The following is a 107,603-nucleotide window of genomic DNA, read 5'->3' on the forward strand; positions in this document are numbered from 1 at the left end:
CACTGATTTCGGTGGTTCAATTAAATATAGTTTTCAAAACTACTGATATTTTATGAAACACTAAGTAATCGTTTACACGCTTCCAATCGCGTAAAAATTCGTCACGATCTTATAACAAATTAACGATAAAAAGAGATTAAGTACCATCTTTTTATCGTTTTAATTACACTTATCATTGTATGTAGATTTCTTTATATACAACATTACAAGGTTTATTCGGTGTTTTAGGTAAAACAATTTGAAGTGACAGCAACTGGTTCGGTGGCAGTAAATGTGTCCTCTGTCCTATTTTTACAAGATGCAGTGTACCACGAACGTTTGTTCATTTTTCGAGTTCCATCGGAATCGACCAATGGACAGTGGCCGTTCCGTCGAAGCGTCGCGTACGCGACGTCGTGAACGCACCTTCAGCGGTAGCGTTAAAGGTACAGTGCGCGCGCCTTTCGGCCGCGATTGGCCCGGTACTCGCCGTCAGTCCGGTCAGTCTTCAGTCTGGCGCGGTGGAATGCGCTTGTGTATGCGTTTCGTTCGCCAGCCGCGCGTCTTTCATTCATACATCCCTCTGTGGTAGTAAGTTCGTGTCGCTTCCCGTCCGCGGTTTTACTTGGAAACGTATCGCGGACGGCACTGGACGTGCGCGGCGATACACGAAATGCGGTCGCTCGTAGCCATCACGTCGGCGGATCGCGCATTACGCGTGTAAACACAATGGACATCGTCGTCCCATGCACAAAGGACGGATAGAAAGCAGTGAAGTGAGTGAGTGGAGTATAGTGTCCAAGATGGCGGAATCAAGCTATTATCAGGTGAGTCGCAGGTCCATCCACGCTCTCTTTACGTAGTTGTGCGTGTTAGTCGCCGCCCGACCGGATCATTCCAGCCGCCATAATAAAAGATCGCTCTGGCCGTGATTCGGTCGCTACCTGTTCCTCTCATTTCCCTGCAACGCGGCTCGCGCTTGTCTTCCGTCGACACTCGAGGAAGTGTTCCCCGAAGGCGACGACGATCACCGATCCCTTTCGTAGATCGCGGCTATCAAATGCCCGAACCCGGTCTACGTTTAACGAGGCGTGACGGGCACCGCGCACCTGATATCTGTTCGATTCGTTTAACGTACAACCGAGAACTTTCCAAACAGCCCCTGGTAGCACCTGTTTCTGTCGACAAGTGGTATTTCGTGACATTGCGGGAACAGCCGCCGCGTTTGTCAAAGCGTGGTCGGGCAACGGTCGAAGGATCATTCTGACAGGAGCGTGATTGTAGCACGGACAGCGCTGAACGCCGCGATCGAATCTCTGCGCCCGACGATCACACCGGGTTTCTCCACGTTTCTCGTCCCGCGACACGCGAATACGCGTGATCCATTTCGGATCGCGTTAATGCAGCCATGATCGTCCACCGTACGCGTCCGATTGTCCAACTCTGCACAGATATACGCCACCGTCGCGATTCGCCAACAGATGCTTCGCGCTGTGCGTAACCCAAAAATAAAATGGTACACGTAGGTTAGGCCCCCGCGCGTCCTGCTCGCTAATCCCCCGAGTTCTATTTTCCTGCTGCGATTAATCATAACAGCATAGGTGGCTATGATTAGAATTTTTGAGGGGCCGTAAATTTTCCATTAACGATATATCGTTCGCGCGCAAAGTCGCGCGGACTAACCTCGAAACCCTCTCTATTGACACGCGCGTTTCGACGATAAACGTTACGATCTTGTTGAATTTATACAGCACCGTCTTCGGTGTAATCTTCGTAAAAGAGAATAAAGCGTGACGAGTTCTTCGTCGTTTTTTTTTTTCAAGTGTGAACGTTTCGAACGATCGTTGGAACTCGATATCGTCGATAGGTGCGTGTACACGCTTCCGGTCACGGAGATTTTCATGCCTTTGTTACAGTAATGTTCGCGACGAGTGTTGACCCCTCGGGATTATTATGCATGGCACACATATTACGGAATGCATGAAAATAGCTCATGCGTCAGTGTGTCAAACGCACACAGCGGGGCGTGCATATATTCGCTCGGGGTTCGTTGCTTCTTTAAATCGCTCGGGAACGTTTCACGGGCTGTTACGAAAACTACAGGCCGCCGCGAATCTTTCGGAGCCAGCGGCGAAGTTCTTGCGCCGCGAACGCAAAACCCCTGGGAACTGTGTCGGGACACGATCGGGGGTCGGTGAATTCATCGAAACTTCTTCCATCCAGTCGGTTTGCCAAGTAAAATAACGCTAATTGCACGGAGCGGGCAGGAATTTCCCAGGCATATTTAGAATAGCGTTAAATGTCCGGCAGACTGTTTGACGTAAGTTGTAAATATTGCACGCGGTTCGAACGTGGCGATCAATTGGATTTTATATCGGCTAACAAGAACGGCACGCCAACCGACGCGTTCCGAAAATTGCACGTTTCCCAGAAACGAAATACCTGGGAACTTAATCATATTGTTATTTTTACTTTCCATCCTTATAAGTCGACGATAAAAATTTTCTTCGCTGTTATAAATTACCGAGTGTCGCGAATCGACGCTTTTTTTAATTTGTTCAGGTGCAAGGTAACGTTCGTTATTAAAACTAATGTCTTGTATGGGATATGGAACGCGTTGAACGCGGTGTATAGGAAAGTGAAAATTCGCTCTGCTTTGCTTTGTGACTTTAAACTCGATTGAAAAACAACGAAGCTGTTCGAGGCATACATAAATAAAACATAACTGGTTATGCTGCGATGCTAGAACGAGTTCAATGTGCCTGTTTTTATCAATTCAAAAATTTCTCTATTCCCACGAGATAATGTTTAATGTTTCTGGTAAGGTAGTTCGACGATTTTCGCTTTAAGCCTAATCTTCATGCCCATCTGATAACGTCCACCCAATGGTGGGAATGTGTCATCTGGTAAATTTGTATAGCAACGACCTAGATTTCAATCAAAACACTAAATTCTATTTTTAACCATCGTTCCATAAATTATAGAATATTGACATTTGGTTATTGAAACGTGTTCGTCGTTTTTATTTTATCTTTATAATTCGCGAATTGTACAAGGTGGGGAAAAAAAGTTTTCAAACAATATTTAACCCCTTAAAAATCACTGTTTAAATCTGATCGTTTAAGGGATGAAAATTGTTAAAAAAAAAAAAAATTTCCTATACAGGGTGTTCAGCTAACCATGGGAAAAATTTTAATGGGAGATTCTAGAGACCAAAATAAGACGAAAATCAAGAATAGCAATTTGTTGATGGAGGCTTCGTTAGAAAGTTATTAACAATTAAATTCGAAAATTTCAAATCGTTCTGGAAAAATTATTTTCGGTTGCGGGGGTCAATTACAATCACTTTTGGTGGATAGACATACCTTCGAAATCCTATCCACTTTCGAGAAAAAAAATCGAGAAGGTGTGCAATTTTTCGGCGAAAAAAAATTTTGTCAAATCGTTCTAAAAAAATTATTTTCGGTTGTGGGGGTCAATTACAATAATTTTTGGTGAATAGACACACCCCCGAAATCTTGCGCATTTTCGAGAAAAAAATTTGAGAAGATGTGAAATTTTTCGACACAAAAAAAATATTTCAAATCGTTCTGGAAAAATTATTTTCGGTTGCGGGGGTCAATTACAATCACTTTTGGTGAATAGACATACCCCCGAAATCCTGCGCATTTTCGAGAAAAAAATTCAGTATTGGCGGAACTTTAAATGTTAATAACTTTTTAACAAAGCCTCCATCAACAAATTGGTATTCTTGATTTTGGTCTTCTTTTGGCCTCTAGAATGCCCCATTAAAATTTTTCCCAGGGTTGACTGATCTTAACATTTTTTTAATTTCCGGCTCGAGGATCGATATGTATATTTCGTAAACGACGGTGAATGTGAACGTTTCTCACCTTAAGGAAGTTGTAACACTTTCTGCTCTCGGGAATCGGCGTTATCGCGGTGATAAGAGATAAAGCATCGGCGAAGTCTCTTCAGTCTTGCACGAGCGTTCAATTTCGAATGACACAACCGCGTCGAAATATCATTGTTGTATGAAAATTGTATAAGTGGCGACAAAATGGTGGTTCGTAGCGTCCCGTACAGGAATACAATATTGTTCGCGAAGTAACACTTTTATCGCAACAGGTGGCTGCGAGGTACGAGCGAAGTTCTTAGCTTGTTCGTTTGAATTAAACGATTGCAATAAACAATCGTGTGCCCCGTGAAATATTGGATTATTTCGAGTTATTTCGATCGTTAATTGAACCTTAATTATGCTCACTCTTTATCGGCATGGTTATTGGTTGGTAAAGTTGTTTATTGTTCTGGTTGAAATTGTGAAATTTGGTGTTTGGTGATCGGTGAAAAATAACGAGGAATCTCGAACGCGTTATTTATAACGTCGCCATAGCGAAGTTGAACAATGTCGTTTATTCCTGTACAGAAGAAGGGAAAGAAGTCGATTTTGCGTCGACACTTGTCTATGCCGAATTTGTGCAAATCGAAATATCTTTGGAATTGCGTGGCACCGTGTACGGTACGTTGTCGATATTAATTTTATTTTATAATAATACTCAGCCTCGGTTGCTGCTTAATTTTTATATTCAATTATCAAAAATTACCGCGCTACGAAAAATACAAAGAATCAGAGTACAAAGTTCAAAATGTCAGGTTTTAGATTTAATCGATAAATGGAACGAGATATAGATTAGACTCGATTGCTAATCGTTGTGAGTCAATATACGATCTAATGCAAATAAATATTTAGCACTCGAGCGGATGCAATCATTTCTTGATTTTTTACATTCGTCAGAATATATCAATGAATCGTTTAACGATATAGAAAGATCAATTTAAATATTATAATTTGATAAATGTAATGTACGAGGTGAATGACTCAATCTTGGACGTATTTGTTAACGATCGTTGTTACGAAAAATTATTTATTGTCGGAGAAGATTACTCATAGAATGAATCATCGTTTTGATTTGTATGATCAATTCTAGACCATTTTTTTAATTCGATTATCAGCGCAACGAACTTTAGTTTCGATCGATATATTATAATATATTATATTCATTCTATAATTAAAATTTTTAATTTTATTCTAATTTGTTTTTGAAAATTATTATGCAGATGTGTATTTTATCGATTGATTCGAATTTTGTTCGATAATGTTTCTTGTATCGATTCGAAATTCGAGCATTCGATCCACTCCGATGTACAAGCAGCACGATGGCGCGATTAAGTTAATTGATCGTGTATTTTGATCAAGGTCAACTAGGGACCAAACGATTCAAACGTCGATCGATTAGCCCGTATTTAATAGCTCGATAGAAAATATCGGATACTGTTACTGGGAACGTTAAGATCAATATTTTCTCGTACAGTTTTATAACTACGGTTGAATGAGTCGACAGCCGTGTGTACATCCGCAGTGCGCGCCAGACAATTTCCGGCGGTGTCCGGAGGTGTGTATACTTGGCTGTTTTCCTCTCAAATTACAACCAATCGTTACCGCGGTTCTCGGAAAAATTCAAACGTCAAACCCAATTTCGAACCGCGCGGAAATAAAATTGCGATCCCGATTTAACGGATCGATCGATCATTTGGTACGCAATATCGATAAACAGCGCTCGAAGGGATTTCGAACACGTACGTTTATCGAGACATCGCGAGGAACATATTACATACGCGTACGCAAACGACGATAACGACCCAAAACATATTACAAAGCAAGTAAAACATTTTTATCTGAAAGAAATATCGATGTATCAAAATGGCCGGCACAATCTCGCGACCTCAACCCCATCGAGATGTGGATCGACGTGGAAAAGTACGCGGCAGCAACCAAAACCGAAAAATACAGAATTGCACAAGTTCGTACACGAAGCGTGAAATCAATCTCCGCGGACAGACGTACAAGATTAATGAATTCTATAACAAAACAACAGCGTCATCGAAAGATAACAGATTCTATGAAATTTAACAGCGAGAACGAAAGAGTCGCGATGTTTCGTTTCGTAGAAAAAGTGAGGTTAGGACCGGCTCGCGCACGTCGTCGCGTCGCTGGCCGATCGGTGGCGTTCGAACTTCGTGATTTATAGCTTTTCTTGAAAGTCCATTATTCGCGGAGAACGTGGCGTAATAATCGAATTCGGGGATCTGTTTCAGGGCGATTACATCAGGCACCCGGTTCTTTACGAACTGTCGAGCAAGTATGGAGTGGCTGGCAGTGACCAGGTGCCCTTGCCGGTTCGTCTCGACGAGCTCCGGGAGCACATACGCCGAGAAATACGCAAGGTATGTCGAGTTTCGCTTATCCTTCTTAGCTACACCTCTTCTCCGAAGCTCTCTTTTTTTCTTCGCGCACCGCATACACGGTAGCAGTAACTCGCACGAGCACGAGAGATCCATCCGCGCGTTTGACGAGGAGAGGTGGTAACGTAGAGGGGAAGCGTCAGGGGGTGGGGAGGGGGGAACGGGGAGTGTATATCCTTCCCTTCTTTCGTATCTCCTTGCTCTCCTCCGTGTTTCTCCTTTTTCGCCACTACGCGGCGAGGGACCGAGAGAGAAAGAAGTATATATCCGATATGTGTCAGACCACCGTCGATCCCGAGGCACGCCCGTTGAAAACCGGCACGGTCCACGTGACTAATGGATCCGGGGCAGAATTTATGGTCATTTCGGAGGGAAAAACGAACCCCCCCGCCGTACGACGAAACCGCCAATAAGATAACGAGTTACGGGGACGCGACGCGCCATAACGCCCGTTCGTCTTCTTCGGTTGGTCGATTTTATATTTCTCCCAAAAGTTTCCGACTCTCTTAACCGTTTTAGAGACAGTTTTGTCCCAGGTGCGTAGAACTGTTATATTTGATCTTGGAAGTAACCGTGGTACAACAATTCTCGAATGACTAAGAGGGGACTCCCCCGGACACGTCAGGAAGCTCGGCGTTGAGCGGAGCGCGCAGTGCAACCTGATCCGGGCTCGAATATCGACGAGACGACGCAAACATAGCAAACTATTATTTTTATTCGCTGTCCTTTTCTACGTTCGGCGAGATACAAAGCCGGAGATTTCATTCCCTTTTCGCGTTTCTTTTAACTGTCCCAAGCATTGCTGTAACATAAACTAAAACACCCGTCGAAATAATTGTCGAATATTTTGATTTTCGAAATTTTTTTTTATTAGCATTAAAATTGCAATGCATCGATTATTTTGTAATAAATTGGTCCAAGCTCGAATCGGAATTTTCGTCGCCGTGTGACACGTTGCGTTCGGTAATTAATCATCGACGAAAGGAGGATATTGTTCGAGCCGGTGTACCGAGAGTCGAGCCGATACAGAAAGGAACTCGAGGGTGGTCTGAAATACTTCCACGAGTTGCGTGGAAACAAGTTTTATGTACGAAGCCAACGTTCCCTTTTCTCTTCCACTCGCTCGGCTCTTTTTCCGTTTCGTTATTGCATCGTGACCTGTATTCGCACAATCTCGTCGAATCGAGCTCAGGCGAGGCAAAACTGTAATTACACCCTTGGCGTCGTTATTATCGCTGGTCCGCATTGTATTATCTGTACTTAACGCGAGGTGATGCACGAGAAGTCGGTTGCGTGCAATTACTGGAAAAAATGATTGGCTTTCGTTCACGATTGATAAATTCTTTCAGAAATCGACGACCAGACCCAAAAAAAAAAAATTTTTTTTATTCGTCGGTCCGTTCCGATCACCCGGTATCTCGAACGATATCGTGAACTTATAAATCATCGTACCCGACGAACGGAGTGAAATATTTCTCGAAACGATCTCATCTACGAAACGGGTCATCGTTTCATTAAACATCGCTCGCAAATATTATTCACGGCTCGAGCAGCGTGATTAGAAGGTGCAGGCCTCTAACGGGTGTGCGCGCCCGTCGAGAGAAGTTATATAGCAAATATAATAGGCGGTAATAGAATGAAAGGATAGACCACCGGGGGCACGAGGCACAAGTATAATTTTACGTCTCATTTGCCGCGGGAGAGGAGCGGTTTCGAGCGACGGACGCGCTTAAGCGATTGATAGATCGATAACGATAATTGCCCGCGTCTGAATTCCGCGAAGCGAAATTCCGCCTCTGTCCCTCCGTCTCGCGGGGAGACGTTCATAGACGCGTGTGTCACGAGAGTCACGGGAATGTTCGTTAAGCGATTTTTCGAAGGATTCGACAGGTTCGCCATGTTTGTTTTTCGATTCGGTGTCTCGCCGAGCGGCGACAGGTGGCGCTCGCGGGCACTCGGAACGGTTAAGAAAATTCGAAAACGCGATCGTCGGTGTTGCTCGTGGGCGGGGACACACGCGCGGGGGCTCGGTTCGCGATGAGTTGGCGAAAAACGGTGGTTCTGGCCCGTAAAACGAGGGAACGAACGTTCACTTTGTTGCAGGAGTTGAAAATAAAGGCCGGCGCCGAGAAGCTGAGGGAGGTCGCGACCGATCGTAAAGCGCTGTCCGACGTGGCGACGATCGTGAAAAAGGCGAACAGCAAGCTGAACGAGCTTCATGCGGAGCTCCAGCAGCTCGAGAGTCAGATTATATTGACGCAGGGCCAGCCCCAGTCGCCCCAGCAAAATCACTCGAACGGTCAAGGTAAGGCGAAGTCGCACGGCCGACGAGATACCATCTTTGTATTCGCGTTAACGCCCGTCATGGCATTGACCGAGAGGATAAGGCGGACTTACGCCCGCCTAAACGGGTTTTACGTAATGCCGAGCGCGTTAGACTCTCGTGCCGATCAATTACTTTTGCTGCTAGCGGGCGCGCTCGACGCCCGTAAAACGAGTTCAAGGATTCTTTTTTAACCCCTCGACGACAGAGGTCGCGAAACGAAAACTGTGTCCTATAATTAGCTCGCCTTAGAAAGGATGCACGCCGCGGCGGATTTCGCGCGTAGTCATCTTTGCACGGTCTCGCGTCACACTTTTTGCAGCGGTATCTTGTGGAGTCTTCCTATTTAAGAATTTTTTTTTTACAAATTATATAACTTTGAGCAAACATTTTTAGGAACCATTTCGGTGGGCCGATATAATTTATTCCAAGTGTCTTTTTTTCAAATTTATAATTTTATCGTGTGTATATGAGTTGAAGTACTTTGTTTCTGGCATCGCTTGCGAGGTATTAAGAGGGTTAAAGACGCCTTTGACACCGTCAGTCGTTCCATATTAATCGTCGAAAATGGAAATTTATGGCACGTTGAAACGACTGCCATTTAGATAAACGCGCTCAGGTCGTCAAGTTCAATGACTGCCCGTCACTTAAAATGCAAACAATATCTCGAACGTTCCAGCGTTCGCGCGTCCGAGACCATTAATGTTCTATTTATTAATCGTGTCTCTATTTCACCACCGAGGAGCACTCGTATCAATTTTTTAACAGACACACTTTTTTTATTTTTTACCAAATATGTAAATAATAACTATGTTGCCTCCTAAGTCGGGACCCCTCCCCCCTCAATTCAGTGTTTATTTTTACGGGCCGACGGAACGACTGTAGGTCTCTTTCGGACGTATCAATTAATATTTCTGCTTATTCACGGGCAACTTATCGATACATCGGAGTAATGACGAGAGTGTTCCGGTACGTTCCCTTCTGCCACGCTAACGACTGCGCTCTGTGTGTTAACGAGCAGCCACTTAATAACTCCACCCGCTAACGAGCCGTCGAGACGACGTCTTCGGTTTATAAAGCCCAACAGTGCATGGCCGGCTACCCGGTTTGCTCCGCCATCGGGCTCCCGGCAAATCGAGCATGTCCAGCTCGGGGGCACCAACCGACCTGGCCACGGCGATCGTTTTCGTCGACGATTCAACGATGCGTGGTTTGATAAACTGCGCTGAAAAATCGTTTACGCTTCTGGCGCCGCGTTTCTCCGCTCCTGTAACGCTTTCGGTCTCGTCGCATAATTCGTTCACGACCGAGGCATAGCAATGCAATTTTACTCGGTCGTCCCCGTGCTTGCTCTTCCTCCAGGGGGGATACCGTATTATTTATTCTACCGTAAACCTTTGGAACAAAACAAAAAATCGGTTTCTCGTTACGTTTTCGCAAAAAATACACCGTTCAAATTCTTTTTTTTTTTTTTCTTAACGCGTTCACTGTCCGGTCCCTTAGCGGCGTATCCAAAAGCATGGCGCTGTGACCCATATACGGGTCATGGACAGTGAACATGTTGAAACTATTTCAAAATTTCGGTTAGATACCGTATTATTTATTCTATTGTAAACCTTTGGGGAAAAAGTCGGTTTCTCGTTACGTTTTTGCAAAAAAATACAAAGTTCAAATTCTCTCTCTTTTCTTAACGCGTTCACTGTCCGGTCTCATAGCGGCGTATCCAAAAGCATGGCGTTGTGGCCCATATATGGGTCACGGACAATGAACGTGTTAAAACCATTTTAAAATCTATTCGTTCGAGCGAATTTTATATTTTCGAATTTTAAAAAATTGATGAAATCGCGTACGCTTAACCAGCTTAAGAATTCACGACGATCGCATTATTATCCGATAAGGTTTTCGAATCGTTATTGGCCTATTAAAGCATAGTTAACCGCGTGGAAACGTTACTCTGTACAATTAGATCGTTGCACGGGACACGCGTTTCCAGTCAACGGAACATTGTCATCCGGAAACGGTTCTCTAATGGCATTTCCAGTCGGCGCGGCACTGGCCATTCCCCCCGGTTTGAGCACTAGCGACGCAGTTACTGGACATAAATTAGGAATGATTAACTCCGATCCTAGTAATCGGGGGGGTCATGGTACTCGATGTGGTGGACACGGGCGTAGAATTTCAATCCGTGGTGCGTGCATTGTGCAAACCAGATCGCCGGATTCGACTTCGATTCAATTTACATCGCGTACAACGTTGGGATTTCGTTCCATTTACGCGGCGTGTTGGCAGTCCTGAAAGTAAGTCTTTCCTTGGTTGTTTCGTTCTGCGATTCAAACTGTAATTTTTATTTGGAGAGCAAGGCGTGAAAACCCACTGTTAATCACTTTGCAAAATAATTAGAAAAATTTTTTTTTGAGAAACTAGCAAGTATAGAATTCTTAAAAATTCATCAGTCATTCTTGGTCGTTTGTTGGTAGGTGCTTCGCTTCGACAAACGTTTAGTCATCGCGATAAGCGAGATAAAGTATTGAAATTTATTTGAGTAAATATGCACGATCGCGTACGCAAAATTTCGACTCGAGAGGGATCGATTCGCGAAATCACGAAAACGTGAGATCGGCCGCGCGAGCGTTGGAACTGTAGGTTCTATGGTTCCGTCGACCTTGGAGGAGTATAGTTACGCCACTGGGTGGCACCTCGGTATCGGTGCCGCTTCGTGACGAGCCCGAGGCTTCGTACGTACTCGCCCGCGACTAGGAGCGCAGTCTTGTGTTCTCTTTGAATTGACGGTAAGTGGTAGCATCTATTTATACCGTGGACCCAGACGCTCTATCCACTCCAGTTAAGTCAGTCATCATACGTTCTCGGGACCAGCAACCTGCCTCGCGGGCCACCTCATTCAGTTACCTCTGCGAAGTGCCATTCAAAGCGGTCCTGACAATATCATCGCGACCAGAACTAACCTCACTGCATCATTTCCTAGGGGAACGACTGGTTTAGATTCCGGATATTCTCGTTAACCCTCCGTTAATCCCCCCACGCTCGTATCACCCATATTTGGACGACAGTGTTTCCATGAAATTAACAGGTCGTTCCAATCTACCTGTCTTTGATATTTCATATCTTTAATAAAATAAAAAATTTTTCTCGTCGATCAACGATGCGTTAACAATCATCCTGGGACGTTCCCCAGGACACCTTGCGTGTACCCCCTTCTGCTTGCACTGCTACCAACCGAATATACGGAGCACACGAGTTCGTTCAGGATAAGATCCCGCGGATGAGACTGTTCGGGAGAAAGTATATTCCCTCCTTTCGTTCGCGTAGTCCGCTTCCCGTGGTAGCCAATAACGAACGCCGTGCACGAGGACTCACGGTTCACTTTCCAGTTCTTCGGGTTCTACGTGCGTGTAATACTCTCCGTCGATGAACAGCGAAAACGCTCCTTTGTGATACGCGGGAGTCAATTCCTCGGCGAGGGACGTGACTTCGTATGCCAAAATAAAACTAGAACTTCTGAAATTCTCTGTAGAAGACCATTACGCTTTGAGGAGCTATTCGTTTCTCGATAATGACGAGCAAATAAACAGTGTGCCCATTACGCGTCCACCTGTAGGAAAATTATTTACACTATCTTGTGGCCCCTTCGAAACCGTTCGTTTTCCCCCTATAACGTTTCTTTCTAACTCGACTCGTAACAGAGATACGGCTCGTTGTAGTTGCGTGAATCCGCTCTGTATAATAGAATCGAGAACGTACTACGAGAATCGATCGGTCGAACGATCGCTTGCTGGGAGTACCGTTGCGCGCATGCGCGAGTATTTAGCCGGCGGCCGTCCGGCCGGTCGCCTCTCGATGTGTATCGAGATCGCGTTTCAGTCCGAACCGAACCCACGCTTTCGCATTCCACGCTGTCGTGTATCAGGGAGGCCCTGAGGCCCCCCTTCCCCCCCACTACGTCGTCCTTGTTTAGGGACTACCTGCGCTCCCGGGGCCCCCTAGTCGCCCGCCGACGTGAAATCTTGCGACAGTTCGCGAGGCTCGCGGGAACTTTAGAAATTTAATGATCCCGCGCTCGGTAATAGAGATATCGCGACACGCATGGATTGCGCTCCAAGTCGTCTGCGTTTATCCCGCGCTGCGAAATTACGATAATGTCGCTGTTCGGCTCACGGGGCTGTGTATTTATCGAAATAACGGTTCGTACGGCGGTTTCCTTTATTTCCAAGCGTTTTGCGTTTGAGGACAAGGGTAAACTTTCGAAGAACCGTCACGGGGGGCAAACGCGGTAAAAAAAGTCTGCCTTAATTTTACGAGTTCACGTGGGGATGACACGAGTAAAAAAAATATCAGGTGGTAAAGAAACTTTCATTTTCCGTCATTTTTGTCACACGTTCGTAAAAGTAGTATCAATGGATTGCTGAGATTATTCCGATTAAAACGAGTACAAACACGATATACATTAAATTAGTAATACATAAGTTATGCATATACATCGAATTACTGTGCGAAAATAGTATCAATGGATTGCTGAGATTTTTCCGATTAAAACGAGTACAAACACGATATGCATCAGATTAATTATAGTAGTACATAACCTATGTATACACATCAAGTTAATTTGTACATACTACTATAATTAATCCGATGTATGTCGTGTTTGTACTCGTTTTAATCGGAAAAATCTCAGCAATCCATTGGTACTATTTTCACACAGTAACTCGATGTATATACATAACTTATGTACTACTAATTTAATGTATATCGTGTTTGTACTCGTTTTAATCGGAAAGATCTCAACAGACCATCGGTACCATTTTCGTGAACGTACGACAAAAATGACAGACAATGAAACTTTTACATGTATTCTCTGCCTTACACACAAGTATTCTTCACATAAGACAATCGTATTTGGTAAACGCTGAATCGTTGAGGGTCGATAAACGTATCGGCGAAGCAGTTCCGTGGAACGATCGAACGCGAAGTCAGTTTTACACGACATAAATACAGATTCTAATTTGTAGCCCATAAAGTAATTCTCATACGATCCGATAATGGCGTGCAATCGGATCCCTTGCAACTTCATAAATTCCACTTAGCGGGCAACTAGTAGTCATTCGGCGTTCAGATCCTTGTTTCCGATTAAAATCGAGAAATACCGGTATACGGACGCGCGAAATATGACCGTTCGACGTATAAAACTTGGTTAATTCATTGGGCCGCGCCGCTCGTCCTTTCTTTTGCTCGTTATCGTTTCTTAACCGACGTTCGTTCGAAACGGCGCGAACCCGCCGCTAGATAAACGCAACCGGGGCGTTACATAATTCGTGCGTCCCGTATCGCGAATCACGTAGCCCCTGTTCGCGTATCGCGTACAACGGATCCCCGGACGATCTCAATGATCGCTCGGTAACCGGCTCGCTTTATGCTTTCGATTCATCCGCTCGTTCGGCGAATTTCGTCAGCGTAACTTCGTAATCGCGTTGCACGCACGGTGTCTCGTTATACTTTCACTGGGTGGCCCAGTAAAACCAGACACGGCGCAAAACTTTATCGCGCGCGCCGGTGCTCTGTCCGTTTCGCGTGCCTTCGACGTTTGCGTTTTAACGTCGTCCTATTTTTGTCGCGCGTCTCTCTCGACTCGCCACGGGAGCGGAAGTTACGCAATTTTTTCCCAAGCGAAGCGAGCCATTAGTCGGCCAAATACCTCGACGCGTTAATTACAGGATCTTTTGTCGTACGGCGTTCGAAAAATCCCAAAATGTTAATACGTCTGACGTCCAATTATTTTTAATAGCGTGTGTGCGATAAAACTGGTATTAGATTTTTGCAAATTAATATATGTATACAGGGTGAACCGTGCAACACGACTTGATTTATTCTATCGTCAACGGACCGTTCAGAAATATTCAAACCAGCGTAATAATTTTTTGTGTATCCGGTCGGAGAGGAACTCTGTAACTCTGTAACTCGTCCCAGTTTCTACGCGAGTCACCCTGTATGTATGCGTCACGCGTGCACCGAGTGCATCATTAACAGCTTGCACGTCCAGACCCCTCAACTACGTATTGCACCTTACCAGCGGATAGAACGAACGTATAATATTATGTAATAAACAACAGTTTGAACGTATATTTATGTGTCCTGTTTCACAGTTAGACATTCGTGCACGCTAAAATAAATCCTCGCCGTTTCTTCGTGCTATATAATTTTTGGAAATTTTCCATGTCGAATGGTACGCCGCTAACTACGCCCCCGACGCTCGGAATCGTTATTGTCCGTAACCAATTTTTCATGTCTGTTTGTTTGAACGTTCTCTTTCCCATCATCGCGAAAGATTAGATTCGTGACGCTTGTTTTCCACGCGACGACTAATCGATCCCCGCGTTTCCGGTATGCCGGTGTCGTCATTGCGTGATATAAGAAAAATCAGGGATCGATAAGACCCGGTGAGTCACGAATTACAGAAGTCTCGTAACGCCGCGTTGACGTTGGATCGCCTCTGACGCGATTATAGGTCACACGTTCGACGCCCACGATCGCTCAGTGAAAGAAACCTGTCCATAGATTCGACTGACGTGCCCTCCCGTTCCATCGACGTTATCAGAAACCGTCTGTGAAACGTTCTCTCGCGTTGCTTTCCTCCAAAACTACATTTTCTCACGATTACGAATTATTTCCTTTGGGGGACCTCGACTTCGATTTTGACGATTGCAAAATATGTTATAGAAAATTTTCCCCTATACGTATAACCGCTGCACGGCCTTAGATTCCGAGATATTTAAAAATTCATTGAAATCGGTTAAGTGTAACTTTTAGGTTCACCCGTTATATTATTTTGGTCCCCCGGTCGATGTTTATAGAAACAGCAGATAGGGGGCACCCCAACGTTGAGAGTGTTGAATTTAGTTGTTCAGAATCTTATTTTCTATAACATATTTAAAAATCATCAAAATGAGAGTTTAGGTCCCTGAAGTAAATGATTACTATGAAAGTAATTTTATAATATTTGGAGACTTGAACTAAAAATGTAATAAAAATTGTAGGATTTCGTTTGAAAAAAATACGCGGTAGTCTGGTCGTTTTAAGGGTGTAGCTTTCCCCCAGTCGCGCGGGACACCCTGTATATTTTTAGCCGCGATCGTTGTAGAAATAGACGTTAAAAATCACGCTCGGTGTACGGGAATTGTTGGTTTCCCCGGTTCTATTTTTATTGAACGCCGACGCGCCACCGGAATGAGAATTTCTTCTTTTCATCGTTACCGCCGGTAATACAATGGTTGAGCAACGTTTAAGCTAATTAATAAACAGATTCCATCGCTAAAGCTCGTCGAGTTGACGCCGGGCGATCGCGTTACGAGCCGATGTTGGCGTGCGTGCGAGCCGCGATTTCTGCCAGGTTTCTGCTGAATTTCTATCCACGCTAATTATTTTAATCGGTACCGTAATAAGGATGTTGTAGAGCCGCGCGCCATCCCCTTTTACGAGGCAGGAACAATTACTTCTTACATATATTAATATATGCCGTAGGAAGTCTAGGCCCCCTTCACCGTGGGTTACGGTTTGTGAACGCGCGCCTCTGTGTGCGAATCGTGTGGCTACGCGGAGAACGCCGCCGTTCGAGACGCTAAAGAGATCGTGAATGAACGACGCGAGAGCCCCGGTGCTCGTGTGCATTAGCAGAGGAAATCGTGTTACAGCCTTCTGGCCATCGGGAATTAAAATTTTTAATTTCCAATGCCGTTCCCTGCATCGCCCATCAATCCTCCGGCCACGATACGCTTCTGCTCGTTAATGCGGTCTAAATTGTTATCTCCACGGGCATTAACAGTCCGTTAATGGGCTATAACGATGCAAAAATCCAAACGTATCTTTTTTCCTACCCATAAATTAGCGGAATCCTTGGAACTGTACGCTCAACCCTCTCGTAATTAATTTAACAAATACATTTTTTTCTGTTCCCTTTAAATCGTTGGGCTTCCGACAAAAATGCAATCAATTTTTGACAGTTTTCACAGAAATGAAAGTGAACGTAACACGGCTGTGGCTCTGGCCCCAAAAGTGGCGCCCTCCGTTGCGGAGAAGGAGCATCTTCGAAACCTTGAAATTATGCAGAAAAAGTCCGCATCGTGGCGCGTGCACCCTGTTTTACCTTGATCCCAGGGGCTGCACGCGTTGCGCCACGAGGTCGTGGAATCGCTGAAAAAGATAATAACGACTCCGCCGGCAAAGAAAAGCTCCGGTTCGCGTGTTTCTTTTCGAAAGCGCGCGTGCACGAGCGCGTCGATAATTCCATTCATTGTTTTCGCGCGCAATGGGACCGAGAAGGAAACACGCGGCGGGAGAGAGCGTGGAGTTTTGCAGTCTGGAAACAAGGAAAGCCTTTGTCGTCGCCCCCTCAGGTCGCAGAAACGGAACATAATGGGGCACGTGTTCTGGTACTGCGTTAATGACATGGTTTCGCCGACTCCTCGATGCCGCATTGTACCCATCGTGTTGCGTTTCTCTTTTTCACGAATCATTTCTCTGCTACTTTTTGACCATTTTTCCACGTTGTTTCTGAGAGTATTTCTGGGGAATTTTTTGCAAAGAAACTATAATACCTCCGTCGGATCGCTACATAGTGTTATTCGTGCTCGAACCACAGACGAGTAGACGTGTAGCCATAACAACCGAAAAATTTTTCGACGAAATTAAAAAGTTTCAAATTGTTCTAAAAAAATTATTTTCGGCTGCGGCGGTCAATTACAATCATTTTTTGTCCTTACAAATACCCCCGAAATCCTACCCAAGTTTGAGAAAAAAATTCGAGTAGATGAACAGATTTTTCGACAAAATTAAAAGTTTCAAATCGTTCTGGAGAAATTATTTTCTGGTGCGAGGATCAATTGCAATCATTTTTGGTGAATAGACATACCCCCAAAATCCTACCCAGTTTTGAGAAAAAAATTCGAGTAGGTGGACAGATTTTTCGACAAAATTAAAAAGTTTCAAATCGTTCTGGAAAAATTATTTTCTGGTGCGGGGGTCAATTACAATCATTTTTTGTCCTTACAAATACCCCCGAAATCCTACCCAAGTTTGAGAAAAAAATTCGAGTAGATGAACAGATTTTTCGACAAAATTAAAAGTTTCAAATCGTTCTGGAGAAATTATTTTCTGGTGCGAGGATCAATTGCAACCATTTTTGGTAAATAGACGCACACCCGAAATCCTACCCAGTTTTGAGAAAAAAATTCTTTTCCGAAACTATAATTTGAGGTTAGAAACGTTGCCCTGAAATTTCGTGCGTATGTTTGAGAGAACGGGTTTTCCGACTGACGTAGATATCCTATTGCGAAATAAAAATAAAACACACGGTACGCATGTTAAACAACAAAGCGTGATTCGATTAATTGAGCGAGCATAAAGCGTATTGTAGATGGCGGAACGAAGGACTTGGACGTTCAAGGAATAACTCGCAGAAAGTCCTTTAATGGTTACTGCGGAAGGCGAGCGGCGACAGCCGATATCCTCCTCATTGTCCTCTTTCTTCTCTCGGCTTTCTGTTCCGAACGCCATTACCTTTTTCCTCTGCGCGGAGGAGCTTCTTCCTTCCGTTGTTCCCTTTCGACGTCTCCCAGAGAACCTGTCCGCACGGGTTTTGAATTTTTCAATCCCGGGCGATATACAGGGTGAGGCACGAATTAGTCCCCTTTCGATGATCTGACAAAAGAATGTTTCCTATCGAAGTTAATCAGTATTTAATCGACAAGAAATTGCAGTTGCTCAAATTAAAAAATAAGTAATTAATTATTATTTATCAAATTTAAACATAATTGATCAACTTCGATAGAAAACTGTTTTTTGTCAGACCATCGAAAGGGGTTAAAAAATCGTGAGGACTGATTCGTGCCTCACCCTGTATATCCTCTCTTTCTCTCTGTCCTGCTCCGTGGCTCGCCTTATTCGGACATGTCAGGCTAAGCGTGCGCAGCCGACAGTGCAAGTGCGGTTGTCCGTGCGCATGGCGTTGCACTTACGCGCACTTACGTGTCGCTTTGTCGGCGCGACGTGCGCTCGCGTCATTACCGTTGCGTTTTCTGTGCGGCTGGACAAACCTCGTGGCCCCGACCGCGTGCTTATTGATGATAAATCATTCCGAAGAGCCTTCACGGTCCGCCGGTCTCGAAAGAAATTTCGTCAGCCGCGCCGCCACTCGGAAGAGAAACGAGGAAATTTACACCGCCTCGACTATTGTTCGCCCGCGATCCATCCGATAGAGTTTGCTCGGATAATTGGACGTATGCTGGTGGCGCCGCTAAACGGAGACTGCCCCAGGGAGCAAATACCCTCCCTTTTTTTAACCATTAACGTTCGCTATACGCTTAACGAGACGGTTCGAGTTCAGTCTTTGGAATTACACAGACCTGGTTTCCATCTATATGGCGACTCGTTAGTCTCTGTTAAATTTTAGTTGCACCCGTTAAATTTCTAGACGCGATGGAGCATAAACTTGTCGAATGCGTAAACGAGGGATCGCAGCGATTCGCCCCGTTGTGTTTACGCATTTCGGCGCGCAGGAAATCCGCGTACGCCGTACGCGGCGCGTTTACAGGCCGATTCTAGCAACTAGGTCACGCTATAGAGTTGCTTCCTCGTAATTTTTTCAAATTTGGAATTTTCTTTTTACTTTTCTGTTTCACCTGCACTTTGTTATTTATTTAATCCTCGTCCAGCACGCTTACAGTTTTTATGTTTTGAAAACTTAGAAAAAATGCAAAGTTTCGCTATAGATTTTTTGTTTGTCTTCGCGTGGAAGGGGGGCTGTGGCCCCGCCCAGTTATTAAAATCGTCCTGTACGGGCAATATTGGCGATGGAAAAAAAGGTATCAGGGTGTGACCGTTGTATTAAAGTCGCGTATGTTTCGCAAACAGCGTCGATATAATTACGTAAGTGGAATTGATTGATGTTAATTGTTCGGCGGGTTCCGGCTCGCCCGGAAGCTGTACTTATAATTCTGACACTCGGTTCTCGCGATCTATGTACTTTCAGATCGTTGTTTCTGCATACGTACGATCGTAGAAGTTCTATTTGAACACGGTCCTGTTTCCTTAACCGCGTGCAGCTTGTTTCGAAACGATCGATAAGGGAACTCGGGATAACATTTACGTACTTTTAATTACTTTTGTTTATGGACATTTTTAACACGTGCAAGGATAAGAATAATCTGTATTCAATTGTATTTTATCGTAAACATGTGAAATTATTATTTATCTCGCGCGAAAAACGTAAAAATTTTATACTCGTCGAGCTGCACGTTTACAACATCGTTCGGTAGCCAGTCTAGCGAAAAGTGGCGATGGGAAATTCGCGCGTAACGGTGTATACGCGAAACAAAGAAGAGCAGCGCCTCTTTCTACGCTTATATTATACTTGAGGAGTACATTAAACACGTGGGAGACTTTAGACTTGCCTCCGAGATATCTCTAGTGGGTTACAGGAAGTGGGAATCGAGTACTTTACGATTTCACCTATTGGACACTTGAAACTCTCGGATGTAACGAGACGCGATCACACGATCCGACGCCCACGCGACTCCCAGCCGTGTAATTTAAACAATATTCCAAACGTTCAGGTTCTCGTTAATAAACACGCCTTGGAAATCGATTTCATTTTTGCAATCTACATCGTACTTTCGAACAAACGCATCTAAATCTTCGAAATTTTTATTCTCGATAAGAAATCGGTGGGGTATAACATTTTTGAGGTTAGGAACGATAAATTTTAGCGTTTTGATAGAAAATATGTCCTGGAACGTGATTTCATTCTCGTAATCGACACCGTACTTTCGAATAAATATGTGATATGACATTTTTGAGGTTAGGAACGATGAAGCTTGGCGTTTCGATGGAAAATGTCTTGGAACGTAATTTCATTCTCGTAATCGACACCGTACTTTCGAATAAATATGTGATATGACATTTTTGAGGTTAGTAACGATAAAGCTTGGTGTTTCGATAGTAAATGTCTTGGAACGTGACTTTATTTTCGTAATCGATATCCCACTTTTGAACAAACACATTTAAATCTTCGAAAGTTTTATTCTCGATAAGAAGTCGGCGGGATATGACATTTTTGAGGTTAGGAACGATAAATCTTAGCATTTCGATAGAAAATATATCTTGGAACGTGATTTCATTCTCGTAATCGACATCGTACTTTCGAACAAACACAAAATCTTCGAAATTTTTATTCTCGATAAGAAATCGACGGAGTATAACATTTTTTAGGTTAGGAACGATAGATCTTAGCGTTTCGATAGAAAATGTATTGTACAGATATGATAAAAATACAACGAAATGGGTATTTGTCGCGATGAAACTATGCTGGATCGTATCAAGGAGGCGGCTTTTTATTTTCAACGCCTATTTTCGTTTCAGACACGCCTCTGTCACCAATGGGGCCGTCGTCGCCGAGTCAGGAGGGTCTATTCACGGATCTCCGTCTTTTGTCCTTGGAGAAGCAGCTCAATATCGAACTCAAGGTAGACGTCGTTTATTAAAAAAAAATGCAAAAAAAAATATAAACAAAATAAATAAAAATGAAAAAAAAAATCGAAAGATACACGAGTATAAATTTAAATTTAAATTTAAATTGTATTTTAAATTTATACAATATTATAATAATTTCGCAAATTTCTTGTGTCAAAATTGTGAAAATTACATCGACTTGAGGTTACCTATTTTTGGGTTTAATAACACGTTTATAGTATCCCATTATAATTTCGTTATTACGCCTGTTTCTATCCGTATGGGAACGTCGCGATATATGGAACGTCGTGCAATAATCGGTTCGCGATTCGCGAGCGATTATTCGAGAGACAGTAACGGTTCTTGTTCGTTCTGTGAGTCAGCCGCGGCGAATCGTCGGCATTTTTCTTTCCACTAAAGATAGCTTCCCGTTTCGTCACACGATGATTTAAACTAATCGGAGAGGCAAGGTTTGAACTTGCCTCGCGAGTTCAATCCGTGACATCGATCCGAATCGAATCGAACAAGAGTATCGTGTGTCTCGATTAATTATTTCCCGAGCGACCTCTCATCGAACGTTTATCGATCGTGAATTCGAAAAATTTCGATCGCAGAAAATCGGTGAAAGAAAACGAGATTTTTCCGCGAAGTGATCGATCCTGGCAACGTGCCAGTCCCAGGTCGACTAATTGTCGATGTCCAACGTGATCCGTATCGAAGCAGAATCGTGTCTTTTACGTCATATCGTGCGATACGTTCCAGTGCATAATAGGTTTAGCCGTAGAGCTGGTGAATACTTACAATGTTTCGGAAACGCGTAGTCGCGTATCGAGCTTCGTCGAGAGAGCAGCAAAAATGCCGAAATTTTTCTTCAAAAAGGTGAATTTCAGTGAGGGTCTGGATTAGTCACAGTAAAAGTTTCAAAAAAAGTAATTAGAAATCGAGAAACAAAATTATTTTTAATAATTCTATTCTTCGCTTTTCGTTCTGTTAAAAGTGGGAACAGAGTTTCGAGAAACGAATAAAAGATGAGAAAACGCGTTCATCCATTTGTTTGTTTAATAAAAATTTCGATTAATTTATGTTTCTGTTCGCGGTTGCAGGTGAAGCAGGGCGCCGAGAACATGATCCAGAGCTTGACCAGCGGAAGGGACAAGAAATTGTTGCAGGAGGCGCAGCAAATGTTGGACGACTCTCGCGCCAAAATCGAGTTCCTGCGCATGCGCATCATGAAGGTCCGGCAAGCGCGTCAGCAGCAACACGCGCGGGGTGACGCACCGCCGCCAAACGGCGAGACAACTAGCAATAAAGGTACAATTTAACAAAGACGAACGTAAAGCATTAGAAACAGTATTTTTGTAAATACGGTTCGTTAAAGCCTTCGATTCCCTTCCCAAACTCGTCTGGTATCGTCCAAATGGATCAGAATGTATCGATGACGTGGAAATATCTGTTGCAACGGTTCGCAGAAGATATTATTCAGCGCGTGCAAATGGGTTGACGCTCTGAATCGGACGAACGCGTCCCTTTGACACTGGGAAAAACCACCGTTATCGTTTTCTCCCCTAACAATCGTTGCACCGGCGACGAGGACACCGGCGGTCTCGCGTGACGCGAAAACAATCTCGCTTTCGGTGTAGATGTTAAACGATCGCAGTCGCGTTTTAACCGAGTCATCGTATCGGGATCCGTGACTCGTCAGCCGTGTCCCCTATGTGCTTTCGATTCATTTTCACCGCGAGAGAGACGCGTCGTAATCGATATGAAACGACGTACGCGTCGTCGAGTAAGGTTTATCATTGTTCGAGAAAAAGAAGATAGTTATCGTTTCGAATATGGATCGATAACGTCGTCGACTCTGATTGCAGACAGGTACGAGCCCAGTTTGGAGCTCGCGCTGGAAGAAAGGGTGGAGGAGCTGCGACATCGTTTGCGAATCGAAGCCGCGGTGGTGGAGGGGGCTAAGAACGTGATACGTCTTCTGCAAAGTGCCAAAGTCGCTGATAAGAAGGCCTTAACAGAGGTACGTGGTTATTTTATGCTCGATAGAGTCGGATGCAACAGCTGACGTGTTCGATAATGGAAAGCTTTTGTACGCTCCTGCGAAGATACGTCGTCAAAAGGGTACCATTCATACCATATTAATAACAGACACGTATTATATGCGTGTCCGCTGTTTGTATGACATTCGCGGACGCGTCTTTCATGCTACGATGTTCATTGCTACTGTTTTATATCTATAAAATCTCATTTAACCGTAACACGTGATTCCCTTTGATGGCGAATCCCATTCTTCGTACCGACGTTAAATCGTTGGTAACGGAGGAAGTAACATTAATATCGAAAATGTTAAATACAAGAGTTTCTTGATTTTTTAAATGGAAACTTGTACTTTTATTATATACAAATTATCGTTAACATATAATACGAAAACAATCCACAGCACAATCTTCGTAACGTGTTCTCAAAATGATCATGATCAAAATGATTTGGTGTCGAGCAATAAGTCTGTAATCTTTCTCGAATTCTACGTTAAAAACGTACGACACAACACTACGATTAAAACCACATTGTTACATAACCTAGAAGAGATGCGAGCGTCGTCTAGGGTTTGTGGCGTCAGTTCCTGTACTCGCCGCCAGAGGGCTACGCTCTTGCATCTCTCGTAAGCGTTTGCCCTAACCCTTACGTTCCTATATATACACTTCTCGAGCGACTATTCAACATCCCATTGTCTGAGGCAGCGCTTGATAGGAAGCCTCTCCTCTTTCCATTTGTTTCAACGTTTATGAAATATTTCCATCGCGTCGGGAAAAGAATGTGTGAAAGTTTCCGTGAAAATCGAACGGGCCAGGCGAAACGCCGCGCGGCCATCGAAGTGTGTTAAGTGGAACGGGGCGTATCGAGAGCGATCAAATTCATCCACCGGGTGGGCAGAATGGATTTTGGCCGGCGCGTAGGGTCCTCTCGACGTAGAGTATGAGCGACGCTGGCGTCCACGCACCGGTTCTCAAAATAGCCACCGGTCTAATCCCCGCTACCCCGTCGTCTTCTATGACGCCTTTTCGGGTCGCGCTTAGTTACCACCTCTTGAAGGGAACTGGCGCGACCCAGTCGCGAGCAACGCGATAAACCAACGACATGTGCGCCAATCAATCGCGAACAGACGGCTCGGGAAACGCGTGTGTCCTCCCGGAGGACATCCCCGGGACCCGTTGACGTCCTCCGTGCTCGCGATTAAAATTCGTGGCGTCGAGAATTATGACCCAAGAAGACTGACTGTGACGCCCCCTCTCGCCGTCGAGAGGCAACACCTGTGGATACGCTCTGCGAATCGTCTGGAACACCGAAGACACCTCCTAATCCCCTAATCGTCGCGACAAAGCCATGCACGAACACGCCGCCAAGGATCGTCGAATTCCAAGACGGGAAGCTGACTGACAGAAATAAAGGGCGCTGCTGTGCGTTCGATTCTCCGTTTTCGAGGGGAGATTCCGTTGGAAAACGGGTGCATTTATTTAGACTGCTCGAACAGTATTATTAATCGTTCGGACGGTGGGTATCGACGACCGACGTGGGCGAGACGCCGATCCGTCGGTAAAAGCAAACGACGCCTGAGAGAGTATCATCTGGTTCCAGGTATATTTGGTCCCCCCGACCGTGCGTTGCTCCAAATTTATATCGCGCTAATTATACCCGGCTCCTACGTATGGTTTGTCACCTTACGGGACCGCGAGGGCGCAGGCGACGGTAACGAGACCCCGATATACACTTGGAACATACGTTCGCTTATGCGGCGCAACGAATGTAAATATTATGAGAAAAGTTATCGGTCTCGATTGAAGAAACGGAAAAAAAAAAGCAAGACTGGACCCACGATGGCGTGCACGGCGTTCCGTCGCGCGGGTGACTGTTTCACAATTTTGATATCGACGCGATACAAACGATACGAAAACCGCTCGAACGCGGTAACGGCAGTCCGAAAATAGAATCGCGGAGACGCAATATCGTCGATTTTCTCCGTCTTTCGCGAGTTCGCGAACCGTGAAAATAACTTTTCCATCGGTTGGGAACTCGGTGTGTCAAACTCTAACCTCTAAAAACCTTCGCACGGGTTCCGCGAACGGAGAGACTGCTATCGTTTTTTTCGTCGTGGATACGATTTCCTGGAATCCATGTGCGAGAGAGCTCGGATTCTCGTCGCAACGAAGCCCGTAAAATGGTGGCCGAATTGGCGTCCGTTGGCCGATAACGGTCTGCGGTGGATAACGGCGTGGAGGCGACCGAGGAAAAGGGCTCGACATGTACGGACGACAGGGGGCGCCTGGTAACTCGCAACCACCGCCGTGGTTGGTTAGAGCGGAGGTGACGATACGCCATAGCACGCCGACCACCACGGAATCCGGACAGACGCCGGCCAGCGTGTCGTCGACGGTCACGGACTCTGGCGGCGTACGCATGATTTATCGATGGAACACCACGGACACGTCCCCGTCCACGGCCCAGGCGTCCTCGATGTCCGTGCCATCAGCGTCGTCCGGGGCGTTCGGTTTCCAACGCGGGAACATACTCTTCACGTCGACGCCGCCTCCCAGACCCAACCCAGGATCGTTCACGATCCCCAGATCCACCGCCGCCGGGAACGACGAGTCCTCATCGTCCAGGGGACGACCAACGGCGAACGTCTCCGACTCCGGCTACGCTACAGAATTCTCGCCGCATTCCTACTCGAGTCTACCGTCCCGTCGTCCGTCCCAGCAGTACAATCGTCGATGCAAGAGCACCTGCAGCATCGTGCTCTCGGCCGTGGACGCGGTGGACGGCTCCAAGAAAGACTCCGTCGGCAGAACGACCGCCAACGAGCCCACCAAACACTCGTACGATCATTCCTGGCGTCACCATTCGTCCCATCAGCATGTCTTCGCGCGACATCAGTTCACCACGGTGCCGGAGGATTGCGAGGAAGCCCCCGAAGAGGCCACCAACCGCTTCGTTGGCAAGGACAAGGTCGGATCGACCACCATTAGCAAGGACGCCTCGTCGCAGACCACGGATATCGAGTCCCGGGAGTCGTCGTCGGTGTTCTGCAAGAACAGGGTCAGGAGGAAGGCTGCCACCGGTCTCTACCACTTCGATGAGCAGAAGAAGAAAAAGGTTGGTACCTACTTTCACCTGTTCTCTGATACGATAATAAAATAATCAACGTGAGTCCCATACAAAATGCTAAATAATGAAGACCTCCGTTCCTTTGTAGCAAGAGAGTGTATCGCCAACAGCGTCCGAGGCTACCACCAGCGTGGGACTTACGGCCGAATCGGAGAAGTCAGACTCCTCCGCGAAGGACGACAGCGCGAAACGCAAGTCCCGTACGGTGCACATCGACGTGTATTGCACCGGCACTGAGGACGACGACGAGAACACCGACACGTCGAGCGACAACGAGCGCGACACCCCGTTGACGGTGTTCGAGAACCCGGACGTGAGGGTGGTGCACACCCAGGTGCCAGGCGACGTCTTGCCGCGCGGATTTCAGGACGACAAAGCGTTCCTGAAGCGTACGACGGAGTCGCGTTGCGACAGCTTCAGGAACGCGCCGATGAGGATGCCCTCGTTGGCCAGCTCGAAGGGCTACGACAGCGACGACGTCCTCAGCTCGCTGTATCCATCGCAGTTCAGCTCTTACAGCGCGCTCAGGGACCTGGATTACTCGGCACCCTGGTCGGCCGCGTCGTCGAACGCTGGTATACCGTTCGATTACGACTCGGCGGTGGCCACTTCGTCGAAAGACACTCTCTCGGACATCGAGTCGCTGACGCCTAACGCGAGACGGGACCTGACATCCTGCGACAGCTTCGAGTACGCGAGCTCTAGCGACCGCGAGAGGATAAGGAAGATGGAGGAGATCTGGGCGAAGACGGAGTCCGAGGGCAGCAAGAGCTGGCGGTCGCCGCAGATAGAACGCAGATGCATGTTGAGGGACAGGAAGATGAGGGAGTACCTGGAGAAACACGAGGTGGGTTGGTCGTCGGCCGACAGCGGCGAGGACACCGACGAGAGCGGCACCGTGGGTTGGAGCTTCGTGTCCAGCGAGGAGAGCCAGCGAATGGCCAAGAGAGCCTCGATCGTCAGACGGTCCAGCAAAAGCACCCAGGAGTCCGTGGAGAGGCACCTGGCTGACGTGAAGGAGAACGAGCCTCCACAGAGAAGCTCGGAAGCGGATAGATCTGGTTCAGCGTCCAAGAGCGATCGTACCTTCCGTCCTCAAGCTCTGCGGGATCAGATCGGGCCCTTTGGCTCGAAGAGCCCGTCTCCGCTTCCCTCGAAAGTACCCTCGCGAGTCACCTCCCCGTTCATGACGCCCCAAGGCGAAAGAACCGACCACATTGTAAAGGCCTCGATCTTCGGCGCTGTGGTGAACGCGTTCCGCAAACCCGGGCACCACATAGGGCCCGCCAAGAACCCCTCGTGTTCGTGCGAGCATTGTCGAAGACACTTCGAGGAATTGAACTCGCGAGAGCATGATCCCATGACCGAGTTCGAGAGGCAAACGGGCTTCTGGTTGCGCGACCAGAAGAAAATCGTTCGCCCTGTACCGGGCAATTGTAAATCGTGAGATCTCGTATCCCCCGCTGACAATGTTGTTACAGCTTCTTTTTAACCCCTGCGACACGATATCAAATTTTACAATTTTATATATCAGTATTTTTATAATTTTATTGTACAAAACTCCTAATATCGTTGTGAACTTGGATTCGTGATGTGGCGCTGCTGGCTGAGGGTAGCAGGCCCTGCCTTAGACGACTGGGTTATTGGGAGGTCGTTCGAGGAGTGTATATATAGCAACCGAGGGGCGATCGAGCGCTTGTGAGAGCGCGACCCCCTCTGGTGGCGAGCATGGGAGGCGACGCCACAGCGAAAAAGTCGATTCGAAATGGGTTGCCCTTACATCACACTATTTTACCACTTTACTCCGAAGATGATAGCAAAGTATTAGAAACACCGTCGGGTCGAAGGGGTTTGAGCACTCTGTAGTGTTTCCTGCATTATAGGGAAATTGCATTAGAAATAATTATTATCGCATAAGGTTGTATTGTATGATGCCGTAACGCGTGTGTTTAAATTCTATTTATTGATCATGATACTCTGTATTCCATACTCGTAGTTTTCTTTTTCTATTCACGACCGGTTACCAAATTCGCCGAAACATTCTGCTGACTATCGAGCATTTATTTAAGCTAGCAGGTACACACTACTATTACTATTCATGCTGTTCATGCCGTTAATAAATATTGATTACATTAGTAGTGGCATTTCATTGTCTCTCTCACCTGTGTCCACTTTTCAACCCGTGCATGTATTATTTATTTGTCTACATTAATTTTCTCCGTTAATTTAGGCTCAGGCGAGTCTCGCAGAATCAAGTAGGAAACTGAACTTGTTGAGATTATCCCTTGAACTTAGAAGACAGGAGTTGCCACCCGACAGTGGCACAGCCGCTCAATTGAAGAGAGAATTAGCCAGCGTGCAATCGGCTAGCCCAGTCCCCGTCACTTACACGTCGTTGCAACCGTTTCGTGGCCCCTTGGAAGGCAGAGCCACCGTGCCTGCTTCGGTATCAAGATGTGCAGCTGTTACTGGACAATTGGAGGTAAAATACTATTTCCATCGGGCGATCAGATGAGTTTCTATGCGACGGAATTTCGTTTCAAGCGCCTAGTTTTGATTTCAGGTTAGGTTAATGGGGTGCCAAGACTTGGCGGAGGAAATACCCGGGCGTACGAGACGAGAGCACCCGGCAAGTCCAGATCTACGTAGTTTTGTTAAAGGGGTTACAGGACGTAGTTCGAGCAAGTCGTACAGCGTCAAGGACGAAACAAGTAGTAAGTGGTTATGTTACAGATAGTATATCTCGATAATCTTAACGGTATTAATTACCTTTGGGTTCCATTTCAGATGATATTATGGCAGTTATTAAATTGGACAACCAAACAGTAGCACAAACAAGTTGGCGACCGTGTTCCCAGCAGGCTTGGGATCAAAGGTACATTTTTATCACATACGTGTTGTCGTAAGAGGTATGTACACCCAGACGTTGTTTCACGGCAGAGTGTATGTCGTTTTCGTAGGTTTTCCATCGAGCTAGATAAATCGAGGGAACTCGAAATAGGCATTTATTGGAAAGATTGGAGGTCCCTTTGCGCCGTGAAGTTTCTGCGTTTGGAAGAGTTCATCGACGACGTGAGACACGGAATGGCGCTTCAGTTGGAGCCGCAGGGCCTCCTTTTCGCCGAGATAAAATTCCTCAACCCTATGATTTCGAGGAAACCGAAGCTGCAACGTCAGCGCAAGATCTTCAAGCAACAAGTGAAGAACTTCCCGAGAGCCAATCAGATGAACATCAACGTCGCCACTTGGGGCAGACTCCTGAAACGATCGGCTCCCTCGTTGCACAATACAAGAAATTCGGAAAGCCCGCCATCAGGTACCTATATATTCTCTGTTGTATCGATAATAAATTAGTATACGAACATAATGCTAAGCTTTTATGTTCTAGGACCGCAACCATTGCAGCTAGTTTTCGATACCTCGTTGGAAGACAAACCCGAGACGCCCGGTGAACTGCCTGATCCGGACAAAGGGGGTTTGGGGGGAGCTAGACCTTTAGGACTGTCCGCTTCGAGCAGCAGCCCGACACTGCCGCGTCCGCCGGAACATCCTCCGCCCCCACCACCCACGGTCACAAAGAAGCTTTCATTGCCAGCGCCGCCACCGCCGCCAAAATTAGATCAAGAAGTAAGTCGTGTCGAGTTCAGAATATTTTTTTACCAGCAAGGCAATTACGATTACCGTTAAAAATAATTCGACGAAAGACAATAATAATTTCAAACAAAGATATCTTACACCTTTTAGCGATTTTTTTTTTTTTTTTCAATTACCCATCTTATCGCAAAAGTATTAAAAAGTTCCCTTAGTATTTTCTGTTTACTCGAAAGGTTTAGGGTTATTGGTACACTGGTTATGGGTAAAAATTACGTAGAACACAGTATATTACTATATCCGATTTGATATTCCATAGAGTGTCTAACGTCTGTATATAGTAATATGTATTTTGAGAAGGCATGTTAGTACATATTATATACTTTTAACTGCGCAAGGTACATTAGCAATTTACACTTACCGCTTTCGAAAAGTACTACGAGTATAACTGTTTTTATAGGTACTTTGGAAACTTTAAAAATGCTATTCGTAAAGCGCAGCGAACCGCCAGATGCTTGGCACGCGTACAAACTTTTATTTACATTTTACCCGTTCAGTTATCGCAATTTTTTCGTTCCGTTGGCTTTCGATGCATTATGCTGTTCTCATTAAATTCAGTGTAAATGTAAATACGTTCTGTCGGCGTGATTGCAACAAACTCCCTTCGGTTTTCAAAGATTTACTTAACTACCGTCCGTTCGTAATAGTTGTTACGTTCAAACCCGGTACGCAACAGTTGAAAGTATACCGCAACTTTAAAGTAGTTTCTTGAGATAAGCAGATAGTAATGTAGTTACAGAGTGCATTAAGGGAGTTTGATTTCCTGCACAACGAGGAAAAGGGGGGGTCTCAGGGCGCAAATTTGAGGCCTCTCGTTACAGAGCCTCGTCCCGTGCTGATTGCACCACCCTCTTCACGCACACCCTCGCCCCAACCTGTCATCGAGTTTCCTGAAGATGAGGTAGATACCTCCTTTACACGCAGCTCTAATTCTTTATTTATTTTACTCCTTCTATTACTCACACGTTCAAAGTAAAATCGCTCTACTGTAACCCGTTCTATCAAAATAACAAACCGTTGCTAATATTTTATTTCTTTTTTATATAATTTCAATAGGTTTTTGTGAACAGCATGTTACCTGAATTTGTGCATGTACCTGTGTATGTGTATTTTGTACAAAAGCTTTTATTACCGTACTTGTACATGTTCTGTGTAATGTCATACGTTCATCTTGCTTCTGATCTCGCAACACATTTCACGAGAAAGCAGCTGTAGGTAACCTTCTAACGACTACCATGAATAATTGTAAACTCTGTCTATCGAGTACACTAACCATTGTATGTATCATATTAATATTCAGTGTTCCTATATTGTGACTACGTCGAATAACATACTACAACGAATAACAACACTTAATGCTATCGATTAATCCCTAAACCAATTAATGTTAGCGTAGTCGTTGCACCGGGATATACGTGTTATTCTAAGACGTATGGTTTGACGATTGTAGGTCGTGTACGAAATTCCAACTAAGCCTTCCCAATACAGAGACAGCGCCTACGAGTCCAGAAGACACTCTCAACTCACCGGAATGACCATAGATAATTTCAGGCTACTGTCGGTACTCGGCCGCGGTCATTTCGGTAAAGTGATTCTGTCGCAGTACAGAAACACTGGCGAATATTTCGCGATCAAAGCGCTGAAGAAGGGGGACATAATAGCAAGGGACGAAGTGGAGTCGTTGCTATCGGAGAAAAGAATATTCGAGGTGGCAAACGCCACGCGTCATCCCTTCCTCGTGAATCTCTTCGCTTGTTTTCAAACCGAGGTACGTATCGTTTCAGTCGCATTCAAAACGCACGATTCCCTCCAGAAGCATCTGATAATAAAAAGCTTTGTTCCCCGCAGGCACACGTGTGTTTCGTAATGGAGTACGCAGCCGGCGGTGATCTTATGATGCACATACACGCGGACGTTTTTGGCGAACCACGAGCCGTGTTTTACTCCGCCTGCGTCGTGTTAGGATTGCAATATTTGCACGAGAGTCGAATCATCTACAGGTAAGCGTGAAATATAGTTTTGCATCGATTCCCATAACGCTGACGAAACGATTGAAATTTTCAGAGATTTGAAACTAGACAATTTATTATTGGACACGGAGGGTTACGTGAAGATCGCCGATTTTGGTTTGTGTAAAGAGGGAATGGGATACGGAGATAGAACGGGAACGTTCTGCGGGACGCCAGAATTCTTGGCACCGGAAGTTCTCACTGAGACCTCGTACACGCGGGCTGTAGATTGGTGGGGTCTTGGAGTATTAATATTTGAAATGCTTGTCGGTGAGGTAAGTTCACTATAATTCAGTGACCGTATATCGTCTGTCCTTTTGATTAATTGACATGTATCTTTTCTTTAGTCGCCGTTCCCCGGTGACGATGAGGAAGAAGTGTTCGATTCTATCGTGAACGACGAAGTTCGCTATCCGCGATTTCTTTCTTTGGAAGCGATAGCAATAATGCGGAGGGTAATTATCCTATTTTCTCTCTATGTACACAGAAACATAACAAGTATCGTTTAAATAACATTTATGATTCATGTTTGATAGTTGCTAAGGAAAAACCCCGATAGAAGATTGGGCAGTAGCGAAAGAGACGCTGAGGATGTTAAAAAGCAAGCATTCTTCAGGCATATAGCTTGGGACGATTTACTCTTAAGACGCGTTAAACCACCGTTCGTCCCAGTAATTGTAAGCATTAGATATCCATCGATATTTTACATGTTCAGCGATACATTACATTTGTATATTTCTGTTCCAGCATTCTGTGGAAGATGTCAGTAACTTCGACGAAGAATTTACATCAGAGAAACCTCAGCTAACACCACCTAAAGATCCAAGGCCGCTTAACGATTTAGAACAAAGTCTGTTCAAAGATTTTACATACATGGCTGACTGGTGCTAGCCATAACGTTAATCGTTAGATCGTCTTCTCTGTTAAATTTGATACGCAAATCATTTAGTGTTCTATTTACTTTTTTCAGACATCATTTTAAGGGCAATCGAATCGCAATCAGCAACATCGGTAATTATATATGTATTCGTTCAATTGACAGAATAACATGTTCCACATTTCGTAATGTTATTGTATTGTACAGATGTTTTATTTTTAATATCATGGATATAATCGGATATAGAGAATTAAAAAAAAAAAAGAAAAAAAAAAAAAGAAATTATGTTCTACCGTTGAATCTCAGGTTTTTAATTAATATATGAATTTCAGGCTTTTAACTCAGTAGCTATACGTTCAGATTTACATTTACCGCAATTATTTACAGTATACAATGTAAGAGATATTTGTAGTCATTTGAGATATCTTTAAAGTAACGTTCACATTTAATCGACCCCCGATAGGCAGGAAAAAAGAAACATAAATAGTACATATACTTTTTCTAGCATGTTCCATATTTTGATACGACACTATTACTGTTTGGGATCCAAATTTATAAAGATTTCTACCGCTTCGTACGCGATCTATCGGGAATCTTGTAATCGTGATTCTAAATATTGACCAAAACGTCTGAAATTGATTCTGTTTAGATCGAAGTATTATTTTACAATTATCATCATAACACCCCTATCATTCTTATGTATAATAATCATTTTTTCTCAACTACTCCAGATTTATGTCCTCGTGTAACGTTGAAAGGATACTCGCTGTATAAACATATAAAAGATTCATAAAGTGCATAAAATAAATCAAAATGTAGTTGTATTTGCTCATGCTCATGTGATAGAGAATTGAACGAGGAAATGGCACTATGTATAACAATGTTGATCAATCTAATCTACAATTAACACCTGGCACTCTCATTACATTAGTCACGTGTACCTAACCATTAAGACGATCGGACGATTTGATCGATTATTTACACGCAATCTGAATATATATCGACTTCTTTTTTTTTGTCGTACAAATTTCTCCAGGTTTGATTCCTATATGATATCCCTGTTAATCGTAACTCCTCCATTTAGTTACATATCTTTACGTTTTCTAGTGCTATACTTTGTAAATATGTAACCAAACGTCGGAAATTGATAACGCATAAGATCCATAAGTACAATAGTTCAGCTTGGTATATCACGTAACACTATCACAACGGTAACACAAGTTCATAGCACATTGTTAGTACTCATTATTCACGTTTAATTATAGATATCGTCTTATAGTTTCCATTTTTTTTTTTTGTACTCCGGTTTTGTAGACAATTACATCGTAATATATGCATTACATCTTAGTTACTTGAAAGAGTTTTCTACTAACATCGTTTTGTTAGAATTGTTGTCTTCTACGTACTATAAATTTATTTAAAATAGTAAATCCGTATTCCCGTATAAATAATTTCTAAAAAGTACCACTAGTACCATATAATATACTAGTTACTATTAAGAGTTGCAATGCATAATTATATCAGTGATTCCTTCGTTAATAACCATATCGACTCATCGGATTCATTTCTAATATCGTTTTTTTTTTATATAAGACATTTGTAAAATTAAATAGTTGGTATCGCGTTTTTGTATAATAAGAACTTTTTAAATGGAACCTGACGAAGTATAGAGATTGCTTTTGATCGCGTAAATTTCTAATTACGATTCAGCGAAAAGCGACGATTAATGGTTTACGATATTTATAAATTACAATGCTGTGATAATTACACGAATGGGTTTCATTTGGAATTTTCTTGCATTGTAAAATTTAATTGTACAAAATTGGAGATCGTTGTTCGTCTTCCCGAAGAGAACAACAAAAAAATAAAAAAAAGTATTGAAAATTGCGAAACAGACAGCTGATCGTATCACGTGTGATAGTTTCGAGTAATCTCGAATTCTAGTTGCCTTAATGCACCGAATAAATTATCATTTGGTAACTGTTTTTTACCGAGATCGTGCACTTTCGAATGAAAACCTAATTATACAGAGGTGCTCGTGCAACGCATTATTTATAATGTGCCTGTTTTTATATAATTCTCGTACGTAAGTTTTAAAATTTAGTTGGATTACTGTAACTTTAGTTAGAACGTACAAGGGACGTTGAGAAACCGCGTGGCAACGTTTCGTTTATGTAACGGGCAAGAAAATATGTTGCATCCGGATCCTCGGAAACGTTTACCGTTTCGATTTCAATGAAACTATCTCGAACCGCCTGAAGAAAGTAAAGGTACAATAAACAGAAAGGATATAACTTTTTATTGATATTTAAAAAGCGTGTTTATTTTTGTATCACGTAAATAATGAGTTACGTTACTTCTCTACATGCCTGACTGCCAAAATACACATTTCTATAAACATATATAATTCTATAAAAAAAAAAAAAATATTTTCTTGTCGACGTATTACTTACGTACTATGTTATGCTCGAAACGTATGTATACTTATCCGTATACAGCACATATATATATATATGATTATGAGGAAAGAAAACATTGTATTAACATCACACGTACATGAGTGTGATACTTTTAACGGCTTTTAACGGCGTGAAATTTTGTATGTGTACTGCAACTTTAAAAATGAAGTATCGTTCGAAAACCGATGATCGAGAAAATGTATATACAATACAAGTGTCGCCAATTTTTTTGTAGATAGATCTATTTTTAACACTCGTGGTAGAAACCTTGTTAGAATATACTTTCGTTACTTATTTTTATATATATATATATATACGAAATAACGTAGGACTGCTAAGTTCTAACCCTAGGTAAAATGTTCGCTATATTTATCTTTATCCTATAGTAATGAAAACAGCATGTGCCTCGTAGCGTTTACTAAATCACGTACACACATAGGTTAGTAACCCTACATAAAGGATGCCTACGGAATATCCTTAATGAGTAATTTATTTAACGTATACATTTGCAGTGGCAGCTTAATACATATCACTCCGAATAGTTAAGTTACTTTTAGCGGTACTTCTCTCGAATATACAATATTTCAATGATACAAGTAATACTTTGAATAATAAATATCTGAAAGCAATACAGAACGAGTTTTCAATGGAAATTTTCGTTAACTCTTGGACTTTGGTACCGTTTCAATCTTTGATGGTAGTCCAGTCGATATTAAACCGGTCTACACAACTCTATATATTTCAGTCGCGAAATTCCCGGCTCGTACCAGGCTCATTTTGATCGCTGTTCTCCGCGTTCAAAGACTTTGCTAGCTCGTACAAGTTGGAAGTATTCTTTCGAATCTCCTTTTCCAATTGAGCTTTCCTTTCCTCTTCAATGTTTTCAATGTCAATTTTCGTTGACTCTTGGACTTTGGTACTGTTTCAAACTTTGATGGTAGTCCAGTCGATATTAAACCGGTCTACACAACTCTATATATTTCAGTCGCGAAATTCGTGGCTCGTACCAGGCTCATTTTGATCGCTGTTCTCCGCGTTCAAAGACTTTGCTAGCTCGTACAAGTTGGAAGTATTCTTTCGAATCTCCTTCTCCAATTGAGCTTTCCTTTCCTCTTCAATGTTTTCAATGTCAATTTTCGTTGACTCTTGGACTTTGGTACTGTTTCAATCTTTGATGGTAGTCCAGTCGATATTAAACCGGTCTACACAACTCTATATATTTCAGTCGCGAAATTCGTGGCTCGTACCAGGCTCATTTTGATCGCTGTGCTCCGCGTTCAAAGACTTTGCTAGCTCGTACAAGTTGGAAGTATTCTTTCGAATCTCCTTTTCCAATTGAGCTTTCCTTTCCTCTTCAATGTTTTCAATGTCAATTTTCGTTGACTCTTGGACTTTGGTACTGTTTCAATCTTTGATGGTAGTCCAGTCGATATTAAACCGGTCTACACAACTCTATATATTTCAGTCGCGAAATTCGTGGCTCGTACCAGGCTCATTTTGATCGCTGTTCTCCGCGTTCAAAGACTTTGCTAGCTCGTACAAGTTGGAAGTATTCTTTCGAATCTCCTTTTCCAATTGAGCTTTCCTTTCCTCTTCAATGTTTTCAATGTCAATTTTCGTTGACTCTTGGACTTTGGTACTGTTTCAATCTTTGATGGTAGTCCAGTCGATATTAAACCGGTCTACACAACTCTATATATTTCAGTCGCGAAATTCGTGGCTCGTACCAGGCTCATTTTGATCGCTGTGCTCCGCGTTCAAAGACTTTGCTAGCTCGTACAAGTTGGAAGTATTCTTTCGAATCTCCTTCTCCAATTGAGCTTTCCTTTCCTCTTTTTCCTTCATCGACTTTGTTGCTTCGGGGGCCATAGGTTTTACAAGACCCCTAGTTGCTTTGTAAATTACACTGGTACTGTCTTCGGACTTAAACACAAACGTGACCCTGATGAAACAAAAATGAATTCATTTATAATAGCGTAAGATACAATGTATATATTATCAGATTCATTAACGATGGTTCCATTTACCTTTCGACATTCAAACCTTGCTGTATGTTTTCAATTTTGTCGAGGGATATATTGTACAATGTTGACCAAGGCACGTAAATTTCTATTTCTGAATTCTTTTTCCTTTTCACTTCCAAATAGAGTAGATCCAGACTTTCGTTATATTTGTAATTAACCTCCCAATATCTCCTTGCTAATGATAGATAATAATAGTCCGGTTAAAGGAACCTTGAAGTTCTACTTTTCGAATATTGTTATAGTTACCTTCGCACAGCTCGATATAAACGTAAAACGTCGTGCTTATTTTTATTGGATCGGTACATCCCAGTTTTCCAATGTAATAATACTGGAAATATAAAGACACATAGATATTATCTGTTACTAGTACTCTTACATTTCATGCATTGCTGTGTTACTTACGCTAGGATGGCATGTATCGTACATTTTTTAACGAACGTCTAATTCTTCGTTAAAAATTATTACCAAATACTTGAACGTTAGGTTAAGTAAAACAAATTCGTCTCAAATTCGTTCAGAAAAAGGTACAGGTTAAGAGAAATCATTACTTTATTTAAGCATTCTATACAAGATTGTTATAATTGGCATTATTTATAGATTATAAAATTACAAGAAGGTTTTACAAATTGGTCTTAAAGATCCGTAATCTAGATATTTCGCATTGAGATAAAATAGAATTGGTATATAACACTTATCAAAGACGTTCGAAACTTGTGTCTCTAAATAGTTCACAATTATTTAGAACTCGATGTATCTTTACGTAGTCCAAAGCATACTTTTATAATGAAGAAAGAATTCACTTCTTCACGGAAGATGACGAACTAGTTCTCGACAAACACGAACGTTCCGCTGTAGATGGCGATGCAGTGTCTTTATTATAAAAATATCTTTTGCGTTATGTTTATGTAGTCTAAGAGTTCATTATAAAATGATCTACGGGCTCGGACATGTTCTCCTGATATTAAAGTTTGAATGAATCTTGGGAACTCTGTCATTTCAATCCTGATACAAACTCCAGAGAATACGATAGGATTCTACAGGAAATATATAAGATCGAGTCTGTTTAATTCTCAATAACTTTACATTTATTAAAAGACATCGCCCTGAATGCAAATATCTGTGCCTCCTAAGTGGTAAATATGGTTACACTAGAATGATAAACGCAGTCGATAAGCGTCGTCGATAGAGTGATCGTCTCTCTGCTGACCACAGCTTACATTACTGACAACGCACAACGATTACTAATGGCTTCTGCCTGCAACCGCTGGCCTCTGCTGACCGCTGCTGATCACTCCTGGTCCTTCGTGCAACGTATAACGATTACGACTGGCTACTACCAGCCTCTGCTGGCCTCTGCTGGCCTCTGCTGGCCTCTGCTGGCCTCTGCTGGTCTCTGCTGGTCTCTGCTGGTCTCTGCTTGCCACTGCTGGCCTCCGCTGACCACTGCTGACCACCCCTTATACTTCCGACAACGTACAACGATTACTACTTGTTCCTGCTTGCCCCTGCTGGTCACTGCATGCCTCTGCATCCCTCTGCTGCCCCCTGCTGTCCCCTGCTGGCCTCTACTGACCCCTACTGACCCCTACTGACCCCTACTGACCACTGCTGACCACCCCTTATACTTCCGACAACGTACAACGATTACTACTTGTTCCTGCTTGCCCCTGCTGGTCACTGCATGCCTCTGCATCCCTCTGCTGCCCCCTGCTGGCCCCTACTGACCCCTACTGACCACTGCTGACCACCCCTGATGCTTCCAACAACGTACAACGACTACAACTTGCTACTACTTGCCCCTGCTGGTCTCTACTGTCCCTTGCTGCCCCCCCTGACCCCTACTGACCCCTGCTGACCACTGCTGACCTTTGTTAATAACTTCTCCCATGATATATATGTATTAAAACTTTGTATAATGTAAATCTATGGCAATAAATGATATAATTTCAAAGTATTCTATATGTTCTCATCATTTTTACCTTTCTTTTCCTCTCCAAATCATTCCCTTAGTTATAAGAGACTCCCTGAAACTCCTTGGTCTCCCAGAACCCACTAGGAAGTCCTGAAACTCAGAGCTTTGCTAAAAATTCAAAGTTTCCAAGAATTTTCGGCGTTTCCAAGAAATTCCAAGACTTCCCAGTTGTTTCAGGACTTTCCAGCTGTTTCAGGCTTTTCCAGCCGTTTCAGGACTTTCCAGCTGTTTCAGGGCTTTCCAACTGCCAGGAATTTTTCGTTGTTTCAGGCCTTTTTCGGCGTTTCAGGCTTTTCCAGCGGTTTCAGGACTTTCCAGCTGTTTCAGGGCTTTCCAGCTGCCAGGAATTTTCGTTGTTTCAGGCCTTTTTCGGTGTTTCAGGCCTTTTTCGGCGTTCCAGGACTTTCCAGCTGTTTCAGGACTTTCCAGCTGCCAGGAGTTTGTCGTTGTTTCAGGCTTTTCGGTGTTTCAGGCTTTTCCAGCTGTTTCAGGACTTTCCAACTGTTTCAGGACTATCAATTGTTTCAGGACTTTCAATAATTTAAACGGGACCCCGCTGAAATCTTCTCGAGGAACTTAGAAATTTTTCGGCCGAGAATTTTTAAGAGAACTTGAGAATTTCAAAGTTAATTTTTCGTTTTAGACTTTGTTATGAGGAGGACATGATAATGGAAGAGGTGGCAGGTATCTTATAACTATGGGAATGCTTTGGAGAGGTGAAGGAAGGTAAAAATGACGAGAAGACATAGAATTCTTTGAAATTATAACATTTATTGCGATAGATTTACATTATACAAAGTTTTAATACATATATATCAGGGCAGAAGTTAGAAACAAAGGTCAGCAGTGGTCAGCAGGGGCCAGAGGGGTCAGAGGGGCCAGCAAGGGACAGTAGAGACCAGCAGGGGCAAGCAGTAACAAGTAGTAATCGTTGTACATTGTCGGAAGCATAAGGAGTGGTCTGCAGTGGTCAGTAGGAGTCAGCAGGGGACAGCAGGGGGCAGCAGAGGGATGCAGAGGCATGCAGCGACCAGCAGGGGCAAGCAGTAACGAGTAGTAATCGTTGTACGTTGTCGGAAGTATAAGGAGTGGTCAGCAGTGGTCAGCAGAGGTTAGCAGTGGCAAGCAGTGGCAAGCAGAGACCAGCAGAGACTAGCAGAGACCAGCAGAGTCCAAGCAGAGACCAGCAGGGGCAAGCAATCGCAAGTTGCAATCGTTATACGTTGTCAGAAGTATAAGGGGTGGTCAGTAGTGGTCAGCAGAGGCCAGCAGTGGCAAGCAGTGGCAAGCAGAGACCAGCAGGGGACAGCAGAGGGATGCAGAGGCATGCAGCGACCAGCAGGGGCAAGCAATAGCAAGTTGCAATCGTTATACATTGTCAGAAGTATAAGGGGTGGTCACCAGTGGCCAGCAGTGGCAAGCAGTGGCAAGCAGAGACCAGCAGGGGATAGCAGAGGGATGCAGAGGCATGCAGAGACTAGCAGGGGCAAGCAATAGCAAGTTGCAATCGTTGTACGTTGTCAGAAGTATAAGGGGTGGTCAGCAGTGGTCAGCAGAAGTCAGCAGTGGCAAGCAGTGGCAAGCAGAGACCAGCAGGGGACAGCAGAGGGATGCAGAGGCATGCAGAGACTAGCAGGGGCAAGCAATAGCAAGTTGCAATCGTTATACGTTGTCAGAAGTATAAGGGGTGGTCAGCAGTGGTCAGCAGAAGTCAGCAGTGGCAAGCAGTGGCAAGCAGAGACCAGCAAAGACGAGCAGAGACCAGCAGAGACCAGCAGGGGCAAGCAATAGCAAGTTACAATCGTTATACGTTGTCAGAAGTATGAGGAAAGGTCAGCAGTGGTCAGCAGAGTCCAGCGAAGGTTGGCAGAAGTCAGTCGCAATTGTTATAATTGAATTTCAGTTGTTCAAGAGCGAGAAGGCAAATGTGAGCCTTCCTCTCTCGACTCCCACGAGACGGATCGAGAAGGAGGGCATGTGTCAGTTTGCCTTTGTCGACTTTTCGAAACTCCACGAGCTCGTGTACGCGTGATCTGGAATATATGAATAGGGCATCGTCGATGCTTTCCTGGCACCTCTGCATGGGAGACGATCACTCTATCAGCGACGCTTATCGACAGCATTTATTATTCCAGTGATACCACTTAGGAGGCACGCGAGAGAATATATGCGTTAGTCTATTTAACACCTTAACGTTCATATTTTTCGGGTTAACCAACAATGATCAGTTTTCTTTGTTGGATTTGGCTCTAAAAATACGGTTCTCGTTAATTACAATGTTGTATCTAATGTATTATTTGAAGGAAAATAAATATTATCGTCCCTCAAACCGTTGGATTAAACAAATATTGTTTTTTAAAACAGTCAGACTCGGGCATGAACGTTAAGGGGTTAATAAATTTAAGGCAAGAACGGCCAAGTCTGGCGTGGAATAGTTCATTGTCGCCACCATTTTAGCACCAGGGGGCCAGAGGTTGTGGCCAACGTCCGTAGCTTTGGCGCTGCACGCGATGCCGTTGTTCTTCTTTAGAACAGTCGAGTCGACCATCTAAAACAATTGTAGTACTTCCTTCCGGTCTTAGCTCTCGACCCCGCGCACACGTGTTTGTAGACGAAGTTCGCTGTTACTGTTAATTCTTGTTGAAAATAAATATTGTGAAAACCACATCCGTTAAATCCGTCTAATCACCCTTAAATATTAGTATAGCAAAAGAGCTATAAGGTCGATAAATTAGCGCCATCTAGCGTCGAAGACAATGAACTATTCCACGACAGACTTGGGCGTTCTTGCCTTAAATTTATTAAATAGACCAATGCATATAATCTCAAGTTTATTTATATCACGCTTAACATAGACAGAGCATAATTTTATTTTCTGGCACATATGGTCATTATTTATAAGTTATCGAAGAGTACTGAAAGGTACCCGTCGTAGATACAACAGTGTTCCTGATATGCAAGAACAACACGAATAAATACTAATAATCGCAGGAAATTAAATAATCGCCGACGTTCTGTAGTCGACTGGGACGTATGCTGTTCGATAAGAATCTCGAATATCATACTGTTCAATTCCTACATGCTCGCTTTTTATATACCATTTACGATACGTGTTTGTGCATGTGTTTACAAGTGACGCACGAGGTCCACGCACACTTTTACGTCGCTTCACAGAATACTTCCACCTCTCGTGTCGTCACACATTCAATATCACCGGAACGCGAACGCCGCATCGTGTACGCGAGCCAAGAAGACCAATATGCATTCGCTATCGATACTTCGTCGGGCGAGTATCACACACGGTCCATTTTCGGCGATAATCCGGTTCCTCCAGTCTTACCGTTAAGTTTTTATATCTCGATCGAACGTGAGATCAGAACAGATGCGAGTACTCGATCGTTTATAAGCTTCTGATTGGTCGCGTCTACCGTCCGAACTAAATTTAAACGGGCGTTCGTTAAGCGTCTCGTTTGCACATGCAGTATCCTCGACACCGCGCGAGTGCAACGTTACATGATGCGGTCGACAATTTTTCTTAATCAGATTCCGTTCGTAACTCGGTCCTCGTCGACAGAATAATATTTCTACGATCTATCAGTGCACGTGTAACGCAAGGATGCTGTGTCGTTGAAGCGGTTCGTTATCGTTGCATACTATTCGTATTCATAAAGTTTGTTTACGTCGGTTCTACGAGTGAGTCGGTATTCGATCGAAAGGAAAGTACACTTTTTTCGAGCGATACTATCACGTGATTTAAGGTATCTAACAGAGAACAAGGTTCCACGAGTTTGTATAAGAGTGCATTCAACGATTTTCGTTCATCGATCGTGTCATGCGATAAGCTTAGAAATCGATGGACCACGGTGAAATAGAGAGGTTCAGTTTCTTTTTTATTTCGAGTTCGTCGTTCAAGTTTTATGGGTTAGGACCTTTCGCCTGCTCGTCCACCACCACGTGAAAGTAGCGGCAACCTGTTGCCACCTTTGTACCTTGAAAAATGTGCTCGTGCATCGAGCGTTTGTTCAGGCTGCTCTGGCTATGTAAACTGTACGCGTTGATCGCGTTGATAGTCACAGCGATTGTTGTTTCGATAATAATCCAGCCAATATGGTCGGCCGATTCGCCATCGAACCGCGATGTATTCATGGACATCGAAATGGAAAGGACTTACAACTGGGGTACGTGGTGTTCCCTTTACTCGCGTGTATCGGTTAGGAATATTGTCACGAGAATCTCGTCCTGCACAGCTGTTCCCTACTAGAGGCGCTGCGATCGATTACTGATTTATCTGTACTCACAATATCGATAGCATTTTTTAAATATCAAATTTCTATTCTTATTCGAACTTATTGTCACTTGTCACAAATTACTTACAATTAGTGTCATTTGTGTCTACTCATTGTACGACTCTCGTACGTCATTATTCGGATGGAAAGTGTTATGTTCATTAATATTCAAATTGAAACGATACAATACAGTCTTTATAATCCGATCGTTCGCTAATTCAACCTTCTGTAATTCAACACTTCGCGGCTGGTTTTTTATTTCGCCTTCTTAGCACGAAACAAATTTATCTTCAAACCTATACACTAACTTTCGCTTACTAAACTGTGTACACGTGAAATGCAAACGTGGAAAGTATCGATCGATGTCAGGTTAAGCGATCCTGCTTTGGCCCAAGTTAGAATAGTTAATTAACGAGGCTCTCGAAATAATAAAAAAACATAATACACGTTAACCTTTCGAACATCTTCCTTCAAAAATGTTTCGTATTAAATGAGGTTTTTGGATCGAACTTAAAATCATTTTGAGGTTACATCAGGATCGTTTGTATTTTTCCTTCGAATCAGATGAATCATTTATGCATTTATTAGTGCAGTTAAAGATAACGAAGTTATCAGGAAACCGAGTAATCAGGAAATACTGTCCATGAATCTATTTACATAACTCGAAGTAAAATTGCATGTAGACCGGTTTATGAAAACTATAACTAAACGTAGTGTCCTAAGAACCGTGTTACACGATTGATAACTGCACTTTACTGATATCTTTACCTTGCGAAATTCCAATAAAGGTAGCGTAGCCAACGAGTCATCTGAACATCGTTGGAACGTGACAATATTTTTACCGATACACAAGTTTTATTGAAAGCCTCGCAATTTTATCACGGTTTATCCGTAACGCCACCTTTATTGTCGTTTCAGTTTTGGACAAGTGGTACAACTTCACCGACGGTGAGTTCGAACGATTTTATTTTCTAACCAATGGCGGGCCAGTGGTCCTCAACACTTTGACGGCCGCTGTCGCGTATACGTGAGCTCGCGAGCTAATAGACGTTGGCCAATGTCACGTATGCGTGAGTTCGCGAGCTAATAGACGTTGGCCAATGTCACGTATGCGTGAGTTCGCGAGCTAATTGACGTTGGCCAATGTCACGTATGCGTGAGTTCGCGAGCTAATAGACGTTGGCCAATGTCACGTATGCGTGAGTTCGCGAGCTAATAGACGTTGGCCAATGTCACGTTTGCGTGATCTATCAGTCACCATTTCATCATACATTCAACCTTATCACGTTTGTTGAGTTACATTTATAATTCCTAGCATCTTCATGTGTTTCACTTTGGTCCACAATATCAGTGGTGACGGACAACGGTATATACAGGGTGTCCCGTAAATGGGGGGGTAGCTGAGACGATTCTGAACAACAATTTCCTTTGCAAAAATGTCGGATGGGGCTTCGTTTTTGAATTATTAACGATATATATATATATATGATATGTGAAACGTGCGGCCATTAAAGTGTTAACGCTAGAACTACCAAAACCAGTCAAAATGACCCATTCGAAATTTCTAATATTTTTAAAAAATTAATTTTTGAAAGTTAACTGTAATTTTCTATGAGAGAACAAATATACATTTATTTCCATTGCATTATATATTTTTTTTCATGTATCAATCGTTTTGATTCCTTTGGTACAAATAAATTCACTATAATTGTAGTTCTAGTGTTAATCCGGGGGTCCACGGGCGCCAGTGACGTCATTCTTCTCGTAACAGCGATCGAGAATGGCTAACGTGACCTAAAACTCCTGCAATCTCTGATTTTATAGTTCCTTTCAATGCTTCATTGCCGATTACGCGATATGATTGTTGACAACATCGATCATGTTGGACTAATGCACGCTGTCAGATTAATTTCTTGACTTCACGATGAAAATTAACTTGTTTATTGTCGTTACGTGATTTTACCATTTTTCTAACTGCATTATGCAAGTTTACCAACACACCCAGCGAGACTGTTTGACGTTCAAATAATTTACGATGATGTTTAGCCACGTGCTGTGCGTTGATATGCATCATTTTCTAAATATAATAGTTACATTACATAACAGTAAACTAATAGTTTAATAAATAATCACTGGTTCAAAATCGGTTAACATTTTTGCAAATTAAGTAGATTATACTATCCGTCGAGATGCAAGGAACAACCAAATAAAATTTTATTCGTATAGAATACAAACAGGACTTATGAGGAAATCACAAACACACAGATTTCGAATTTTATATTAATAATAGCTCGCTAGATGAATACTCTTGTAATTATCATTGTTTTGTCCCACAACAGAAATTGTTCAGAAGTCAATAGCTAAAAGTATTAGTTATTAACTTGGAATGTTCTCTTGTCTAGTAGTAACAATAGAAAATATGTTTTCGTTAAGCGTTCGTATCCGTTATTGTGGCCAACCTGTTCCTCAATGGCCATGTATGCCATGTAATTACACACGTATAATATCATACCTGTTGAACGTCCGTACGAAAGTGAATACAAACGCGTGTCACGCGACGAACGATAATAGCAGATCGTGCACATTATTTCCGACAAATAACCATACACGACTTTAACGAAACACGAAAAACAGAGTCTCGTTGATACGGTTTTTAAATTCTTTTCACAGACGCTATATTACCGGCGCTGTATGTTGACTCTGACAATAGAAATGGCAAGAATTTGCTTCTCCGTTAACTAAAATTTCCATTTTTAATCATCCTTTGAGTTATTCCGGCCCCTGTTCAAAATGGACGACGCTTACGGAGCTATTTAAGACTCGCCGATGTAAGGTCTAATTTAATTATGCCACGTTACGGTCTGCATTTATCTAGCATCGTTTAATTTGTGAGCACAGGTTACCGATGTTGTCACTTTAACCTTAGGAAGATTGAAGCCTCCCCAAGCTCTACTTAAGTTATAACGGCTATTAGGATTTTTTAATTGGTGTACTGAATCAGTGTTAACAGATAAAGCTAGCAAACGTAGGGAAGTCTTCTCTAACATGATGTACAGGGCATTAGTATCATTTAGTGGAAGTCCTTGCCTGAGGTACTCTCTCTTATGTCAGACAGCCTAAGTCGGGTCCTCTTTGGCTCCCGGCGGGGTGCGTTGGAGAAATGGAGACCAGTTTCAGGGAACAAAGACTTCTCTACGTTTACAAGGTCGTACGCAAACAGGAAGGGTAGTTTCTCAGCTCTCGCTAGAGTCAAGGACACTAATAAAGCAATGACTGATAGAAGTCAACGTAGACTTAAACATATTTTTCGGTACTTTCGTAGGCGTTAGATGGTACAATAATAAAATACTGTCTCCATCCGACCCGGAGTGGGAGCGTTACTTGGCGGACCTACGACGGAATTGGATAGTTTGGATGTACAATCCAAACCAGTCGTACAATCTTAAAAATCCTGAGATCGAGGATCATTCGATGGGTCAAGCCAATGTCATTCGTAAAATTCTCAATGAAAAGGTAGGAACACCAGACAGTGTCAGATATGTACAAAATAGATGCAAGATACATACAAACAATTAACAAACTATATCTATAACTATAAATATATGACAGCTTTAATTCCAACATAAACGTTTAAATCGTCCACTGCTATCTTCCTCGTTCGAGATAGCGATGAACAAGGTATCAATTAATTTCTGCGTGCAGAGGAATGGTTTCTTCGTGGAGTGTGGCGCCTACGATGGCGAGACACGCAGCAACACGTTGGTCCTGGAACGACAGCTCGGTTGGACTGGTCTCCTGGTCGAGGCGGACCCCATAAGTTTCAGCAAAATGTTGCAGAAGAACAGGAAGGCTTACCTGACGCCCACGTGTCTCGGGATTCAGCCATATCCTACCATGGTACGAAATTTTCTCACCTAACCTTAAAAAAATCCGTTCGAGATTCGTCAACGTTCAACGCTGCGTCTGAAATGTAAAAATGACTCGTTTAATAAGTATGTTACGATGACCAGTGTTTTGTTATACATTGTACGTACCTTGCTCTACCAGAGTTCCTTCCTGATGGCGAGAAACGTGGGTCGTCTTCACGAGCCGAACGCGACCGACAGCCATTTGCCAAATTCGCCGGACGTGGCCCACAGCGGCACCCACATTTACGTCCAATGTTTCCCATTCGTCCATTACATGGCTGCGCTGAACGTCACCACTGTTCATTACTTCAGTCTCGACATAGAGGGCTACGAGTTGGAGGTGTTAAAAACGATTCCGTTCGACACGATAAATATAGAGGTACGTGTGGCCAGCAGACTCTGGAAAATATTTTCGTTAAAGAAAAACATCACAGTAGATAATTAATGATGGGAAATTTAATTATATTTCAGACTCTTTCGGTGGAATTCTCCCACGTGGAAGATGGCAAGAAGGAGCTGATCAGCTTCATGGAGTCCAAGGGCTACTTTGTCTATTCGTTCGTCGTGAGAGCTGACAAATTGGCTCACGACATAATATTCGCTAAACAAGCGAACGAAGGAGTCTAAGTTCGATAGAGTAATCTCACATTAGTCGAATACGTGTTTATTATCTTGTTCCTTGACCTGAAATACATCAGTCGCGTTACAACGGTATTGTTGGAACTAGTATTGTTGGTTCCTAGTATTGTCCACGCGTTAAGTATTCGGATAAATCGTTCGGTTGGTATTACCAGCTTTATAAGCCATTCCTATAGCTACTAGTCAATTATTACGTTGTTTTGTTTAATTTAGATTTAGTTTCGACGCGTCGTTGTATGAATCCGGACAGAGCTTAATTTTAGGTTATCTAGTTTTTGATCGGCGAGAAATAAAAAAATAATGTATCTTCACGTCGAACAAAAAAAAAACTAGAAAAAGTCTGGTATCGTTAATATTATTTTCATTTTATTTTACAAATATTTACAGGAACATACATTTCGCATAATAAAATAAAGTGTCTCTTTATAGGTAGTACACACAAATTCCCGTCGACATTAATTCAAAAAACGACAGAAAATAAATATTCCGGAAACAATTAGGAACGCACGGTTGTTCCCACCGCGCGAGAAAATTTGCACAACAAACCGTTAACGCGATTTTCTGCGATTCGTTACAACTCTCTCAAAGCTCGTTTCATCGAATTTCGTTTTATGTATCATTTTTATTTATGTTACGATCTCTCTATGGGGGGCGGAAACAATTTATCGACCCGTTCTGTCCGGGATTTATTATTGTAACAAAAGACAAATATTAGTGCAGTAGGATCGAAGAAATTTATGTGAAAAAAAATTCTATTTAAACGTAATTAAAGGGCACAAATATTATATGATATCGTATGGCATCGTTGGATATATTTTATTCATTTTTTGTTTGCTGAAATAAAACATTATGTTTTTCATCAATGTAACAGCCGTCCTAGTGTGTATTCTACGCTTAAAAAAACAATTAATATGAAATCTAAATTAAGACATCGATGCCATAAGGGATCATTTGGACAGAAAGGGTTAAAGGAAGCACCATACATTGTACCTTTAAAACTACTGGAATGATTTAATGTACAATGAAAGCAACTCTGTTTATTGCCACATTATGAGCAATAAAGTTCTAATGATTCCCTACGGTTGCATTAAATAAAATAAAAAGAAAAATAATTTAAACTTAAGGCTGTAACAAAATATAAGTAACTTGTTTAAAGCTCTCGGGACTAGCTTCGCCATATTTCCCATATTTTTCATTTATTTAAATGAAAAAGGGACATTTAAACGTTTAAGAAATACATCTATCTATTATAATAGCTGCCATTCTTAAAATTGAATGCGGAGGAGAGCGTTCAATTTCTTCGTTAATCGTCGAACGTGTTCCTTAGCGTTTACCTAACCACAATTACCTAAATTCGTTTGGTCGTCAATGTATATTAAATACAGTTCTTTTCATGGTTCGTTGCCAAATGACTCTTGGATTCGATAATTTTCAATACCTATTCGGCTCATCGTTCTTTTTTTTCCCCGTTCAGGTCGACATATTTCGCTTTTCAGGAATTGAAATCTCTCCTCTTACTACCGTGATGCTTCTGCCGTTCCATTTTATCGCTGGCGTCGTCAGAAGAATAACGAATCTCTGATCCCTAAAATACAGCAACAGAAAATTTCGGTTAATACAGATGGTTGGAGGGGCGCAACGTTTCGGTCCAGCAACGTCGACAAGCGGTTTAGGAACTCGAGACTCTTGTACGAGGTGCGCACGGTCGTTCTGCGCATTTAAAAGGACACGGATGTTACCTCTATTAGGACCGAACCGTACAATTGTGCGTCGATAATTGTAAAAGTCGCAGCGACGCTTGTACGGTCCACGGGGCGCGAGACAATGTTCAAAGAAGCGAACGTTGTCGGTAAAGCTACGAAAAATTAGATCCTGTCTGTTTCTATAAACTATTATACTTCTATCCATCCGACCGGATTACCCAGGAAATAATTACAGAGGCTACTTTGAACCTTTAGCAACTAGAGACATACTCGTCCACAGATGTGTTTTCGTAATACTTACATGGTAAACGTTCACTTAATTAATCACAGATTCAAAAAATTCTAAAACACCGCTAACCCGATTCTAATGCATCGTTCACAACCTTATGCAGGATCTGTGCTCGAACTTGAACGGGGGAATCGTTCAAATAACGGTCGACGAACGTCAACACGCGGCCATTGAACAATTGTTCAACGTTTGAGGAAGTCAAAAACGATTTCCGTAGGTTCAAATTCAATTGGCCGTTCGAGTTTGTGACGGAGAAGCATAGTTATTGGTAGGTCGAGGTTCATTTGATGAGGGTTGTCTTTCAAGATTAGTGTTAAAAGGAATTACTGTGTGGCGCGTGCTGGCTGAGGCTCTGGTGGCTAGCATGGGAAGCAACACCACAACTGGAAGCTCGTGGAGAATGTTACTTTGCAATGACTATGAAGGGCCAATTGATTTTGATCCGATTCAATCTTTTGCTGATCTCTCTTCTCGAATAGTTCAATCTATTGTGTCATCCTGAGAGTCTTCGCGGTTTTTGTTATCACAGATACCTCTGTGTTTGATGTCGCGTATTTGCATTGTTATGCAGACTTGGTCAGAAACAGCTGATCTATTTGTGCGTTGAAACTTGCCTCAACTTAGCCTCGACAAAGAACCAGTACAAGAATAGTTTCTGAAGTTCGAATGCAGCTTTTAGAGTTTGCAGATGATGCAAGGAAGAAAATGGTACAACAGAATCAACATGGAAACTCTCAGGATGACCCAATATATACGAGTCTATGGTAATATGGAATGGTTCATGATCACAGTCAGTCTCATAATAGTCATCCATCAGTGGCGACTCGTGTCATTTTATGGGGCTACAGCAATTTCTTCCTGCGATTGCAGGGCTCACTCTCATTATATTTCTACTCAATTAGACAAGAAAACAGCAACGAAGTTGTTCATATAAACGTGTCCTATTTGAAAACTACCTCCTTGCACCTGAACATAAGTCTTAATCTCTCTCTGTTTGTCAAGGTATTATTTAAAATAACAAGTTTGTTGACTAGACCTTCCCACATTAACACATGATTTAAATAATTGTAACACAGGAATTATTCACAGAATTAAAGTACAAGATTGAACATCATATACTGGGCTCCGGTTTATAAATAGTTGAGTGGAATTAAAGAATTCCAACACGATGCTTGTGCTAGAACTTGAGAGGGACCAATAGGAGGCACGTTTACACAAACTTCTGTCATTCTCTTCTCGTGTAAAATCCGTCTTTGAAGTGAGACGACCAGCAGCTGTACTATCTACAAAAATAACGATCAAATAAAACTGTTACATCGGCTAATGTTAATTTTATTTGGCTACCATTTTACCAAAAGGACCTGCCCTGCAGCCCCCCCACGAGCCACGACTGTCGTCCACCGTTCGTCCTTTCACACATAGCTCTCCTGCTTCTTCCTAACGATACTTCCAGCAACGACCGCCGTCTGAAGCGGCAGCTTAATCTGTTTTTCCGTGGACGCGTTGTTGCACGGTACCTTTACGCCGCCGCTCTTGTTGCTGCTGTGCCTCCTCCAGAAGTCCGAGTGGTTGCTGCTGCAATTGGTGGAACCGGTGGTGTATGTACCGGTCCTATCCGACGTTTTCTTCTTTTTCCTCCTGTTCGGGCCCAGGCCACACAGCCTCAGGAATCCCTCCCTGAACTTGGACGACATCAGGTTGTAAAGGATGGGATTGATCGCTGAGTTCAGGTAAAGCATCACCCGACAGAAGTACAGCAACGTGTAGTAACTCTCCACGCCGAAGTCGATGATCATACGTCGCGGTACGACGAGGATCCACAGGGTGAACGCCTTGAACGGCAGCAGGCACATGAAGAAACATAGCACCACCGTTCCCAGCATCAGCATCACCTGTTTGCGATACTTGAGCATGTTGTTCGACGATCCACGGCTGATTGTCGGGTTCGCCATCAGGTGTCGGGCAATCACCGTGTACAGAACCATCAGGATCAGCAACGGTATCACGAAGAAGATGACCACCGTCGTGATGAAGAACGCGAATATCCAGTGGGTGCTCACCACCGTGTTGCAGGTGGGGATGTACGTGCCGTTCCCATCGTCCTCCATCTCGTAGCTGATGGTCAGCAAAATGGGGCTGTGAACAAACGTTTAGTCACGAGTCAGCCATCTTGGAAAGATTCTCGAGTGATTTTTTCGTATCGAAAGAGTTACGCGGAACCAACTTAGTCTAAAACGTATTCTAGGTTATGGAAACTCTGCGAGTCATAGAGTCGGAACTCCGTTAAGAATATTATATTTATTCAAACAATGTATAATACTTGTAAAGCCGTGCCCGCTACAGGTTACTCTCAGCTAACGATAAACGACGTAAACGCAAAATCGCAAGCGTACAATCAAGCTGCATTCCATCGTACGTAGAACTCAACGAAATTTTCATGCGTAACTATCTGTGACACTACTAGTGAGATCATCGTTTATTAGCGATTCATGGGTATCTGTCAATTAGTGTCAACTACGGTTCGAAATGCTTCGGCGAACATAACCTTAAACCTTTGTCTTTGGAATTAGAATTCGACGCCTAACCTACATACGTCCAGCGGTCGAAAGAAATAATTATATCGGTTTAGTTTCGAGCATCAAGTTCGATCCATCTTGCGACCGGTCTCCTAACCTAACCCTCGACCAACTACACAAAGTTCTCCTCCTGCTCGGTGGAGTCCGTCCTCCTGGCGCCCGAAACGACGTTCTTCCAGTCGCCGTGCTTGCACCCCGTCAGTCTGCACAGCCCCAGGAATCCCTTTCTGAACTTGCTGCTCATAAGATTGTACAGTATCGGATTGAGGGCGCTGTGCAGATAGAACATGATCCTGCTGAAGTTTAGGATGGTGAAGAACGTGTTTCGATCGATGGCGACGATCTGCTCGGCCGGGGCGACGATTATATAGAAGATGAGGATCCTGTAAGGCGTCAGGCAAACGAAGAAGCCTATGACCACCGCCAGCAGCATCGTTATCACGTGCTTCTTCGCCCTGGCGTGGTAGGTGTCGCTGGTGTTGCTGGTCGAGGGATCGGGCATCAGGTGTCTGATGATGAACGCGTAGAGCATCAGGAGGATCAGCAACGGCACGATGTAGAACAAGAGGACGAGTAGCAGGAAGAAGACTATCGTCGCTGTGTTGTCGGCCATGGTCAGACAGACGGGTACAAAGTTCCTAGAGTCCTGATCGCTCCTGGTCTCGTTCACGGGCATCTCCCGGTACTGCGAGACCCAGATTATGGGACTGCAATCAGTGAAAATTGAATTGGTCGATCGGGACACGAGCTCGAGCACACGTTTTCGTTTCAAGCGGGACGGACTTATTGCTGAATCGGAAAAAACGGCGGTGCCTTATGATTCGATATGAGTGCGGTGTGCTCTTAGCCCCTCAACCAACCGGAACAGACGGGACTATTTCTTTCGAAAGCTCGGCTGAAGCTGGTGATTTTGTTGCAATGACCGCTTTGTTCGAGTCGCTATCCCCGGGAGTCGATGTTAATTTATTTTCCTGAGATATTTTATTAATTATTTATTAATTTATTAAGATTGGGGAAAAGAAAAGGAAAGGATTTTCATTAGTAGAGAAAACCTAACAGGTCCAGCCTTGGACATTTGTACGTTGGATAGTCGAGTGTGTATATAGGAAATAGGTGATGGATTGCATGTGAGAAAGTGTAGCCCTCTGCTGGTGAGTACGTGAAGCGTCTCACTGTTTTACCACAGACAAGGGAAACATATCTGACCACACATGTTTTCGATAAAGAATTTTTTTCTCGAAAGTACGTAGGATTTCGGGGATATGTGTATTCACAAAAAATTATTGTAATTGACCCCCGCAATGGAAAATAATTTTTTTAGAATGATTTGTAGTTTTTTAATTTCGAAGAAAAATTCTTTTATTTTCTATTCGATAAAAAAACCTATTTACAGGGATTCTTCGAAGTGATTCTGTACGCCGCGAATCCAGAAGCCTTTCGTTTTTTCCTAAACGGGGAAAGCCGATCTTCGCAATTAACATAAATTGCGGTGCGTCGAGCCTCGAGGGAAATTTAATACCACGGTGTCGTTTTTCGCGAAAAGTTTCTATCCGAGGCAAGGCGAGGAAGAAAGCAACCGGATATTTTGTCTCGCCGCGTGGGAGAATCAACGTCTGTCGTCTGCTATCCACGATACTCTGAAATCCACCCACGAACAACGGTAAAAACTACGGTGGAAAGAGATCCTTAGTGATCGAGACGAATTACCAGTTCTCTCAAAGATTACAAATCCAATATTCGTGTTTCCAACCCCCTTGTTCGATTTTCTCTGAACAAAATTTCTTCTATCGAGGCTAAATATATATCGAGTTTCTTCTCTACCGAACACCTGTGGCGCGTCTCACGAACTCGCCACCAGAGGGCTACGCTCTTACATATACGCTCCCCGAGCGACCATCGAATGTCTCAGCGTGCGAGGCAGGATCTACTAAAATTGCATTCACCGATTTTGTCGCATTTTTAGGAACAAGGGGGACAATGTTCGATCGGTTAAATATTTATGAGCGTCCGGTACACACCTCGCTGCTGTCGGAATGGGAGTTAGTAAGTTATTCCAAGAAAACAGAAGTGATTCACACTTCCGAGGAAAGCTACACGTCATTCTGTCAACACCCGGTAGTAAAATTGCCTCGTAGATCAAACGAAGAGGGGTGAAACGAGCGATCCATCAATGGTATTGTATTGCAGGACCGTGTACACGATTGAAACTCTATCGTTGGAGGTTTTCACCGTAGTTATGCGATGCTAGACATCCATCTTGTTTTCACGTTCAATGGAATTTAATTACTAGCTCACATTTAAACGCGTTTACGATTTCCCTACAGTACAATCTGATTCAAATGCTGTTTACTTTCTCTTTATGTTACCACAAAGAGTATACTTAATTTGCAGAAGCAGTTAGCTATAGAAGAGGCTTTAAACGCCTGTATTGTGCATCCCACGACAAAAGCAATTTTCCTCCCATTTTTATTTCAGTTATAGCTCGAGATATTATACATTTCTCCCTGAACCAGGATCATTTCAATGCGTTACAAACTTCTTACGAAATAACTAAATATCCTATCTTTCGAGCCTCGAGGCAGCTTCGAGAGACTCTCCGTTCCTCTGCGCGTTATAGTAATATATTCTCGTTCGCGGCTCGTTTTAACCGAACGAAACCTTCCGCGTAACGGTAGATCGGTAGAGATCTTGGAACCTAAGAAGTCTTTGTTCTCTCAAAAGAAAAAAGAAAAAAAATAGAGGACGTACGCTTCCGTTCTTTGCGACAACGATATCCAAGAGACAGAGATCTCTCTCGCGGGTCGTTTATCTGATTAACCGCTCGAATTTCACCGGGACTCTATTTGGCGGTAAAGATGCGAAAAAGTTGCGGCCAAGGTTCGCGAAGTTCGCTCGAATTACATGATTCAAGACTCCCGTAGCTCTCCGCGGAGGAGTTTTTCACCGCGCAATAAAAGTATAAAACGCGATTGCCCCGCGATGCCCGACTCCCAACTTCCATTTCGATCCGAAACTTTCGCGACAATGATCTACGGGGACGGTCGTAATTTTGAAAAATAAAATTCTATTAAAAAGAGAGAGCTGGTGTAAATCCACTTTTTTCGTACGTTGAAATATTTAAGGGTTTAAATTATAAAGAGAACTTGCCAGCGGTTGCAGGACGTTGGAAACGTCGATTCTCGGTCCGGTCACTGAAGTGCAGCTGCATTTGGACGCGTTCGAATCCAGTACTTTGGGATGGGTGACCGCTCGGCGGAAAAAAACACAACACCCACGATCGTTGATTTTCTTACACTCTTTATATTATGATTATATCTTTCTATCGAGGTTTTAATCGACTATTAACTTGTCCAGAAGCAATACAGTTCTATTAAACAACATTTGGAGAAAATAAATGGATAGGATTCTTCATAAGAAATAAACTTGTGTGAATAAAGTCAAAGGGGGATCGAAATAGGGAATAATCGAATTCGGTTGGGTCGAGATTACCCCTTCGTCGATATCGTTCGAGATATGTTGGGAATGGGTGCTGAGAATCTGGACGAAAGGATTCGATTTCTGGGTCGTAAAGTCCACGGTCGGCGGAGAGGTCCTTTTCTTCCACGTTCCGAGTTCGGACGAAAGCGAGCGTGTCCGTGCTATCGTAAAAGGAATATTACCCGTAAACCACTTCTCAGGGAGAGTTTTACGCGTCGGTTACACTATATTCCGCCTCGTAGCTTACCGGGTGCGGTTGTCGAGTTCAAAGTCCATGCGGTTCCGGTTCGCTGGGATTTATCGTTGCTCGAGAAAGTATCCGCGGAAGATCGTGTATTCGGGGGGCAAAAAGAACAGAAAAAAGGAAAGTATGATAGAAAAAAAAACCCGTGAGAAGGTGGTCCTCTCGAGGTTTTCTTTGAAGCCGCGTTGGAATCTCGACGACGAGACGAACGGGGATCGATTGGTACACGTTTAAATTGTTTTCTCCGCGAACGACCCAATGGGAAAGGGAGGAAGTAATTTGATATTTACGAGAGAGAAATATTAGAGACGAAATGGAGCTTATAATAAGAGCTTCTCTCGGTGTCGAAGTCGATTCGAACGTTTTTATAACTTATATTTGATAGGAAAAAGATATTCCACCCCTCGAAAACCATAGTTCGAGTTCGGCGATAAAACCGGTTGAACAACGCTCGAGTTTCATTTAAATGGTACATAATTTATTTCAGAGAACGGTATAGGGTAACTTGGTGGCGCTCCCAAATGAAATTTATCGCGTATTTTGTTTCAAATAATTGGTTTTACAATCGGTATTGGCATACCCATTAATCCTTCTCCTACATGACGATTTATTCTACTTGCAAGTTGCAACAACTTTAGTGCAAGGAGTATATTTGTTCGAGGCAATTACAAGCCCACAAACAGCACTTAACCTCTTTGGGCACGACACGCGATTATAAGAGGTTAGGTCGATGGGTTCGATTCGCGCGACGAACGCCTATAGGCGTTGCAGAGATATATAACACGTTCGTTGTTCAAATAATGAAAGTGAAATAAATAAAGAAAATCCACGTACGAACAGCTTCGCGCGATTGGGATTCGTTTGTACCTTGTCGATACATTTAATTACACAAAGTGCTAGCAGGTAGCGTTTCTACTTAATGTTGCAGAAGCGATAGATGCATAGGAGAGGCTTATTCAGGAGAATACTGATGTAATTTCAGAAGAGCATTCTCAGTTTTAGCGGGGCCATTTTTCTTTCAGCGATCGGTTCTTGCCAATGAGCTTCTACGGACTAACAATTAACAACGTCCAATTAGTATACTAGTTTTTGCTACGAGTCTAAAATTGATATTTGTTGGGGAATAAAATTTACCCTGCAATGCACCAGGAATCGACAAGCTGTTAAATAAACGAGGGAAAGAGGTTATATCTGACAACGGAGAATACGTTTTGGACTAAGTTTAGTAAGTTAAGTATTTAACACTTTCACTGCTACGAACACAAGTTATAGGATTCCAAAAATACCAAGTTTTCGGTATTGGAAACGTCGTTCGGTCCACCGTGCGACGACGCGAGCAAGCGTGGGCCCGGTCCGTCGTTGACTGCCCGTTTCAAGATGGCGGAGCTCGGCGACGCATGCGCGTAAACAGCGAACAAAGAAGCTTGCAAACGTCTCGATCGCGAATAAAGAGGGAAAACTTTTAACAAGTTTCGCAACAGTTTACAACAGCTCTTGCGATCGTAAAAATTAATTAATTCCAAACAATTCATACGTAAAGAGAACATCGTGCATAGTTTTATGAACGAGCATAAACGATAAGAGGCGGATGGATGACGAAGGGTTGCGGAAGCGTACGAGAAGAGCGGAGGCGAAGGAAAGCGTCGACGCTTAAAGTTAACTTTTCGTTTCGTTTTCTTGCGTTTCCTCACCTAGTGCAGAGCGCCGCCGCCACCCAAGCCAGCATGCAGAGAAACGTCGCCCTGGCCTTCGTGCACACGTATCTGGAAAAAACAGAATAGAAATCGTTCGCTCGCGGTGCGACGTTTCGCGAACGGGGTCCCACGGAATCGTGACTGACATTTCGGATTGATGCGAAACACGGTTCTAATACCAATCGTCGGCGCAGTAATGCCGGGAAAGCGGCGACAATGGAGGTGACACGAACACAAACCGTAGAGAAATCACTTGGTAGACGGAAAGATTAGTCCAAGTCATGACTGACACGGGGGGATTGACAATGCGTCGCACGTTCGCGGCGGCCATTGTTATTTGAGGAGGAATTCTTTTGTAATTGGCTCTAAAACTATCTTTTCTTTAATCAGGTCTTAAGATGGCCGACTAAATACGATCGCCATTCCATCCAAGCCCACGTTCTCCCTACGATACTGGACGTCTGAGGATTTCGTTCAAGTTTGGATTGCCGTTTCATTTACATTCTCGTATCGTCAGACTTATCGTATTATACTATTTTCTTCTGTCTCGAGATAATGAATTTTAATAAAATGATCATTCCGCTGGTTTTCATTTTTTTGTTTCACCTACCCGGCTCGAAGGGGTTCGCAAATAGCATAATATCGTTCGAAACTGATCGCCAAGATCGTAAGAACCGAAGCGTGCGCCACGGTCAGCTCCACGAACGGCACTGCTTTACCTGAAATCAAAGAAACGAACCGTCATTGTCTAAAAATGCACTGCGCAAATTTGAAAGGAATCTCCACAACGTTTGGCTTCCACGAGAATCTCAATTTTATAAAATATTTTGGCAATGGAGAAAATATGGGTCAGCATAACAGACTGCAATTTCTTGATTAAAGCAAAACATTTTGGAAAGTATAAAGGACCTCGGGGTAGAATATTTAAATGCATTTCTCGAGCTTATTTTTCGAGCAAGAAACGTACAGGAATAATTACATTATCTGGTTGAGAAGTTCCAACATAACCTTAAAATTAATATGTAGCAACGTGTAAAGTGGTTAGGTGAGATCACTCACGTGTCCAATTCTGCTTTATATGTCTCATACTCTTTTTATATACAATTAAGAATATTACAAATGGTTTAGTTTAACCTAAAATATAATATTAAACGTATTCCGTAATAAATTAAAGTATAAGAAATTTTCTTCGATGAAGTAGGTAGGTGTTTCAGTATTTTAGGTTGATTTTTCTTATCCGCCAGGAGGATTAGATTTACGATTCCCGAAAGGGAACTCGCCTAACCGCAAAGGTGTACCAATAAACTCGCACGACGCTCCGGACACTATTATTTTCCAGTGTGTGTGTTTCCTCCGCTTGAACACTGGCTAATCGCGTTAATTTACCTAGACATCGACGTATCGAACTTCTGGGAATTCCAAATACCCATGAAATTCATTTTAAAGCGATTGGTCTAGGCGAAGCTAACTTCTCGATATTTATTTTATTTAATATTTGATTAATTTTAATACGAAATTTTGTTGTAAATTAAATACTTTGGTCCAATTTTGGTAGTGCACGCCTTGACTCTACTGTTTTAAAAATGGCGGAAGATTATCAAGGTTCTATTTGAGTGTACAGCTTTCAGAATTGTATACGATGTTTTCTTTCCCCGATTTAAGTTTAGACGCGGGAGTTAGAAGAAAGTGTCTAATAATAGTGGCCCTACGAACATAAATTACGAGGAATTATTAGACGTTAATCCATTCTGCGCTCCAAACATTTCTTTCTAAGGATTCCAGCTCGTTTCATTCGCGCCATCTCTCGCGCTCGCCACCAGAGGGCTACGCTCTTGTCTCTCTCGCAAGTACTCGTATATACTCCTCGATCGACTATCTCCTGAGGTCTGAGGCATGGACTGCTAGGTTCATACAATTTCTAACCTCTTCTCGTTGCTTCGAAACTTCTGAAAGATATTCAAATTGACTTTCTAGAGGAAAAGGGACTATAGATCTTTGAAGTTTCTAATAGACAAAATTGTATTCTACGAAGACACAAAGGTTATACGTGGGTTGAAGAATATTCCAAGGAACGTCGTTAAATCAACATTATCGTCTTACGATTTTCATTAGGCATTCCGTTCTCGTGGCTACTTAACCAGACCATCGCGGACCACGTGTCGCGTCGGAGAACGGGAAAAGAAAGGTCGTTTCTCTCCTCCCGTTGAAACGTGTTCGGATTTTCGACAAATTGCCGCCATTCTTTCGCGTTGGCTGTCGGGAAATCGGCTGAAAAGAGTGCTCGCGAACCAGCTTCCACTGTCACTGATCGAGATTAGTGGAGGATTGGGGGACCCCGTTGTGGAGATCTTCCCACTTGTTTTCTTCAATTACACTAAATTAACCAAGCTTATCGAAAGCTTGAAACATAGCAGGGATAATCCTTTGAAAGAAATGCATCATCATTTTAAACCACAAAAGTTCAGATTTTTAAAATTAAAAATTTATAAATCTAATATCAGGTTGACTATAAAGGCAACTGAATAATTTTAATTTTTCACCGTGATTGAAACATTCGCCGAGACCCACTGTTTACATCCACCCACGAACGAGATATTTCCGTCGAAAAAGAGAGGATCAAGATTTCCTGTTGCTTTCGCGGCGCAATAACGGTAATGCGTCCAGCATTTTTCACGATTCCGCACGCAAAAGGGAAACCCGTGGCTGGGAGAGAGAAAAAAAGCCGCAGAACCGCCCGGCGGGCTTTGACCGTTGGTAAATTCGACGTCAAAAAACGTACCGAATCGAATGGCCGTCAACACCGCCCGGGTGTATCGTATTCCTCCATTAGACTTTTCAATGAAACCATCCCCGTCGTCCAGCGGTGTCTCAATTTATCGTTTTTGTCAATTTCGGTACCGGGGAAAAATATTTCGCTTCCCGGCTTTAATAATTCACGAACCACGCGCGGCAGGGACGACAATGCACAGGGAACGTGTAAACGAGTGACATAACATTTACTATGTATGTTTGTTTATGGGCGGAGGGTCGTTTAGGCGGCCATTTTATTAGGCCGTCGCAAATGAAACGGCCGCGCGAACTTATTACGCGGTTTACTGATCGAAATAATTTTTCATTCTATTTTCAGGTTAGGTACGATAGTTTCTTTTTTAAACAGAGTCGTGCATTTATTTATTCATCGATCTAGTACGTTATATGACAATATCGTTCGTAATTTGGTACGTTAAACGATGATTGTGTGGAAGAATAAATACTTATGTTGGAAGAACGACTTTAGTACGTTGAAGATACCGGCGTTCCGCCCGATCACTGAAGTGCAGCTGCGTGTGGAGCCACGTGCAGAACAGGGATGGGTTACCGCTTGGGGGGGGAAAAAAAAAACATCGCGCCGTACTGTGTTGAGTATTATTGTATTTCTCTATCGGTTTCGCCCCGGGTCAATATTAAAAGAAACTACTGTTATAAATGGGAGTAAAACACCAGTGTGTTTAACAAATTAAAAATATAAAATATAAGTAAACCCCCGCGCATTATAGTGTACAGAATTGAAATGTCATAGACACTAAGTTGAATAATGCAAGGTTTAATACGGATGAGAAAAACAACAAAATGGAAGATTCCCAGCGGATTCACTTGGATGAATTAGGGAAGAAAAACACACAAGGAATTAATTTTAAAAGCTTGGGTGAATTAGGGAAGAAAAACACACAAGGAATTAATTTAAAAGCTGTTAATGGAATTGTTCCGAACAACGGCGTGTGAAAGTATTAGTCGAAGGAATTTCCCTGTTCCAGCGTGGGCGATGGCCAAACCAGCAAGGCGGAAAGGTTATTTTCCCCAGGATCGATGATTATCTACGGCGCCAGCTTTCGCGATTCGGTGTTATACATTATCCGGGGTTCCTGCGGCCTTTATCAATGAAACACGGGCCGCTCGGGACTTTCTATAGAAACCCCCTCGACTGGAAATCGTGCCTTAAGTCACCGTGGATGGCGTGGCGCGCGCGGGGGCGGATTCGCCCGTTTTGGCGCGACGTACGATATTGGACGGTAAAAAAAGGGTACTTTCCTTCGACGATATGAAATTCTATAAGTTGCCCGCCGGCTCGCTCCCGCGATATTGCATTCTTTTAGATACGTTTCTCTGTTCTCTCATCCTCTTTCTCCACGTTAATCCTCCGACCATATTATCATTCAACGATTTTAAACGTTTTCGTACGAGCGAAAGCGTAAATCGAAGATGTTCCTCGACAAATGGCGTTACGATGAGGAGAACGATAATGAAAAATACGACTAACGGTTTAAGCCGCCGTTGGTCTTATCGAACCCCACAACTCCCAGGACCGAACTAACAGCGTTCTTCTCGTTAACGAGAACCGATAAGAACTTCCGTTGCAGCGCCAGAAAACGGTCTTCCGCTGCTTTACGCAAATTTGGACAAATGGCTCTCGTGTTACCGCGAACGGATAGGAACACCGGGGCTCGTTTCGAACGAGTATATCCAGTTTCGAGGGGGGGAGCGAAAAGCTGACGTTGATTCGCATATTGCGCGACACTCGGGGAGAAAACAGGCTCTCGGAATAAGCTTTTGGACAGCTATGGGGGGAGTTCTGATGTCGCGGCGTCCACTTTCAGGGTATTTTCATTCATCCTGATTTATTTCCTGACAAGAATCTTGCGAACATTTTGGTTGGAATAATTTACCTCACAATGCATGTAAAGTATAATAAATTAAATATATTTGGTATCGTATCTTGTTTAAATATTACCATGATAAACAAAATGAATGGAACACTGTTTATAACCTCGAACAAAAATAGAGATAGATTGAAATATTTGCTGAAAGGTAAAGACTTTCACACGGGAAGCCTCGAGTGGGTATCAATGGCGTCACGGGTTTATTTCGGGGTCCATTTGCAAAAATTCCGCGAGCGTACGACCGTGAAGCCATCGCACGCTCGGAAGAAACTCGCGGAATTTGAAACAATTAAGCTCGAATTGGTCTCGGAATTAAACAGGAGCTGAATATAAATGGGGGGACTATTTTTACGTCGCTTGACGTTCGCGGACAGTTTTCCCGGAGGAAGGAACTTTAATTTTAACGTCTCGTTGATCAGCGACCGGCGCCTTTTTTTTTTTACCGCTCGACGCCATCTTGCCACTTCGGCCCACTCGATATTACGTGACGTCTGTTAAAGAGACTGCACGTTTTTACTACGCGAGATTACTAATTGGGATTGCTACCGCTTTTAATTACGGAGAAATAAATTATGTTCGATATTCAGTGGGTAATATTTTTTTTGCATAACAAAAATAATAAAATAAATTTAACTTGCTCGTCACGATTACGTTCAACCGTATAAAAGAGATCTTCAGCCATGCCTCGTCGTGAGACGTCTTCCTGAATTTTTATTCTTCGAAGCTTTTATCATTCTCATAATTATTCACGCTTACGGGACGCGTCCGGGTTTCTTCTTCAAACTGTGCCAAAAAGATGGAGATTCTTCTACCAAAGACCGCCCGTGAACTTAAAATGATGAAGAACCAGCGAAAACAAAAGAAAGTCGGGCAAAAGGAGTGGGGAGAAAAAGTTAGACGAGGAGTAAGAGATCCGATTATGGACGCATTAAGCTAAGTGCACATTGAGCGCAGTTTCTACTTCATTTGTCGATTTTCATTCAGATTCTGACGTTAAAAAATATAGTCGAGGGACAATGAACGTGCTTGATAATCGAGTGGAAGAATTAGGTTAGAATATTGGCTCGTGGATCGTCTCGTTGCGCCAGTCGTGCCATCTTTCATACACGCGTGCATACCGATTGCATTTACGCAATATAGTGGCGATACTTTCCGCGCTCGCCGGCAGAGGGCTACGCTCCACCTCTCTTTCTCGCAAGTGCTCTACCATTCACCTTTTTTCATCGTTACATATGCACTCCTTGACCGACGTCTAAGGCCTGATAGGGTTGCTCTACTAAACTCTGGACAATTTTATAACCTTTCCTACTTTCGAAGCTTCAAACAAATTCCAGGGAAATTCCAAAATTGGCGTGTTTTGAATGAATTAGCGATTTCTCTGTTGCCTGACGATTACCACCAGGAAACTCATCGTCAAGTGGCCTGAAGGGGGATGAATCCTAATTTAATAAATCCGGTCCAACCCTCCCGAAGCCTTTTATCCGACTCTGGGAGTCCTTGAAGATTTGCCGGAGCAAGGCTAGGGCAAGGTGGGAGCAGAAGGGCACGCGTTACGAAACCGTACTCGAATCGAGGTATTGCCGGGCGTTGGACAAGGTTGATGGGGGTTGGAAACGAGTAGGTGAACGTCTACCACCCGCTAGGAATTACCGTTGCTCTTAGAGGCTGTGCCGCGCGCCCGGAGCATTTAATGCTACGCCCGTCGTAACGCCGTCCAGTCCTGCCAAGCTTCCATCCAATTCTCTTTAACCTCCGTGGCAGGAAATACAATGGAATAGGCGCCGCGGCACCGCCAGCATCTACGACGGGCCACTTTTCTCAGCCAGCGTCGAAACCTAGACGGATTCACCTAGACGACACACGGCGATCTTGACACCGTTGTCTGGCCGAGCAAGCTGAACCGAATAGCAACATTCTTCGATGCCCGTCACTATCAAGAAGAGCTCTTTAATTCGCCTTTCACCTTCGATCGCATTTTAAATTAGATTTCAGTTATATTTAATATTTTTGATTATATATTTATGAAAGTATAATTATCGAATTGGCGAGATCCTCCCGAGGAGAATGAGTCCAAACACGACTGCAATCCGATCATTTTTAATTACGCAACATTTTCAAAATTCAAAATCGAAATTCGTCCGAACAGGGTCGTGTTTGGACTTGTTTTAATCGGGAGAGCCTCAGCAATCCGTGTAATATAGCTATATTACAGTTTCTGAAAATTTGCAATGAAAACAGAATATATATAGTTTCACAACGATCCACGTTCTCGTAGTTTAAATTAATGGAGCGGTGGTTAGGAGTACTCTTTCAAGTGTATAAATTGAAACTGCTGCGGAATCTACTGATTTCGTTCCCAGACATTATTCAAATAATATTGACCGTGCGTGTGGGTCGATTAGTCAAAACGCACCGAAGCTATTAGCAGACTCGTTATGATTTTAATTATGAAACGCCCAGCCCCAGAAATAACCTTTGTGGAGAAAGTTTAAACAAATTCGCGTTCATTAAAATTTTTCGAAACTGACATTTCGAAATTTGCACAATAGGAATTCGTTCGTAGCTAAAAATACGTGTTATCGGTGAGATACAGCCTGATTTAATCCCGTAGATTTCTGTTCCAGTTTCGATCCACTCGATCTTCCGTATCTCTATATTTTACTTTTTTTTTAACCACTATCTACAGTGTTCGTAGTCCACTATCGTTTCGCACGTTCTCCTTGGCGTAATCCATTTCCGCCCTTACATTCTTTTATCTACGAGGGAGCAGCCAAGAATAGCGTGATCCAGGTGTGTTCATAGAGTTCCGATACGAGATTTAGGTGTTTGCGCGAGGCAAACGTGCTCGCTTCCGGTCATATTTTCGCCTTTGTCGAACGGGTCAACGAACTTCCATCGTCGAGTAACCTACTATACTAACAAAACGACGATCAGGTGCTTTTTATATCGTCTGATTTCGTCCAGAATCCAGAAAGATATTTAATTTGAACGATTCTCTACAAAAAGTGACTACAAGTCTACGTTCTGTGGCGATAGTTCCCAATGCGCGCCACTAGAGGGCCACGCTCGACCTTTCTTTCTCACAAGCGCTCGATCGACCACCTATTCGTATACATACACTCCTCTTGCTAGATATTTAAAACGAACGAGTTTCTATAAAAAAAAAGAGGTTATAAAAGGTCTAAGGATGTAACAGAAAAAATTATATTCTCTAAGGGCAGGTAACGCGTGGGTAGAAGAACGTTGAAACAGTACTGTTCCAATGGTACAAAACTTGGAATGTCGTGGGTTTGAATAATGGAAGGTTTTACCGCGTATTTTTACACCGGATAAAAGTCACAATGAAACGCAAAAGGTCAGTAAAGATAAAAGGTTCAGCGATCTACTTGGTAAATGGACTGCGTGAATCATCGTTAGCGAATAATTGCCCGTGAAAAATTATTTAAGCTGGACGAATGGATCCTACGGTTGTGCAATGATGCATGTTTGTTGGAGAAATATATTGCAACATAGTCCACTCAGTCTAGTCAGTTTTCGAAAACTTATACCATTAAAAAAGAAATAACCAATAATTACCGACTAAAATAGTATTAAATTAAGTATTTTGTGAATCTCAAATTAGTTGGGTAATTTGGTTGCTAGAAAAACTTTGCACTACGGTGTTTTCGTTGTATTAGTTAGCGTCGCCGATAAATTATTCCACGTTTGCAACCAAGTTTTCTTCGTTGCTAAATAACAGGCGCCAGCCGAACTACCGGCTCACTTTTATCTTATTTTCGCAGGAAGTTTCCAACAAAAACTTTCCGCCAACTTTCCGAAAGTTGCTCTTGAAGCTTTCAGCCGGCAACAGTCGGTTGACAAGCACGACCGTTAAATTTCGAAAATTCCGCGAGACCCGGATTTTCGATATCCCATTAACACGCCCCAGAAAGTCAAATCTCGCAATATAATTACGATTACGTTTTTCAATTTTCCACGCTCCGGGAACAATCCTGCGGGTCTGCTTTATTTTGTCAAGCAGCTTCTATTGTTATCCCGATTTTCACGTTGACGTATTAACAAACCGGACTCGTTAAAACTTTCCGTTACATTCATGCCGGCCTCGAGTGTGCAAATCAAACATAAAAAAAGAATTACATTTCGTAGAAAAGTTACGAAATGTTAATTAAAATAGAAAGTGACCGTGAAATACCAACGTTGCACACCGTAAATATTTACTAGGAAATAATTCTTACCAACCTATTCCACGCACTCTTGCCAACCTGCATTCTCTCGTAACTAATACATAACCTATACCAGTCATCCTTTCAGCGTCGAGCTAGCATTCATAACCTCGCTCGTTCGACGCAAACGATCTTACATTTTTCTCCTCGATTCCCATCGTTTCGAAATCTCGTTATCGATTGGATCGTAGACAGTTTGAAAGTTCTCCGGGACAAATAAATCCAGCTGCATGGAATTTTACAATTTCGCTATTCTCGTCGCCGGACGTACGACGCGAGTTTACGAAAAGAGATTGTTTAACCTCTTCGATCATTCTCGATGATCGATGAAGGCGGACGGGGCTCTCGCGGAAGCTGTGTCTCGAAACGATTCGTTCATAAATATCACGAAACAAGGCTAACTAATTGTGCCCACCGCCCGATACGGGGAAACAATTCTCCACGGAACCGCCATTCGCGTAGAATGTTCTACCCTTTTGTGCTTTGCATTCAAATGGAAATTCCAAGGTAAGGACATACCTTGGAGAGTGTCTGCATTTTATCAACTATATTCCCCCCCTTTTGACGAATTCAGGATACTTCGACGACACGTTTTTTTCTCGCTCGAAGACCAACCATTTTCTACGGAACGTGTACTTTTTCCCGGAGAAATTCAACGATATTGCGTTTCGAATATTCCGACGAATCGTTTGAATCGTTATTAATATATTTCCTTGTTGAAAAATAGAGAATTTTGCTTGCAACACTTAAAAAGGTGCTTGTAATTTTTAAAGAGATATTCTAGTTAAATAATATTTGAACGGTAGTCTTTATTCGTTAAACTAATCTCGAATTTATCATTGTAGTTACAAGAAATATTCTATGAATCACAGTAGAGCCTCCATTATCAGTGGTAATGGGAACGAGCCTGTCCAAATATTGCTTTTAAAACCTAACCTCAACGTTCACAAAACCGATGTTCTGTGTTCATATTTATAGTTTCGCCATAGTGAATACAAATCACTGATGGGTGAAAATATTCGCAGCGAAGATGAGCAAGGGTGTTTGGCAGACAGTAAAATCTCAAAATACATTCAAATAAGGTCTCATAAATCGACGAGAAGACTGCATGAATTGGACAGAAATAAATTGAGCAGCCATGATTTGGCAATCTCTGAAAGATAACCAATAGCATTTCGATAGAGTGTTTTCCTCTTTGGTTATGTTACTTGATTAACATTTTTTAAGCTATTCTTCATTATTTTATTACCAAAGATATTTTTGAAACAATTAGATGTTATTCAATCAGTAGCTAGAAATCAAGTAATCTTTTAGTCTGATTTCTATTTGGAAAATAATGTACTTGAACCAAGAAACAGAAATACGCCCTGAGCAACGTGCGTTCAGTTATTACCTTTAACTATATTTACATGCATAATGGGAGCACGCGAGAACTCTAAACACAATGCAATATACATAAAATCGCCATTTCGATTTTCGCAGTGATTCGAAATTGACCTAAAAATGTTCGATTCTACTATTGGTAAAATGTGAGACCCGAGAGAAATTAAACGAAAGGGATACGTGCTCTGCATTTCTCTCGATTAGTAATCACGTTCGTAACTCACGCTTTCGCGAAATACAATTTTGCTGAAAGCATCCGGGCAACAATGATCGCGTGTGCGGTCAGTACGTATTCTTTTTTTAAGAACGGTCTCGACGAAGAAGCTTTAATTCGCTGGCTGCTGGAATTTATGGAATTTATCGAAGCAGCGAGTATAAATACTAATTAAAAACTTTCGTTATTCAATTATTTTACGAGGCTACATCAAACAATATAAATCAAATACTTTTGTTAGGTATAATTACAAAGCTACGTCGATCTTAGAATAATAGAAAAGCTTTCTGCACTTGCCGCTAGAGAGACACGCTCTCTCACAAGTATTCTATCGACCTCCTACTCCTATATATACGACTCAAGGAATTTATAAACTATCAAGACGATTCATTTGTACTTTCTTATACCGACATTGTGAATCAATTATAAATATTTTAGATGTCATAACCATAATAAAAATTTGTTTCTGGTGGTTGGAGGATCCTCTAAACGCTATACGGAGGGGAAACTAAGTTAAATTACGAAAGTAACGCTGGGGGGAAAGTCTCGATGGAACTATTGTGTCCCATTGTCTGATTATCTTAATACAGTCGACGACCACTGCAACGATAAATATGGTAAATAGTACCCAGGTATGGGGACATCAAGTTCTGATATCTTGGTAACTTTCAAGCAGAGCAGGTTTCCGCAAATAAATTTCGTTCATGCGGGTGGGGGAACACTGAAAAGATTAAATGACTCCACAAATGCTATGAAATTCTATTAGAGGTTATCCACACGAAATATTTCATTCTACGATTTAGGTACTAATGTCTATTCTACAAATATCGAGTTAAAAAGGGTTGTTTATTTGTTATTTACGCGCAACTCGAAATTGTTATTTAGATAAGAATTTCGCTTCCGTATTTGACATGTTCGCTCTACATTCATGGAAACTCGGTTCAACTGTTCTCTGCGAACCTAACTGCCCGAGCATGTACGAAAGTTGCCCCATTCGGGCTGGGAGCCGAGCGTGTCCGATTTACATTCCAAGTTGCTGTTGTTTCGACACGATTGACGAATGGATTTAGTTATTCCTTTGAAGAGAAAATTCTATTTCATGTGTGAATGTGGAGCCTCGAGATGTAATACAAAATATAAATTTGTAAAAAAACTATTGAAACTTTTACGCTTGATATAATATATTCGTTAATAAAATGTACGAAATACTCTGGGGTGATACGTTTTTCGCGTTAGCAAACGTCCCGAATGCATAAAATCTGCAGTCCCCGGGGGCTATCGCGATAAAATTAAATGGCCTGCGTTGAACCATTGTGAATTTAATTTTCCTCAGGGGCGAGGCAATCGCCACGGATATTTGCGGAATCCTCATTACGAGTATCTGTTTCGTAGAATATCGACGGTTACGAGTTCCGCGAAACCTAGTACCCGGTCGCCGAGTCGCTTTGAAGTTTCGACGAACGATCGTTTTATCAAATCGCGGCTATTTTAAACGCACCGTACGCGCGACCGGCGACGATAAGCGAACAAGTGGTCGGAACGAAACCCCGAGTTCTCTGTGCAACTTCGATTACGTCACATTCATTAAATTCGTGACCTTATCGCTCGACGAGGGGTTGCGCACTAAGCGATAGTGCCCGCTTCGCTTCTTCGCTATCTATTTGGGTTAGTCCGTCCTACGCGTAATCGTGGATCCGTGAAAAACCCGCCTTATGCAGATCGGGACGCTTTCTAACCGAACGACCACGAATCGAAACACGCGGGAACGTTAAAACATTTTTAAACTGTTTTATTTCACGAAAAACTTACACAGAACAACGTATACCGATCACTATAAATGGAACAAAATTAGAAACGATCTTGTCGACGGTCATGGTTCGTTGGAGACACTGGCACTCGTCCGATCACTGAAGTGCAGCTGCATCTGGCCGCGCGCAGAACAGAGGATGGGTTACCGCTCGGAGAAAAAAAGAGCGCGTATTGTTGATATACGTAATTAATTGGGTGTATTTGCCTCGATTAATAATTAAAAAAACTACCTTGCAAAACAGCTCTCTGTAATTACATAGTTAATAAATTAAAAATATAAAATATAGATCCACTATTATAAATGTACACGAATGTGGGAGTAAATCGAGTATTCTACGAGGTAATTAAAACGAATGAATTACGTTCTAACGTTGTCCAGATCTATTCCTAATTCCATTTCCTCCCATGGAACCCCTCATGACAGCGATTTTCCCCGACATGTTAACGAATATAACGGTTATGGCTCAAAACAGTATCTCTAATGCTGTCATCATTAAGCGAACAGAACCCCCGGGTAACTGTCACCATGATATACAACGGGATGTCATTAAAGCTCTCGCAGATCGATTTGTGCAAACAGTTATCGAGTCATATATAGACATTATGTTGCGAAACGAGCAATATTCTCGACGTTTATCCCCCATGTCGCGCGGCTGTTTTCCTTTGACTTTGAACCCCTCGAGATTGTAGGAAATATTAAACTTTCGTAAACAGATATTTCGAATTCACGATATCGTAAAAAACAATAGCCAACAATTTCGTTTCCCCGGTTGCGTTTCGGACAAATTTAAGATAATTAAGTCGCGTTCGGGGCGACGAGCACTTTCTTGGAACGTCTTGCGCAATTTCGTGTATCTCTAACAGAATTAATTGCAAGGTCTCCCGCGCAACCGGGGGAAAATTATACCTTCAAAACGATTTAGAGACAAATAAAAACGTCACGAGTGTAAATTAAACAATTTGGACACAATTTTTGTACATTGGTCCACCCAAAACATGCTATTTAATTTACTTGTAATTTTGAGTGTTTTAATCCCTACAGAGAGGTTAGGTTTTGAATTTAACAGTTTCAAGATCGCTACGTGAGAGTGGGTCGAACAATGGCGATTTTTGGGCGTTAATAATCATATTGTAAAATTTTAATGCTGTTTCCTCGAAGAAAATTCTCGAAAGCCTTCGTCGTCGTCGCGTTTTGAGCCAGAATCCTTCGACGGTCGCGGTTTAACGTAATCTCAACACCATCCACGTGGAAAAGCCGAGTGGGAAACGCAGACATCAGCGTTTCCCGTGGTTAGCCATTCGTCTCCGCAGAAACCCATTCATCTCCATCCCTTTTCACCATATTTTTTCGTCTCTGTGCTTCCGTCGGAATAATCCTTGGCCGGAGAATTGGAGCTTTCCCTCCTCTAACCGGCCCTGATCCGGCGCCGGTCGTCTCTTAGCAATTAATATACTAATTACCACAACGAAATTATCCACCGTTAACGTTCACGGAGCCTCTCAAGTCGATCCCCTCGAACGACTTCGAAATTCTTGACTGGATCAAAGAACGTCTCGAACAAAAGTTACTCGAGGGTAATTTCAAAATTAAATAGCCCGTCAATTTAAAATCGTGTGATATTAGAATGTCTAAAGCAAATGTAAAAATGACGGACAATGTTACGATTTTATTTATGCAGATTGTAATTACGTGGCTGCAGCGGGGAATGATTTAGGCTGACACGGGAAACGGACGCCCCGGCGAGAACCTGTGAAAATAAATTAAGACCATCTCGCGAGCTAAACGAAAAAAGAAGGAAAAAGCGGACGGAGGAAGCGTGTTCCGTGAAATTGCGACGAGAACGATAATGGACGCTGGCGAACGTCCAAAAGTTGTCCAGCGGACCTCGTTCCTTCGATGCAACTTCGTTCGAACTCTGCTTTTCCGATTTCGAGTCGAACGATACCGGGACGCGTTAAGAAAGAGCGTTTTTCATGAGACGCCATCTCGCGGCGTCGCCAATGTTCTCTGTCGCGTTTGATGTCGATTGTTTTCGAGTGTCGAACAGTCTGGACGCGTTTTTTTTATTTCACTTCGAAGAGAAATCGTAACGATATTTATACAAAGGCTGTCACCGACCTGGAATCTCGGTTGAAAATTTCTTCCCCCGACATCGATTCGAATCGTCCGGAACGAACCACGGCTCTCAAGAACGTCTGTCGCGAAGAATGATACTAGATTTCGCGAAACGAGGACACCGAGACGTCCGGGGGGGGGATGTTTGACGCAAACTTCCGTTAACTTTGATGAGACAATTTATGTAGTTTCGAAGATCTCGTTTCCCTTATTCGTGTAATTGAACTCGCAGACGCGCAGAGTTTGCGTTCCGCGAACAATGAGGTTACATCTTTCTTGTTAAAATGTTACAGTGCGCTAGATCTGTTTCAGATAGATCCGAAGACGCACAAACAATTATGTAGTACTGTATTTATTAGGAGAAATATAGATTGGCGGTATCGTGACGCGACGCGTGCACGTTGCACATGGTTCCGGCACGAAGTGACTGGTGAGGAGGCGCACGGGCGAATAGAAAGGCGCGTACAGGAGAAACGAGAAGAGACGCGTGATTGGTCCATGCCTCCAGAGGCCCACGCGACGCACCAATAGACGCACAGCCCCAAGATCGCGAGCATTAAACCTCGTTTAACGTAAAATTTGCACAATTCTGTGTCTGCTGTGCAGATACCATTTGATCAGTCTGATTGATTAGGCTATAATCACCTACAGACCCACTTTCCTTGAATTATAGCTAGGAGATTATAACCAGTCAGACATGTTAGCTAATTTCTCATCTCTACAATAGATATTTGCGTCCATAAATCACAGGACACTTGAACGGTCCATTTTGGAAAATGTAAAATGGAGTATCGTTTCGTAGCGTTTACATATTTTATATTTCTATTTTACTGTAAATTCTTGAGCAATCGATGGAGTTTCGTTTAATTCCCGACGGGAGCAGCGATCGGTCGACTGTGCCAGTTAACGCGAAATCGAGACGAATTAGTTCATTGTTATCGCGTCGTTCGCAAGTTTCGCCATAAATGGCTCAAGTTTTCCAGGGGGAGGGTGGGGGCCCCCGAAAATCGATTTCTCGCGGATCTCTCAATGTCGATGCAGCTTGAAATTCCTTGCTGCACCGTCTCTGATTAAATTCCAAATTTTGTTTCGCAACTCGCCGCGCCGAGAATCCAATGGGGTAATTTTAATTACAAAACGTACCGACCGGGAGGAACAACTTTGCGAATTCACTTGGCCGGAAAAGGGTCCGGGAAATAACACGGCGCGGTGGACTTTCACCGTCCTTTTGAATTTTCCATCCCTCTTGGATACTTTGCTTTCGACGAGCAATCGAGCTCTAAGTACAAACGCACAAACGTACGCGATAAATAAAACGTTTTAATAAAGCGTTTTAATAAACGAAGGCAAAAGGTGAACGATCGTGACATTTTTTTTAGTATATTTATAATATGAACGGGTCAATTTTGACCCATCTTCGTCAGAGAGACGTAGAAACAAGTTTGGAATAAAATGTCTGTACATCAGAGTCGGGAGTTTAGTAATAGAAGCAACGTTTCTGCAATTGAAATTTTAATTTGTACCTACCGGTCGTTTATTTTTTTTTACTCGTCGTTTGGAATTTTTATCTGGATACTTCAGCAGCGGATCGTGGACGTAAAACCAACGGAAAAAAGTTTATACGAACGAGAGTTTTATTTCGCTTGTTCCCAAGTTGGGAGCCATTTTTGTACTTCGAGTTATTATGCGCGAGAATTTCGTCGCGAAAATTCGCTGGATACTTCGACGAAAGTATTCCAGTTTCTCGACGTGCACGCGCGCACTTTGATCCAGAGAACTTTCGAAAACTATGTATATTACGCGTTTAATTTTCTATCGACATCGCCGTGCACTGTAAAATTTTTATTAAATTCTTTATCGATAAAGAAATCAAAATTATTTGGTTATTAATTTTGTGGAATAATGTCGCTAAAAATCCAAGTACAACTCGTTCGATTAAATTGTAACTTCGAGAAAGAACGACGAAACAACGGTGACTGTTGAAAGAATCCTATTAAACAGTATTACAAACGCAGCTATTGCAGTGGGCTTGATGCTTCACCGTCGAGTCGGGGGCCGAAAAGTCGCAAACGAAATTGAAATCGGATAAGAGGAACGAGAAAAGTATCACGGGACAAAGAAAAATATTCCTCCTCTCTTTTTACTCAATTAACATTCGCGAACGGCCTTTGTGCAGCGTCCGGCGCGCGCGTACCGTGTCGCAGAAATTCCATAATTCGCAGCGCGTCGGTATAATGACGACAGTTCGTAACAATGTTCGACACGCGACCTTTACAAATAATCGTGACACGCGACGCTCGGAGTCGCGCGAATATTAATAAAAAACGAGATGATATTACACGGCGTTCGTCGATGCTCGTTTCGTCGACGCGACGATAATACATCATCCCGCGACCGTGCTGGATATCGACAGCTGTTCCGCGCGAAAAGTATGAAAAGCGTTCGGGCTCTGTATCGCTCTCCACGGTTTGCTTGTCACGCGACGCGACAATTATCGAGTTCATTGGCGAGTTAAATGCGATAGAACCGCCATTATCCCTATTCATAGCGGAACAATACCCCGGGTGGGTTAAACTACCGTTTAAATATCCAATTTGACAAAACAACCATACACGCTAATCTGTACGAATAAAATTCGCACAAACAGTTGCTGGGGAATTTTTTTTTTGGTGATTTTTATTTCAAATGTATCGGTCTGAATTTAATTTAACCGGAATTTTTAGAATTGTTTTTATTCTATATTTAGAATAATATTCTATATAAGAATTTTTAGAATTGTTTTTATTATATATTTTTTTTATTAAACAATCACCATCGATACTTGCATTTTCGATAGGATAAATGAATGGTAAGTCGTGTGTGTATATAACTAAGCAAAGGGACACCACAAATTTTATTTATAAATCTATAATATAGAATTGGAATTTGAATTTGGACTCGTATATTTGTATGTATACTTTCCTCTGCTGCTTTTTGTTCATCGTGTCGACGTCACTAATAATTGCAAGAAGACACGAAACAAGATAGCAAGAAGAAAGAAAGAGAAAAAGGGGGAGCGTTCCGTGTTACACCCTGCCCCCGCCACAGCCACCGAGGGACACTGAGGAGTCGCTGGTCGAGCGTGTATATAGGCACAGGTGGACGGTGGAACACTTGCGAGAGCAACGAGCGGAGCATCGCCCTCTACCGGCGAACGTGGGAAGTACTGACGTTTCGCTCTTTTGCAAAGCTCGTGGGTGCAGATACAAGGTACGATGAAAAATTACATGGATCTCTATGATATGCTCCAGACAATCTGCGTTTCTCCCACCCACAAGTATCCTCGGGGCTTCTAATAACATGAAAAATATTCCGTGGGACGATTCTCGTATCTTCAAACTTTAATTTTTTTAAATTAACCTTTTCTACTACGAATGTATCCAATTATTAGGAAAAGAGACGGCAATCTGGTAAAACGACAGGAGAATACGAGGAAAATAGACGAGGTTAGAGTGCAAGGAGTTGTTTGCGGCGCAAACAGCTTTCAAAGGAAGCCGCGCGTTTTCTTCTACGGCTTTCGGTGGCGTTTTACAGTTTGTTTGCGCGACGGCGAACAACGTCGGGCGTCACGTTTGTCGAAAAGCGAAGCAGAACGTCCCAGTTACGAGTTGCAGCCATTGTTCCTCCCTTCTCCGTTGGTACATTGTGGTCAAGAAAATGGATGGTAAATAGCCCAGGGGTAATTGCTATCGGTTGCTGATCGGGAACCTCGTTAAAGAAGCAACAGCCTCGCCTATGGAATTTATAATGGGCCTCGAATATGGAAAACAACAGAGAAACTGTTCGTTAAAAGGCGTATTTGAATATTGCACGGCGGTTCTCGCAACTGGTCGCGTCTGGCCCTCGACGCTTCTCCAATTAATAATTGAACGAATGGAAATTATCGTCAATTTGCTTCGTTTCATTGATAAAATTTTTTAGAAATTATTTCTGTAATTAGAATTTCCAGTTTCATTAATATTTAGAAAATAAATTATTATATTTCAAACGATTGTCATCGTACCAGGATAAAATACAAAATTAAAAATTAAACATTATCTAAAATAAAAATATGTAAGTTATGGTCGATCGTGATCACGATAACATCAAATAAAATAAAAAAATAAAACGAGTTGTCTGTTCAGAGAATTTCTATATTTAAAAAAGATAGATAAGTGCGGGTGTAAAATTACATTTAACGAGATCACGATATTGTTTTACGGCTTGCAAACGATCGGTGGTGAGTTAACGAACCGCGTTCTATTTTTGAACTGAACTAATGGAAGTCGCCGCGGATATTTCAATTCATGAACGGTTATGGTTGAACTTGGCGTGGCACGATCGCTCGTCGCGGGACGAGACGGGTCGTGTTTTTTAAAAATAAAACGAAACCGCACGAAACGCGACGTCCCTCGCGTATTTATTCGAACCGACGCGATAAAACGTTACCGTCAGTCATTACGTTCACGTTTATTTTCCCCCGGACGTTTCGCGCCTTGTTAGCGACATCTGCTGTTTGTTTCGTTTACGAGAAACTCCGCTAACGACGAGTATCGCGATTATGTCGTCCGGTTGCTAACCGACCAAGAAAAGATTCCTCGACGACGACAGCTGCGCGCCCCGGGGATCGAAAACGCAATTTCAACTTGGGCGAACGTCACGTTTCATCCCTCGTTCGACGCAATAATGGTCCCTCCCACGCAAACGCGGACTATAAGTCGAACCAACGATCGCAACAGTTGTTTAACACCGATAAAATATTTCAAATACATTTGTCCTAACACGTTCACTGTCCATGACCCGTATACGGGTCATAGCGCTATGCTTTTGGATACCTCGCTCAGAAACCGGACAGTGAACGCGTTGACCACAGATGATTATTTATTTAGGACGAAATGGAATCGATATCGAGACTTGTAGTTTAATTATAAATTGTAATCTTGGTTTTTAATGGTAACAAACGTGAAAGGAAGCTCGTAAATTTGTTCCAAAGAAAAAAAAAATGTTCCAAGAAAAATTGTACGGTTTTCCATGGGGAACAACATGGCTGAACAAGAAATTGTGCAAAATCAAAGATGGCGCCCATGCGGCAACGCAAAGTATTTCTCTTTCAATATTTTTTTGTTTAAACAATGAAAATGTGTTGTACAATGTTGAGGAATTTAGATTTCGGTGACCGTATAAATTTTGTCGAAAACCCAATTCGTTTTTGCGTTTGATTGTAATCTTAAATCACCCCGAACGTCGAGAATGCGTAGTCGAACGGCCATTGGCGTACACGTTGACAATAAATTTTAACACGTAGCAGGGTGATTTGTTGCTCGAACGATTTACGATCGTAGTTTCGTCGCGGAACACTTTTACCGATCGTCAAGACGCTACTAATTCAAGTTCTCTCGTCGGGTGTCTGTTCAACGTCGGTTTTACTTTCCGCGAAAACCGAGAGTCTGGCCATCGTCGATTTAAGTTCCGCGCGACAAGTTAAATAAATGAAAATATTAGCGAAACGTACTCCCGACGTCCCATAAATCTTGTTCTCGATGGACCAATCGGACGTTTGCAAGCTTCGAGACTAGTAATGTGTAGATTAACAGATCGAAATAAAACACTCGAAGTTTAAGGCCGATAAATTTGTATGGTTCGAGACGTTGGCAATAAAACGTAGTTTAACTACCAAAAAGCATCTGTGGTTATGTATTTGTTCTGCATTTACTTGGTACATATTAAAATCGAACTGGACTAATTTTTCTTATATGGAAACTAGTTGTTGATCTTATATGGAGTAAAAACGAAGAAACGATTTGGATACGACATTGTGAAATTTCTAATTGCTTTGAAAATTAGTGAGAACGCGTTGAAAGAAGTTCAATTTAGGATATCCCTGCGACATCCTTAATCGGCTCCCGGTAACGCTAGATAATCTGTTTAGTCGAATGGGTACCAATGTTTGTGCTCGTGTAGGATAAGCGAGAGTATGAATTTAGAGGAGATAGTAATCGAGGGAGGGAAACTGGAGAAACTGCGACGCGTGGGCGTGCGAATCGTCGAACAAGAGATTCACTCTCGTAACTTCTACGGTGGCTCCCATATCGAATCTAACCTAACAAAGATTCTACAATTGATTTAATTCTGAACTTTCTTCGTAAATAAAAAAAAAAATATTAATTGCTTATCAAATCTAACCCAATAAATATTATACAATTTAAAAAAAAAATACTGTGTCAAAAATACATAATAATATTAATTTTCTTGTAATTCCTGATGATCTTAACAGTTAATATATACAAAATTTGTGGTTGTCGATCGTGATCCCGTATAAGATCGTTTCAAACGTTCCGTAAATGACGCCACGTGTCCATCGAAGCTAACAGCGACCGTAAAGCCAACCCAGCGGCACGAAATTCTTTAACCAACCGTGAAATAAAATACGATTCCGCGTTGAATCGCGCGAAGCTTTTACGACTCGAGCCCCCGCGAAACACGAGACGTCGAGAAGTTTCCCAAGAGTTCTTCCCGCCATCGAGACGGAGAAGAGGGCTTCCAGAACTTCTCGTTCGCGTCCGGACGATGACAAAAGTTTTTCAAGGTCGCAGAAAACGTAAAACGAAATCGATCTTTTATTAATTTAGAAATTCAATCACGTTTAACGCAGGACGAACAATGCATCAGCTTGGACGCTATTGCTCGTTCGAGAATTTTTACCGCGACAGATATGAAAAAGGACAACGCGTTACGACCGTTGATGATATAAAATAAAAATCAAAGTGCATTCCAGAAATGTCTGGAAGATTGGGGAGGAAAAAAAGTGATGGATCAGGTTACGTTCGAGACTGCTTCGAAGATGCGATTCTGCGAATACTCTTAATTTCGTCGCGCTGTTGTTCTATGGTCTCGAACCTTCGAGAAGGTGTCGTATTTCAAAGAACGCGAGATAAGGAACACGTGTTCAGTCTGTGGCTAGCAATTCTTTAATTCCTTTCTGAAGAGAATATAAATACAGTCGAACGAAAACACGATTTTTCAAAGGGACAAAAATTATATTTTGTTTTGTCGTCGAACCTGATGAACAAATATTTTGTAAAAATAAAAGACCAGTTTACTGCCACGAAAAGTGTCAGAACTTTTTGGAAAAAATAAACTGAAAACTTACTTGACCAGTTTTGGTTTTCCTTCTGTAAAGAAGATCGAGGATCACTGTTCTAGGGTTAACGATCATCGACGTATCGCTTTACGGGACTTCAAAGGCCATGAAACCGAAGTAGCGTTTCGCGCGGTGCCGCGGTGGATCGTTTCGACGCGAAAGTCACCGAAACATGAAATGGGAACAAGAACACGAACGATTAAACTGAAATTTTACGACCTCGATAATCGCGGTTGTACGCGACGTAACGCCGATATTTAACGACGCTTTAATTGGAGTTCATCAGAGGCTGTGAGAGCGAAACGGAATTATCACGACAAACCGTCCTCCAATGGACGTCGTCCAACTGATCTTAGCGACACCTTGCGATCGAATTAAAAAGTTTCGAATCGTAAACGAACCGAGCCACATCTATTAAACACATGACAACCATTTCCACGAATCAAACATGAAAGTTACTCATCAAAGATATTTTCGAATAAATTTTCTATATTATATACTATATATATATATATACATATTTAGTTATCCAAATCAACTGCAAAAATATATTTTCGGATACACTAAAGGGTCTGCGTCTGTCCATTACTCACTATTTTTACTGACCACTTTTCAACGTTTCCCAGTAGCTTAACGGCACAGAACAAGATGGCCGACTCAGACACAAAAGTTTCGCCCTCCAAAGTAAACATTTGCGAGAATTTTCGAGAAAACGAACGTCTGGACATTCGGTTCCCTTTGTTCGTACCACATCGCCCTTAAACCGGGACTGATCATTCTTTCATCCCCCGCAATACATAGTTTTCGATGTCGAGGAGGCACGCCAAGAACGCGGGAGAAATATTCCATGGACGAGGGGCGAGGGCACATCAACTCGAAGCGAACCGTACGCGGTCCTCGTAAAGCCCAGACGCCTAAATGCTATTCCCATCACCCATCCCCCCGATCCTGGCCCCCGACCCTCGATAACCGCATCCCCGTGTACGGCGCGGACCCTTCGCGATGCTCGTCGTTCGCTGCATGATCCCGTCACCCTCCTTCTTGCATTCGTTCAGTCGTTCCACGGGCTTTCTGACGACGGGTAACGAGAAAGTGCCTACGGTCGACGCTTTGTCGTCGAAAAAAAAAAAAAAAAAAGAAAAAAAGAGAAGAGTATAATACCGTGTTACGGATCGTTCGACGCGGGGCGACCCGGCTCGAAAAACCTGTCACCAAATACATCAACGACGGCCCTTCGAATAATTTAAACAAAGGTAATATTAATGCAGCGATCGATCGCCATGGAATATTCAAGAACCTGCGAGTCGCATTAACCGCGTTTGCATCGTTTACGTTTATCAGGGGAATTTTAGTAATGGAATAATAAATTTTGGAATCCCATTTCTACATTTCGTAGAGTAAAAAATAATTTCCAAGTGCTTGATTTTATTAAATATTTTAATAAATAAATTTTTAATACAATTCGGAGAGACTTTGTTCGCTAATTTTTCGCTTTGAGGGGAATTTTAAAATTGATAACAAAATTTGAACGCAGTCACGTAGCACGTTTACGTCGGAAATTTCGATGAATATTGTAACGGTGATTCAGTTGGTACGCGATAAAATTAAGTATCTTTCGATGCGCAACGGAAGTCCAAGAGTGAATTACGGGGGGCTCCGGACAATGGGATTTTCGAGGGTTTCGCGGCTCGTATTGTTTACTTTGCGGCACATCTGAAGTTTAATGAATTAAAGTGAACCGAGGGGAGGGGGACGGGGAAGGCAACGAGAGAAATGAGATTGCAGAAAAATCGTGAGTGGTGTATTTGTCAAACACTTTGTGCTCGTTGGAGGACAGAGACGTTGAAAAAAGAAAACGGAGATTGCAAGAATAGGTAAAAGTAGCGAGAATGGCTAGACAGTGGCGCGATAAATCGCTCAAAAATTTCTCCAACGCGAAGCAGAACAATTTCGAAGAATATGAGGAGGATGATGGAAATAAATTCCGAATGATGTATCGAATGGGATTTTTCACAACACGGGGGAAACTGTACACAATTTACACGCAGTGGAACGAAGGTTCCTTCGAAATTTTGTTCATACGAAAATGGAGAAAAAAAATTTGAAACGATATTTTCTCTCAAATATATTAAATACGATATTGAAAAATTTTTACTTGGGACTTTTTATTTCAAATTTAATTCGCTCCAAGGATTTTTTAGAATTTTACAGTACTTGAATGTAGAATTTAATTGGAATTCGCTGCTTCGAGTATGATATCGCTAACGCGGATCCGCTGGTCATTGTTTATATTTGCGTTGGCGTCTTGTAAATATTGACGATGGTATGGTATTGTGCAAACTGATTCTAACCAGTTAGAAAGTAGTAAAATAAACAAAAGCCAAATAGTATTATACCCACCGTCGATGTTTGCAAATGCTAACGCAAGTAGAAAAGTCGAGTAATGGACAGACACGCCAGTCAAGACTCGATCGTATCTTACAAATTTTCAATATCGATACACTGTACTATCTGAGTTCTATTCTACACTTTTAATCGAAGAATCTACCAAACTATCCTCATTAAATTAATATTGTATAATAAAAAAAAAAAAAATTTCTTTTTATTTTATTTTTTTGGATTTGAATCCAGTCGAGGATTTTTTCTTATTTTCCGGAACTTAATCCTGAATGTCGTTATAACTTCCATCGAAAGGTGGTGTTACTCGCTGGGGAGGGAATCTCACGGTGAGTAAGTAGATCATGAAGTTTTCATAAGATAAAGACTGCACTGGATTGGCGCCGAACGCTCCTTGTGCGTTCGCTTCGACTGCAAATCTCCTTAAGACCCTCGACACTCCCCAGAGAAACGTTCTCGACTCAACGGGTTTGTCCATCATCGGGAAAAATACTTCTCGCCGCGTCAAATTTCTACCGTCGCGGTATCAGCGACGCCCAAAGCCACGTCGTTTAAATCTTGGCGCCGTAGTTTATTTTGTACCGTCAAAATGGCCGCCGCGCTGCCAGAGATTACGTTTTAATTGAGATTAAGTTTAAACACCTGCACCTGGGCATGCACCACGTGTCTCGTGAATTACATATACTCCTGTATTTATTCATTTCGGTATCACGTGTATCCGTCCTCCCGCGTTTAGCGTAATGAAACCGTTAAATATTAAATAAAATAAAACATTAATCAGATTTTTAATTTTTGTTATTTTCGTTCCAAGGTTGCGGTAGAAGCGTTTACGTTTCGTTTAACCCTCCTGTTTATCATTCGATAACCTTCTGAGACTGCCACGTGCAATCTTGTTCGAGCCATCGGGTGTTGCGCAACGTATTAGAAATTGCCATTTTGCATATGGACGCAAGCAACCCTGCGTTGTCAGGAACTATTAGAGTAGAAAAGTAGAACACATTCCCAGCGTTAAGAACATTGTGCATGATGCAACCGTATCGCGCGCATCTTGAAACTGACCAACTCACGAACCTCGATAAACAATAAACTCTATCGTTTTTCCTGAACGAGACTGGAAAAGATAATCCGACGGTGGTTTTGTTTTATTTTAACGTAACGCGACAAATCCAATCTATCCGCGATGACTCGTGAAACACTATCGAATGGAAATATGGCGACCGCGACACTTATTGGAAAATCCTATATTTCGATGGGTTCGCGAATGGAACGTGAAATGCAATTTCGTAGCCAGCGCGAAAAAGAGCTCGCCGACGATATATTAATACCGTGACGGCCGTGTTTCGATAGACTGTTTAAAATTGACAGGAAACAAAGGTGGGTAAAACGCGCGATATTTTCAGGACCGTAATATAATGCGGAAATGTGTCCCATTGGGTTTAATGAATTTCATGAAACCTTCGTGCACGGCTCACGTTAGCCCCCTTGGATGCTTTAAAACTTTCAATATTATGCCGCGCCAGCCAGCCATAACGCAGACTGAAATTCTAGCGCCGAGTAGAATCAGCGACGCCTCTCCGCCCCCCCCCCTCCCCCCCGTAATTAATTTTGACTTACGGCAGAACTCGACTTAAAACCTTGCTCTCACGGTCCTGGTTGGGGATTCAATTTTTCCTTATTTTTATTTATATCAACAACGTGTTATCTTGATCGAAGATGGCCCAACTTCCGCTTACTACTGCGCGGTATACGCTGTCGCTCACAGAGAACGTTTATAGCGGAAGAGCAACCACCGGGGACAACTTCCTTACAGTTGAAATTGTAAACAAGAGTTCAAAGGCAGCTTTCTTGGGGATTAATTGCAACTGTATAAAGTTCTGCTCGCGAGTTAACGGTGTTTGCTTCGCAATGTTCCAACAGCGAAATTTACTATAGTGATTTCCATAGTGATTGTATCGACGTGATAATGCTATCAATAGATCGGCGAGGATCTCCCGATGAAAACGAGTACAAACACGATATGGTTCCGACAACTTTTAATTTATCAAAAAGAAAATTTTCGAAAACGACGCGAGTAGCGTATAAGTGAAAGTTGTCCGAATGGTACCGTGTTTGGGCTCATATTAATCGGGGAAATCTTGTCGATCCATTGATAGCAATATTATGAAGATATAATGAAAGTTCGTATAGTTGACGCTTTGAAACATTATTTTATTTCGGTTTTCCACCCTGTATGCATAATGCAATTAAGAAAAGGACCGACATTTTCTTTTTATTCCATAACTTTTGGCGTGTCACGCGAGTCTCGTATTTTCATTCGAACGGTTACATTTTCTTGGACAACATCCAGCCAGTCGATGCTAAACGTTCCGACTGTTCGATTTGAAATTAAAGATGGCGTAAATGGAATACGCTTTTCTATTACCATTAATAAAAATAGAGATCGAACAAAAAAGTTCGCGAGTAAATTGATAGATATCTGCTTTTCGACGAATGTTTTTTAGTCGAAAAGCAGTATATTGCATTATTGCGCGTACAACTTGTTTTCAGAAAAAAGAATCGATCTCGAAAAACGGGAATGGATCCCCGCCGCTTGTTTCTTTGATTGCCTCGCATCCGATATTGGCAACGGTTGGCGAATGAAAAAGCACGCCGGCTGTTGAAGCGTCGGCGTTACGACAAACATTCGATATACGGTTCCGTTAAACTGCCAACTATTGATAAACCTTTCAATAACAACGCGATCCGATGAAATAACTTTAGCGCGCGTTGCTGGTCAATTTGTACGAATCGAATAAGCGACCAGCGTTCGAAATCATCCGTAAACAAACGAGTGCTCGTACTCCTTGAACGGCTGCTTCAAACGTTTCATACTTTTCGAGTTAAATATTATAATTATGAGTAATCTATCTCTGGGATAATAAAACCGCCATTGCTATAAAATTCGAAATATATCGCGTGGATCAAATAAAGTGTCAACACATTCACTGTCTGTGGCCCGTATATGGGTCACACGCACCACGCTATTGGATACGCCGCTGAGAGACCCGGACAGTGAACGCGTCGAAGATATCGACTACAATTTTTTTTTGATTAAATGGGTTCTATTCTTCTTTTCTAGGGTAGTACAACCATTGTTGATGTAAAATATTTATGATGAATGAATTGTATGTTGGTATATTGGTCGACTTACACATGTGTTCACCGAGTGGCCATACTTGCGGCCCGTAGTTGACCTCGACGAGGACGGTGGGTGTGCATATCAGAAGAACGCAGAGGTCAGCGAAGCTCAAGTTCACCAGGAAGATGTTCGTGCTGTTTCGCATGTCCTTGCCACGGAACACGACTAACGGTACCTGAGAAAGTAAAAAGTCTCGCTTATTCGAGGAACGAGACCGATCTTTCGCAGAGAGAACCACGAAGAAACCACAAATCACAATTTAAAAAAATAAATTGACAACTTGGTACCGTGTTTTAACAAATAAATTTTTGAGAAACTTTTTTTTTATTTTATATATTTATTTTCAGATTTAAATAATTAACGAAGTCGTAATTGAGTCTGAAATTAATTACTCGCCATAAGATTTCCAATTATGCCGAGGATCATCACTATTATGCAGAGAACCATGGACGTAGTGCGAATGTAAGCAGGTAACATGTAGTCCGCAGTTGCATTATCAGCCTCGAACGCTGAAACAATAACATTACCATTTAATTAGTTAAATTTCAACATATTCTGTATTATGAAACTTTTACGTTTCAACATTTCTGCACGATCGTAATTTCAACGGGTAATTTTAACAGAGAGAATTTACTAGATTCATAACTCCCACAATTTTTAATATTTTTGTATGAAAAAAAATTGTGCACGCTGAGAGAGGAAACATTACCCCTCGTTAAAAATAATTAAAAAAGAAAAAGTCGTTGAAAGATTGCAGCCTCGAAAATATTAACGAGACCCGTTTAAGGGGTGGGGATAATTATTTTACGTTTAAAATTACGTTTACCGCGTGATTCACAGAAAGTGTATTGTTACGGAGCCTGGAAAGAAATCCAATAAAGAAAAACTGTTTCTCGGGGCGAAAAAATGACAATGTCGAGGGGTTGACGAAACCGAATCATCCCCACTGTTCGCGTTCCCTCGACTAGAGTGACCCGTCGCCGCTCGGAACGATCGACAGCTGCGGAATTAAAACTCGCTGACCGAGCTTCAAAGCGATGCCGTAGGTGTATCAATGTGCCAGTCAATTATGCAAAACTAAAAACTTTTATGGGTCGCTCTAAGCCACATCGATTACTATTTCTGCCGATGTCAAGGATTTTATTGAAATCGAAACGCAATATGGTCCACCTACACCCGCTCGTGTCAATCTTTCGTTGGTTTCCGTCAATTCCAACGCGAACAAACGAATCTTTATCACCGAAACTATCAATCGTACCAAGTTTCCATCGATCCAAAAAATTTTTACGGGGATAAATTTTTCTGTTGCAAATTTCAACAGTGTGGGTGATTAATTTATTTAAAAAGACTGCTCGAGGCATCTTGCGACCCTCTGTTAAAAAAATAAAATTATCCTCGAACGACTCTGACGTTCTTCCATTTTGGGGGCTAAAAGGTACGATCTTTCATATTTAGGAAAATGTATCTTTAAATCCCAAGTTCCAATGTTGGCGTTCGAAATGGGGTAAAGCATTATGAAAGTATGATCGATGGGTCAAAGTAACCCCCGTTGCTCTTATCACAGACTGGCGCAAAGAAAATTCTGATAAATCGTGCGATGGAATGTTGTTTGTTTACACGTCACGTGGTGCCGGAGGAACATGCTGTTAATCTACAGTATATTAAACGTACAGCATGCCAACAACCAAGAAGATAAACCGCACGAGAAAGGCTTGTGTGCAGAAGGTAAAAATATAACCCGCAATTCTGAGCATACTCGTTCAAGTTCACCGTTTCGAACACCAAAATTAGAATACACGATCTACTGGAGCACCGAAGTAGATGAATGGGATTTACGGTGTGGCGCCATATTTGTTTCATCTAATAATTTACTCGAAAACAAACCAGCCAGAGGAAATCAATTTTTGTTAATACACAATACCGAATCTTTCCCATTTCTATGAAAAATAAAATGTCAAATTTATAATAATTTCAAATCAAATAATTATAATTTATAATTGTATTAATGCCTTTCAATCCCTGGATTTTCATCAAATAAAAATGCGAGAACAAACTAGACAGATTGAATTAATTTTGAGCCTTTTGAATTTCTATATAAAATAAAAGAAAATTCAAATATAAAATTCACCCTCTTGTCTTCCAACCCCCGGATTTTCGGCAAAGAAAAATGCGAGAACAAACTAAACAAATTAAATTAATTTTGAGCCTTCTGTATTTCTATATAAAATAAAAGAAAATTCAAATATAAAATTCACCCTCTTGGCTTTCAACCCCCGGATTTTCGCCAAACAAAAATGCGAGAACAAACTAGACAAATTAAATTAATTTTGAGCCTTTTGCATTTAAAAATGAAATAAAATTAACGTGGATATCAACGTACCGGACAGCTCGTCGCGACTATCGTTTCCAACAACAGTCGCGTAGTAGGAAGAATTGAATTCGAACGGCACGCTGGACACCGTGGACAACATTTTTCGTCCCCCTTTTGGATGGAGCGGAACGTATTCGATCGGTTTTTATCCAGTCGCGTCCGTCGTCGCGATTCCTCCCCCGTTATCGTCGACCATCCATCTCGTAACCGGCACCAGCGTTCGTAATATTTAAGGGTAGGAATAACGCAGCGCGTAAATTTCACCACACGATTACGCCTCGAACGGTCTCGCGTTACATATTTATGGACGTCACGGGTAACCGATGTCGCGAGCCCCCTGACGTCACGCACCGCCGCGCACAAACACACAAGACCACCGGAGAAACTTTTTTTACGTCGGCAGCTTCACGTTCGACTCGGCGCGGACACGCGGCGAAACTTCCCGAGCGACGCTGAATCGGCGGAACCGTCGACCGCGATGAAAATCCATCGGGAATCGTGAAAGGAAGGTTGGTGCCTTTGAACGATCGTCGGTTACGGTTTCCTTTGACTTCGAGACCGCCGCGGTATCCAGTGACATTATAAACTGCTTCTTCGTGACTCTGGTCCGCTTCCTCGAGAGAGAGAGAGAGAGGGGATGAGACTTCCGAGAGAGGGTTGGTTGTACTCGAACCGGTAATCAATCGTGCCACCCACGGAACACCGGGCACTCGTCAATCTTTTTTTCGAACAGCCAATTCGAACTTAATCAATTTAGACCCCCGTGTCGTCTCCAAAGGGACGAGGACGATTTTTATCGCATATATATTGTCTCTTACAAACGAATTCACCCTTTGTCGATGTTTGTTATTCCTACGATTTACACGCTCGTTAGCGGTTCGCTGGAAAAGATAAATTCGGGGATAAAGATCGAGGCCTACGGGCGGCGCTTTCTTTCGAACCCGTCGGTTAAAAATAGCAACGATTCCACGGGGTTTCACGACTCCCCCGCCCCCTCGAACACGTTCCTTGTTCCGTCGAGATAAATATTTTTTACCCCCCTTCGACTCCCTTTGTACCGTCCGTCCTGTCCGTCGTTCTGCAAATGTCGTATGTGGGTCGCGACGGGCACCTCAAGTATGTATTTACCTTGGCACGATCGGTTAACACCAATTAACTCCAGCGCTATCGAAATCTATCCGAAACCTAATTCCGCTTCGTTGCAGCCGATCGTGCGTGTCAACGAGATATGAATTGCGCTCGTGAAACGACCTGCCCCAACGACGTCAGCCTCACCAATTTTCGCTGCTAGAAATAAACTGGTGACTACTATTCCCAACTAGGGCTTGGACTCTTCGAACTGTTCGTTATTAAACCAAACTCGAGTACCGTTGCCTAATCGTTCCGACATTGTTATTCGAAAAACTACGTACACTCGTATTCGTATATTATAATTTTTTCGTTCGTTGAAATATTCAAGAATTTTTATTTTAATTATTTATTTGTATATTCTTCATTTTTCATTACTAGTCTGTTGATATTTAAAAACAAAAACAAAAGAAAAAAAGCAACTTTGTAAATAGAAGTGACACGGTAGTGTAGAGAACAGCATCAATTCTAGTCCGATTACCGAAGTGCAGCATCATTCGGCCGCGTGCAGTGGAGGATTGGGTGACCGCTCCGGAAAAACACACACCACATCACTCGTATTACTGTTTGTGGAATTATTAATGTACACTGTTTTAATATTTATATAATTATACCTCTCTATCGGTTTTGGAATTATTCATTATTTGAATATTATTAAAAAAAAAAACTAGTTCGTGAATAGAAGTAACACACATGTTATTAAAAGTTAACATTTGGTAAAAATAAATGTAGAGTCATTATAGCGTACGAATACAAGTGGGAATTTATATATCTTCTATGTAACAAAGCCCAGGGAACTGCCCCCGGAGTCTACCGTTTATAATCTTAATTAAAATTGCGAAAGAAAAGGCTATTCATCATCAGGATATGCAAATTCAAGGGAAACTTAAATATCATGACTATATAATCAGCTTCTGCCACGGTAGGGAGCATTATGGGTGCGCGATAATGAGAAATTAATTGCGAATATTGACGGAAACAATGAAAATTTAACCGATTCCAAAGGTTCCGTATTGTTCGATTGTTTATTAAACGACAGCCCGACGGTTGCGTTTTCGAACTCGTCGAACGACACGAAATAGAACCGAAACCTCGTTAATTATCTCGTGATAATTAAACTTCTCGCGATAACCCGTGGGTGTACCTTTCACGGGAATTACTCCCAGACCCAGACGGAATTATTTTCCGGGGGAAAAAACCTCTCGCGATTATACATAAAATTCGTTGCTATTAAAAAAAAAAAACCCCATCCATTGCGTATGTTTTACTCGAATTACCCTCGATGTTTATCGATGTTCCAACTCTCCGTGTTACGAGCGGCACACCAAAGACGATCTATCGACTTTTCTTTCATTCCCCCCTCCTCCACCCACGGGTAAAGGTAAAGTAAACGTGGAGAATTTCGCACCAGCCTTTTCATTCACTTTTCCGTCCGCATTGTTAGCCCGACAATCGAGTTTTTGAATCGCGGCAATGAGAAACCCGCGCGTCGGACCGCGACATAACCTGTACGCGTCTGTCAAACGAGAAAAGGTTCAACGATCGCATCGGTGATCGACGACGACGCTGTTGGCGTGAACGTTCGTCGGTGTCGGTCAAGTCACGGGAATTACTATGGTCGCGATAAACACGTGACGGGAACGAGGAGTTCGAGGCGACCGGGTATCCCGAACAACGACGACCATAGCGAGCAAATAGTACCGGTGAACTGAATGAATATCGCTGCTCGGCCCGCCACGATTCTCGAACGCCGCGCATGCGCGTGATTCTTTTTCTTCCTTCGATCCCTTCGCACGCGCGCTCCGATAACAACGTCGATTTCGTTTTCGTAGCCAAGTTAATTGTGCCCCGAAATATCCTGTATGCACTCGTAATTGAAAAAAACCCAATTTTCCGTCTATTTTTCTTTCCCTATCGAATTCGTTTTTCTTTTAAACGCAACCGTAACGAAATAAAACACGTTTCGTAAAGTATCGCCAATTTGTATTCCGCTTATAGACGAGCCGCTTAAAAGCATCGAATGCAGAATATCCCGTAACCGGCTGCATTAGCATTTTATATTTATCGGCCGGGCAACTAACGGAATACTCGATTCGATTTCGATATATTTTAATTTAGATAAAGGATCGCCGCGTATAAATTTCTATCGCGTGGGGGGATGGAGAAGTTTTAGAAACTTTGATCGATAGGATCCGGGGATCGGAGAAATTTCTAGCGAATCTTCGTTCGCGTAGAGAAATCGGCTTTATTTTAGTCGCTTTAGAGCCCCGGTAGAGGGCGGTTGAAACGTTGAGATTGGAAAGGGAATTTAATATACGGTGTTTATGTATATTGACGAGGCGCGGGGAACGATTGAAAAAGTTTCGTCGGATTATATCGAAATGGCGGAAAAGATTGAACGTTGAAAGTTTTACTCTAGCCGGCCCCCCGATAGATCACCGTAAGTACGATCGAGAAAAAGGGGCAGGCGGCGGAAAGATTTTGTTTCAAATTCCATTTACTCTTTGTCCCCCCGAACAATAACTTTCATACGTATGGAGGGAATATTTTTCTCCGTGTTCCTTTATGTTTGTTGATTGACTTTTCAGAGCGATTGGAACGGTCCAAGATTTCTCGAACAATTTTACCGGACGAAGGGGCTCAGAAAATACAGTATGACATTTTTAAAATTCACGCAACAATTTTAGAGTTACAAAAATTGATACTTCTGAATTTGTTGGAAATTATTTTATTTTAGATTTATTTGCTACAGATATTCCGACATTAACAATTTATTATTTTTAAAGTTCAAAATTCGTAAAAAATTTATTGTAAATTAGGTAAGCGAGAAAGATTTTTTCCGGAGTCCTTTTTGAAATGCAAGAAAGACGAGCCTTGCAGCCTCGCTTCGACACAAGGGGTCACACGTTAAATGGAACTTCGTATTAGGAATCCAAGCACATTCTATTTGGCTCTCACAGTCCACTCTATTCGTGCAATCGCCACAGGACGATCGTTCGATTTTACCATTTTGAGCGACTTTCGCGAGTTTTATTCCTAAATTTTATCGACCATTCTTTAACCGTAAATTGTTACGATATTATATCAATTCTCGCCGGGATCTTTATCGTTTCGACGAGCAAATTGCCTGCTACATTGTTATTCCAAAGTGCACTTTTTACACATTTATCGATTCAAAATGTACGCCATACATTTCCACGTGGTCCTCCTAGCAGGCCCTGCCTTGGTCGAGCGCTTGCGAGAAAGACAAGAGCGCTCTGGCGGAGCCCTCTGGTGGCGAATACAAGAGGTGAAATCTTCTACAAATTAATTAGAATAATACCGAGGAAAGACATTGGGCAAAAATAGTAGAAATTATTCAAACTTCGTATCAAAATATTACTTTGTTTCTTCCATAAATATAAAATATAAAATTGTAAAAAGATAAGCACCTTGTTAGAAATAAAACTAAATTGAAACGTTTCGAGGAGAGTTAACGAGCAAAACTCCAACTATTTAACAGCGTAGCGTGATGCAATCCCTAAAACATCGTTTGATTCCATCGAGGAAGTTAGCTGTTGAATATTTGAAGATTCCAGGACGGACCATCGCGACGATCGAGTGTCGACGCGTGGTTTACTTTATCGTTTTCAATTGAAAAGTCGTAAACCAGAGTCCGGAGCTAAGCGAAAAACGGTCCGGGATGCCCTGCCAAGAATATCTCGATACTCAAAGGGGCGGATTGTTAATTTATTGCAGAACGTCTAATCGCAGAGACGGTTTGATAAATCCGTTATACGTAAAAGATGTCGACTCTTTAACGAGGCTGACGCGTGGTTTACTTTAGCGTTATTCGTTTCGGTGGAGAAGTCGTAAAACAGAATCTAGAGCTAAACGATAAGCCAAGAATATCTCGATATTCAAAGACCAGATTGTTTATTCGTTGCACAACGTACAATTTTTAATGAATCTAATCAATAGTGTATCTCGTGGTTCCTAGAAATGTATCGTTGACCTAGTATCATGCTGTTATAGTGCTTGGTCTCGATTCGAATCGAGTAACGAAAGGTAAGAAAAGTAGGCTTGTGGCGTCGCCTCCCATGCTCGCCACCAGAGGGGTCGCGCTCTCACAAGCGCTCTCACGACCCCTCGCTATATATACACTCCTCGAACGACTTCCCGATATCCCAGTCGTCTAAGGCAGGGGCTGCTAGAAAGCCTTACTGACGAGTCCACTCCTTTCCTTTTCAGGTCCTCCTACTATTCTCACGAAATCCTACCCGCAGCGAAGCAGCGCCACAGGCTGAAGTACAATTTTCCTTCGACTTTTCTTTCAGTGTTACAATTAGACCGCGGATGTTTACGCATTTATGGGAAATTTTAGTTTTCAAAAATATAAGGAATACTCAAAGCAAGATAGGAGTTAATATATTTGGGGATTGAAACAACCCTCTACAAAGCTCAAATTTCATCAATTTTATTAATAAAAATATGAATTTGCATGAAGATCCGCAGTCTAGTTATAATCGAATTTGTAACAGAGTTGACACTTTCCAGCGCTCGCCAGCAGAGGGCTACGCTCAACTGCCGATTCTCAGGACCAAAAATCAACTCTGAAAAGTCCCAAACAGCGAGTAAATTTAATTTCTAGCAAAATTCATGAAACTGAAGATATAATTCACTTTGTATGCAATTACATTTTGCTGTTTACTTTACGGATAAATCTAAGGGGTAGGTTAATTGTTTAATAGCACGTTTCGCGACTTTTAAACGAGACTCAGCGTAAGACACAGAGTCGTTGAAAGAGTCTTAGAAGGTAATGGCGGGTAATAGGATGCAAATTGACGGTTCGTTACGGAAGATGGATAGAAATCGATACGAAAGGAAGCACCACGGGGTAAAATGACGCTCGATAACGATGGACGCCGGAAGTCGGGATGGGAATTATCGTCCGGGAGAATCCGCGGCAAGTGTCCCGCGTTCCACTCGGTGCGGCATAAATCTTGGACCACGGAGCACTTTCGTACGACATTAGCCCCCTGCATTCGTACTTGCGCGGCTTGTTGACAGAGTCATTTATATCCGTGAGTCGCGGACGCGAACGAATCGCGGAGGCTTTCGGTCCCGCCGTGCATGCCCGATGAATAACGGATTATCGACGAGAAATCCCGAGCAAACGAACCGAGGAAGATGAATTAATATAACGAGCTACCGTGGCACCGTCGAGCGTCAAAGGAACCCCGACGCGCGATATGCAATTTACGCGCGAGCACCGGGAGTCCTCGAGTTACGCGGATTCGTCGATACACGCGGCCACTTGCGTCCTTATATAACGCTTCCTACGCTTATTCGCGCGCCAAACTCCCCTTTTTGCCATTTTTCTTTCGCACAAAAGAGCCTCTCTGTACCGATTTAATCCACTTACGCAAACGAAACTCTCGCGCCAAAATCGTGTCGGAGAAAGGAACGCAAACTCTCTTTGGGCGTCTCTTTGGGCTAGAATCGTTCATTATAGTGGCTTTTTAACAATTCAATTTTCTGTAGGAGAATAAATTTATTTAATGCAAATTAATATTCTGTTGATAGTTGCGATACTGATAACGGACGAAAGAAGTATTTTTCAATAATTAAAGAGAAACGTCGAATGTTTGTTGGTGCCCTCGCGAAGCTTTTTTTGTTTAACGACATTGTTGCCGACGAATCTTCCTGCCCAACGAGCGTCAAACTCGGCTTGTAAAGTTCCGAGCGAATGCTCGTCGCGTGCCGGGGAATTTAATTTGTATTTTCCAACGTTTCGCGGCGCCTTTCCGCGCATGGTGTTTCATTAAGTGGCGGTTCTCTCTTCAAAGAGAGCGAAATGCCTGGGAAAAGATAGAAGCTGACCGAGGAAAATGTGCTTAGATCGAAGGAATCCTCGTTTTCCACGACGTTCGATTATCCCCAAAGCGTTTCGCAAAAATAAAATTAGATTAAACCTACTATTGGTCGACGAACGAGAAGGTATCTGTAATAAATTTATTTGTAAAATATCGAACTTGAGTATGGAAGAAATTTTACGGAAACAGAAAAGTTTTAGGATCTCCTTTGCTTAACAAGTTCTTAGAGAGAATGAATTTTTATTGTGATCGTAATTACGTTAAAACTCGGAATTAGGGGGTCTTATTAGTTGAACGACTTTAAATTGGACGAGGGGGAAGTCGACCTCTTAAGATCCCCCTGGTTCCCTCGACAAAGTCAGATTACGCTGGATGTTCGTGGACAATGGATGGGCTCCATTATGGTCAAAGTCGTACGATCGAATCGCATAACTCGATATTCGTACGAAATATTGGGTTTCGGGGAAATTGAAAAATTCAAAAGCAGAGATATCCATCTTCGACTATTTTATTATAAGAGATAACAATGCTTTTTTCAATGTTTTTTTATTCGATTCCCTTTTATACGAGGTCTCAATATTTAGTTAAGATGTTTAATATTAATTTTTCTTTTTTCATTTATTAACGGGTATTAAACCCTTTGGTACAAAGATGTAATATGCAAGGAACTACAGATGTGGATTTGCATAGTCAAACATTATTACTATTTATGCTTAGTGAATGTAACAAAATAAATTAATTTACAATATGTTGCAAGGATAATCTTAGACTTTCTAACGATTAGACTGCGGATCTTTATGCAAATTCACATTTTTAATATAATAATTCGTATCTTACTTTGAGTATTTCTTATATTTTTGCATATTAAATGCATTCAGTAACCTTTACGTTACAAACGTTCGAATATCTTTGACCCCCCTCTTCCCCCCATTCCTCAGACTCGTAATTCCCCAATTCGAATCTCGAGGTTTCCTCCGATACATCCTCTGAAGCTCCGCGGAATCGATGCCCGCCATTTTCGCCGACGAAAGAATCCCAAGATGGCGCGGTCGTCCAGCCCCCGAGTCGCGCGTCTCACTTCGAACGTTTCGAATCGGAAAACGATCAGGGTGAACGGTTTATCGCGGAATAAACTATAGAGATCCGACGCGTACGCGTGATAACTGTCGAATATTATGCAAACTTCGTTCCAAGACCAGGCTGTAGACTTTGGGAGCGGATTGGTCGCCGGAGACGTCGACGACGCGAGAAAATTGTTTGTCGATACGTCGCGGTGGCAAATTGTTGCTAACTGGGTCATGAAACCAAAGGGGGGAGGGGAGGGGGTGTACGAGAATCCCGGGAGAAATTTGGAAGTGGAGGAACACACGATCGAAAACGCGATGGCGCTTCCGGGTCCCGTATCAATCACCGAATAAGAAAGCAATTACGCGAACGGAAATATCGTGGAAGCCCCAGGAGATCTATAAAAAAGATCGTCGTGTTTTCAAATTTAATTATATGTTTCGGAAACCTCTGTTGGTCGTAAAATATCTCGCTACCGTCGTTGAAATTTTTCATTCTCGTTCGTACGAGCGGGCGGGGGAGACGTTTATCTTTTATTCCGCGGTCGACATTTTTATCTAGACAAGAATTTTGCCCGTCTCTGATTCCGACCATCTGGACCGTACGAATATAAATTTGTTCTCATCCATAAAGATGACGTTGGTCTGCTTTTTCTTCCGTTGAATGCGTCGGCTCGCAAACCCCCAAACGACCCTCTTTACGTTCGCTGTTTGACGATTTTCATGGGTTCTTTCGTCGTGAAACGTCCTTTTTAACGGACTTTTGATAATAATAATAATGTTAGCGAATTATTTTTCTTTTTTTTCTATACATTTTATGATTTAATCGTACGCTTTCTTCCGATTGTTTGTTCCTGCATCGATATATGGACCGTTTATTTTGAAAGTGGTGTAAGTCCATTTGCAGCCCGTAAGTATACATCAGTTTAGTAAAATAAAATAAATTTTTTTAATTAACAGATATGTTAACCTTGAATTTTCTCGAAACAAGAGAAAATGGACTTACACCACTTTCAAAATAAACGGTCCATATATCGAGAACATTCTCGTCTAGAGCAGATTCGACTGGTCTAGGATCGTTCTTATAATGTTATGGGAGTCCAGTATCGTCGTTATCGTATCGTAAAGGATCGAGGCTCCCTTTGGTCGGGTCCCAGGATCGCTCTCATCGGTATCGATTGTTCCGCGAAATTGAAAATTTGCACGTAGATGGAACGAAACGAGTGGGAAGTCAAGAACTCCGTTTTAAGGGAGCACGCAGTCGATCAATCTTACGATTGCCACTTCACTGAATTCTGAATAATATCGGGGGCTCCCGTTTCTCTGTACTGGATAGCGTCTATCGAGCATCTTCGTCTCCGCGAACTCGCGTTTTATCACTTTACAGGAGTTCGAAATACTCGAGGTACGTTCAAAGTGGAACGGCAACTAATAATCGTTGAATTATGGATGAAACGAAACTTAACAAAGCAGCATACACGTTTCACTTAACGGTTCCAAAACGTGCGGGATCAAAAACAAAATTTTGTTGCATCTTAAAACTTACTTTACGTGCTTTACGTGCTTTACGTGTATCTATACTTCTATAACACTATAACGAACTTAGAAACTGATTTAAAGAAGTCGAGAAGCATTATTATTCGACTTCACCATGTTACTTTTCTTAGTTCCATGCCTAGAAACATAAAACAATCCCATTTGAGTAATTAAAAGTAGAACTTACCTTATCACGAGTCGTTGAAATCGTGAATCGAGGGAAGATCGAGCGAGCAAAGATGTCCGCCATCAATGGGCTCCTCCGCGCCATCTCGCGTGAAGTCTCTGAACCATAATTCGTCGAGCAAGCTCCCATAATCGGTGATCTCGATTCCTGATACAAAAAGAAAGAATATTAGTAACGGAATAAGGGCAAGACGAGAAGCTCCGCCATAATGTAAAAGTTATTAAATACGAGCGTAACGAGGCAACCGCAAACTTTTAATTGGATACTTCCATCCGGCGATAACCTTTCGCGACATGAGAAATCACCCAAAGTCGACTTCGTTCGACCAAAAAAACCGGCTAATTTTTTAACGGATTTCTCGATACCGATCGAAGCGTTCGCGAATTTTCCAGCGACTGCGGTAGGTCCACGGGGATCTCGAGCAGCTTGGACTCGTCCGATTGACGAGTCGAGACTGCACTTGGAGCATTGTAAGCCCCCCTCGTGTGACGCAACAGCGAAGACATTTGTCGGGGCGAAAAAAAACCGGAATCGAACGCCAGGATTCGTGACCCCAATCGTCGTTTCATCAATGCGACAGAGTAAGTCCAGGTAAGTCCATCTCGAGGGTCTTTAGAACTTCGGTGCATTCACGGTAGAGTGGCTATCGCGAAAATAAAACATTTTTTTAACTAATCAATATAGAATTTTTCTGAAATTTTACTTTAATCTACTTAATCTAACTAAAATCTTACTTTAAGTATTTCTTATATTTTTGCATATTAAATGCATTATTCTCTAGTTTTTTTAGGATTAATATTTCCCATAAATGCATAAACATTCGCTGTCTACTAATGATTGTTCACTTAAATCTTTAGGTTTAGGTTTGGTCTGGGTTAGGGTCTTATATTTTTGCATATTAAATGCATTATTCTCCAGTTTTTTGAGGATTAAAATTTCCTATAAATGCATAAACATCGGCAGTCTACTAATGATAGTTCAATTAAATCTTTAAGTCTGGGTTAGGTCTAGGTTAGGTCTGGGTTGGGGTCTTATATTTTTGCATATTAAATATAGTAGTGTAGGATTTTCACAAATTGTTTTATAAATAGCTTTATTAATAATATAATATCCTTATACAATGGTTTTACCGCTGACGAACTCGCGCAGACTCCAGTCGCTACAATACTCTCTCTGCCGCCGAACATTCACTCCTTATATTCACACCCTCAGTCACTTCATCCTTCTTACGCATTCATCCCTTTTTTCACTCGCTCCTAAGGTCCTCGCATCCATGGCCCAGACTCACGCAGTCACGTACACGCTTCGCCTATCGCTTCATTCTCACAGTTTAGTCCCTTGCATTCTTTCAACCACTCGAACTTTTCCAAACACAGTCACGCTATTTTCCAAACATCCTGGCGCCGTCCAGACGCAAGACGACACCGGCTGCTCGCTCGCAACAATCTTCCATTCATACCTCACGCATAGTCCCAAACCCCAGCACTCGACCTAACGCACGCATCCTAAACATTCATACCCCACAGTAGTTAAGTAGTAGTTTTTTTGAGGATTAAAATTTCCCATAAATGCATAAACATCCACAGTCTACTAATTATAAATCGTAAAATTCCAGACCCCCCCCCCCCATTACGAAAATAAATATCGAGTCAGTGACGCGTCGTGGATGTAAGAAAAATGACGTACACTGGTCATGTTTGCCTCCAGCTCGAAACGATAAGAATTTCGTTTACAGAGGGGCATTTAGCTTGTCACGGAGGATCGAGGAATGATTCATCGCGTCTTGTCAACCTGGAGTCACGGAGTCGAAACGATTGGTTCTATATTTCGCTGGAATCCGAGCCAACTATGTATAGGGAGCTCAGTGAAAAGAACTGTCAACCAGCTCGCGACAGCCACGCTTGACAAGGGCCTGCCGTTCACTGTCAACGTTCTTAACCGTAGCTATCAGTTTCTACCGTGTTTTTCTAGACGCACGTTTCCTAAAATCGACGAGTTGATTTACGAGCTAACCCACCAGCCCGAACTTCTATCCCATGATTTATACGAATTCTCGCACGCGACGGTTCCGCTTCTGGAACTTTACGGAAAAGAACGACCGTGAATATTATTTTTCTTGGCCCCCCGGTTGCTCGGCAGAGAGTATTTTAAAAAAAAATCTGGCTTATTTCGGTTCCGAGTTTCACGAATTATTTCGACCACTCGACTTTGGCTTATTTCTTTTGGTTATTCGATTTTTTTTTTAATCCTAAAATCTTCGTTTTAATAACAGAGAAATTAAACCGAGCAAATTCAGCTCGAATTTCTCCACGATTTTCCAGCTGAAATTGCGATACAGTGAAACGCGCTTAATTGTTCGAATAAATCGCGATACGCGTTGAAATCCAAATTTTTCGATAATCCAGTAACGCAGTTTCCTAGCGTGGATTATTTATTTTTAAATGTTTTCGATTCCTCGTGGAACTGTACTTTTCACAAATTGTACCATAATCGAATAATCGAACAATCGAAAACGCGATCGCGAATTTTCTCCGCGACAAGTGGCGCCCCCGATGCTACCATTTGTTTTTTTTAGGGGCGCGAAGATTGATACGCGAGAATTCAATTACGTCGGTCGTAATTCAGGGAAACTTGAACCACCGGGGTTCCCCCCGACCGGAATTACGGAGTCTTTCATAGCGCGAAACAATATTTACGGGGGCTTCCGCGAACCAATCAACCGTCGAAATGAAGTCCCAAACGTTGTTTCGGGTAAATAGGGTTATTTGTAGGCAGCTGCTCCCGGTGAACATTGGTCATCTCAGGGCTCATTTTCACCGTGCAAATAAATCAGTGATAATTCTCTCCAAGATAGAATCGAGAAATACAGGTTTCGACAGGTTCAACTTGTTATTTTACTATTTTTAATATTGTATAATATCACGTCAACAGGAGACAGTCATTGGAAAGATGATAATTTTCTCTTACACCAAATATATGTTTTTTATTACACTTGTATATGTGTTGTTATTTCTATTTGGCGAAGTAGTTTTTTTTTTATATATTTAACCGGGGTAATTAATACCCATTTATCACAATATTATTTAATATTGTATAATATCATGTCAACAGGAGAGAGAGACCTCCAGTTATTGGGGGATACTTGATATAACTTTCTCTTTATACCAAATATATGTTTTTTAATTACACACTTGGAATTATTATTTTCTATTTGGCGAAGTAGTTTTTTTTTATACATTATTATTATAACCGGGGGTACTTAATACACCCAATTATCACTCCAAACTGATAGGGAAGTGTACTATAAACAGTATAGAATAATTAATAATGCTGATTAAATGCGTGGGAGATTTTTTTTCTCCCGAGCGGTCACCCATCCCGAGCTGCACGCGGCCCGATGATGCTGCACTTCTGTGATCGGACGGTGACCCAGCGCCTCCGACACTCCACGATCGCTGTTAACTCTAACCACTAATTTAAACCCTTAACACATTCACTGCCAGATGAAAACTGTATACTGCAAGATTAAAATTTCGATTTTACACCATTGTAAGCTACACAACCTAAAATTTGTTTCGGTACTTATTTTCGTAACCTTGCTAAAATTCACAAATTCTATCCAAATTTAATATCCTCAACGTCTTAACTTGAGAATTAATTTTTCTAATATCATAGTGGTAAATTATGTCACCCACATATGGATCACGTGGCAGTAAAGTGTTAAATATTTCAATGTACATCAAAATGGACTCCTCCAAATAAAAAAAATTTGTTTTCTTCACACCAAATTACTTGTCTACTATGCACCCCTAAATCCTAACCTATATTTTAGAAAGTAAATATCTCAATGTACATCAAAATGGACTTCTCCAAGTAAAAAAAATTCTTTTTCTTCACAGCCAATTACTATCTAGTCTACACCACCAAATCCTAACCTATATTTTCACCGTTTACGAATCGAATTTAATTTACCCAAGGACCCAAAAATCGCGTGGAACTTTTGTCAGGGAACTCGAACGACTTTTTACATTAAAAAAAAAAAGAAAATGGCGGGTCAACGAGTCTCCGCCGGCGACGGAAAATGCATATTCGTCATCGGTGTGCGCGGTTACGCCGGAACCTCGTAAATTTGACGGGCTCGCGGAACGTGGAAACGGACCACGGGGCCCCGCGATATATTGTCGCGGATTCGCCGAAGGATTTACAGAACGTCGGACAGACGTACGGATAAACAGACATCGTTCGTCCGCGCCTCGCGAACACCGAGGATATCTCGAGGTTCGAGGAATACACGGCGTCTCCCTTTTAAAAGTTTCGCTGTTATTGTTGGTCCCGGGCCAACCAAAGTAATGCTCTCCGCGACGCAAATACATCAGCCGACTCCCCCTCGCGAATACACGCCGCCATTTTTGTCTCTTTGAATTTTTTTCGTACGGTTCAAACATTTCGAAAAAATTTACAGTTCTCTCGACGAGGGTATAGTCTATTGAACTAAATAATTATTGAAAGTCATTCTAAGGCTACTGAGCAAGGTTAGAATAATAATACGATTGAATTAATTCCGTTTGAGTAGAAACGTACAGATCATTGGAGTGTTGGGGTTAATAAGGAGGTCACAGGAAGTATATCAGTGTGACATTTGACCCCCGAGGAAGCTGGTTGGACGCGACTTATGCCCGGAAGTCTCAATCAGTATCAACTGTCAGAATCCGGTCCGTGAAAGCCTCTAATATCTTAATCTTATTATGTTTACCTTATCACGAAGGGCTGTTAAGGTGCCCCTTGGGTTCTGTTTCCCACTCATCGTGACGAAGACCCGACCGCAATTGTCTCGATAATGGGACAGTTAAAATAAAAATCTAATATCGAAAAAGCGAATCGCGTCAGGATTTTAAGAAAAGTTAACCCCGCGAAAGGGGGCCATTTTAGTAGTTTTCGAGGCAGAATGTTTAAAAAAGTAATAGGTCGAGTTGAAAGAAACCTGACAATTTCCTTGAATAAACAGTGGGAATGTTTATCTTTAATTACCTGCGAGGATAAGCATAGCAGTATTTAAAACACTCATCAGAACTATAAATACACGTTAATGTCAGTACAAGTTGTAATCCACGTGTATCACAGTACATAGATATGGATTACTCTGAAAATTAATTGTAAATAAACGAAACAGGCGAATGAATAACGATTTTACATTAATAACAATGGTATTAAATTTTCAGAGTTAAAGTATTATATTGTTTTACCTTTTTTTGGGGGGTCGTTGATTTTTATATTTGCCTTCCCCCATTTTATTTATTTTGCAATTAAGAGAAACGAAATAAAATTCCCTTGAATATTTTTTTTGAATACTTCTGTCTTCGATATGGTTAAATAAACTATTGTTAATGGGATAGCAATAGGAGATGCACCGTGGTCGAAAGTATAGGCACAGATAACGATAACGAGCAGAAGACTTTATTATACAAGGTGAAACACATAATGATCTGTTACGTTGTGTCTGGACGCGAACTCGCGACGATCTGCTGAACGCACGGCACGGTGCTCGTCTTAAGAACGGTTCGGTTGACCAATCGACGATCGCCCTAACCGAAAAGGGCGATTGCACGCCGTGTGAAACGCTGAACCGTTAACGGATTCCGTCACGTGATATATAACGAACGGTTTCATGTGACAACATAAACGTTGGTTTGCAACTACTGACCAGTGGCGCCAGCTGTCGAGAACTCCTCGATCGAACGCAGTTCGATAGCTGACTGATTTCTACTGCCACCTGTGCTTCATTGGCTTCGCGAGACCGGCTCTTCTACATTTCTACGAAGTTAATTTTAAATTTCTTTCAAATGTTAAATTCCTTCTTAAAAGAATTGAACGCAACGAAGCGAGCAATTCGTTTAATTAAAATTGAAATTCCTGGTGTTCCAAAGGATCTACAATTTTCAAAGCTTCTTTGCAAGAGAACACCTCTCATATTTTAAGGTTAAATTCACGTTTGTTGCTTGCATTAATTCTTTGTTTCGTTAACCCCTTAACATATATTTAACCAACAATTATTCTTTATTGGATTTGTTTCTAAAAATACGGTTCTTGTTAATCACAATGTTGTATCTAACGTGCAATTTGAAGGAAAACAAATATTATTGATTATATCATGGATATATATTATGTATATTATGGATTTGTTTCTAAAAATACGGTTTTTGTTAATTACAATGTTGTGTCTAACGTATAATTCGAGGGAAAAGAAATATTATCATCCCTTAAACCGCTGGATTAAACAAATATTGTTTAATAAAAATTATAATTATTGTTTAATAAAAATTGTAATTATTGTTTTAATAAAAATAATATTAACCTCCGTACTTGAAACGTGAAAAAAAAAAAGAAACATACATTATTCAACCAAATGAAATATATATATATATTCTTGAATGTAGTTCTTTAACAAGTTATTTTCAGTGACTTTTCGACTCGTTTATTTTGAAATATTACTCTCAAGGGGTTAATATGATTTGTAAAAGTCCCTCGAAATTCGAGTTACACGAGTTTCATCGTCAAATTCGACGTTGGGGTTTTCGAGAGGCAAACATCTCTTCGCCGACGTAACGTCTGCCATTTTGTGAACGCGACAGCGGTGTTTGCCGCGTTTAAGGGGCCATTACAAAACAACGAGACGGCAGCGGGAACTTTGCCTTACGTAAATAAATAAATCTGTTATTTCCGAGGGATTTCAGTTAAGAAGCACAGCTCGTAAACACGATAGAGGGACGAACTGCGGGAAGAACTCAAGGTAAAGCAGAAAAGTAATCATGTTCGCGTTAGACCGGCACCCCTATATCCACGGCTTCTTACACGCAACGATCATTAGCGGGATAAAACAACACACATGGTAGACATAACCATAATCGGCGCACACGATACACGAAGTACAATAAGAGGAAAGCCACACACACAGAGAAACGAGATCTTAAAGATGAGCTACTGAGAATTCTGAGAACGAATAAGGTAATTGTACGCAATCCCGAGTACAGTGGATGAGCAAATTACTATGATCGGATAAAAGTAATTGCGTTATTAAAGTTTCCGGCGGTGTTATTATGGGACTCGAGTACTTTCGAAACTGTTCACCGATACTAAAATACTTTCTACCGCTCGAAATTTTTAATTCTTGTCGATAGAATGTGTGGTATTATTGCAATCTAAAGTAAAATAAATTCGAGATGAATGAAGTGTGGAAAAAGTAGAATTTTCTGGAAATCACGAGCAGTAAAGTTCGACGAGGAGAAAAACAATTTGATTTGAATAAACGAGCGTGATTCTGAGGAAGGTGTTTTAAGGAAGAAGGAGTGCTCCTGACCCTGACGATGTTAGTTCCTTTACTTATGCTGACTAGGCGAATTTTAATCCAGTTTACTGCACAGCCCCTAAATCTTCGACACTTTCTCGACACCCGGTACTCGTCGACTCGACTGTCTCTCTGTTCGAGATTCTCCATAAAAATTGTGCAAAATGGTATCGTTAAACTTAGGAGAAAAATTCGCTACTAATTTGGGGACCAGATAGTAAAATATCGTTAATTGCATACAGTGTGTAATTTATGTTCAATTTTCGATATCGATATCGTATAAACTGAGGTATCGGTAAAATTTCATTAATACGATACAAGCAGCTTGCAAACGGAACTTTAATTACTCTTACCAGATTGGATTCTGTAATTACTTGAAATTGCTTTGGACTTATGAAATTTTACTTCATATTTATGGGTATGACTAAAATTAGAAAAATCCTGGAATTTTTGTAGTCGTAAATGAATTTTTTACAATTTATTTTCAATATTATATGGAGTCGCGTTTAACTAATTTGGACAATTTCTTAAATTTTTCTAATCACACGAATTAACGAAGAATTATTTCTTAATTTTATTTCTCGAAAGTGCGTAGGATTTTGGGGGCATGTGTATTCACCAAAAATGTTTGTAATTGACCCTTGCAACTAAAAATAATTTTTTTTAAACGATTTGAAATTTTTCAATTCCGTCGAAAAATTTGTCTACCTTCTCGAATTTTTTTCTCTAAAATGCGTAGAATTTCGAGGGTATGTGTATTCACAAAATATGATTGAAATTGACCCAGAGAACTAAAAATAATTTTTTCAGGGTGATTTGAAACTTTTTAATTTCGCCGAAAAATTCGTTTACCTATTCGAATTTTTTTCTCGAAAATGCGCAGGATTTCGAGGGTATGTCTATTTACCAAAAATGTTTGTAATTGACCCCTGCAACTAAAAATAATTTTTCTAAAACGATTTGAAAATTTTTAATTTTGTCGAAAAGTTTCACATCTACTCGAATTTTTTTCTCGAAACTGGTTAACATTTCGAGGGCATGTCTATTGACCAAAACTTATTCTAATGGACCTCCCTAGCTAAAAATAATTTTTTTATAACGATTTGAAAATTTTTAATTTTGTCAATAAATGACACACCTACACGAATTTTTTTCTCGAAACTGGTTAAGATTTCGAGGGTACGTCTATTGACTAAAAATGATTGCAATGGACCCCTGCAACTAAAAATAATTTTTCTAAAACGATTTGAAAATTTTTAATTTTGTCGAAAAGTTTCACATCTACTCGAATTTTTTTCTCGAAACTGGTTAACATTTCGAGGGCATGTCTATTGACCAAAAATGATTGCAATGGACCTCTGCAACTGAAAATAATTTTTCTAAAACGATTTGAAAATTTTTAATTTTGTCAAAAAGTGTCACACCTACTCGAATTTTTTTCTCGAAACTGATTAACATTTCGAGGGCACGCCTATTCACCAAAAATTATTGTAATGGACCTCCCTAGCTAAAAATAATTTTTTTATAACGATTTGAAAATTTTTAATTTTGTCAAAAAATGACACACCTACACGAATTTTTTTCTCGAAACTGGTTAACATTTCAAGGGTACGTCTATTCACCAAAAATTATTGTAATGGACCCTCTTAACTAAAAATAATTTTTCTAAAACGATTTGAAATTTTTTAATTTCTAGTCTAAGATCTACTCGTATTCCTCGTCTGTGCTTTCTGTTTCTCGCATTTAATTCTCTCCCGGTGATAAGAAGGATATATACTCCTTTTTCGAACACGCTATACGCTGCCATGGATTTGAAAAAAAGAGCAGACTTACGCTCGAGGGTGGGGAAAAGTGGGTAGAAACGTAGAACAAAAACAGGTGCTACCTTGTTGATATTAAAATCGCTGACGCACAGAATCTGATGAAACCGTTCGTATCAGTTGCGAGATAGAGGAACTGCGTGTACACGCCTTCCACGCGATTGTCAAACGGACACACGCTTTTGCTGCAGCTTCTGTTTATAGATCGAACGAAGATTTACCGTTTCCCACTGCGTTTGCAAGTATGATTTCAATGACTCTTCCCCCAGGGGGGGAAACGATAAGGACAAAGTCCCACTTGTACGACGCACGGTGTTAATTACTCCTTACCCCTTTGATTGCAAAGGTTCGTCAAGGTTTGATCGGCTATTTAAAAAATTAATTCTACACCAAAGAAAATTAATACACCGATATTACCTTGGAACAAAAGCAAACGGTGTTACATTGCTAATTAACACGTTCAAACAATCTAACACAACGACAAACATTCATGTGTAATAAATACACACATCGAAGTCAAGAAATTGAATTTTCCAGAGGATAATAGAAACTGAAATTAACGTCTGTTTGAGAGGTGCACATCGTATTATTAATTCTATCTTATTTCCATTTCTGTTTTACGATCGAGTAAATTTAATTACGAATATTTATACGTAATCTTCGTATAACTGAAAATTGAATGGTACGTGTACGCGACACGATCCGGGAGATCGAGCATCCTCAGCGAAGATTGATCGTTTTCAACGAGCACGCGAGTTGGGATTCGAGCCTAATTTCGCCACGAAGCCGCGAATTCCATGCATTTCGCGCCCGCGATGCGTTTAATCAGTCATCGCGCAGTTATGCAAGGGTAAGGTTGTGCAACAAGGATTTACAATCTTGTAGTCGATATGCTAACGAGCTTACACTTGGTTAAGAGGGGTTCTCGCGTTACGAAAATTCAACCTCGAGGAACCCCCCCTTAACCAAACACGTCCCCCCCCCAAGGATTATCCTTGTTCGCTTCTCCAGGATTAACTTGTAAAACAACGG

The 107,603-nt window shown here is 42.1% G+C and overlaps 5 protein-coding genes across 7 annotated transcripts; 3 read left to right on the top strand and 2 right to left on the bottom strand.

The window, feature by feature from the left end:
- Positions 1-378: 378 nt before the first annotated feature.
- On the top strand, positions 379-32,849 carry LOC122395406 (serine/threonine-protein kinase N). Of its 3 annotated transcripts, none has more exons than XM_043392948.1 (18): positions 382-806; positions 6,136-6,264; positions 8,386-8,587; positions 21,029-21,132; positions 22,222-22,429; positions 22,987-23,141; positions 28,515-28,766; positions 28,848-28,998; positions 29,072-29,159; positions 29,245-29,600; positions 29,673-29,911; positions 30,669-30,836; positions 31,386-31,703; positions 31,784-31,935; positions 32,000-32,219; positions 32,292-32,399; positions 32,481-32,621; positions 32,692-32,849. In XM_043392948.1, exons 1-18 carry the CDS (start codon positions 726-728, stop codon positions 32,833-32,835), a joined length of 3,216 nt encoding a protein of 1,071 aa, XP_043248883.1. In that variant the 5' UTR covers positions 382-725; the 3' UTR covers positions 32,836-32,849. The 3 variants fall into 3 exon arrangements, with proteins under 3 accessions (XP_043248886.1, XP_043248883.1, XP_043248885.1); XM_043392950.1 differs by lacking the exon at positions 382-806 and adding an exon at positions 2,050-2,299; XM_043392951.1 differs by lacking the exon at positions 30,669-30,836 and having other exon boundaries at positions 379-806.
- Positions 23,418-28,463, top strand: LOC122395407 (A-agglutinin anchorage subunit). The gene is made up of 2 exons (XM_043392952.1): positions 23,418-26,272; positions 26,373-28,463. Exons 1-2 carry the CDS (start codon positions 25,421-25,423, stop codon positions 27,729-27,731), a joined length of 2,211 nt encoding a protein of 736 aa, XP_043248887.1. The 5' UTR covers positions 23,418-25,420; the 3' UTR covers positions 27,732-28,463.
- Positions 32,850-32,865: 16 nt separating the features above from the next.
- Positions 32,866-38,111, bottom strand: LOC122395408. Its single transcript, XM_043392953.1, has 4 exons — positions 37,707-38,111; positions 37,551-37,632; positions 37,308-37,479; positions 32,866-37,222 (listed from the first exon to the last, which is right to left on the bottom strand). Exons 1-4 carry the CDS (start codon positions 37,728-37,730, stop codon positions 36,982-36,984), a joined length of 519 nt encoding a protein of 172 aa, XP_043248888.1. The 5' UTR covers positions 37,731-38,111; the 3' UTR covers positions 32,866-36,981.
- A 4,423-nt stretch (positions 38,112-42,534) lies between these two features.
- LOC122395349 lies at positions 42,535-48,759 on the top strand. Its single transcript, XM_043392835.1, has 6 exons — positions 42,535-43,454; positions 44,481-44,510; positions 46,885-47,075; positions 47,265-47,459; positions 47,610-47,849; positions 47,942-48,759. The coding sequence occupies exons 1-6, from the start codon at positions 43,274-43,276 to the stop codon at positions 48,095-48,097; spliced, it is 993 nt and encodes a 330-aa protein (XP_043248770.1). The 5' UTR covers positions 42,535-43,273; the 3' UTR covers positions 48,098-48,759.
- A 121-nt stretch (positions 48,760-48,880) lies between these two features.
- LOC122395347 (growth hormone secretagogue receptor type 1) lies at positions 48,881-88,096 on the bottom strand. Its single transcript, XM_043392833.1, has 8 exons — positions 87,649-88,096; positions 85,665-85,777; positions 85,281-85,443; positions 58,703-58,811; positions 58,090-58,161; positions 53,120-53,384; positions 51,619-51,993; positions 48,881-49,694 (listed from the first exon to the last, which is right to left on the bottom strand). The coding sequence occupies exons 1-8, from the start codon at positions 87,737-87,739 to the stop codon at positions 49,602-49,604; spliced, it is 1,281 nt and encodes a 426-aa protein (XP_043248768.1). The 5' UTR covers positions 87,740-88,096; the 3' UTR covers positions 48,881-49,601.
- Between the last annotated feature and the right edge of the window lie 19,507 nt (positions 88,097-107,603).

The sequence above is a fragment of the Colletes gigas genome, unplaced genomic scaffold, assembly GCF_013123115.1.
Source record: "Colletes gigas isolate AHSC1104 unplaced genomic scaffold, ASM1312311v1 Colletes_gigas_Sc00005, whole genome shotgun sequence".
In the NCBI taxonomy this organism is placed as follows: Eukaryota; Metazoa; Arthropoda; class Insecta; order Hymenoptera; family Colletidae; genus Colletes; species Colletes gigas.

Excerpts from the sequence above, each read along its gene's own strand:
- LOC122395349 (XM_043392835.1), top strand. The coding sequence starts at position 43,274 with ATGTGCTCGTGCATCGAGCGTTTGTTCAGGCTGCTCTGGCTATGTAAA. Across the intron at positions 44,511-46,884 it reads GTGGTACAACTTCACCGACG|GCGTTAGATGGTACAATAAT; the intron begins GTGAGTTCGAAC and ends GTACTTTCGTAG. Across the intron at positions 47,460-47,609 it reads TTCAGCCATATCCTACCATG|AGTTCCTTCCTGATGGCGAG; the intron begins GTACGAAATTTT and ends TTGCTCTACCAG.
- LOC122395407 (XM_043392952.1), top strand. The coding sequence starts at position 25,421 with ATGTACGGACGACAGGGGGCGCCTGGTAACTCGCAACCACCGCCGTGG. Across the intron at positions 26,273-26,372 it reads ATGAGCAGAAGAAGAAAAAG|CAAGAGAGTGTATCGCCAAC; the intron begins GTTGGTACCTAC and ends GTTCCTTTGTAG.
- LOC122395347 (XM_043392833.1), bottom strand. The coding sequence starts at position 87,739 with ATGTTGTCCACGGTGTCCAGCGTGCCGTTCGAATTCAATTCTTCCTAC. Across the intron at positions 58,162-58,702 it reads TGCGAACCCCTTCGAGCCGG|ATACGTGTGCACGAAGGCCA; the intron begins GTAGGTGAAACA and ends TGTTTTTTCCAG. Across the intron at positions 51,994-53,119 it reads ACGCCAGGGCGAAGAAGCAC|GTGATGCTGATGCTGGGAAC; the intron begins GTGATAACGATG and ends TATCGCAAACAG.
- LOC122395406 (XM_043392948.1), top strand. The coding sequence starts at position 726 with ATGCACAAAGGACGGATAGAAAGCAGTGAAGTGAGTGAGTGGAGTATA. Across the intron at positions 21,133-22,221 it reads AGCTCAATATCGAACTCAAG|GTGAAGCAGGGCGCCGAGAA; the intron begins GTAGACGTCGTT and ends TCGCGGTTGCAG. Across the intron at positions 28,999-29,071 it reads CGTCAAGGACGAAACAAGTA|ATGATATTATGGCAGTTATT; the intron begins GTAAGTGGTTAT and ends GTTCCATTTCAG.
- LOC122395408 (XM_043392953.1), bottom strand. The coding sequence starts at position 37,730 with ATGTACGATACATGCCATCCTAGC. Across the intron at positions 37,480-37,550 it reads TTATATCGAGCTGTGCGAAG|CAAGGAGATATTGGGAGGTT; the intron begins GTAACTATAACA and ends ATCTATCATTAG. Across the intron at positions 37,223-37,307 it reads CAAGGTTTGAATGTCGAAAG|GGTCACGTTTGTGTTTAAGT; the intron begins GTAAATGGAACC and ends TTGTTTCATCAG.